The 144179-nt window shown below is 33.7% G+C and overlaps 1 protein-coding gene across 1 annotated transcript; it reads left to right on the top strand.

The window, feature by feature from the left end:
* Positions 1-16444: 16444 nt before the first annotated feature.
* Positions 16445-121525, top strand: LOC114332825 (lipase 3-like). Its single transcript, XM_028282603.2, has 7 exons — positions 16445-16527; positions 46365-46675; positions 49823-50075; positions 102268-102441; positions 107591-107675; positions 114831-114973; positions 121353-121525. The coding sequence occupies exons 1-7, from the start codon at positions 16492-16494 to the stop codon at positions 121509-121511; spliced, it is 1161 nt and encodes a 386-aa protein (XP_028138404.2). The 5' UTR covers positions 16445-16491; the 3' UTR covers positions 121512-121525.
* The last annotated feature ends 22654 nt before the right edge of the window (positions 121526-144179 follow it).

Here is a 144179-nt window from a genome sequence, read left to right on the forward strand (position 1 = left end):
TGGAATGTCAGAACGGGATGCCTCTTTGGCCGCTTGATCGGCGTTTTCGTTTCCTGTAATACCCACGTGCGATGGAGTCCAAATAATGCTAACCGATACGTTCTTATCTAATAATAGGTGGCATGCATTGTGGATATTTTGAATTAGTGGGTTTTGGGAGTAAAAGTCCTTGATATATAGTATGGAGGATGGCGAATCAGTGCAGATTGCAAGGTTTTTGCTTTTGTTGGTTGGACAACTAAGTACTTTCATGACAGCATATAGTTCGGCTGTGAAGATGTTAGATAAACAATGATGCTATAGTAATATGGAAGACGGTAGGTAGCTATAACTTCGTTGGTGGTAGTCACAGACGAACCAACTTGATCTTCGAGTTTAGAAGCATCTGTGTAGATGATTGAGTCATACTATTTGGTGTGGATGAGTTCGAAGAAGGATGACTTTAGGGCGGAACTAGGGGTTTCTTTTTTGTTATAATGTGTTGATAGACTGGTACTTATAGTGGGCAACGTTATTGTCTATGGTGGAGTGTTAGAATATGAGATTGGAGTAGTAGTTCGTAAGTCTATGTTACCTACTAGTTCTTTAAGAATTTGAGAAGCTGGTTTTACTGTTCTGGGTTTGTTTACTATTGTTTGTTTGGTATAGTTGATTAACCCGTTGACTGGATTATTTGGATCAGCTGATGCTTTGACAAAGTATGAAAAAAAAATTGCTGACGGCGAATATGAGTAGGTGGTTTGTTAGCTTCGACTTGAATACTTTTAATGGGACTAGATCTAAACGCAACAAGACATATTCGAAAAGCGTTGTTTTGGATGATATTGAGGCAATTTAGTTGTGAATTGGGAGCTGACATGTATAATATACTTCCATAGTCTATTTTTGAACGAATTAAAGATCGGTAAATTCTCAGCAACATATCTTCATCTGTTCCCCACTGATGATGCGCTGGTGATTTTAAGATATTTATTATTTTAAGACAGGTACCTTTTAATTCTTGAATATGATATCTCCAAGATAACTTTTTATCAAAGATTACACCTAAAAACTTTTGTTGATGTACTTCTTGTGGTGGGGTTCCATTTAAGGTTAAATTAATTAAGTTGGGATTATATTTTTTACTGAAATGAACTATTTTAGATTTTTTTGATGAAAATTTAAATCCTGTTCCTTTTGACCAACTGTGGATATCATTTAAAGCAGTTTGAATTAAGGCGCAAGTGGATGATGTGGTTTTGCCTTGAGAGAAAATTACTTCATACAGAATGTACTTAATGGCTATTGCCAAAAATAAAAAGATTGTCATTGGAAAAATTCTTTCATCTGTTGAAGCATTTACCCAGCATTTAAAAAGGGTATATTTACAAACACAAATTTGGCTGCATGGAAAGGACAGTAACATGAACAAAACCGATTGGGGATGGAAATTAAAAAATAATGTATTAATTCCAGTTAAAATTGTGATAGTTTTATTTTATTTTTTTAATATCGATGTAATAATGTAAAGTTACAATTTTTTATTGTTTTTAACATAATTGTAAGAATGTAAAAGTGCATACAGAGAGTGGATCACTGGACAAACTCTCTCTCACGACATTGTACCAATCAACATGTATGCTTATTGTTATTATATGATGCAACAGATTGCAAAATAAGCATTAAACAAAAAAAAATCCAGTTAGAATCACTCAGCCACCTGGTTCTCCCAACATTTTAAATTTAATATTCTGTAGTTGTAAGTCAGACTGCGGCAACTCATGCGGGTGCAGGAAGCATGGGTTAGTTTGTAATTTAGCCTGCAAAAATTGTGCAAGCTCTGATTGCACAAATATTGCATTGGAGTCGAGAGAGGAAGGCAATAATGAAGAAGAAGATGATACTGATGAAGAAAATGAATTTTAAAGATAAATTACGATAAATTTTGTAGAATGAACTTTTTTAACCATAAATATATTATAATAATAAAAATTTATGTTTATTTACAATAAAAATACCACCCTTTTCGATCACTATAGTTACATCGAAGAAAATAGATTACCCCAAAAACCCCCGAGTAACGAGTTTAAACTAATTATATGATAAATTACCATAATACTCCAGAGAAAGACGTTTATTACACCCGCTGCAGCCACCAGGTACTTTGCACACTCTCGCCGACCTCATATTCATTTTCAGCGACCCTAAAAACCCCCCGAGTTACAAGTTTGGGCAAATTATTTAACAAATTATCAAAATACTCCAGAGGAAGACGTTTATTACACCCGCTGCAGGCACCAGGTAATTTGCAAACTCTCGCCGACCTCATATTCGTTTTCAGCGACCCCAAAAACCCACGAGTAAGAAAATTGAGTCAGTTTTTCCCACTATTTACCGAATTGCATTTTTAAAATGTATTTTTCTAATGCCAAATGCAATTTCAGATTTCTTATTCATTACATTAGTTCACAAAATTTCCTGACATTCTCACGAATCCAACGCACCAATCCGCATTAAAATCCGTCTTACTGCAAAACAATCGACACTTCAATCCTTCAATGCCTCGACTAATAGGGAAAAATGCAACGTCTATAGACGTTGTGTCACATTACATCAATGGAAATTGGACGTCTATAGACGTTCTGTCCGTCAAGGTGTTAAATAAAATTTGGAGAACAGAAGAGCTACCCAGAGAATGGACTTATTATGGAATGGACTTAATGGAATGGCTTAATTGTAAAAATTCCTAAGAAGGGCGACACATCCAAATGTGAAAATTTGAGACCGAGCATTCTGCTATGGACCACAAGCAAAATAATGACCCAAATCATGCTTAAAAAAATGAAAGATATTTGATAAAGTCATTAGAGAAAACCAAGCTGGATTCCGGGCACGAAGATCCTGAATTGACCACATTTGTACGATGAGAACGATTATACAGCAATCATTAGAGTGGCAGAATAAACTTTATGTGAACTTTACAGACTTCGAGAAATTTGATCGTGTAGATCGCAAAGCCTTATGGAAATTATTAGAGAAATTCGAAATACCTCCCAAGTATCATCATAATGATAATTAACACAATTGATTACAATCAACTGATTGACGTACGAATGAGGGGTGTTGTAATTTGAGGGTTCTCAAGGAGACTTAATTATAATCAACTTCTTGATTAGCGTTCGAACAACCGGCCCTAAAAATTTTATTTATTGGACATTATTCGTATAATTACAGATATTATAAATATTACAGATGGAAATTATCTACTAGTTATTACAATTTAATCAAAAATTCACTTAAGAAGTATTTATTGAAGCTTTTATTTGTCATTGTAGAGTTTTTGAACCCTCTCTCCCTCTCTCTATGACCTGTAGCTTTAAGCGGAGTAAAGGGCGCTTTGCGTGTTTCTTAGCCGGTATAGCTAATATTGGTTGATTGACTAGGTCAAGGAACTCCTTAGTCACTATTTGCTATGAAGGCATTTCGTCAGGCCTCTTATTTATTTTTGTTTGTTAACATCTTGCATTCACTTCTATTTTCAGATTTATTTTTTACTTCTCCCCAACTTAGTCCTACCGATTCGTATTCTTTCCTAACACTGTTTTTCCAAGTATTGCCTAGCCTTCCCTTTCTTCGTTTACCCAATACCCAAAGGCTCGTACTCAAGTCCTTGTTTCGTTACATTGTTTGAATCTTTCCTAAGCGTGTGTCGAATCCATTTCCATTTTCTTTTCATTATAGATTCAAGAACGAGTTCTTGCCTTGTTTATTTCCATAATTATGTGTTTGTAATTTTCTGTGGCCAGTATAATCTAAGTATTTTTCTTAGAGATTTGTTTATAAGCTTTTGTACCTTACCTATATCTTGTTTTTCGTTTTCCACGCTTCAGCACCGTATTTTTACACAGCTATTAAAAACTCCAGTCTTTTTGTTTCTTGTTAACTCGCTTGGATGAATTTTGGATAGCGAGTTAAAGGCTCATTGAGCTTTAATTATTATGTTTTGGATGTCTGCTTTTATTCCATCATCTTTCTGTATAACAGCTCCTAGATATGTGCATTTTTCTACTTCTTTGACTTCCTCCTCATCCAACTTAATTTTGTCATTTTCTTCTTTAACCTTGCGTACAGTAAAACCTCGATAGAACGGACCTCTATTTAACGGACTTCGGATATAACGGACAAAAAATCAGATCAAATGTAAAAAAAAAATTGAATGCAAAAAAATATAAAAAATCGAATTCTAGAAGGAAAAACATCAAGGACAGGATCTCGGCATTGCTTTGTGCTAACGCCGATGGATCGCATGGATGGACTACTAGCGTGCTTCACAAAACTGTGCACGCAGTTCGCCGGTGCAGGTTGTGTCTCCCTTAGGATCAATTTGGGCCGGCGCTAATTGTTGGTAAATCTCGTAAACCTAAAGTTGTCAAAGATATAATCATCAAAAGGCATCATCTGCCCGTTTCATATTATAGTTTTAAAAGGGCTTTGTTCACCTCAGATATTTTCAAAAATTGGTTTTTAAAGGATTTGTACCTGCAGTGAGAAAATTTCAAGAGAAGAAACTGGTAATACCGCCTAAAGAGGTGAAATGTTTATTGATTTTAGACAAAGCTCCTGCTAATCCCCCTGAAAGTATTCAAAATTCAGAAGATGGTAATTTTAATTGTATGTTTTGCCAAAAAATACATCGCTTATTCAACCCACGAATCGGTGAATAATTTTGTCAACCAAATGACTATATTGCAGAAAGTTTTTAGATAAAGTAGAAAAATAAAAAAAAACATAGCGAACAAAACGTTATTCCTGTTTTAACTTACATACCGATTTGTACGCTGTATCTAAATACTACAGTACCTACATAATTAAAAAAAAATTTGATTGATTTTAAACCTATTTTTATACAATGGACTTTCGGCTTTAACGGACATCCCGTCCCCCCAATTAGTCCGTTATATCGAGGTTTTACTGTATTTCCGTTCTTATCATGTTTAATTTTAATCCGACTCTGTTAGCCGTGCTTGATAGTTTTTTCAATTTGTTCTTCATCTGTTGCTTGTTTTGTGTCATCAAGCATACATCATCCGCGAATTATAAATCTTCCAGTTTTCTTGTCATATTCGATGTTATCCTCGTTTTTCCATCTTTCACTTTCCACATTATCCAGACCATAATTAATGCAAATAGCATCAGCGACAATATGCATCCCTGCCTGACGCCTGTTTCTATTTTTACGTTTTCGTTTATCATTCCAATATGTTCTATTTTTTTCTTGGTAGTCTTCATAAAATATTTTGATCAGGTTGACGTATTTTTCTGGTATTCCATATATTTTTAGTATTTTTCACATACTTTTTTGGTCTTCTCTATCGAAAGCCTTTTCAAAGTCCACAAAGCTGACGCATATCTTCTTTTGGTATTCAGTAGCCTGTTCGAGGATAATTCTTAGGGTACGATCCAAGATATGCATGATCCAAGGTAGAACAGTTTGGCTTTGCTTGGTTGTCTCTTAATTTTTTATCGATTTCTGGTTTTAATCTTTCTAGCAATACATTTTTGAAACTGTAGATAATAGTGTTATTTTCCTCCAATTATTGCATTTGTTGAGTCCTCATTTTTAGGCAATTTCAGAATTATCTCTTCGTTCCAATCTATGGGAATCTATTCTTTAGCCCATATTTCTTGAAACAACTCCACTAACCCATTGTACTTCAACTGTTAGTAGTTCTGCTAGTATCTATATTGTCGATTCCTGTTGTTTTTCTGTTTTTCAATTTCTCTGTTTTTATTGTGTTTTTGTGAAAATCTCATTTGCTGTTCAGATGTTTTTAAAAGTCTTTAACCTTTTTACAACTTTTTTAAAATTTAAAATTTAACTTCCGACCAGCTTACAAAAAAATGACATGATGATTTTTTTCAACACAAAAATGAAAATTCGATATAAAGATAGTTGAAATATATTATCCCGGGGTTTTTGAGATCGTTGAACAGCGAAGCTGTAAAAAGTACCTGGTGCCGGTATCTACATCGATCATCTTGAAGTTTTCTGGAAATTCATTATGAAAATAGTTGAAAGGACCCAGCAACACTCCTTATGGAAAAGTGGTCTCGGTTAAATTTAACGAAACTTTGGTCAGTAATAGTTCTCAGTGACTAGATTAAAAAAGTCCTTGGCACCTAGGTCTGAAAAACTATTATTCTGGAGCTACAGCCTTCTGAAGTTCTTAAATTCGGGTAATCGGTTTACGGTAACTGCACTAATTCATGGTCAAGTGAATGAAAATATCTATTATTGAAAGAAGACACTGCCGCACTACACGCATATATGCATGAAGAAAATGAATCTGTCTTTTTTCAGTTTCTATTGAAAATTCATTTTCAATCGCAAATAACTCGAAAAGTTATTGACTTGAGTTAAGTACTTAAAAAACTCTATAGAACTAAAGTTGCTTAGAATTAGTCAATTTAGTCATTTTCGGAATTAAATGAGCATTTTTCACCCCCGAGAAGGGGGTGACTGTCACTCCTCATGTAAAAACAACCAACGGCACAAATTCAATTTTGAAGTGGAGGGTAACTAGAACCTAAATCAAAATTTTCATGCAATCCGAAGTTGGCCCTGAAAATTGCACGGTGTCGCCGTATTTCCCGTTCATTTACGGGGCTAATAGTCCAAAAGGCAGCGCTGAAAAATATCTTTGAATTTACTAAAGCTAGATTTTTCACAATTGATTACTGTGATTATGCAGAGAAACATACTGCGGTCGGTCAAGCGAAACGTGGAACAGGGGTTACTGAGAGGGTATCAAAGTTGCATTCCTACGAAGGTAATTAAATCCATTTACTAAGGCTTAAAATCAGTACACACATTCTAAATTATATATAAATAAAAGTTATTATAGTCGGTCAGCTGTATGACGGGACAGAGCCGGTCGGTCGGCCCCAGTGAATGTACAGGGTTATTCACTACATTTTGACCCCCTTGTAAACTGCTTTATTTACAGAATTAGAAAAAAATATAAAATAAAAAAGTTATTCGATTTTTTAATTATGCTTTTTTGACATATATATCGTACTAGTGACATCATCCATCTGGGCGTGATGACGTAATCGACTATTTTTTTAAATGAGAATAGGGGTCTGTGCTAGCTCATTTGAAAGGTTATTCAATTCTCTCTACAGTATCGTAAACATTAAGATCATTATTTACACAGGGTGTCCAAAAAAATTTTTGAATTATTAATTAAACAATTAATTTAATTATAAAATTTATTTTTGGACACCCTGTACAATTAATCATGTTAGTTTTTATATTACTGAATAGGGAATTGAATGACTTTTTAAATGAGCTAGCACTCGATCCCTATTCCGAGTTAAAAAATAGTCGATTACGTCATCATGCCCAAATGGATGACGTCACTAGTACGATATATGTCAAAAATCTTAATTTAAAAATCGAAAAACTTTTGTATTTTACATTTTTTTCTAGTTCTGTAAATAAAGCAGTTTACAAGGGGCTCAAAATATAGTGAATAACCCTGTACACTCACTGGGGCCGACCGACCGGCTCTGTCCCGTCATACAGCTGACCGACTATAATAATTTTTATTTATATTTAATTTAGAATGTGTGTACTGATTTGCAGCCTTAGTAAATGGATTTAATTACCTTCGTAGGAAAGCAACTTTGATACCCTCTTAGTAACCCCTGTTCTACGTTTCGCTTGACCGACCGCAGTATGTTTCTCTACACTGTCTACATAATCACAGTATTCAACTGTAGTCTGGGCAGATTATCGGAGAACAGGCCATTTTTGAGAAAAGTTATTTACCAGCAATTTTATTGCTGGAATCGAATCTTATGATTGTATATTATATTATTAATATAGGTATGCAAAAACCGCAGATAGTGTGCTACTTTTTATAAACAAAATGACGCCCGAAAATTGTGTTTTTTTTTCAATGTTTGCTCTATAGCTCCAAAGATTTTAACTTTACGCCAAAAACACCCAAATAAAAATTCACCGTCATTAAATTCTACATAGAGACATCTTTTTCATGATTTACTTCGACGAAAATAGATAAGTAACTGTTTATCAATAATGAAATAACTTGGTAGCATAAAAACTTTTTCGTATAGATCATAATTCCAGAAGCCGATAGAAATTGAATGAACAGTTTAGCAAGAATTGAATTGTTCATTAAAAATTTACGGTCACTATAATAACCACAATAACTATGATACCTAAGAATAACTACGATTTTTGTATAAAAAGACACAGTACCTATCTAATGCACTTTACAGAATTAAACTGGGACTATTTTAGCGGCTTCCGGAATATTTTAAAATTATAAAATAAATTTTGGCTTATAAACAAATAGAAAATCTCGGGAAATATTAAATCACGAAAACGATATTGGAAAAAAGCGGCAGAACGCTTCTTTTAAAAGAAAAAACGTTTAACTATGATGAGTGGTTCCTGAGATACAACCGGTCAAAGTTGACCGGCATTTACGGCAAAGATATAAACAATAGGATTATAATTTTTGAACCATCACCTTTTTATTTTTATCCTCTTTCTTCACACCAATTTTCATATTTTTAAAATAATCATAACATACATTATTATAATAAAAACGATATTACGAGTGAAAATTGTCAAAAATAGCAAAATTACAATCAAAAATTAGGTTGGAGAAAATGTAATCTCAAACTTCAATATCGGTATACCTACGTTAAAAAAATGCATTTTCTCGGCTTCACATGGAGCAATTTTCTTCATTCTTTTTTTTTGTTCCCAAGTAACTCGAGTGGAGCCATCTAACTAACTCATTATTAAATGTCAAAGTTGCTTTTGTTTTGTTATAATAAATTAATTTATTTATTATAACAAAATTTTTAATTTGTGTAAATAAAGATTGTTCAAATAATTATACAGCTTTCAAATCAGAATATTTGTGTTTTTAACGTTAAAAGGTACACTTGTAGTTAGTTTATCTAAAAAAAGTCTGCAACTGGAAAAAATATGTAGTTTTCTTTTCTTATAAATAAATTAATCTATTATGTGACATACTAGGTTTTAAGTTATTCGTATTTCGCGCGGTGTCACTGCCCATTGTTGACAGCAGTGACCATCCCACTACTCTGTAACAGTATATAAGACAATTGTAACCTGTATTCGACCTGCAAGACACACAAGAAGACTCTCATTCACACTTACAAGACCTTTATTCGACCCGTCATGGAGTACAAATCATGTATCTACTCACTTTGTTCAAGACAAAAACAAGAGAGGTTGTTGAGAGCAGAACGTAGAATCTTGCGTAGATGTAACTATGAGCACTGGCGATATCCCTCTAACGAAATCCATAACATCTCGAACACCCCCAAAATCACCGAGAGAATAAACTCTCTGAACAGGAACTTCACAATCAAAGTAATCAACGGCCCCCCTTCCGACACACAAGAATCTCTCAAATGTTCCTGTTCATCTTCCGGCCACGTACTCCACCGAAAGCCCAAACGCAAAAAGATTCATGTACCGTCCGCTCTAATGCAAACATGCATTGACGAACTCCCGGTGGAGTACGAAAATATCCTCGAGGCTACCCCGTTAGCCTACCGTACCCACCTCTAACATTACCTCTTCCCTACCCCGAACAGGGAGAAGTTGGTTTTTTGCGGTTTCCCAACTTCATTGCACAATTATACCTGTTCGTCCCAAGAAAATAGCCGCAACTATTTTCTCCACTCGAACGCACTCTGTCCACGCTGCGCTCAAAGCCACCTCCTGACCGCCGACGAGGGACGCAGGTTCGCCTGTCGTTGTACAATGGTTTCTAGGGAGACTGGTCGAGAGCAAAGCACGGACAGTACACGTAAATGTCTATGGAACCAACAACAATCCATCAAACTTTCTTCTCTGTTGACTTCTTAGCCTTCTGGACACCACCGTCCGGCATAACCCAGGATCCAAGAACACCAGGACACGGCGCTCGCCCCAGTGTGTTTTTCGGACTGTTTGCTTTTGCTGCCAACACTATACATTCACCTCAAACCCTGAAGAGGACAAAATCCTAAACGGGGAAGCACATTGAACGCATTTCTTCTGAACATTATCCAGACAAGCAAATCAAACAATGTTGTTGTTGTATTCGACCTCTTGTATGTTACTTCAACTATACAATAAAAATAGTCCGTTCATGTCCGGCTTTTATTTAAAGTTGTAATGTCTCGAGCACGTGTCAGCTGAGTAGCTAGCGCTGATACATTACATTGGCGACGAGGATAAACTCTTACTTACGGCCACACGTGTAAAAAATACGTAGTGAAAAACGTGTAAAAAATAGTGAAAAAGTGTAAAAATTGCTGAATCGGCATGTGGTCAATTACGCGAGTTCTGTTTGAAGAGTTCAAACTGGTCAATTTTCAAAGCGCGGCTAGGAAACTATTTCGCAGCAAACGGTATCAAAGTCAATACGGAAGCAGAGAAGATGAGAGCTATTTTATTAAACGCTTTAGAAGAGGGCGTATATCAGCTTATTTTCGACCTGGTAAGTCCTGAAAAACCAGAAGAAAAAACGTATAATCAGCTTCTTGCTACATTGGACGGGTATTTCAAACCACAGCAGAGTCCGTTTGCAGCGCGATTTAAATTTTATAGTGCCATAAAAGACGTGACCGAATCGGCGAGTGAGTGGGCTGCACGCTTAAGGACAAGGACACACCAGGCGGCGCACGTCGATTCGACGTCGAGGCAGCGTAAAACACATGGCGCGGTATAACAGCGGCAGCGATGCTACGATTTAAAGTATTTGTATTTCGCTGTTGCCAAATTTATTCGCGTGTTGGCTGCTGTACGATAAGATGTCTGAAAGTTATGACGATTTGTCTTTTGTAATAAATACAAGTTTATTTTATCTTAGATTAAAGAAAAAAAGAAACGCAGATATTGGATACATCCGATCATAACGGAACGAAATTATAAGGGATTTTTTACACATTATATTAACTAAATTAATATAATAAAGGCCCAGAGATGTTTTTTAATTTTACAAGAACGTCTAAATAATCTTTTCAGGAGTTATTAGTGAGTATTAAAAAGCCGTGTTCAAGAAATAACACCGTTATGAGGGAAAGCATATCACCTAAGAAAAACTATTTATAACGCTAAGAGGCATTCCATTCTGTACGCCACCGAGAAAATGCAGGTGTTAAATTGATTAAAAAAAATATTTAAATTAAAGCCAAAGTACGTATCGAGAAAGACGAAAACCAGACTATACAAAACCGTAATAAGAGCAACAGCCACCTACGGATGTGAGACATGGGTGCTAAATAAATCAAAAGAAAAAAAGATATAGAGTTGAGAACGGAACGTGCTAAGAGCTATTTTCAGGGGAAAGAATACAGATACAGAAGACGGCTGGCATAGAAGCACCAATCAAGAATTAAGGATGCTTTACAAGGAACCAAGTGTAACAAGATACACAAAGTCATAAAGAATCAGGTGGGCAGGTCATGTCGAGGGGATGGATAAGAAAAGAATGCCAAAGATGGTACTGCACAGAAGACCATTTGGCACTAGGAGACGAGGTAGACCAAGAAAAAGACGGCAAGAAAGTTTCAGGAAGGTCTAGTATCGATGGAAATTACACACTGGAAAGAGGAGCTGAAAAATAGGATATAGTGGAGAACATAGTGGAGAACCATAGTTCAGCAATTTTTAAATAGACATCAAATAAAATTATATATAAATTATTAGCATAAACTGTATTATCTAAAATTGTAAATACAAGGCCTGTAGAGCATAAAAAATAAAATAATAAATAAATAAATAATAATACATAAGGTCTTTTCATTAATTAATTTTTCTACATGTGTATTTCCCATCACAAAAACACGATCTGACAACACTCACTACAGAATTCGCTAGAAAACAGCTGAAACGTCTGTGTTGCACCACGATACACGCATTTATGATATGCCGTCGAAGTCATAAAACCGATTGGCGGTGGATGGATTCCAGGATATGTCGCCAGAGAACCGCTGCATCGAAAATTTTAAGAGCGTCTGGTGTGTGTTACTGCATCAAAGTATAGTAAGGGATGCGTCGCTATCGACATCTCAGCGGGGGTTCAGTCGACGTACGCCGCCCCGTCTGTGTTACCTCTAAAGAGGATTAGCGGTAGGCTGTGAGTTCGGCAGCGAGTTAAAAGTATGCCTAAGAGGTAACACAGACGGGGCGGCGTACGTCGACTGAGCCCCCGCTGAGATGTCGAAAGCGACGCATCTCTTACTATACTTTGATGCAGTAACACACACCAGACGCTCTTAAAATTTTCGATGCAGCGTCTTTCTGGCGACATATCCTGGAACCCATCCACCTCCAATCGGTTTTATGACTTCGACGGCATATCATAAATGCGTGTATCTTGGTGCAACACAGACGTTTCAGCTGTTTTCTAGCGAATTCTGTAGTGAGTGTTGTCAGATCGTGTTTTTGTGATGGGAAATACAGATGTAGAAAAATTAATTAATGAAATTCAGATGAGACCAGCTATTTGGGATATGCGTATTGATGAATATTCAAACAGAATAATAAAAAAACAGGCCTTATTTATTATTTTATTTATTATGCTCTACAGGCCTTGTATTTAGAATTTTATATATAATTTATATATAATTGTATTTGATGTCTATGTAAGAATTGCTGAACTATGGTTCTCCACTATATCCTATTTTTCACCTCCTCTTTCCAGTGTGTAATTTCCATCGATACTATACCCTCCTGAAACTTTCTTGCCGTCTTTTTCTTGGTCTACCTCGTCTCCTAGTCCCAACTGGTCTTCTGTGCAGTACCATCTTTGGCATTGTTTCCTTATCCATCCCCTCGACATGACCTGCCCACCTGATTCTTTATGACTTTGTGTATCTTGTTACACTTGGTTCCTTGTAAAGCATCCTTAATTCTTGATTGGTGCTTCTATGCCAGCCGTCTTATGTATCTGTATTCTTTCCCCTGAAAATAGCTCTTAGTACGTTCCGTTCTCAACTCTGTTTTATTTAGCACCTATGTCTCACATCCGTAGGTGACTGTTGCTCTTATTACGGTTTTGTATATTCTGGTTTTCGTCTTTCTCGATACGTACTTTGGCTTTAATTTGAATAATTTTTTTGTTAATATTAATTTGTGAAACATCACTATTTCCCAATAGATGGGGTACAATAGAGGGGCATCAATTTAACACCTGTATTTGCTCAGTGGCGTACCATAGAATGGACAGCCTCTTAGCGTTATAAATAGTTTTTCTTAGGTGATATGCTTTCCCTCATAACGGTTTTATTTCTTGAACACAGCTCTTTAATACTCACTAATAACTCCTGAAAAGATTTTTTAGACATTCTTGTAAAATTAAAAAACATCTTTGGGCCTTTATTATATTAATTTCGTTAATATAATGTGTAAAAAATCCCTTATAATTTCGTTCCTTTATGATGGGATGTATCCAATATCTGCGTTTCTTTTTTTCTTTAACCTAGGATAAAATAAACTTGCATTTATTACCAAAGCCAAATCGTCATAACTTTCAGACATCGTATCGTACAGCAGCCAACACGTGACTAAATTTGGCAACAACGAAATACAAATACTTTAAATCGTAGCGTAGCTGCCGCTGTTATACCGCGCCATGTGTTTTACGCTACCTCGACGTCGATTCGACGCGCGCCGCCTGGTGTGTCCTTGCTCTAAGAGACAGATTTTTGTTCGGTTTCGGCAAGGGACCCGTTTTGGACCGACTTATGGAAGAAGAGGTAAGCGCCGATCTCGAAAAAATGGTCAGTTTAGCAGCTTCCAAGATGGCTGCCAGAGAAATACACGAGGAAATGGTAGAGGTTAAGCCAGAACCTCATTAGTTAGAACACACTAGCGCTGATACATTACATATTATAACAAAACAAAAGAAAGTTTGACATTTAATATTGCGTTAGTTAGATGGTTCTACTTGAGTTACTTGGGAACAAAAAAAAAGAATGAACAAAATTGCTACATGGAAAGCCGAGAAAATGCATTTTTTTAACGTATACCGATTTTGAACTTTGAGATTACATTTTCTCCAACCAGATTTTTGATTTAAATTTTGCTATTTTTGGCAATTTTCACTCGTAATATCGATAGTTTTTATTATAATAATATATGTTATGATCATTTTAAAGATATGAAAATTGGTGTGAAGAAAGAGGATAAAAATAAAAAGGTGATGGTTTGAAAATTATGATCCTATTGTTTATATCTTTGCCGTAAATGCCGGTCAACTTTAACCGGTTGTCTCGCAGGAACTACTCATACAATTAAACGTTTTTTCTTTTAAAAGAAGCGTCCTGCCGATTTTTTTCTAATACCGTTTTCATGATTAATTTAATTTAGTATTTCCCGAGATATTTTATTTGTTTATAACCCAAAAAATTGTTTATAATTTTAAAATATTCCTGAGGCCGCTTAAATAGTCCAATTTCAATTATGTAAAGTACGTTAGATAGGTACAGTGTCTTTTTATATAAAAATAATAGATATTCTTATGTATCATAATTAATATGGGTATTATAGCGACGGTAATTTTTTAATTAACAATTCAATTGTTGCTAAACTGTTCATTCAATTTCCATCGGACTTTGGAATTATGATCTACACGAAAACAGCTTTAATACTGCCAAGTTATTTAATTATTGACAAACAATTATTTATCTAAAATTTTAGTTGAAAATTAAAGATTTTGTTGGGAAAACCCGCATTTTCCGGGAAAAGTTTTCGTTGAAGTAAATCGGGAAAAACACGTCTCGATGCAGAATTTTATTATGGTGAATTTTTATTTGGGTATTTTTGGTGTAAAGTTAAAATCTTTGGAGTTATAGAGCAAAAATTAAAAAAAACACGATTTTCGGGCGCCATTTTGTTTATAAAAAAGTAGCACACTATCTGCGAACTTTGCATACCTATATTATTAATATATACAATCATAAGATTCGATTCCAGCAATAAAATTGCTGGTAAATAACTTTTTCTTGTATTTTGCTAATTAGCCCAGAGTAGGTACTTTGAAAAATCTAGCTTTAGTAAATTCAAAGAGATTTTTCAGCGCTGCCTCTTGGACTGTAGGGTAGGAGCAGGGCCGGCGATAACGGGCCTGCAAGGGATACACTGCAGGCGGGCGCCCCTGTTTGGTGGGCGCTAGAATGAGTTTTTTTCTGCTGGTGTTATGCAAAATATTAAAATAAAAAAATTCATTTTTTAAATGTGGTTTAAATTCCTCATCCTCATAATACTTTAATCTGTGTTTGTTAGTTTTGCATATCACACATGTAAAATATATGTACAAAAATATGCAATGCCACATAGAATTCGTACCATGTAGTTATATAATTTATTGGCCAAAAGTATCATAATTCAACCAAATAACTGTGCTCTTTAATGATAATGCTTTGTTTATTTTCTTCAAATTTCTTGTAAGTTGTTAGTTTTGAATCAGCAGTTATAAGAGGAAATGAATGATTTCTAGTAAAATAAACAAGATTGTGATAAATACTGTTTTCTTGCATCCTAAGTATTATGTACCTATTACCTAATAATAGGTATCAAGTTAAGTGTTAATCCCATAAAGACATAATATTTTTTAAAATAGACCTTTTACATACAATTTAGTTTAGAGCTCTTTAGATTTAGTATTATTTCATATGATTATAGTACAGAATAATTTTTCAGTTGTACTCAACAGTTAAACAATCTAGCCCTGCATTCAATTAATATAAACTTACATTTGTTAAGTACCCAGTACTATTATTAAATTCCGGTTTCACGTTACTGCAGAAGCATAGTCTTGAGGTTTTCACGTTATGTATTATTTTTATTTAGTTAAATAAAAATGGATTCAAAAAAAATATATGAGGCACAAATCGAAAAAGAAAAGCCGAAAAAGAAGAAATGACAAAAAAAAAACAATCTAATTTTCTTAACCAATTTCTTAAGAAAGTTAAAGTGAAGTTGTTTTGTCCACTCCAGGTTATGGGCGGTCAGATAAGTACTAGGTACCACTCCAGGTTAAGCAGTGTGACCGGTTTGATCTTCGGACATGAGGGTCCCGCTGTTCCATCAAAACACACATTGTCCCCGAGGCTGGGGTTGTACGAGTATCTGTGTGTATGTGTGTGTTTGGCGGGGGGGGGGGCGCCTGTGCTAGTTTTGCTGGCAGGCACCTTATACCCTAGCGCCGGCACTGTGTAGGAGTTTGTTATTCATCGCAGATTAAATAAAGGATAATATATCGGACGACACTGCTAAATATTTGAACATAATTACTAAGATATTTATAAAGTCAAGTTTAGGAACGTGATTAAATCAAATGCAATTATTTTTTTCCCATATCAAGGTATTAGTTTCCCAAAGTACTAGCGACTTTACCAGACATGCAATTCTATTTTGTGTTGATTGTTATAAGTGTTTGCCCCCCTGGGATGTTTTTGGACAAATCTAACAGAACTGAAAAATTGGTGTGTAAAATAATTTATTTATTAAGCTCAACAGGCTTTCTAGGCCTATGGCTTAAATGTTCCTAATTACATTTCTAATTACATTTTATTTTAATCTTATATAGTCCATTGAAATGTTACCTTTTTTAGGCCATACCTTGCATTTGTTAGAGGAGTCAATTTTATTTTTTTAGTATGTAGGGGGATCAGTAGAAGCTTAAGTTCAAGTTTTTTAGGTCGCCACCCTCGTCACCCGGCCGCCGTCTTGGAAAACGGGTTCAAAGGGGTTTCGCGCCATGTCTTGTAAACTACCAACCCTAGGGAAAATTTAATAAAACATAAAGTGTAGCAAATTAAATTTTCTACAATTTTGTTTTCATTACTTTTTATCATGAAGTGACCAACAAAAAAGATATAAACAAAAATAAGTGAAATTTTTTTCACAAGTTTCCTTTTGGTGATTATAACTTTTTTTCAGTTCATTTTACATTAAAATAACATTATAGCAATTTTGTAGAGGGTTTTTCAGCGAACAATTTACACTCTAAAGGTGTTTAATCCTATTTATTTATTTAGGTTTTACAGCGCTCCAAACTTGACCAGATTCTCGAATGCTCGTAGGGATACAATAAAAACAAAACGTTAGGCTTAGTTTTATATCTTAATAAACTGCTCGTCAAGTTAGGGATATAGAAAATTCTGCTGAAATTTTATAGTCGATTTTTTCGTGAACAGATTAACGGATTCCGCTAATTTTTTTTTATTATTTTAGACTTTTCTTTAGTATTTACACAGTTATGCAAAGGTTTACTCAAACTTTTTTTTTTGTACTTACACCGGGTGGAAGAAAAGACATGTTTTTGTTATGTTAAGTTTGAGACGCCCTGTAGGGAGGACGAGGTACAAATGGGAGTATATATCAAAATCGTATTGTAGTCTTATGTCTTGTGAACATTTTGTTTTTTAAATCTCCCTGATATCTTTAGAAATAAAAAAATAGGCGGTTTTGTAATTTAACATGTGTTTTAACCGAAACAAAAGTTTGAGACACCTTGTAGGGAGAAAAAGGCACAAACGTGAGTATACCTCGATATTTTGTTGTAGTCTCATATTTTGTAAATATTTTATTTTTTTAATTTCTCTGATATCTTTAATAACAAAGAAACTAGAGTTTCTTTGAAAAGAAAGAAAACATATTAAAGAGTAATACCGTCTAGTTTCTTTGTTATTAAAGATATCAGAGAAATTAAAAAAATAAAATATTCAAAAAATATGAGACTACAACATAATATCGGGGTATACTCACGTTTGTGCCTTTTTATCCCTAGAAGGTGTCTCAAACTTTTGTTTCGGTTAAAACACATGTTAAAGTACCAAACCTTCTATTTTTTTTTGTTTCTAAAGATATTAGGGACATTCAAACAACAGCATGTTCACAAAACATAAGACTACAATATTATTCTGATGTATACTCACATTTCTACCTCGTTCTCCCTACAGGGTGTGTCAAACTAAACACAAGAAAAACATATTTTTTTCTCCACCTGGTATAAATACAAAAAATAAGTTTGAGTAAACCTTTGCACAACTGTGTAAATACTAAAGAAAAGGCTAAAATAAAAAAATAGCGGAATCCGTCTGTTCGCGAAAAAATCAACTATGAAAATCAGCAGAATTTTCTATATCCCTGACTTTTGACGAGCAGTTTATTTGTTTATTCATATAATTTATTATGATTTTAACATTCCTATGCTATTATTAATTTATTTTTGACCTTTCTCCCCACTATAAAACTTAGAACCCTAAGCATATATATAAAAAAGGCCAAATAAGTTGTTTGAGGACAAATTCGCCGGTCCAGAAGAAGAATGACGCAATCGCAAAATGCAAAATTCTTCAGAAGAGAACGATTTTTAAATATTTAAAATAGGGATTAAATGAATAGTAATCGTCCAGGAGCATCGGTATGGCATTTGTTTTTTGATAACGATGGCTTTTATTTTCATCGATATTGGTTCGAATTTCATTATCTTAATTTAATCGCCTCATTTTCAACCCTAACTATAGTTGCGTCATTATGCATCTGAAACAATGCGTCTGGAGGCGCGAGGTTTTTTCTTGGTACCTATTAGTCCTAATCCAGGACAATTTCCAGGCGAGACAATATTTTTTATAATTATACAGTGTGACAAATCCAAATGGAATAATTCCATTATTTAGTAAACCGACAACTTTAAGGAAAAATCCCGAAATAGATCGATTTTTATTTTTAAATCATGATTTTTTGGCAAATTGAATGATATGAAATAAAAATGTTTAACAGGAAACTAAGCATAATGACTTACGAGTGTAGGGCTTTTCATTCACAGTCATTTGTTTCGAGCTTCTATCATATGTTGTATAATCTGTGTATAATATTAATATCCACGGATTATACGACATAAAATTGACAGAAGCTAGAAACAAATGACAATCGATGAAAAGTCCTATTGAAGAACCCGGTCAACCTAAGAGCGCTGTCAAATTAATATACACTTGAGTCCACGAGTATTTACCCGTGCGTCATTAATACCTATCGAGATAAAACAAATATTTTTTATCTAGTATCATTAGCTTCCACGCATGAAACTAATGACAAACCAGCTACCTCCTGTTACTAAGTAAAAACACATCTTATTTTTATAAACGATCTAAACTCCGTACATTGAAAAGAGATAGGTACAAAAAAGAACGATTGGGGATGTTTTCACATATTTTAAGTACAATTTCTGACGTTTTGGTTTGTTAACTTTTGTGACTGTCAGTTTGTTGAATTTTTTGCTGTTATTTCGTCGATTTTTTTTATTTTAAAATTTTTTACAGTAGGTATACAAACAGTTGTTTTTACAACTAATTTTATATTGGAGTTTCAAATTTTATGGTAAGTTTATGTTATTTTACAATTAATTTTAACAACGTACAAAGCTAACCTCATTGACACAGTTAAGGAATGATTGTGTTTAATGTTCCGCTAAAGTGAATAAAATAATAAAACTTAAATTTGACATTCTATCTATTTGATAACGTCAAATTGTATACTATAACCCGTGATCGGAGTAATACCCACTTTCTGTAACTTGCTGTTGCGTTTAGTAAATTTCCGACTTATTTCGCATGCTTTAAATGATGACACACGGGTAAAGACTCGTGGACTCAATAGGGAACTTGCAAAAAATTTTAAATATTAAAATGATATTAAAAAACATAAGGTAACATGATCTTAAAACGCTTGCATGCGAAAAAAACAAATATTTTTAACCCGTACGCTAATTACGACGTTTTGAAAATGCTATAAAATTCAAATATCTTAGGAGGCTCTTGAACGTCCTTGTATTGGTTCGACGTCACCGGCCACGGTGAACCGGCGGAAAAATCGCGATTAAGGTAGGTATCACGGGTGTATTACATTTTAATCGTCTTTAATGAAAAATTCCTAGGTATTATTTATGTTCATCTTATATATTGTAATAAGTAGTTCCCCAATCAGCTTAGTTTTAAACTGAAATTGATGAAGTTGAGTGCTACCTTGTAAAGAGTTTAAAACGCATAATATGACGGACGAGGGTTTTTCAAAAGGTCAATCTGACTAACTTACCTACCGTTGATGTCTTCATCGTGGCAACTTTTATAAAAAGTAGTAAAAGCTATTCTATTGGAGAAATGCGAGATGTCACGGCAAATAAGTAAGAGTTATTAATAAGCATGTTTAAACCGTTTATAACAATAGTTTGGTACCATTATATTATAGTACTTATACGGTTTACCCCGTGGGTTTACCTACCCCTAATCGAAGGATTTCGTATATTCTGGAAAAGATTACGGTGTAATTTGCATAATAATAAAGATAATATTTTATTGTAATGTTTATTAGTACCTACTGGAGCCTTTCATTAGGCCGATGCCACATTAGGCCGATGCCACATTATGCGTTTTGAACGGATGCGGTGAAAACGCATCCATTTCCAACGCAACCGGACCGACCTGTCACACTATGCGTTTAGTCTGGTGCAGGTAGTAAGCGCGTACCGATGACTCAAAACGCATCCGCTTCCAACGCAACCGGACCGACCTGTCACACTATGCGTTTTCACCGGATGCGTCGGAAACGCATCCGGTCAAAACGCATAATGTGGCATCGGCCTTATGCGTTTTGACCGGATGCGTTTCCGCCGCATCCGGTGAAAACGCATAGTGTGACAGATCGGTCCGGTTGCGTTGGAAACGGATGCGTTTCGAGTCATCGGTATGCGCTTACAAACTGCACCAGACTAAACGCATAGTGTGACAGGTCGGTCCGGTTGCGTTGGACGTTCACCTCATCCGGTCAAAACGCATAATGTGGCATCGGCCTTATTGTGTTCAAAGCCTTCTGAGAAAAGATTATGGTGATTAGCAGCAACAAAATCCTTCTTTACAAAGTTAATAATACGCATAAATAAGAAGAATCATTATTGTAATTTTACAAGTTAATATCTTTATCATCTCAGCTTATACTTACACCGCATCCCTCGGTAGACCGCAAGCTATAGTAGAAACCCGACTGTAGACCGCATACTATAGTAGCACCAGTACTTTTTAGTTACTCTTACTTTTATTACTAAAATTTTTGTTTATTTTTAAGTTACTTGTTTCTTCTTTGTTCTTCAACACAAGAAACGAACAAAGTAATTTCATAAAAAATAACTTTTTGATACATGTCAACAGAGATAAAATGTTTGCCACAGAGTAAAACAAGATATTTCAACTATATTATTTATCTATGGGCAAACTGCATTAATGCAATGGCCCACCCCGAACGGACAAACGATACGAGTGGCCTGTGACGTCAGACCACAGGTCTCGCTTTTGAAGTTGTTTAAAACGGAAATTTTAGGCGCGGAACTTTGATTTTTTTTTTTTTTTGATTTAACCCGATTTGTGGGAATGTCCACCTTCTCGAAAGAGTACATTCGGGTGTAACAATTCATTGGGGCGAGGTGTTTTGACCCGAGTGTAAACAGGGATCACCCCACCTCGCTCCAATGCCCCAGGCCATCCCTTTCCCCCCCATAGCACGCTGATGCGCGATGAGGGCACAACTATCGTAGCCAAATGCTCTTCACAATGGAATCCTGGGTAATAAGATTCCATTGTGGTACCCTAATCGAATGCAAAAAACTAGGCCAGCGTGATGCGCTCTATGCCTTTATCTTCTTTCTTACTTATCCGCGGAACTAAAAATTGCTTGCTTGGGCCCCGAGTCATCGTGCTGAGCCCTAGTGGGCTCCGCCCGATGACTCGTTGCTCGAGTTTGTATGTGTTTTATGGTTTTTTATAATTTTTTTGGGGGCTTTCGCCATTTTTTATTTTATTTATATTTTTTTGGGGGCTTATGCCCTTCTGTAATTTTCTACAATTCACTTACCTTAGAGGCGGTCGTGGTACTTGATCTTCGTATGTAACGCTGTCTTCGGCACTTGTTTTCGAGCTACGAACTCACTACTATCACTTATCATTTTTGTACTCTTATCCCACTATTTGTTGCTTCGGACGTCTGTGCTTCCATCGGTGGAACTCATCATACCTTAGCGTCTCTCGCAGTATGTAATTTGGGTGGTGCTCCAGTTCCGCGAATTTGGTCCTTGCCTTATCTGTCATGATTTCGGTGACTCTCACCTGTTGGAGTTCTCTGAACAGGAATCTTTCAGCTACATATCTTGGGACTCTGGCGGCCTCCCTCAAGCTGTTGTTGTGGGCTGCTTGGATCTTCTTCTTGTGTGTGTTACTTACGTGTCCCCATGCGAGAGACGCGTATGTTAATACCGGTAGGATTATACTATTGATCAGTCTTAACCTTGTTTTCAGTCTTAGTTTGCTTTTCTTGCCTGTGAGTCCTCTTAGTGTTGCTTTTGCTATGTTGGCCTTCCGGACTGTGGCTTCTACGTGTTTTTGGAAGGTTAATCCTTTGTCCATGATGACTCCTAGGTATTTAGCTTCGTTTTTCCACTCGATGGGTCTGTTCTGCACCGTCAGCTGTTCCTCTGGCTGTTGTCTTCCTTTCTTGTATAGAACCACTTGCGTTTTATCTGAGTTGATGGCTATCTTCCATTTTATACTCCATTCTTCTATTTCTTCTAACGCTGTTTGCAGGTTGGTCACTGCTATATCTACATTTCTATGTTTGGCCGCTATCGCTGTGTCGTCGGCGTAGAGGCTCATGAGGGTACCTGGTGTTCTAGGTACATCAGCGGTGTATATCGTGTACAGCAGGGGTGACAGGACCGCTCCCTGGGGTACTCCAGCTTCCGGGTTTCCGAGCTCGGACAGGACTTGTCCTATCCGAATCCTGAAAGTCCGGCCGCCCAAGTACGACGAGATTAGTCTCGTCATCGCCCCGCTGTACCCGTAACCCCGCATTTTGTATAAGAGCCCCTTGTGCCAGACTCTATCGAACGCTTTACTTACGTCCAGGAACGCTGCTCCAGTGTACTGCTTGTCGTTGAAACCAGCTGCTATGTACTCGGTTAGTCTGAGTACTTGTAGCTCGCTGGAGTGCTCTGCTCTGAATCCGAATTGAGCTTCTGGGATGATATTTAGCCTGTTCGTTTCCGCTTGCAGTCTGCTTAGAATGATTCTTTCCACTATCTTGCTGATCGCTGGAAGTAAGCTGATTGGCCTGTAGTTCTGCGGGAATGTGTGGTTCTTGCCAGGTTTCGGGATCATGATGACATGGGCCTCTTTCCATCTGTTTGGGAATATCTTGTATCTTAGTATCGCGTTCACTATGTTTGTGAAGTACACTATAGCTTTTCTGGGCAAATATTTTAGGGCTCTGTTTGTTATTTCGTCTAAGCCAGGCGGTTTTCTCGGCGAACTGTTTTTGATGTGTTCGTTGATTTCTTCCGGTGATGTTGGGGGAATGAAGTCCTCTGGGTCTTCTGGTCCTTCTTCTTGTTCTTCAACTTCTTCCAGGAAGTCGTCGTCTTCGTCTTGGTGGTAGTTTAGGTCGCATTCTCTTTCGAGTGTAGCCCTCATCGCCTCTGCTTTATCCTCTATGGTGTATACCATACCGTGTCTTCCATGTAGTGGGGGGATGGGTTTTCTGTCGCTTCTCAACATTTTCTGGAGTTTCCAAACATTTTTCATGTTTGAGTCTTGTTCTTCCGTCTCTTGTACAAAGTTGTCCCATTTTTTACTACGGTGGAGTTGTAGGGCCGTTTTGACCTCTCTGTTTAAAATATTTGCACAGGATTTGTCTACTCGATTTCTTGTTCTTCTTGCTGTTTGTTTTGCTCTATTTTTTTCCCTTATCAAATCTTGTGTTTCTTGTGGAATATCTTTGAACCTTCCCATGTAGATCTCGACTTCTTCCTCTGTTGTGCTGCTTCTGATTGCCTCTTGTATGATGTTTTCGAGCTCTAGGACTTTTCCTTCTATTTCTTCTGGATTGTTTATCACTGGCACTATATTTATTCCTTCACTTACTAGTCTTTTGTAGTTTGTCCACTTTATTTTCTTTTTTGTTCTCTTTGGTGGGTTTGTCTCTTCCCATGTTCCGATCTCTAGTAGGATGGGGTGGTGGTCAGTTGATCCTTCGTCCAGCGTAATTAATTCTGACTGCAGTCCTAGGTTTTTGGCCACAACTATGTCGATATGGGTTGGAAGTCCATTTCCTGGGTAGTGGGTAGGTTCTTCTGGGCCCATTGTTATTATGTCTTCATTGTTTTCTATGTATCTATTTAGTAGTCGTCCGTTTCGGTTCGTAGCTCTGTCGTTCCAGATGGGGGATCTTGCATTCAGGTCTCCTATTATGATGGATGATTCGGCGATGTTTAGGAACGCATCTAGGTCATCGTCCATTAAAGGGTCTTGTGGTCTTACGTAAGCTGATGTGATTCTGACTGCTCCTTGCCTCATTTTCACTTCTACTGTTGTAGCCTCCATGTTGACCAGTGGTGGAGTCGTGAAACTGGTGTGTCTGATTCCCTTTTTTACTAAGATGGCCGTTCCTCCTGATCTTCTGGTGTGGTCGATCCTGTAAACATCGTATCCAGGGAATTTTAAGTTAAAGTTGTTAGTTAACTTGGTTTCCTGGATTGCTACGATGTCCATCTCGTATCTACTTGCGATTTCATCCATGATGTTCTGGTTTGTTGATATTCCTCCTGGATTCCAGGAGCCTATCCTCAAGTATCCCCTGTCTGTCAGCATTACTTCTGTGCCTCCCTGGTGCTTAATATGACCTCTTTGACTACCCTAGTCACTATTCTGACTAAGTAGTCCTCGTCAGGGATCGCTGTTTGTTGTTGTTGTGCGTTCTGCGCGGCCTGGGCGTAGGATATCCCGGTGGCTTGCGGTCTTCTTGCTTGTGGCTGTTGTTGTGGCCTCCTTGGTGGGGGTCTTTCCCATGTAGGGCATCTGGGGCATCCTCTGTAGCTGGCCGGGTGGCTGCCTTGACAATTGGCACAAGTGGCTTTGACTTCTCTGGCCCTCTTGCATTGTTTCGTGGGGTGGTCCTCACCGCATTTGACGCACCTAGGGTCCTTGTGGCACGCGTTCTGGGCGTGGTGGTATCCCTGGCAGTTGAAGCACTGCGTTGGTCCTGTCGATTTTCGAAGGTCTTCTACCACGACCTTCATATGGCACAAGTTGGTGATGCGCCTCGCCGCCTCGACGTCCTCCTTGTTCAGGGTTATGACGAACATTGGAAGTTGTCGTCTTGGACCTGATCTCGTCGACGTGTTTTTTGCAGCTTGGCAGTCGATGTGGTACTGCACTGCTATGTCGTTTTTGATTTCCTCTTCTGTCGTGTTGGTGGGTAGCCCTCTTATTACCATTTTTGGCTTGACTTCCTCTTCGAATGGGAAGGCTATCCACTGGAGTCTCCTGTCTTTCAGTGACTTTGCATATTCTTCGATGATATGCGTCATCTTTCTGTAGTCATCTGGGCTATTCGCCTGGATGAGGGTTTCTCGTCCGCTGCTGGAGATCCTGTTGGTAGTGATCACTTTTTGTGATTGGGCTATTTTGAGGATAGCCCCTGTTTCGCTCACGCTCTGTAATTTTATTACAGGCGGTTTTCTTGTGCGGGTTACCTGTTGCTCAGGCAACGCGGTGTTTTCTTCTTGGTTTGTCTCCATGTTCGTCTCTGTAACACTGGGGTGCCGTGCGGCAGGCGCATCTCCACTTGTGCTTGTAGTTGGGTGGATGGGGGGTGGTCCTCGGGGCAGATTATAGGAATCCTGCGCTTTTGGTGAAGCGGCACTCATGGCGGATTTGGCTTTATCTTCCCATGTTCTCTTCTCGTCTTCTGGGAGTGGTGGGAATTCCTCTCTGTTCTTTGGAGTTTGGCCTCTGATTTTTTGGATCCTTTCGCCCGCTGACGGCTTTTTGGCTTCAGGGATCGGCTGCTGAGTTTCAGAAACTGGCTTCTGTTGGGGGAACTTTGATTAGATGTTGTACGTACACTATTCATTGTTAAGACGTAATATTTTGAATATAACATTTTAAAACATAAATTAACAATTTTATGCAAAAAAAATTTTTAGTGCAAGTTCCCTATTGTAAGTTATTGAAATTAAACAAAATAATTCAAAACTGGTAATTATTCGTTGAAAAATGCTCTAGAAAATTGCCCTTACGGTATTTTCCTGTAAATAAGCATAAAAAGTTATAACGCCAAAAAAAAAGTTTAAAAAATTTTAAATTATATATTTTTGTTTCTAACATCTTATTTTCCATTTTACGATAAAAAGTAGATATAGTCAGTCACTGAAGTTGGATTTGAGCTCTTACCTCCGATTTCGATGAACCTCCATCGATGTTTATGAAAATTGGTGAGTGGTTAGAGGACACCTCAAGAAACAAAGGTGACAGAGTGTGAGTTTGCGCTTTTTTACATTTTAGGGGTGAAATCCACCCCTATTTTAAAATTATTTTTGATATTTATGAAACTCGAGTCACCGAAGGTTTTCACCTCCGATTTTGTTGAACCTCCATTGATTCTTATGAAAATTAATGATTAGTTAGAGGACACTTATAAGGTGAAATCCACCCCTGATATAAATTATTTTTTATATATCTGAAAGTGAAATCACCGAAGGTTTTTACCTCCGAATTCGTTGACCCTCCATGATTCTCATGAAAATTAATAAGTAGTTAGAAGATGCATTAAGAAACAAAATTGATGTGCCAACTTGAGCTTTTTGAATTTTAAGGGTGAAAGTCACCCCTGTTTTAAAATTATTTTTTATATTTCTGAAAGTGCAGTCACCGAAGGTTTTCACCTCCGATTTCGTTGAACCTCTATTGATTCTCATGAAAATTATTGAGTGGCTATAGGATACCTCAATAAATAAAAATAATGTGGTGCTTACCTGTGCGTCCTGTAAGGCTAGAAATTTTTCTAGTGATAATTCATAGCACACCAAGGCTAAAAACCCTGACCTGGCAGGCCTCAGCGGTGCACGTGTATCTACCAGGTGAATCGAAAAGTGCAAATTTAGGGGGTAAAATAAACTTTCTCCTGTAAGGTTTAAATTTAAGCATGTGTTTGAGTAAGTCATTTAGAAGAAATGTGTACAATGACAGGCGATTCTGAAGAGTATAAGACCTTGCCAGGCGAGGGGAAAAATTAGGGGTTTTTCCTAAAAATATTCTTTTTGCATCGAACAAATTTTTTTTAGGTTTTTTTAAACATTCCAGAGAGAAAAGGTCTTTAGTGATTTTTCTCTTAAAATAATAGTTTTTGTTATATAAGCGATTGAAAATTTTGAAAATTGCGAAATCGGCCATTTAAACCCTAAATCGGACATTTATCTAAAAAGTTCAAAGTTGCCAAGGTAGGTAGATATTCTTTAAACATTGATTGATGAAATCCCAAAGAGTTTTTTGCAATACAATATCGGAAACGCCTTTGTTTTTTAATTGCTAATCAAGCGGGCGCGACACTGTAGTATAAGTGAGGACGTTTGAGTTGGCATAAATTCCTCAGACAGGTCGATTTTTAGTTTTAAATTAGGACTTTTTGGCATATATATAGGTACTAGTGACGTCATCCATCTGAGCGTGATGACGTAATCGATGATTTTTTTAAATGAGAGTAGGGGTTGTGTGATAGCTCATTTGAAAGGTTATTTAATTCTATATTCACTAATATAAACATTAGCATAATTATTTATACAGGGTGTACAAAAATTTTTTTTTATTAAATTAACTTTGATTAAATTTGACAAATAGAAGACAAATTTTTGTTGTACACCCTGTATAAATAATTATGTTAATGTTTATTTTACTAAATATAGAATTAAATAACCTTTCAAATGAGCTATCACATAACCCCTACTCTTACTTAAAAAAAATCATCGATTACGTCATCACGCCCAGATGGATGACGTCACTAGTATTATATATGCCAAAAAGTCCTAATTCAAAAATAAAAATCAACCTGTCTGAGGATTTCTCTTGAAATTTGCCCATTCTAGAGATAATGAATTTATGCAAACTCAAACGTCCTCACTTATACTACAGTGTCGCGCCCGCTTGATTAGCAATTAAAAAAACAAAGGGGTTTTCGATATTTTGTTGCAAAAAACTCTTCGGGATTTCATCAATCAATGTTTAAAGAATATCGTACCTTGACAATATTGAAATTTTTAGATAAATGTCCGATTTAGGGTTAACCTGTAACTACACGCGCTGGTGTATTTTGTACGCCAGATATAAGAATTCTACTGCAAATATATTTAAAAATTTAATTTTTGACCTTGTTTATGTCTCTAACCTATCACTGGAATGTGCTTTACAATTTGGTTTTAGTTTCGTTATAATCGGTGTTCTAGAAAGATCGTAATTTACAGTTTATTATTTGTTGTTTCCGGTGGTGGACAATATGCGCCACGATTATATGAATATAAGTAGTATTATAAGTACATATTTCAATTGTTTTTTAGTCATTATGGCACAAAATATATTTTTATTTATAAACAATACTTTTTCTACCGTAAAAAATCACATTTCAAAAAAATTTTTATTATCAATTTTGTTTATCATGGAATCAAGTTATTCCATAATTCCCGCTATAAATCCCAATTGGCTACTGAAAAGGAACTCCAAGTATTCACTGATGCCGAATAAGGTTTATAACAAACAACTAAGTGTATTTTTTCTTAAAAAAATAAGCAAATCCGCTGTTATCCTGTATTTTCTTGTGGCGTATAAAGTACGCCACGCGTATGGTTATGTCATAACTCGATGCGCGGGTAGTTAAAGGTTAAAAATGACCGATTTCGCAATTTCCAAAATTTTCAATCGCTTATATAACAAAAACTGTTAACTTAAGAGAAAAATCACTAAAGACCTTTTCTGTTTGGAATCATTCACAAAACCTAAAAAGAAATCGATGCAAAAAGAGTAATTTTAGGAAAAACCCCTAATCTTTCCCCTCGCCGGGCAAGGTCTTATGCTCTTCAGAATCGCCTGTCATTGTACACATTTCTTCTAAATGACTTACTCAAACACATCCTTAAATTTAAACCTTACAGGAGCAAGTTTATTTTACCCCCTAAATTTGCACTATTCGATTCACCTGGTAGATACACGTGCATCGCTGAGGCCTGCCAGGTCAGGGTTTTTTAGCCTTGGTGTGCTATGAATTATCACTAGAAAAATTTCTAGCCTTACAGGACGACCGTTAGTCGGAGGGTTCACTAGCTCTTAGACTAATATTACAATTAAACATTTGGCAATATTAATAATTTTTAACAATAGTAGACTATATGAAAAATCATTTGAACATACATTGATTTTTTATGTCAAATCACTAGAATTATCCAGGGTGTAATTAAACTAAAATTAACAAAAAATAAAAGTAATTATTTTTTAAACTACCTCGTATAATATTACAAAGCCCTATATTTTATGAAAGAAGACATCTAGGAGAATTAAAAATGGAAAATATACTAGGTATTTCATTAAAAAAAGATAAGTTTGTTTCACCCTTTCAATACGGGTAGCCCTGTATATTAACACATTCACGGACACGCTTCACATGTAGCCATGTCTTCTTATGGAGTAAGTGACTTCATATGCAGTCGTGTCCGTGAATGTGTTTCAAAATTCTAATTATATCTATGCCCCAATCTTACCTAAAAACCGAGTAATTGGACTTCCCACCCTGTATACATACAATATCTCTGCTACCAAAATTTTTTCAAAAATGCTATTAGTTTTTTACCAATAACTCCGTTAATTTTTATAATAATCAGTTTTACCTGACAACCATTTCAAAGGTAACTGTAAGAGCTATAATATCGTATTAAAGGGAATCTTCTAAATCCCTTAGTTTTTAAAAGACAAAAGGTAAAATGGTCCCGGCTACATGGTTCTCGCAGTAAAATTTAGCTTTAAACGTTTCTATCTCGGTAATTTTTTAATATAGAAAAAAAAACAACAATAGAAGCTTTACTAAACAGAAAACTAGTCTTAATCTGTATCATTTCTTACGTGCATTGAGTATTTTTGGAGTTATTAAAAAAAATGAAATTTACGAAAATTTGAAAAATTCTGATTTTTTGAAATTATATATATTTTTTTTAAATATGCATTCTAACCCAGTTAAAATTTTTGGGGTCATTACTTCTATTACAATAAAGAAATGTTGATAGAGATTACTTTAAATTTTAATTTTTGTGGAAATGACGTAGTTTAATTTTTCACTTTTTACTAAAAAATTCGAAAGGGTCCTCTTATTTTCAATATAACTTGCTTAATTTTCATGATATCGACTTCTTCTACAGCTTTTTAATAGGTATTTCTAAATGCTTTAAAAAATGTTTAATTATTACCTATATCTAAGTTCATCGTTTTCCTTTTATTTAAGTTTGAATAATTATGTTTGGGTAGGCTCGCCGAAAGAAAATATACATTCAATTACCTATAACTTAGTTTGAGTTAATACTAAAAGCTTTTTGAAATAAGAAATTTATTTGAATTTTTATTAGCTTCATTGTTGATAATGACAACTTTTTTGAAAAAACTTACTATTTTTGAGTTATTTGTGAAAAACCGCTTGAAAACATGCATTTTTTTTCACGAAAAATCAAAATTTTTGATCTTTAATAACTTAAAAACAATTGATTTTTTAATAACTTTATATAACAAATTTTCTTAGAATTGGCCCCTCTATAGATTTATGCAGTTATTTTTAATAAAATAATTTCCATTCCCGAAAAGGAGTGACATAAGTTGGCCCCATGTTACCTTTGTTTCTTGAGGTATCTTCTAAATACTGACGAATTTTCATGAGAATCGATGGAGGCTCAACGAAATCGGAGGTGAAAACCTTCAGTGACTCTACTAATAATACAACTAAAGTTTTAAACAGTTTAATTGGTTACAAATAATGTCTTAAAAATGCTTTGTGTGGTTGCTATTTTACGAGATATTGCGCGAAAACCCTTTGTAGCCCTTTTCCAAGATATTGGTCTGGAGACAATGATTCTTCTTCTTCTTGAAGTGCCCTGTCCATTGCGAAAGTTAGCTATTAACATGACAATTCTGATCTTGCTTACAGCACTTCTGAATATTTCGATTGATGTGAGCCGGAACCACTTCCGCAGATTCTGCAGCCACGAGTATCTTCGCCTGCCTGGCTTCGCTTACTGTCTATTTTCCCCTGGACAATCAATTGCAGTAGACGCAGTAGACGGTACTTATCGTGTCTCAATATGCGGCTTAAGTTTTTTTTTGTTTAATTATTGTGCTCACGATTTTTTTCTCTTTGCCGATTCTGTGGATTACCTCTACGTTGGTGATATGTTCAGTCCAGGATATACGAAGTATGCGTCGGCACAACCACATTTCGAATGCTTCTAGTTTTTTCGTGAGCGTCTCTGCCAGCATTCAGTCCTCCACATTCCACATCATATCCATATCGTCCTATTAGAGGTAAAACTCAGTAACTACACTTTTTAAGAAGTGGAGAAAAATCGATTTAAAGGTACAAATTGTTTTTTTAATTCGCCTGACTTGAATATTGGAATTTTTTTAATGCAACTTTAAAGAATAAATAAAAACAGATATTTTCAGCCATGTTTTGTCACAGGAACTATGATATAATCAATATTAGATCAATTTTTGTACTTAATGAGTTTTTCCATGAACACAATTATTGAATATTGATATCCTGTTAGAGGTAAAACTCACTAACTACACTTTGTACTTGATGAGTTTTTCCATGAACACAATTATTGGATATTGAGAAGTTAATAATTTGTCTCCATAAAATTTCGCTGACTTACAAATAACAAACTATCAAAATAACAGTCTATTATTTAAAAAATGAACAATAAGGTCGTTCTTTGAAATAAATGCAATTCTTTCGGTATTTATGACAGCCCCAAAAGTCTCCTGCTTAATCTCAAAATGGATTATGGTACCCTTTATGTGAGCTATTACTGTTACAAAGAAATTTAAGCTCATATTTCTTTAATCAATAGCCGAGCGGATAATGCACACAAATATAATGAACAGTTTCAACGATACCATTTATAACACATCAGTCTCCTGCTTAATAGTAGTCGCGCAAAATACATTATGTTATCTAATGTATTGTTTGAAAGATCACGAAGTGCCCATTCGGCATTCCAGATTGTAAGGAAAAATTCACTTATTGCAATAAAAAGTTTTAATGAGTTTTACCCTGAAACCGAATTTCACAACATTGCACTCCAGGCTGTAAGGAAAAATTCACTAAGTGCAATAATAAGTTTTAATGAGTTTTGCCCCGACGCCGAAATTCACAATAATGCACTTAGTGAATTGTACCATAAATTATCTCAGCAATTAGAAGGCTTAGAGCCCCAGGTGACTTCTCCAGGGCTGGGCAGTACCGTATTGAGTTCAAATTGATGAAAATGTCAAAATCTCAGAAAAGTGCACTTAGTGAGTTTTACCTCTAATAGGACGATATAGTAAGATCGGAAAAATGTAGCATTTAACTAGACGTAGTTTTAGAGGAAGGAATAAATCTTTGATTATGAGGAGCTTTTTCATATTATTAAAATCTGCTCTAGCTCGTTATATTCTCCCCTTAGTTTCTGTGCCGTGTTCCCATTTTGTATTTAAGTTTGTGCCAAGGTATACCTACATAAGATTATACATACATGGTCAATAGGGAACTTGCACATTTTTTTATTACATAATAATGTTCAGTTTTGTATAAAAATGACATTTCCAAAATTTCACGCATCAAAAACTCATAATAACTAGGGCCGGTTTTTCAGTGCTAGGTTAGAGTTTAAACTCGTTTAAGTTAACCGATGTTAAGATTTTAACCGATCCTCGTTAGATGGTTTAACTCCGAATTTTGCGGTTACGCTTGCGCATGGATGCAGTGAATGCATCAGATGTTTATTTTGAGTACCTGTCGGACAGAAGAGATTAGTTGGGTTATGTTATTTTGTTTTTATCGTGGGAGGTATTCTACCTCCTTATTATTATAAGGAAATTATAATATATTTTTATCTAAATTATAAATTATTATCGTTATTATATAGGAAGGAATTATAAGGAAATATATTATAACTGTAACAGGTACCTATGTTTACACATCTGTAACAGGATTTAATGCATGATTCTTATTAGTATTTTAAAAAGATAATTTTATATTTGTCTATACAGTGGAACCTCGATAACTCGGATTAATCGGGATCGCTGCCGATCCGGGTTATCGAAAATCCGGGTTAGCCGGAGAGCATGGTAAAAATTAATAAAATACGGTATACTTATAGATAAAGTCCCTTATAAGCAAAATAATATGAAATATATATGCACAGTTACCTATAGTTGTATAGAGTTTAGTATAGACAATACAGAGTAGTATTCATTTCTAGATAAAAAAACTCAGTCAGTTTGGTTGTGTCAATTTCGTCTCGTCTGCCATCGGAATGATGCTATGTAATTTAAGAACAGTGACTCTTTCATTGTTTAAAAAACAATTTTTTAAAAGACAGTCGAAAATAAATAAAGGAATAACAGGTGCCTGTTGTTTGCGATAATGAACGTCGCTCTGTCGCCGCCGTGTGCATTTTTACTATCATAATATAGTTCAAATTACACAGATACCATTACCATTATCTCTTAAATATTATATTATGATTGAAGGGAAGTTTTATCAATGAAATTCGATATTTTTAAGACATTCCAGAAGCGGCTGCAGATAAAATGTTTTAACATAATATGTACATACATTTTTATTCTTGAAATGTTTGTCCGATGAAAATCGGCCCGGGTTAGCCGGACTTCCGGGTTATCGGGGGCCGACTTATCGAGGTTCCACTGTACAGCAAAATAATTATTTACCAAACAGTTTGACTCCTTATTTCCTGGTAAATCTGCTCAAATAGTGATAACATCGTGGTCTTTGACAAAAGAAATCGGCAAAAAGTCTAAACCGTCCCAGTAATTGTAATGCTCTTCTGTTATAAAACCGAGGTAGACATTATGAACTAAATAAAGATTCTGAACTTGATATTGCATTAATATTTTTTTTATTTGGTTATGAAATTGTTTTGTTTTATTTATTTTTCTGTCAAATTGATCATTATTTCTCGAAATGCACATGCACAAGTACAGTCACTGCTGCCAACAGAAGAAGAAAGTGGTTGGCTAACCGAGATTTTCTTAACTTGGTTTAGAGCACTGAAAAACGCTATGAGGGTTAAAATATTGGTTAAAATTTAAACTAGGTTAGCTAACCAAAATTTTAACCAGTCACTGAAAAACTGGGCCTTTTAGAAGTACAAATTTAAAGTCTTCTTTATTTTAAAATAGTTCAAACGACCCGTGACGTCACAGAGTTTAACTATGTGGTTTCGTTTATGGTTATATTTACGTATATTCCTCTTCTTCTTCTTTAGTTTATTGGCCTCCACCTACTTGGGTATTTGCCCAGCTCGTCGTCGGGGAATAAAGGAAAAATATTTATATTCTAATGACATTTATCGTATGTCGTTGTAATAATATATACTAGTTTGTTGAGATTGGAGTTTGATAATGTTTTTGAAGGAAAGGAAAGAAGGTTTACTATTGAAAATAAAACCATTTTGTAAAAGTACAAATTTTCTATGAATAGTTCAAACGATCAAAAACACTTTTAACGTCACATAACTGTATTTTTTACTAACGTTTATAATGTCTAATTTAAAATTATATATACAGTTGGTGTAGAATGTAAACATACAACCCCGTGACGTCACGACGCGTTTGGGGTGGCTGGTATAAAATGAATTTTTAGTCGTCTTTAGGGGCCAAACGAAAGAAAAACAAAACTTTTTTATCTTTGATACAGGTTCTAAATTATGTTCTGTTGTGATTTATACCATTTTTTTCAAATTTAAAATTTTATGAAAGTTCCCTATAAGTAACGAACAATCCACAATAATTATTGTCATCAAAGCTATCCAAGCAAAAAATTACGTATTTCTTCTATACATTTGAGTTTGACACTCCGTCCATGTCAAACTAAATATTAAATTAGGTATTAATAAAATATAAATGACATTTTTGATAGTGAATTTAAAGATGTTACTTAAATACAATTTGAGTATCTAATGAAAGAAATAATTTATTAACAACTTTAAAAAGGTTTTTAGGAGCATACGGCCTCCCCTTTAACGGGAGTAGGTACCTAATAATAAATGAACTCTGCCATCTATTGTTGACGATTCAAAACACTCTACTATACTTCATCAGTAAATAAATTTTTCGCCAAGTTGAAAAAAATATTTGTTACTGTATTAAGACAATATTTAAAAGCTTTATGTTACTTTATTTATAAGTCATTTGGAGCATAGATCGCTTTTGTTCATCCGCGAAAACCATTTTTAATAATAATGTCTATACTAAAACTTGAAAAGTCAAAGTTGACGTAAACTGACAAGTATTTCTGAGTTGAGTTCAAAGTTGACGTAAGCTGAATTATATCTGAAATAATCATAGACATGCACTGTACAGTCCGATCAGCTGTCCTTCAGAGCCCACTATGACAACAATAATTTTGGATCACTGGATATGTTGTTTATCCGTAACTGTCGAGCAGGTTGTTGCTTCTTCCTTATCAGCATCCATTTTGTCTTCTTGAAGTTGAGGTTCAGCCCGTATTCATCACTATTCAACTGAATTTACCCTTTACGTTGCCTGTTGTAATTCATCTATGCTACTGGCAAGGATTACCGTGTCATCAGCATATCTTATATTGTTGGTTAACTCACCGTTAATTTTTATGCCCTCATTTGCATTTTCCATACATTTTTTAAATATTTCCTCGGAATAAATGTTGAATAGGATTGTTAATAAGATACACCCCTGCCGGACACTTCTTTTGATCTACGAGGATTGCGACACCAAAAATTTGAACTTAAGCTTACAATAATCCGCCCTACATATCAAAAACATAAAATTGAGTGCTCTGAAAAATGCAACCCTAAATATAACTTTTTCATTAGACTCATATTTTTTATAATTTGTTGAAGCAGATAAAAACACCTAAAAAGGGCTACATCACAGAACTAGTTTTCGATTGGTGGACCAATCATCATCAGTGCTTACCTAAAATGAATATAACCTGGTAAAATAATGCAAAGATTTTGAAATTTTAACTACGATTAAGAAAAGTTGTAGGTTATAATCACGTGAAGTTTACATGCTAACCACCAAGATATAGTTTTACAAAAATATGTGGGTCAAAGCCCTTTACAAGTAATCCGTCAAGGAAACATCGGTTAAAAATGCTGTCTTAAGTATGGATGTTTAAAATATTTATTAATACGCCCCAGGTAACATCTAAGCTATGGTTTTACTTGTTCACATGGTGACAGTCTGGCAGCAACTGAACAAGTAAAACCATAGCTTAGATGTTACCTGGGGCGTATTAATAAATATTTTAAACATCTATACTTAAGATAGACTTTTTAACCGATGTTTCCTTGACGGATTATTTGTAAAGGGCTTTGACCCACATATTTTTGTAAAACTATATATTTTGGTACATTCCATGTCAAATCACTCAGGCAAAAAATTTTGGATCTCCGATTTGTCTGAAAATTGGTATATAGCTTCTGCGGGACGTAAAAATAAGATATTTAAGGTCAAAAAATCTTCTTCTTCTTTTTTTCTCAAAATGTTATTTTATGCGATTTTACAGTGATTTGGTGTTTATTTAAACAAATTTGCATTTTCTGTCGTAAAGTATCGATGAAAAACATAATATTTTAATAGAAAGGACTCAAAAATGTCATTATATGGCATTATAACGAGTTATTTTGAATCAAAACAAGTTTTTGATCAAATTTTATAGTGTAAAAAACGTTAAAATACCGTTTTTTGCAATTTCCTCCATTCCCAAAATACATTATCATCGATTTGGCTGAAAATTTGCCCACAGATAGCCAAAAGATAGGACTTTAAGTGGTTAGAAGGATTTGAATTATATTACAATACCAAAAAAGTTACATGCATACATCAGACTCAAAAGTATATATTAGTCCAGTCGGGATAGCATTTGACCTTGAAAGCCGAGCTGCCCAAAATTTTATTTTTCTGATCTTTAGGGGAGTCAATAGTAGCCTAAATTTAAAATCACGAATGAATTCCTCCGTTACGTTAGCAGCCATCTTGATTTTAAAGGAGAACCTGTTTTGCTCAATATCTCCGCCACTTCTAAATTTTCGACAAAAATGGTAGGAACTGAAATTGTTCCAAATAAATCGTATTTACAATTATTACAATTTCTTTTTAACAATTTTTGTCGTGAGGTCGATATTTTCGAGTTAATTGTACTTACAGTAGACGCCTATATTTTTGACTATAATATTGCATGTAACTTTTTTGGTATTGCAATATAATTCAAATCCTTCTCACCACTTAAAGTCCTATGTTTTGTCTATCTGTGGGCAAATTTTCAGCCAAATCGATTAGGATGTATTTTGGGAATGGAGAAAAATGTAAAAAACGGTATTTTAACGTTTTCTACACTATAAAATTTGATCAAAAGCTTGTTTTGAATCAAAGTAACTTGTTATAATGCCATATAATGACATTTTTGAGTCCCTTCTATTAAAATATTATGTTTTCCATTGATACTCTATGATAGAAAATGCAAATTTGTATAAATAAACACCAAATCACTGTAAAACCGCATAAAATAGCATTTTGAGAAAAAAAAGAAGAAAAAAATTTTTTGACCTTAAATATCTTATTTTTACGTCCCGTAGAAGCTATATACCAATTTTCAGACAAATCGGAGGTCCAAAATTTTTTTTGCTCAAAAATTGAGTGATTTGAAATGGAATGGCCCTTTTACTATTATGGGAGTGAGTGAAACAAGATGGCCAAACACAGGGAATTTCATAGAAAACAGATACGCCGTTCAATTTTCTGGAAATCAAGTCCATATTAGTCCAGAGAAATAAGGTTTTTCTCGTGACACATCCCCCTCCAGGCCGAAACCAAATTTTTTGAGTAGTATGGACATCTATATTATTAACCTATATGTTTCCTGCAGCCGATTTTGATGATATACATAGTTATAAACAAATGAAGATCGAAAAACGGTAAATTATCGCTTTTCTCGTCTATTACCAAAAAGTTAAGCACTTTAAACAAATTTGAGAGTAAGAAACTCATAAATCGTATAAAAAACTTCAATATGGCATTCGCTGAATATGTCCAACCTTATTGGTTGCTTAGAAAATTGCAAAATAAATCATAAATATTGAGTTTTTATAAATATTCGTAACTTAGGTAAAAATTAACTTAGAATCTTCTTATTACGTGGAATGCCGAGACTTCTTGTACTTAAATTATATTTTAAATTTCAAAGCAATTGGTCAAATAGTTTAAAAGTTATTTAATTTATTTTTCCCAAATTCATTTTTTTTGCAACACTATAAGTCAGAAAATTATGAGGTTACAATAATACTTCGGACAGTTTATGAAAGAAGAACATTTATACTATTACCTTAATGAAAAATAAATGACAAAAAATAATTTTAAACAGTGTAAAATTATTTTGCAAGAACATGTCCATTTTTGGCTTACTTATAAACAATTAGAATAACTTTTTAACCGTTACCCGTAGAAAAATTATTTTTTCATATTTAGAAAGACTGAATTTTTATACACATTTAGAAAGAAAACAACTGTTCTAGGATATTTAGGGACAAAGTTAGCCCCCCCATTTTTTTAATTCACATGTTTTTGCAAAATTATTTTGCAATATCTATAATTATTTTTTGTCATTTTTTTTAAATTAAATTAATACTGTAAATTTTCTTCTTTCATAAGCTATCCAAAATATTACTGTAACTTCATCATTTTCTAACTTACAGTGTTGCAAAAAAAATTAATTTTGGATAAACAAATTAAATAACTTTTAAACTATTTGACCAATTGCTTTGGAATTTAGAGTGTAATTTAAGCACCATAAGTCTCAGCATTCCATGTAATAAGAAGGTTCTAAGTTAATTTTTACATAAGTTATCAATATTTATAAAAACTCAAAATTTATGATTTATTTGGCAATTTTCTAAGTAACCAATAAGGATAGACATATTCAGCGAATGCCATATTGAAGTTTTTTATACGGTTTATGAGTTTATTACTCTCAAATTTGTTTAAAATACCCAATTTTTTAGTAAGAGACGAAAAAAGCGAAAATTTACTGTTTTTTGATTTTCATTTGTTTATAACTATGTATATCGTCAAAATCGGCTGCAGGAAACATATAGTTTATTATTATAGATGACCATATTACTCGAAAAATTTGGTTTCAGCCTGGAGGGGCATGTGTCACCAACACGATATTTTTTTTCCTTATTTCTCTGAACTATATGCCTCGAAACGGAGTAGCAATAATTATGAAACAGCATATCAGTAAATATATGACGAACTTCATCCCAATGTCAGATAGAGTAATTTTAATACATCTGAATGCTAAACCTGTAAATATAAATATCATCCAAGTTTATGCTCCCACTGCTGACGCTGATGAGCAGAAAATTGAAGAATTCTACCATTAAATAGAAAAAGTGCTAAAAACAACAAAGAAACACGAAACAATAATAATTATGGGAGACTTTAACGCTAAATGTTGTTCTGAAGCTATTTCCTTGTGGCATTTTTATAATTAAGTATTTTCTATGGGAAATAAGCCACAATTTTACTAAAAAATGAATTTATTAATATTTCGAAGCCCAAATCGGGTTTCGTTGTCAAAATACAAAATTTTGTATTTTGACAACGAAACCCGATTTGGGCTTCGAAATATTAATAAATTCATTTTTTAGTAAAATTGTGGCTTATTTCCCATAGAAAATACTTAATTTGAACGCTAAAGTTGGACATAAGATGACGCAAAACATTACCGGAAAGTTTGGCTTGGGAGAGAGAAATCAAAGAGGTGAGCGTCTAATAGAATTCTGCCAAGAAAATGACTTCGTCATTACAAATACCTGGTTTCACCTTCCAGAAAGGCATCTCTACACGTGGACATCCCCTCAAGATGGACAACAAGGTAGAATAGTACGGAAACAAATAGACTACATCCTAGTAAACCACCGATTTCTAAACAATATTAAAGATGTAAAAACTTACCCCGGCGCTGATAATAAACTCGAATCATAATTTACTCTGCTCCAAAATACAAATTAAATTAAAGAAACTAACAAAGCCTACTTAGCCTAGCAAGATATATTTCGACCCCCTTAAAAACCCCCAAACGCGCGAACACATATCGCAGCAGATAAATAGTTAAATGCACAGAATATCAAATATACCAAACGAAAACCGAACTATTAACGAATGTTGGTACGATATTCAAAACTCTATTTTAGAGGACGTAAGAGAATCTTTAAAAACCCCTACAATGTTAGCAAAAAATGACTGGATAAACCAAGAAATTCTAGACCTGATGGACGTTCGACGGAAATACAAAAATAGAAATAATATCAAATACCGTGAAATCAGCAAACTCATAAGAAGAAAAATTAAAGAAGCAAAAGAATCCTGGCTAGAGAATTCCTGTAAAGAAATAGAAGACCTCCAAAAAAACATGACAGTTTCAACCTCCACAAGAAACTTAAATACACCTCCGGATATAGAAAACAGAAAAATGCTCACGTACCTACTTAAAAACGCAAACCAAAATTGAGTGATTTGAAATGGAATGGCCCTTTTACTATTATGGGAGTGAGTGAAACAAGATGGCCAAACACAGGGAATTTCATAGAAAACAGATACGCCGTTCAATTTTCTGGAAATCAAGTCCATATGCATCGAAACGGAGTAGCAATAATTATGAAACAGCATATCAGTAAATATGTGACGTACTTCATCCCAATGTCAGACGGAGTAATTATAATACATCTGAATGCTAAACCTGTAAATATAAATATGATCCAAGTTTATGCTCCCACTGCTGACGCTGATGAGCAGAAAATTGAAGAATTCTACCACTAAATAGATAAAGTGCTAAAAACAACAAAGAAACACGAAACAATAATAATTATGGGAGACTTTAACGCTAAAGTTGGACAGAAGATGACGCAAAACATTACCGGAAAGTTTGGCTTGGGAGAGAGAAATCAAAGAGGTGAGCGTCTAATAGAATTCTGCCAAGAAAATGACTTCGTCATTACAAATACCTGGTTTCACCTTCCAGAAAGGTGTCTCTACACGTGGACATCCCCTCAAGATGGACAACAAGGTAGAATAATACGGAATCAAATAGACTACATCCTAGTAAACCACCGATTTCGAAACAATATTAAAGATGTAAAAACTTACCCCGGCGCTGATATAAACTCGAATCATAATTTACTCTGCTCCAAAATACAAATTAAATTAAAGAAACTAACAAAGCCTACTAAGCCCAGCAAGATATATCTCGACCCCCTTAAAAACCCCCCAAACGCGCGAACACATATTGCAGCAGACAAATAGTAAAATGCACAGAATATCAAATATACCAAACGAAAACCGAACTATTAACGAATGTTAGTACGATATTCGAAACTCTATTTTAGAGGACATAAGAGAATCTTTAAAAACCCTTACAATGTTCGCAAAAAATGACTGGATAAACCAAGAAATTCTAGACCTGATGGAAGTTCGACGGAAATACAAAAATAGAAATAATATCAAATACCGTGAAATCAGCAAACTCATAAGAAGAAAAATTAAAGAAGCAAAAGAATCCTGGCTAGAGAATTCCTGTAAAGAAATAGAAGACCTCCAAAAAAACATGACAGTTTCAACCTCCACAAGAAACTTAAATACACCTCCGGATATAGAAAACAGAAAAATGCTCACGTACTTAAAAACGCAGACGGAAAAATTTGTGATCACGAACAACAATGCAAAAAATGGGAAAGATACATCACTGACCTTTTGATGATGTTTCTCGAGAAAATGCTCCACATACTACCTGTGGCAACCAGTTAGACAAAGGTCCCAGTATACTGAACTCTGAAATCAGAAAAGCAATACAGCAAGCCAAAAACAATAAAGCACCTGGACCAGATCAAATCCCTGCTGAGCTACTTAAACTTTTGGATGAGGAAAACATTACCTACATAACCACCTTCTTTAACAAAATTTACAACGAAGGAAAAATACCAGATGATTGGTTGGAGTCATTGTTTATACATTACCAAAGAAAAGCAGGCCCACCAAATCTATAGTCCAAGTAATGAAGCTTAAAATAGGACAAAACCTCGCAATTTTTACAGAATGACTAGATTTGCTTGAAAATTTGAGAATAAGTAGTGGATAGTCCAAGGATCAAAATCTATATCAGTTCGAAAGGCGCTTTTACCATGGGGGTGGTTGCCACCCCATCTCGGGGGTGGAACTTTTTTATTAGATTTTGACCGTAAAAGTTGATAAAAACATTCATTCTAAGCAAAAAATGTTCTATGCATTTTTTTGATAAAATTAATAGTTTGCGATTTATTCGCTATCGAATGTGTTAGTTTTATATCGAAAAAATCAATGTTTCTAATAAGTTTTCTGCTAATAACTCCAAAAGTGTTCTTTTTATCAAAACAACTTTACTTAACAAAAATGTAGCTTTTGAAAAAATAAACAAAACCGTTTTTTTAAGTTTCTTTAAGACCAATAGTAATCGAGCTATACTTTATTATATGTTAGCTCTTCTTTGTCAAATGCTAAATATTGTAGTTTCAAAGTCAAAAGACGGGAAAACTATACATTTTTCGAGCATAACTTGTCGAAACTAATTTAAATTAGTTAAAAGCATCTATCTCCAGAAATAGAAAAAAAAAGGCTCAAGCTCAAAAATTAAGTGACTTATAATGAAAAGAATGTCAGTCCCTATTTTTTTTAGCGAAAAAATTATCGGAAGCAACCGCCCTAATCACCCTACTAATTCAAATTAGTCATTTACCTTATTTGGTCTTCTTTATTTATGTATTATAAATAGGTTCTAGAAGTTTGAGCGGCCTAGAATGATCGGTTTTAAAAAAAATGGAGTTAAAAGCGAATAACGCATTTTTGTAGTTTGTAAAAAAATGGGTTTTCTTCAGAATAGAAAGATTAGCATCAGAGATACGAAAAAATATTTAATAATTAAATTATAGCTTATTTAATTTTCAAGAGCCTGGTTTGCAAAAATTTTTTCTACGACAAAAATTCAGTGAACTATTGACAATTAAATCTTGTAATAACAAGCAAAAACCATCTTTACCAACCCTTTCAAAGTCACCTCTTTTTGCGACTGAGGATTTTTAAAAGATTTAATAATAATATTCTTAAAGATCTTGTAAAAACCTACAAAATTCTTTTTTACCAAACTTTCTAAGACAAAAATAAAAAGTTACGATTAAAAAATCAATATATTTTTTTGAAAAAAAAAGGCGAAATACAATTGGAAGCATAATAATGTAAGTTAGGGGTGTTTTTAGTCATTGGCCTTATAAATTTTTCTTTATTTATGTATTATTAATAGATTCTAGAAGTTTGAGTGGCTTAAAATGACTAGTTTTTAAAAAAATAGGGTTAAAATCGAATAACGAATTTTTGTAGTTTGGTAAAAAATGCAATTTCCTTCAGAATAGAAAAATTAACATCAGAGATACAAAAAAATGTTTAAATATGAAATTGTAGGTTATTTAATTCCCAAGAAATTGGTTTGAAAACATTTTTTCTACGGCAAAAATTGAGTGAATCGTAAATCAGTAAAATTGGTAAAACATTGATTTTTTCGATATAAAACTAACACCTTCGATAGCGAATAAATCGAAAACTATTAATTTTATCAAAAAAAATGTATAGAACAGTTTTTGCTTAGAATCAACGTTTTTATCAAGTTTTTCGGCCAAAATATAATAAAAAATTTCCACCCCCGAGATGGGGCGGCAACCACCCCCATGGTAAAAGCGCCTTTCGGCATTATATAGATTTTGATCCTTAAACTATCCACTACTTATTCTTAAATTTTCAAGCAAATCGATTCATTCTGTAAAAATTGCGAGGTTAAAAGCTTCGGTTCCTGGACTAGTAGCGATTTTAGACTAATCAGTTTGATAAGTCACGCACTTAAGATATTTTTACGAATTATACAAAATCGAGTATTCCTTCTGTGTGAAAGTAGAATGGGTAATAAGCAATTTGGATTTAGAGATGGTCTAGGAACTAGAGAGGCACTATTTTGTATGCACGTTCTTTTACAAAAAAAAGCTGTGAATTCCGAAAGAACGTTTATGTTTGTTTCATCGACTTCGAAAAGGCATTCGACCGAGTACAACACGATATACTTTTCAATTGTCTACAGGCAGCAGGATATAAGACTGCTAAAATACTTATATTACAATTAAGTAGCATCTATCCAAGTTGGAAATAGTCGTACTGAAAAACTACCCATCAAACGGGGTGTGCGACAGGGTTAGGTTTTGTCACCCAGTCTCTTTAATCTGTACTTTGAAGAAATCTTTAAGGAGGCTTTGGACGACAGACAAGAGGGAGTAAGTCTGGGCGGAGAAGTAATGAACAATATCAGATATGCTGACGACACAGCCATTCTTACAGAAAATTTATAAGATCTCCAGACATTAGTAAATCTAGTCAGTGAAGCAAGTTATCGGAGAGGCCTAAAAATCAATATTTCAAAGACAATGTGGATGGCAGTTGGAAAGATAAATGTAGATAAAGGCGTGCTTTCTCTTAATGGAGAGGAGATAGAAAGAGTAAACCATTTTAAATACCTTGGCAGTTGGTTAAATGTAAATTGCGATTGTGATGAAGAGATAATAACCAGGATTGAAATATCACGTAAGGCTTTTGTGACCTGGAAACCAGTTTTATGTAACCGAAGCCTGTCGATGAAGATCCGCAAGAAGGGTATAAAATGTTACGTGTGGTCTATATTATTGTGTGGTTGTGAGACATGGACGTTAAAAACCACAATGCTTAATAAATTAGAAGCATTCGAATTGTGGTGCTATCGACGAATCCTAAAGATATCGTGGGTTTCGCACACTTCCAATGAAAATGTTCTCCAAATGATGAATTTAGAACGTCTGCTCATAAACATCATAAAGAGGAGAAAAACAGAATACTTCGGCCATATAATTAGAGGGCCTAAATACCACCTACTTCGCCTTATAATACAAGAAAAAGTGGAGGGAAAAAATGGATTGGTCGAAAGAAACTTTCGGGCGTATACTAGTTCGCTCCGGCGGTCAGATTTTAATACCCCACAGAAAAGGGGCATAGGTAAGTTCGATCCGGCCATATATTTCTTAGAAAAGATAGTTGAATAATGTCTTTACTGGGTACACAATGAATAATAATGAATAGCCAGGGTCAGCTTAAATAGATAATGTTGCCTTCATAAAGCAGATACTTTGATACATTTTATTAATAAAATTTTTAATAAATATTTCTCAAACTTTGTATTGGGCAGATTGCAATTGCGCGCAAAGGTCAAAAAGGAGAGAGACATAACCCTTCGGTCCAAACCTAACTTACGGGTATTAGAGTGAGAGAACCGCAGTAGGTATTTGACCGCTGCGCGCAATCACAACCCACCCTTTCTAATACGACAATACTATCATTGTTTAAAAGAATGAGTCTTTTTAAACAATGCTACCAATGCTGGTTATTAGCGCGCTTATCACTGTATTTATATAAATAGGTAACCACCAATATTTTATATAATTTCTAATATAAAATACAAAAGTCACAGTACCAATTTTCCTGATATTAATTTTCCTAGAATAGAATAGATAAATACTTAATCCGCTTAACTACGGGAGCGAACTAGGTTATGGTTTTCGGAGCGAACTAGTATGTAATTAAGAGGGTTTTTTGACCATGGGAGCGAACTAGTGTGCTCCGAAACTTTCATGGTTACGTAATATTAGACAATGGTGTGGTTCCACGGTAGAAGAATTATTTCGCAAAGCAGCCGATAGAAAGAGGTTTCAGGAACTTGTAAACATGATGACAGCCAACGTCTGAATACGGACACGGCACCTGAAGAAGAAGATATCTTGGTGGTTAGCATGTAAACTTCACGTGAATATAACCTACAACTTTTCTTAATGGTAGTCAAAATTTCAAAATCTTTGCAATATTTTACCAGGTTATATTCATTTTAGGTAAGCACTGATGATGCTTGATCAACCAATCGAAAACTAGTTCTGTGATGTAGCCCTTTTTAGGGATTTTAAATATATACCTTTTATAAACGATTTTATTGTTTTTTGTATTACATGGTATACAGCCAACTACAGGAAAACTTTTTCCTTGTGGATTTTCAGATAAAAACAGTTAGCTCATTGGGCTATCCCATTGAAGCTCACCAAATTGGAACGGAGGACGGCTATATTTTAACAGCGTTCAGAATACCACATGGGCGAAATGCCACAATGTCCAGCAATCTTCCAATTATACTCAATCACGGAATGTTGGGATCAGCAGAGAACTACATTTGGATGGGACCCCAGCGATCCTTAGCCTATATTTTAGCTGACAATGGATATGATGTATGGTTGATGAATTGTAGAGGAACATCTCATAGTAAGAAACATAAAAAACTTAATCCAGAACAGAAAAAATTTTGGGATTTTTCGTAAGTTTCAATCGACTATCTATTTATAAAGCTCAACAGGCCTTAAATGCCTAGGACTGAAAGTTTAATTTTTCATTACAAATTACTATTTACATTTATTTATGTTCTTCTTCTTCTTCTTCTTTCTTGTATGTAGACTTTGAAGCCTGTTGCTTCTTCAAAATTAGTTTCCTAAATTGTTTAAATTATCGCACCATCTTTTTCTTGGTCTGCCAATACTTCTTCGTCCATTTGGTTACTTATCTCGTGCTATTCGTACTATCATATCCTCTGCCATTCTACTTATGTGTTCGTTCTTTTCGTTTTGTCACCCAACCATTTATGTCTTCTACATTGCATGCTCTTTTTATGTTTTCGCTTCTCTCCCAATCCAACAGACTTTTCCCTGATATTCGTCGAAGTATTTTCATCTCTGTTGTTTCTAGTAGTCGTCTCGTTTTGCATGTGTCAGGTCTTGTCTCCGCCGTGTATGTCAATATTATAGGTCCAATTGCTGCTTTATTGATTATTGCTTTTGTATTTTGTCTTAGGTATTTGTTCTTCCAGATTGTGCCATTAGGAGATCCCGCTTGCTTTTAAGCTTTGCTGTCGTACTTTCTCTTCAACATATCTAAACCCTTGCTTCCTGCTTTAATATTTTCCCATCAATTTCGATTTTAGATCGTAGTGGGTATTTAGATGTTGTCACACATTTGGTTATTTCTGCTGATATTATCATATTGTATTTCTTGTCTGTTATATTGAAATTAACTATTTTGATTGGGAAATAAGCCACAATTAAATTGAAAAAATTATTTTAGTAACGTTTCGAGTTATATTGAAGATGTGTGTTAAACTTTAGAGATCGTCTCCTGTCTCGGCGATTAATGCGGCGTCGTCTGCATAACATAATATTTGGATTTCTTTGTTCTCCATTCTGTAACCATGACCTTTACGTACTACTTCTATTATTTCGTCCATTATTATATTAAAGAGCAGTGGGCTTAATGAGTCACATTGTCTTACTCCGCTTTGTACTGGTATAAACTGCGTTAGTTTTCCATTTATCCTTGTCTGTATTCGATTATGAAAATAGATGTTTTCGATGGTTTGTATAATATTGATTGGTATGTTTCTTCTATACAGTAAATGTAGGATGTCTTCGACTTGGATGCGATCGAAAGCCTTTGTCAGGTCTATAAAACTTATATATTTTGGTTTATTTTACTCAATGGCCTTTTCTGTGATTTGTTTCAGTACAAATATGGCGTCTACGTAGAATCTTCCGGCTCTGAATCCTTGTTATCCATCTGATAAAGTTGTTAGTTTATTGATTTTTTTGGTTAGGACTTTTGTGGTTAGCTTAAGTACGGTATTTCGTAGATTTATACGTCTATAATTGTTGGGGTCTTCTTTGTCTCTTTTCTTGAACATTGGTATCATTATGCTGTTTCTACATGCGTCTGGTATCTTGCAGTGCAATATTAGTTTTTGTAGATCTTTTCCTGTATTCGATTATGAAAGTAGATGTTTTCGATGGTTTGTATAATATTGATTGGTATGTTTCTTCTGTACAGTAGGTGTAAGACGTCTTCGACTTGGATGCGATCGAAAGTCTTTGTCAGGTCTATGAAACATAGATATGTTGGTTTATTGTACTCGATGCCCTTTTCTGTGATTTGTCTCAGTACAAATACGGCGTCTACGCAGGATCTTCCGGATCTGAATCCTTGTTGTTCTCTGATTAGTTGTTAGTTTATTGATTTTGTTGGTTAGGACATTGTTGGTAAGCTTAAGTGCGGTGTTCAGTAGATTTATACCTCTTTAATTGTTAGGGTGAAAGTACTTCATACTTTCATACTTTCACCAACCTTGTTTAACTTATATTCAGAAGATATTATAAACAGAGCCCTTGCTGACCAAGATATTGGAGTTAAAATAAATGGCACTTTAATAAACAATTTGAGATACGCTGATGAGATGACACAGTATTAATAGCAGAAACCCCGGAAGATATCCAAACACTGATAAACAAAACAAAAATAATGATGGTGTCGAAATCTCCACAAAATTTTTCTGACATAACCGTACATGATCAAAGAATTGAGCGCGTTAGACAATATAATTACCTGGGAACTGTTATTAATGAAAACAACGACAACTCTGAAGAAATCAAGATCAGAATAGAAAAAGCTAGAGCTACTTTTACCAAAATGAAAACAGTTTTATGCGGAAGAGAGCTAAGTTTAAATCTTAAAATTCGCCTCATGAGATGTTACGTACTGTCAGTTCTTTTCTATGGAATGGATGCTTGGACATTGAAAAAGATCGATACAAGGAAAATAGAAGCATTCGAGATGTGGATGTACCGCAGGATACTGAGAATATCGTGGACAGAGAGAGTGACAAACATGGAAGTGTTGCGAAGGATGCAGAAAGAAAAAGAACTTGCGCTTACTATTAAAAAGCGCAAACTGCAATACTTGGGACATATAATGAGGGGACAAAAGTACCAGCTACTACAATTAATTATTCAGGGAAAAATAATAGGTAAAAGATCCATTGGCAGAAGAAAACATTCATGGTTGAAGAATTTAAGAGATTGGTACAAGTGCAGCAGCTGTCAATTATTTAGATCTACGTTATCAAAAATACGCATAGCCTTGATGATAGCCAAACTTCGGAACGAGGACGGCACCTGAAGAAGAAGAAGAATTGTTAGGGTCTTCTTCTACCATTCTTTCCAATTATCAATATTAGTTTTGATATATGCGACCAACGACCAGCTGCGTTAGTTAAGGGTTAGTTAGTCCGGTTGGTCGTTAACCTCTCACTTGAGCACTATGTGCCGTTTCGAGCAAGGATGAAGTAGGTTAGTACATCCACTATTCCATTAATCTTAATACATCGACTTAATATCGACTACTTTACAATGTTAAATATATCAATAATGTAATTTAGAGGTTTTTACACCTAATGAAGTGGCTAGTTTCAAATACTTGTACACTTGACGTTCACACTGATAGTGGTCAGTTTTGACCGAAATCGTTTAGTGCATTGTGATTTTCCACTACCTTGTGGATAAATTTTAAGGAATTATTTAATAAATTCATATACCTACATACAACAGAGGTGTTTACTTAATTCTGCGTTGGATTAAAATTTTAGATTTCACGAAATAGGCGCATATGATATACCAGCTGTAATTGACCATATTCTTAATGCTACTGATCAAAGTAACCTCTTTTATGTTGGCCATTCACAAGGATGTACCACGATTTTTGTAATGGGTTCGGAAAGACCTGAATATAACGAAAAAATTAAGCTGGCAGTAGCACTGGCTCCGGGAGCAATTTACAAAAATTTTAAGCAGCCATGGATTGAATTGTTACTTAAGCTTGTTCCATTAGATCAATTAGAGGTAAGTATTTTTTAAGTATATACTTCTTATCGTTCGGTATGGAATTTTGGTGGGTGTAAAATCGTATTGGGCGTCATTCAAAAATCGTGACGCGAGAGATTAGCTTGCGGTTACCCCTTGCGGTATAAGTATATACTTCTTATCGTTCGGTATGGAATTTTGGTGGGTGTAAAATCGTATTGGGCGTCATTCAAAAATCGTGACGCGAGAGATTAGCTTGCGGTTACCCCTTGCGGTATAGGTACGTTACTTAAACTTATATAGGTACCTACTTAAACAAATTGCATAGGTACGTTATATTAAAATAATGTTTAACCCGGGAGCTGTCGCGCCGTGAGAAAAAATCTAACATTTTATTCTTTTCCGTGATAACTTGATACAGTATTGCTGGCAGATTGTGGGCAGGGGCTCCAAAGGATCATGGATAATGTTGTAGAAGCATGTAACAAATACGGCCTAAAATTAATCTGTAAGAAGACAAAAATAATGATCATTAGTAAAAACACCAACATAAACGCCCAAGTTACAGTAAACAATACACCCCTAGAGAGAGTACAGAAAATATGCTATCTGGGCTGCAACATTAAGGATACTTGGGATCATAGCTATGAAATAAAAACTCGTATTGAAAAAGGCAGAAGCTCTTTTAACAGTCTTAGGGAGATTCTGTGCAATTTGTCTTTAATATCAATATACGCATAAGAATTCTTAGATGTTACGTCTTTAGTGTCCTCCTATATGGAGTTGAAAGCTGGAGCCTGACAGAAGATGCCATAAAACGGTTAGAGGCGTTTGAAATGTGGTGCTACCGACGTATGTTGAGGGTCTCATATATACACCACACAACTAATATAACTATTCTCCAGAGGCTAAGAAAAGACAAAGAAATAATTAACACCGTAAAGAACAGAAAATTGGCTTACTTCGGCCACATTATGCGCAATGAAAAATACCGACTGCTACAGTTGATTCTGCAAGGCAAGATTAAGGGCAGGAGAGGCCCTGGACGTAGACGTATATCCTGGCTGGCCAATCTTAGGAAGTGGACTAGTCTAACGTCAACTGATCTATTTCGAGCTGCCGTAAATAGAATAAGATGGGTCAATGTGGTCGCCAACATCTCCAGAAGATAGGCACTTTTAGAAAAAGAAGATAACTTGATGAAAAATGTTGCAACATTGCTTTCCACTCGTAAGTGCCTCGAGGAGGATCGTAGTAATTTGTGGATTTTTTTTTTATTTTTTTTTTTTTTTTTGTCGGATTTATGGCTTTGGTGAGAACTAATTAGCTTTAAAATCGTTAGAAATGGATATTTTTAACATAACAAGTAAATAAAAATATTATAAAATAGAAATTCGTATTTAAATTTGTATTGTGAGATTGTTTTCAACGCACGACTAACGACGTAACTGAAGTGAGCGCGACTGCTCCCGGGTTAAAATTGAATAAAGGAATTATATTGTCTACACAGATTATGTTATATTCAAATAATAATTAATGTTTGTATTTATATCAGCAAAGCATACGTTATTTACGTTTGAATTTGACACTTCGGTCAATGTCAAACTACATTTTAAATTAGGTATTAAGGGGAAAGGAGCAAATGTCGCTTGTCAAAATTTTCAATGCGTTTTAAATGTATTAATTTTTTTTTCGAATCCTGAGAAAGTACTTTGGAAAATTTAAACGCAGAATGAAAGATTACGTTATTACCGAGGGCCGAAAGTTCCTTAGAATAAATAAAAAGTTTCTTTTGAATAAAATATTTGCAATTAAAAATCACACTAAATTGTCTCTTTTATTTTTACCTCTCTAACTTATTAAAATAAACATTATAGAAGTTTTTAGAGACTTTCGGCCCTCGGTACTAATGCAGTATTTTATTTTGCGTTTAACTTTTTCAAAAATATTTATTAGTTTTCGCAGGATTGAAAAAAAATTAATACATTTAAATCACATTGAACATTTTGACAGGCGACACGTTGAGCCCATGCCGTTAATAAAAAATATAAATGACATTTGATAGTGAATTTAATTATTATTAAATAAATAAGATGTTTAAAAATACAATTTGAGTATATTTTGAAAGGAATAATTATTTATTAACAAATTTAAAAAGGTCCGAATTAGAAATCTAAACGTCAAATAAACTTGATGTCAAAGTAAAATTGTGATTTGTAAGGTAATTTAGAAAACTAATTATAAATTAAACGAGTAAATTGAACAAAAATTTATTGAAAATGTTAATAAAAATTTAATTAAGTATGTATGTATGTAATAATTGTCACTTGTCTTTGACTTGTCAATTTTGTATATTGACCAAATAAATTTCCTATTCTGGTACTTAATTCTGAATCAATTATTTGTTTTTATTATTTATTTTAATAATTATAAAAAATTCGTCGAAAAAATTCCTACTTTCGGGTTTCAGAGCGTATGTGAAAATTCCGTGCTAATGCTTTTTAAATCCATTCATTTTTCGAATCCTGAAGAAACTAATAAATATTTTTGAAAAATTTTAACGCAGAATGAGAGAGAACTAATTATAGAGGGCCGAAAGTCTCTTAAAATAAACAAAAAGTTTCTGTTAAATGAGATATTTGAAATTAAAAATCACACTCAATTTTCTCTTTTTTTTACCCCTGCAACTTATTAAAATAAATATTATAGAAGTTTTCAGCGACTTTCGGCCCTCGGTAATAATAAATCTTTCATCTGCGTTTAAATTTTCAAAAATACTTATGAGTTTTCTCAAAATTCGAAAAAAATTAATGCATTTAAAAAGCATTTGGCCGAAGTTTTGCGCCTGCGCTCCTAAGTATATTTATTGCTTATTAACATTTTTTTATTTAGAAAATCTCATTTTAAACAGTAAGTATTTTCAAGAAAGTCGTTTATTAAAGGTTTTTTTCTACGAGCGTGCAAAAATGTCTACTTTCGCGCACGCATTTTAGTTTAGAAAGTTTCACTTTTCCGCACGCGTGTTACTTTTCCTCGCGCGTGTTACTTTTCCGCACGAGGTTTTTACTTTTCCGCACGCGTGTTAATTTAGATATGTTAATACGGCCCTAAAGTAATTATAATACATGCAATAAACTAATATTTAGATATTATTTACTAATTTATTTCAAATATATCTTATTGTGTTCCTGTTTTAATGAAATTAACGGGAGAATTTGATGAAATAAAATAATTTTGACATCATATTCGAAAGCCAAATCGGTAGACAATAACAGTCGTTTTGAATCATCGTCATGGAAACCAAGATCGTCGTCATGCTAACTAATTATATTGAAAGTTTGGTTTTGACAACCTTGTCAAAGAATTAATTTGTGTATGTATTTTCAATAGTAATACCACTAGTGATTCAATTTTCGCGATAAGTCTGTCGATTTACTTCTAAACGAAACTGAGTTGCTTGAAAACACCACGAGTCCGTAGGACGAGTGGTGTTTTCTTTAAGCAACTCAGTTGAGTTTAGAAATAAAAGACAGACTTATAAGATAAATTAAATCATGAGTGGTATTAAATCATGACTATTTCACGAACAAAGTGATAGGTCAAAAATTCAGTAGAATGAGAGGAAGGAATTTAATAATAATACATTTGATCTAGGTTATATCTTTGAAGAGATCAATATGTCTCTGATACTTACAGAAATATTTTTCTTGTACCAATTTTGCAGTAGCGTTCCATATGGTTTTAATAACACTCTCCTTGTAATCACTACCGTCAATTTTTCGCATGTTGAAGGCCCAGTCTTTTAGAATGAATGCTAGTCTTTCGTTGTTATTTTCTGCATCTAATTTGTAGTTGCGATCCACACAGAACATCATAAATTGTCTCCATATATAAGATTTAGATTTTCTTGTGTTACTCGGTATATTTTCTTCAATGTTTTGGTTTATAACTTCGTTTGAAGTACCACCGAAACGACTCATTTTGACGTATACAGCTACAATAATTTTTTTGGCAAACGTCAAACTTTGCTTTGCGATCGGTATCCATGGTTACGTCGTTGAAAACACGAAGCTGATAGACCAATCAGAATTGAAAGACAGTTGGTGTTTTCGCGATAACACAAGCTGTCTTTGGTTTGTGATTTGTCAGATTATGTGAAAATTTTAAGATGAGTGAAATAGTCATATTAATTAAATTAATTGATTAAGATTTGGTAATTTTTTAAAGACTCTTAGAAAAAATATTGTTCCTAACCCTTGCAGAAAGTCTCTTTTCCGCACTCGACTGCTTGCCGAACTCCCGCTTCACGTCGTTCGGCAAACTGCAGTCGCGTGCGGAAAAGAATGACTTTCTGCACTTGTTAGGAAAATAACTATTATGTAAAATGCGCAGTTTTTTCACAATACTGAAATGAATGAAAAAAGTCGCTTTTTTGCTTAAATGTTAAAGTCGAAGCAATAAAGCACTGAACCTCCAAAAAAAAGGACATGACAGATCTTAATAATTCTTTTTGCATTCGATTCGTGAATGCGCCAGGAAACTTTGTGACCCGGAGCCATGATATAATATTGAAAAACTGCATACAAAAATGCATTCTTAAAGTGCATCTCAAGCAGACAATAAAAAAAATTCAGAACTCGTCAATTATCGGCGGAAATGAGTTCAATTTTGTTATTCGGGGGGTTTTTGGGGTCGCTGAAAACGAATATGACGTCAAAAGTGATCTCCGGAGTACCTGTTGCCAAGGGTACCTACTGCTTACCTCGTCATTAAAATTTATTAAAAAATTAGTCAAAAATCATTACTCGGGGGGTTTTTAGGGCCGTTCACGACGAATATGATATCCGAAGTGATTTTCGGAGTACCTGGTGCCCAGAGTAGGGATGGCGGTTTTTGACAAAACACCGGTTTTCGGTTATACCGTTTTTTTTGCTTACGGTTTAACCTGGCGGTTATAACCGGCCAAAAGAACCGGTTTTTGGAAAAACCGCTTTCCAGTTTTTTTAATCCAATAGGTTACACCAGCGTTTCCCAACCGGTGGGTCACGACCCACTAGTGGGTCGCGGGTGGATTTCAGGTGGGTCGCAGCGTGGCTCTTACAGTAGCTGAATAACGTACACATATATCATCATGGGTGTGGAATGGGTCGTGAATATGAAAAAACATTAGAAGGTGGGTCGCCAGACATAAAAGGTTGGAAACCACTGGGTTACACAATTACATTTACAATACACTTTAGTTTGCGATACTTCATTGGACTCGATATCAATATGATCAAAATTAGTACTATCGAAAGAACATACGTATTACTTTTAACACGTTTGTATATTTGTAGAATAGGTACATTTTAACTCATTTAATACTTTCTGTATGAGTGTATCGTTTTGAAAACGTAGCGAAATTCTTAGAGATTCGTATTCGTAATCAGTAATTCGATATTCATAGTCAGAGCATTATTTTTGGTAATCAGAAAAAGTCATTCACCCACTTTCAATGTCAAGAGTTAAGTGTGAAAAATAGATGATCTTTATGTCTAATTCAACCAGATCACTTCTTATGTAAATATTATGATTACAAATAACTTTTCAAGGAAATATTATCATAAAACTTAATAATTGTTTCTGGCTGATGTGAGATTGCACTTTCAGTTTGCTTCTGTATTTTATAAAATAACATAAAATTTGAATTATGGTTTTGTTTGGAATAATTACTTGAGAATAATAATTATGATTGGGATCCATAATAATACCTAACCTAATCCTAATAACCGCAAAAACCTAATAACCGGTTTTTACTTTAAAAAGAAAAAAACCGGTTATAACCGGGACAAACAAACAACCGGTAAAACCGGTTATTGCGAAGGAAAATAACCGGTTTTAGGTTTAAACCGGTAGGTTTTTCCCATCCCCAGCCCAGGGTACCTACTGTTTAGCTCTCTTGTGGAGTTTTCGGCAAAAAGTTTATTAAAAAATTAGTCAAAAATAATCACTCGGGAATTTTTGGGGTCGCTAACGACGAATATGACATCGGAAGCGATCTCCGGAATACCTGGTGCCCAGGGTACCGACTTCTTATGGAGTTTTCGGCAAATTCAACAAAAAAATAGCCAAAAATCATTAATTGGGAGGTTTTTGGGTCGCTGACGACGAATATGACATCGGAAGTGATCTACGGAGTACCTGATACCTGATACCCAGGGTACCTACTGCTTACCTCGTTTTCTGTAGTTTTCGGCAAATTCATTAAAAAATTAGTCAAACATCATTAGCTAAGAGATAAACAGTAGGTGCCCTGGGCACCAGGTACACCGGAGATCACTTCCGGTGTTATATTCGTCGTCAGGGACGCCAAAAACCCCCTGAGTAATGAGTTTTAATTAATTTTTTAATGAATTTGCCAAAAACTCCAGAAAACGAGGTAAACAGTAGATGACACCCTGGGTACCAGTTACTCTGTACGTCACTTCCGATGTCATATTCGTTGTCGGCGACCTAAAAACCTCCCGAGTAATGATTTTTGGCTAATTTTTTAATTGATTGGCTAATTTTTTAATGAATTTGCCGAAAATTCCATAAGAACTAGGTACCCTGGGCACCAGGTATTCCGGAGATCGCTTCCGATGTCATATTCGTCGTTAGCGGCCCCAAAAACCCCGAGTAATGATTTTTGACTAATTTTTTAATGAATTTTAATGACGAGGTAAACAGTAGGTACCCTTGACACCAGGTACTCCCGAGATCACTTTTGACGTCATATTCGTTTTCAGCGACTCCAAAACCCCCGAGTAACAAAATTGAACTCATTTCCGCCGATAATTGACGAGTTCTGAATTTTTTTTACTGTCTGTTTGAGATGTACTTCAAGAATGCATTTTTTGTACGCAGTTTTTCAATATTATAACATGGCTCCGGTTCACAAAGTTTCCTGGCACATTCACGAATCAAATGCAAAAATAATTATTAAGATCCGTCTTGTCCTTTTTTTCGAGGTTCAGTGCTTTATTCCTTCGACTATTATGTGTTGCATTGAAATTGGTATTTTACAGCCAAATATTTATTTTACCTGACTTGGCCATGTTTTTGAACTGGGAATGGTAGTAAAGCAGTAGTAATAACGTCTGGTTTGATCATGCCTGATAATGCTCCTGTTTGGGTACAAACATTAGGTTTTGTTGTCAGTTTTTGTTAATGTTAACGTTCTTGGTTTGAAGATTATAATGTTTTGCATGACGAAATGAGTTTAATTGTGTTACTGGGGGGTTTTTGGGGTCGCTGAAAACGAGAATGACATCAAAAGTGATCTCCGGGGTACCTGGTGCCCAGGGTACTTACTGTGTACCTCGTTTTGTGGAGTTTTCAGCAAATTCATTAAAAATTAGTCAAAAATCATTACTCGGGGGTTTTTGGGACCGCAAACGACGAATATGACATCGGAAGTAATTTCCGGAGTACCTGGTGCACAGGGTACCTACTGTTTACCTCGTCTTGAGGAGTTTTCGGTAAAAAATTTATTAAAAAATTAGTCAAAAATAATAGCTGTTTTTGGGATCGCTAACGGCAAATATGACATCGGAAGCGATCTCCGGAATACCTGGTGACCAGGGTACCTACTTCTTATTTAGTTTTCGGCAAATTCATTAAAAAATTAGCCAAAAATCATTACTCGGGTCTTTTTGGGTCGCTGACGACGAATATGACATCGGAAGTGCTCTACGGAGTACTTGGTACCCAGGGTACCTACTTTTTACCTCGTTTTCTGGAGTTTTTGGCAAATGCATTAAAAAATTAGTTAAAATTCATTATTTAGGGGTTTTTGGGGTCTCTGACGACGAATATGACATCGGAAGTGATCTCCGGTGTACCTGGTGCCCATGCTACCTACTGTTTATCTCGTAACTAATGATGTTTGACTAATTTTTTAATGAATTTGCCGAAAACTCCAGTAAACAGTAGGTACCCTGGGTACCAGGTACTCCGTAGATCACTTCCGATGTCATATTCGTTTTCAGCGACACAAAAACCCCCCGAGTAATGATTTTTGGCTAATTTTTTAATGAATTTGCCGAAAACTCCATAAGAAGTAGGTACCCTGAGCACCAGGTATTCCGTAGATCCCGTCGTTAGCGACCCCAAAAACTAACGAGTAATTATTTTTGACTAATTTTTTAATACATTTTTTGCCGAAAACTCCGCAACAGAGCTAAACAGTAGGTACTCTGGGCACCAAGTACTCCGAAAATCACTTTCGATGTAATATTCGTCGTTAGCGGCCCCAAAACCCCGGAGTAATGATTTTTGACTAATTTTTTAATGAATTTTAATGACGAGGTAAACAGTAGGTACCCTTGGCAACAGGTACTTCAGAGATCACTTTTGACGTCATATTCGTTTTCAGCGACCCCAAAAAACCCTCAAGAAAATTGAACTTATTTCCGCCGATAATTGACGAGTTATGAATTTTTGAAGTTATACTTCTTTAGGCGCGATTGAGATTGAGGGTGAATTTATATTGATCTGCGCGCATGCGCACACCGACAGTATGGTATTAGTCGTTATACGGGCTCTGATTGGGTGTTGAAATGATCTGTCAATAATAAATAATTGTTCAATATGAAGGTAAACAAATGTATAATATATTAGTTTTATTGTTGTGAGGACAAAAACGAAAAAGTTTATAATTGTAGATAGTGACTTTTAAATAGTTTTTAAAGCAACAGGTACGTAATAATTGTAAATGTATCATAGGTACCTACCTATTTGAACCTACCAAAATACATAATATGTAATACTTTTATTTACATAATTTGATTACCATCAAAATTTCTATCAATATTCACCTAATATATTGTTTTCTTACTCTATGTTTTGTTGTTTTTTTTCAATTCTAAATCATTTTAATTCAAAATCAAAATAATTTGATTTACATAATTCAAAAATGTCAAAAGTTTAATCCGTTTAGTTAGTCGATCTTCGAACATAATGACACATTGTCTCCGTGGCGAAGCGTTTAATGCGAATGAACCCCAATACAACGCCAATACCAACCGCGCTGATAAGTGTTCGAATCTAGAGTTACCAGGTGTCCCGATTTGCGCGCGACGTCCCGATTTTCAGGGGTCTGGGGATGCGTACTGATTTGTACCTGATCGGGACACTAAATGTCCCGATTTTCACCCACGAAAACTAATTTCAGGAGGACTTGCAGTGAATTTTATAACTATGTTATAAAAACAAGGCACTCCTAAAAGCGGCAAAATCGAATGAAAAATATAATTTTAATAAAAAATAAATAATTTACTTAATCTACGATTTTTTTTTGTAATTTCGTCTGATTATGATTATTATGTAGGATTAAATACAGATTATAGAAACACCTTGTAGTCCAGTAAATGAACGGGAAATACGGCGATACCGTGTAATTTTCAGGGTCAACTCCGAATTGCATGAAAATTTGGACGGCTTGTGCTGTTGGTTGCTTTTACACGGGGGGTAGCAGTTACCCCTAGTTGGGGGTGAAAAACCGCGCGTTTAAAATAAGTCCGGAGATGGATAAATTGACTAATTCTAAGCAATTTTAGTTCTATAGAATTTTAACTTGCTTAATACTTTTCGGGTTATTTACGAATGAAAATGTTTATTTTTCAACAAAAAAATCACGTTTTCAGGCGATTTTCACAAATAACTCAAAAAGTAAGTATTTGATGGAAAAAAATAGTAGCAAAAATATAGCATAATACATATAAAAAAATGAAAAAATTGTGAACTCGTAAAGTCTATAGACCCAACAAAAGCAAAGTTGTAACTCATGAAAAATACGTTTTTATTCGTCAAATTCCAAATCAAATATTTCAACGTAAAACAACCAAGAAATGAAGCACTTTTCGGGAAAAACCAATTAAAACTTTTTTACAAAAGCTTTAATTTTATGTTTTAAAAAAGTTTCTAGCATCAAAACTAAGTGAGTTATGCTCAAAATCAAGTTGACTCCCTGTATTTAGCACCCCAAATGAAATAATCGTTATCGCTTTACAAACAATTTACTTTACTATGAATTTTTTACATGATTGAAAGGGCCTGAATGAGTCACTAATCACGAGTCTATGCAAAATATGAACAGCCATATTTGATATTTGAACCAATTTTTGTCTAACAGAAAAACAAAAAGAATCTATCACATTTATAAAAGCAAAACCTACCTACTTTTTACTCCTTGAGATTTTTAGTATTCCTATACTTTTTAAGTTATTTTGAAAAAAGGGCATTTTCCAATATTTTAGGAAATTTTTTTTTACTATAAAACAATTTTTTTTTCGAAACTAAGCACTCCTAACCGGTAAACCTTACAGATCGTATAACCAATACACATATAAAGTAAATGGTAAAGCGGTAATGATTAATTTTATTTACGGTGCTAAATAGGGGGAGATTTTCACGATTTTTTTTTACCAAAAAAAGGAGCCAACTTTATTTTGAGCTTAACTCGCTTAGTTTTAATGCTAGAGACTTTTATTTACTACTGGGCTATTGTTGTTTTTATTTGTCCCGATCTACAATCCTAAATCCCGATTTGTTTTTGCTTATGTACCGATTAAAAACAAATCGGACCTGGCAACACTATTCGAATCCCCATAGAAACTTTTATTTTTTTATTTTTTTTATACATGTTATGATTGTAAGTGTATTTATTATATAATTTTATTTTCAGAAAATAGTATTTAGTTAAGAAAATTTCCGACAATATTAATGTTCAGAAATCATTTGTGGCATTTTTAATGTGTTTGTGTGTATTTTATTCTTTTATTATTTTAATTTTTGGCACTGTTTTAATAAAAATGTTTGAGAAGTAGTAAGTATAAATTAGTTTAATATTTAAATAAAATATAAATAAAAAGTATATTAATTTCGTTTATAATCATATAATCATATAATAGAAGTATAACTTCTTACGTGCGTACAAAGTACACACACATTTTTTTTTTATTGTCTGTTTGAGATGCACTTAAAGAATGCATTTTTTGTATGCAGTTTTTCAATATTATATCATGGCTCCGGTTCACAAAGTTTCCTGGCGCATTCACGAATCGAATGCAACAAGAATTATTAAGATCCGTCTTGTCCTTTTTTTCGGAGGTAAGGCCGATTTTAGTGCTTTATTTCTTCGTCTATTATTAAAGAACCATGAAGCAGTAAAAATTTCGATACCCACGAGCTCGTGCTCTTTTTCTATTGACTTCCCCCAAATATTCCAGTTTATAAAAGCGGCCAGTAATTTTTCGATTTTAATTTTTTAAATTTGCTTTTTCGGCTTCTGTTCCTGGGGTATTAAAATAGATATTAAATATTTGGTTTGATTTTTTTTTGTTCAGCGTTGTCGATGGAAGATGTGCGTAGTATTTAGTTGTTATGTAGTCCATTGAAATGTTACAGTTAGGGTTGCATTTCTTAGAGGAGTCAATTTTATTTTTTAAATGTGTAGGGGGTTCAGTAGAAGCTTAAGTTCAAGTTTTTGGCCCCCGGTCGCCATATTGGAAAAGGGGGTGCAAAAGACTTTCGCGCTATATCTCCTAAACTAGCAATCCTACAGAAAATTTAATTACACATAAAATGTAGCAAATTAAATATTTTCGACAATTTTACATTTATTACTTTTTATCGTCAAGTGACCAACAAAAAAGTTATAAACAAAAATAAGAGAAAATTTTGTAAGAAGTTTCCTTTTGGAGGTTATAACTTTTCTCCGTTCATTTCACAATAAAATAACATCATAGCGATTTTGTAGAGGATTTTTCAATGAACAATTTTCGCTATAAAGTTGTTTAATTTTATTTATTATTTAGGTTTTACAGCGCTCCAATCTTGACCAGATTCTCGAATTCTCATAGGAATACAATAAAAAAAATACTTTTCTATCTATACAGGGTGTCCCAGACTAATTTAGCCACGCTATATCTCTTAAACGAATAGAGATTTTCGAATGGGACAAAAAGTGATATATTCTACTTGTGATACACTTTAATATGGCTTACAAAAAAATTATCCCCTAAATATTCATCCCTAAGTTACAACCCCTATCTTTAATTTTTTTAATAGCACCCTGTATATTTTTTTATAGTTTCGGATGTGGTCTTTTATCGTCTACTCAACACATTTTTTGAAAATAAAATCGGTTTCTAAATAATCAAGAAACTATCAGTTTATTTTTTATTTTTTTATGTGTCCCAGACTAATTTATCCAAGCTATATTTCTTAAACGAATAGAGATTTTCGAATGGGACAAAAACTGATATATTCCATTTGTAATACACTTTCATATGGCGTAGAAAAAATTCATCCCCTAAATATTCATCCCTAACTTACAGGGTGCTATTTAAAAAAAGAATGTGTGTGTACTTTGTACGCACGTAAGAAGTTATACTTCTATTATATGATTTAAACGAAATTAATATACTTTTTATTTATATTTTATTTAAATATTAAACTAATTTATACTTACTACTTCTCAAACCTTTTTATTAAAACAGTGCCAAAAATTAAAATAATAAAAGAATAAAACACACACAAACACATTAAAAATGGCACAAATGATTTCTGAACATTAATTGTCGGAAATTGTTTTTAACTAAATACGTATTTTCTGAAAATAAAATTATATAATAAATATACTTACAATCATAAAATGTATAAAAAAAATAAAAAAATAAAAGTTTTTATTGGGATTCGAACCAGCTATCAGCGCGGTTGGTATATTGGGGTTCATTCGCCTTAAACGCTTCGCCACGGAGGCAATGTGTCATTATGTGCGAAGATCGACTAACTAAACGGATTAAGCTTTTGACATTTTTGAATTAAATTAAATTATTTTGATTTTGAATTGAAATGATTTAGAATTGGAAAAATAGAACAAAACATAGAGTAAGAAAACAATATATTAGGTGAACATTGATAGAAATTTTGATGGTAATCAAATTATGTAAATAAAAGTATTACATATTATGTATTTTGGTAGGTTCAAATAGGTAGGTACCTATGATACATTTACAATTATTACGTACCTGTTGCTTTTAAAAACTATTTAAATGTCACTACAATTATAAACTTTTTTGTTTCTGTCCTCACAACAATAAAACTAATATATTATACATTTGTTTACCTCTGGCGAAGCGTCCATGTAACCACTGTTACCATTGGTAACAGTAAAAAATCTTGCAAATAAATATTTTATGACGATGAATAATTCTATTTACCAATATTTTTACCAATAGAAATATTATTATATTATGTGATAATAGTACCTAACTCAGTAAATAGCCAACTACTCGTAGACACGAAAATATTGGCGAGTTTATGTGACTCAGTTGCACTTTATTATACTCTGTTACCAGACTGATTTCTGGTTAAAATGGTTATATACCCACGCTGGCTCTCGGGACCGGCTAGTGACTGAAAATCTTGAAGACTAGCGCTATCTTGATCTAGCGCTGTTACCACATTTAAAATTGGTGACAGTCGCTTCTTAATCGATCAACTACTTGAAAAGTAATTCTCCTTGTATAATTTTGAAGAAAAAAATAAGATTAAAAATGAAAGACCTATTTTAAACAATTTAAAAAAGGAATCAATAAAAGTAGTTTGATATTTTAAATTTAGTTGGTACAGTGAAAATCCTTGGTTATATTATAGTTGCAAGAAAAATATACTGTATTGTTGACCATGTCTTCTGGTTTCTACAGAAAAATGGGTGGATCAGGTTCACGATTTAAATAGTGTTAGCTTTTTAAAAAGGAGACATGAGGCCGTTACCTACATGTAAGATGTATACCCAATTTGATTCAGTTTGGCAAAACAAAAATCAAAAGTTCTCTTAACCAAGCTTTTAAAGCAAATATTGCTAAACATAATGAGTTTGTTAAAAAAAATAGATAGGTATATCCTTAGCACACTTATAATAGATACTGTATGTTTTTGGGCCAAACAAGAACTAGCGTTTCGTGGTCATTTTGAGTGCGACTACTCTGAGAATCGCATCGAGGTAATTACAGGGAATTGTTAACATTAATTGCCAAAAAAGATCAAAAATTTTGTCAACATCTAGAAACATCTGTTTTTTCGAGAGTTTCAAGTGATATACAAAATGATATTATTGAAGCTACACTCACCGGCACAAAATTCCGCCACCCAAAATTTTTGACTAAGTTTGACAATTTATAACTTTATTATTTGTGCTCCGATTTTCAAGATTCTTGCACTAGTTTGTAGGTACATAATGTATTCATATTGTTTGGTATTATTCCGCTAACAAAAAATTTTGCTTGCATGTCATTGTACAAGGGGTGAAAGGAAGCGTTGTATTTTCTCCTAATTTTAAAAAATTCTGCGGAAAAATGGAATAGCTGATTTTGTTTCATAATCCTGTCATATTTTCCCGGAGGTACTACCAACATTTTTTTTTTTTGAATTATCCGAATATCTTTTTTCTTGCAAGAGCTGTACCATTTTTTGTAAATAAAAACACTGATTGACTCATACAATTGAGGTTGGATTGATAAGATTAGAATGGCCCGCATGCAGCCCAGATCTCAATCATATTGAGCATTTATGGGATGAATAAAAAAGCTATTTGCCGTCATCCTAGGCCTCCAGAAAATTTGGTACAGTTATGGCCATGGTAGAGGAATATCGGGATATTCCCCAGGCTAGGAAAACACATCTTTATTAGATGCTAAACAGATTGCGAGCAGTCGTTGCTGTAAGAGGTGGACATAACCGCTATTGAATTGTTTTGTTTTGTTGTTAAATTTGTTTTGTTTTGTTACAGTTTTTACAAGAAAAGATATATTCAGATAGTTCAAAAAACAAGACCTTAGTGATACCTCCAGGATAATACAAAAGGAGTATGAAACAAAATCAGGACACCAATTTTTCCACAGAATTTTTTAAAGTTAGGAGAAAAAACAACGTTTACATTCACCCCCGTATAATGCCATCCAAGCAAAAAAAATTTTTGTTACTGGAGTAATAGCAATTGACATCAATACATGTATCTATGTACACCTGGTTCCAAAAAAAACTGATACGACTCTTGAAGCGTATTTTGTAGAAAATTGAGCAGTGTATTTTGAAGGATAAATACTTAATATTTACATACTGTCAATGTCACTGCCAAATCTTAAAATTTGTCAGATAGCTTATTCTGTTCCACGGTTATTAGACTTTATTATTAATCTTTATTATTAATACTTTCTCTGCAACTGAGGGTATCTTATCAACTGTATTGTTTTTAAACAATAGATGATAAAATAAAAATACTGACAGTTCAAAAATGTGAACATTATTGCATTGTGTGTGGCCTAAGTTTGGGCTGAAAACTGAAATGTATTACATTTTTACAAAATTTTGGAACATGTTTAATTACGTAGACCAATTTTAACAGTTGTTTTCAATACAGATTTCAATCCTCTACAAATAGTTTCTAATGTCTTTTGATGTCAAATAATTATGGAAGCTGGAATTCAACAGTTTAGAATTTTACATTGAGTTAAGGCAAAATTGTGACGCATGTCAAAATTCTCAATGTATTTTAATTGTATTCATTTTTTTCGAATACTGAGAAAACTAATAAATATTTTTGAAAAATTTAAACTCAGAATGACAGACTACATTATTACCGTGGGCTGAAAGTCCCTGAAAACTTCTATAATATTTATTTTAGTAAGTTACAGGGCTGAATTGAATATTAATTTGTTTTGTTGTATAATTCACGTTTACAATAATTATGTGATGTATTTGATGTAAAAACTATCATTTATATACTCTTTATAAAATACAGGAATTCAAAATAATATAAACATTTAGACCTTAATTAGTACAATTTATGAATTAACATAATATGTAATCAGTTGTTTGTTGTTTGTTTATTTTATTATTTGTCTGTCATAATAAATATAATGTCAGATCAATCAAATACACTGCTCAACATGATCAAATCTTACTAAGAGTCGTATCAGTTTTTTTAGGAACCGGCTGTACATACAAACTCGTGCAAGAATCTTGAAAATCGAAGTTCAAATAATAAAGTTATAGATTGTCAAACTTAATCAAAATTTTGGGTGGCGGAATTTTGTGCCGGTGAGTGTATATATACATTTAGCCCTATCTTCATTTTTTAAATAAGATTTTTTGCATCTGGTTTTGGTAACACTTCAGAAAAGTCACGCGTCGCCACTGTTGTTTACTTTCATATTGAACAATTATTTATTATTGACAGATCATTTCAACACCCAATCAGAGCCCGTATAACGACTAATACCATACTGTCGGTGTGCGCATGCGCGCAGATCAATATAAATTCACCCTCAATCTCAATCGCGCCTAAAGAAGTATAACTTAAAAAAAAATGAAGTTAGGGGTTGTAACTAAGGGATGAATATTTAGGAGATAATTTTTTTTCTACGCCATATTAAAGTGTATTACAAATGTAATAGATCAGTTTTTGTCCCATTCGAAAATCTCTATTCGTTTAAGAAATAAAGCCTGGATAAATTAGTCTCGGACACATAATTAACAAAACTAAACTGATATTTTCGTGGTTATTCACGAACCGATTTTATTTTCAAAAAATGAGTTGAATAGACGATAGAAGACCACATCCAAAACTATAAAAAAATATACAGGGTGCTATTAAAAAAATTTTTGTAACTAAGGGATGAATATTTAGGGGATGATTTTTTGTACGCCATATTTAAGTGTAGTACAAGTAGAATATATCACTTTTTTTCCCATTCGAAAATCTCTATTCGTTTAAGAGATATAGCGTGGCTAAATTAGTCTGGGACACCCAGTATATTAGGCGAGCGGCATCAACCGTTATGCCGACCACGAAAATCAAATTTAAGGTGAATGACCAATTTGGTCTATTTTTATGTTTTCGAGGTCGCTGAATCCGAATATGAAGTTTATTTTTATCTGGAGTTGGTGGAACATGTTCAAAAATGAAATTTTATACAAAAACGCCAAAAATCAATTTTGATGATTTTTCAAATTTACCTCGCTGTATCTTTGGTCGCTGTAAATATTTCCTTTTGAAAATTTTACTGTGTCATCTTTGAAGTATGTAGATAACAATGAAATTTGTCCAAAATGTTTAAACACATTAAAAAAAGGAGTTGTTAATTTTTAAACATTTTGTCATCATATTTCGTTAGTTTCATGTTTACTTAAAAAAGTTAAGTGACAGACTTTTAGCTTATAACAATAAAATATAATGCATTAAGAAGTTTTTTGGAAAATTTTAAGTCAAAATATACAATAGGAAAAAAGTTATGTTACTTCGTAGACCAGCGTCACACCCCAAAAAACGCTTATATCTCGAGATCCTGACCACCGTGTGGTGAATGGCTAATTTTGTTCATACTTTATGATTTTGATATCAAAAATCGTTTTTTTGCCCTTCTTAAGAATTTTGCATTTTGCGGTTGCGTCATTCTTCTTCTGAACCGGCGAATTTGTCCTCAAACAACTTCTTGGGCCTTTTCTATATATGCTTAGGGTTATAAGTTTTATAGTGGGGAGAAAGGTCAAAAACAGATTAATAATAGCATATGAATGTTAAAATCATAATAAATTGTATGAATAAAAAATATATATACAGGTCCAGCGATATTTAAACGGATCATAGCCAATACATGTATTTCGGCTCTAGGCGGTTGGCCAACAAAATATTTTCAAATAATTATTATATTATACAAGTACAATACCTCAATCGACTGCTGGATTCTGAACTAAGCTACGTAAATACAAAAGCCCGCCTACATTTACCATTTCATTCTGTTTTAAATCAACCGAACGAGTCTAGAGGTGGGCTAATTTACGATAGTGATATTTTATTCATTGTGATTTTTGTCTGTAACTGAATCAGTCATTGTGAAAACAATACATGTTACAATGTGTAAACTTTTAAGGAAACGTAAAAATATTTTCATTAATAGTTGGATATTCCGAGATAATACAATATTTTATACAGTGAGCACGTAAAGGTTGGAATAAATTCATTTTCTCGAGAATGGACGATTTTGGTAAAAAATACCAAAACAGGTCAATTTTTATTTTCAAATTGCGACTTTTTGACATATGTATCATACTAGTGACGTCACCCATCTGTACGTGATGACGCCATCTATAATTTTTTTAAATGAGAATAGGGGTCGTGTGATAGCTTATTTGCAAGGTAAATCAATTCTCTATTCAGTAATATAAACATTAACTAATTATTTATACAGAGTGTCCAAAAAAAAATTTTTGAATTAAATTTATTGACAAAAAGAAGAATTTGTGTAATATATTTAACTTAAAATACATTTTACTGCTGTCAGAAAAAAACAGAAAATAATGTTTATTTGACAAATAAATATTGTTTTTTGCATAAACTCAATATTAAAGCCGCCACCCACCTTCCTCTTAACAGTTTGAACATTTGATTTAAGAGAAAAGGAATGATTATTTTCCAAATAAATATTTTTTCTGTTTTCTGAGAACAGTAAAATGTATTTTGAACTAAATAAATTACATTCATCCGTCTTTTTATGTCAATAAATTTAATTCAAAACAATTTCTTTTGGACACCCTATATAAATAATTATATAAATGTTTATATTGCTGCATAGAGAATTAAATTACCTTTCAAATGAGCTATCACACGACCCCTATTCCCATTTAAAAAAATAATCGATGACGTCATCACGCCCAGATGGGTGACGTCACTAGTATGATATATATGGCAAAAAGTCGTAATTTAAAAATAAAAATTGACCTCTTTCGGTATTTTTTTCCAAAATTGTCCATTCTCGAGAAAATTAATTTATTCCAACCTTTACGTGCTCTCTGTATAAGTATTATGGGTTATAAATGAATCTTTCTGAAAGGCAAAACAAGTTTAAATGTTTATGTATATATTTATATGTAAATTTAATGGCGTTGAAAAGCGTCGTCATTTTACTCAAAATATGGTCTTAGATTGTTTTCGCAATGACCGATTCAATTGTGATTTAACAGAGCAACGAAATATTCGTATATTAAACTCCTAATAAAAAGGACCACTGTGGACCATCGTAAAATTCTACACGTGTTATTATTTTGTTTAGGTCACTATTACAAAATTGGGTTTGCTATTAGAACGCATACCATGCCATTAGTGCCAAACAAAAATAGAAAAATTTAGTAGTTTATGGAACGTTTTTATATAAGTGGATGATAATTATGCATCATGCAATATTTGTAAGATAAAGCTGTCTTATCAAACTTAGAGAACTTAGAAAACAAAATTTTAATACATTATTGTTTCCTATAATGCACAAAATGTTAAAGGTGGTACAAAATGATGTGAAAATGAAACATTTTGGATGCTTTGCAGTGCAACGTCAATAAAATCATTTTTTTAAGTTAAATTGTGGCTGATTTCCTCACCTGTGCATCCTGTGTGTGCAAAGTTTGCACACACAATAAATAAACTTTATTGTGAACGATGGCTTAAAGGATGAGGAAATCAGCCACAATTTAACTTAAAAAAATTATTTTATTGACGTTTCAACTTCTACCTCAGATGTTGTTATCAAAAGTGATATAAGAAAATCATTAAAAATTTAACCAAAATAAAAAATACCATTAGCCGCTTTAAAAAGAGTTCTACAAGCAACTGCTAAACTTTTAGATTTTGAAAAATCCAGGAAACGGGAATCCTCTCAAATTACTGCAAGATGTTTCCACATGTTGTAATTCGACATTTTATATGTTGGAAAGATTTATTCAGGCAGAAGAAATTGTTAAGGCTATTATAAGCATAACAAATATGTACGTAAACACTAGTTCAACAATGTATGAGTATTTTATTAAACTGTCGATAAACTGTCGATTTCAACTTTTCTTGGCAGAATAAGGTTTCGACTAATTCCTTTTAAGGATCCAACAAATGCGGAAATAGCACAGAAAATAGAATCGCTCTTATTGCAGAAAAACTTGGAATGGAACAAAAAGATAAAGGATTTACGACTCAAATTTTATTAGAACATGAGAAAGCATCTGCAGATCCGGATGATATTATGGGATCGCAGGATCAGCCACGAGGCACTACGACAAGCAGGGCGATAATAGAAGTGCAAAGATTTAGGGAATGCGATCGGTTGCCGCGAAATGAAGATTCGTTAAAATGGCGGAGAGAAAATAAATATATTTTTCCTTATCATGCACAAGTAGCTCAAGAACAAATTAGTGTCATTGGAACATCAGTGCCTTGCGAACGGTTATTTCCAAAGCTGGTCTAATTTCCAAAGTTTACTTTGTATTTCGTTTTTAAGAGGGTAGGCGCAAAATTTCGGGACAATGCTATTTAAATGCATTTATTTCTTTCGAATCCTAAGATAACTAGTAAGTATTTTTGGAAAATTTAAAAGCAGAATAAAAAATTACATAATTACCGAGTGCTAAAAGTCCCTGAAAACTTCTATAATGTGTATTTTAATCAGTTACAGCGGTAAAAAGAAGAGAAAATTGAGTGTGATTTTTAATTTCAAATATCTCATTCAAATGACACTTTTTTTATTCTAATGGACTTTCGGCCCTCGATAATAATGTAATCTTTCATTCCGCGTTTATATTTTTCAAAAATACTTATTATTTTCTTAAATTTCGAAAAAAATGAATGCATTGAGAAAGCATTGGCCCGAAATTTGGCGCCTATGCTCTTGTTAGATTTTCTAATAACAATTAAGACAATGAAAAAAACATGAAATTATTTATTAATGCAATATTATTTTCATTACAAAAACTACTTTTTGAATAAAATTGTTTCTCATTCTAACAGACCTAATTTTATAATCATACCTAGACAAAATAATAACACCTGTTGAATTTTTTTGACCATTTTTAATTAGGAGTTTAAAATACGACTATTTTGTTACTCTGTTAAATCACAATCACAGATAAAAATTACGATGGGTTACGGTTACATGATAATACTTGCAAATACTTCTAGCCCACCTCTAGGTCAGAATCAGGTATAAGAATGGTCCGACCGGTTCCTATTTAAGGGTCCGCCTCGCGATCGCGCCAAGGAATAGAACCGAACCGACCGGCGACCTGACTACATGCAGAAGGCGATTGCAGAATTTGTAGATCCTTCTAGCTTTTTGTGCATACGCGGTACGAATAGATTATTTTATTTTTATAAGTTTCAGTTTATGGATACGTATCTATTTAAAACATATTTTTTCACCTAAAATATTGTCTGAAGCTATTTCTTTGTGGCGTTTATGTAATTTATTATTCTAAATACGAAATAAGCCACAATTTAACTTAAAAAATTATTTTGTTAACTTTTATTTCGAACGTCGTTGTCAAAATACAAAATATTAATAATTTAAACAAAAATGTTGTTGCTTAGTAAAAAAAATCTTCTAATAATTGCCGATATGAATGAGTTAGAATAAATTATATTATTAGAAGAAATTTTTTTTACTAAGCAACAACATTTTTGTTTAATTTATTAATACTGTGTATTTTGACAACGACGTCCGAAGTGGAGGTCGAAACGTTAACAAAATCATTTTTTTAAGTTAAATTGTGGCTTATTTCCCATTTAGAAAAATAAATTACACAAACGCCACAAAAAATAGCTTTAGAACAATATACATAATATTATGTATAATGCCAATCATCATTATCCATAAATAGATACACATGAAATATTTAGCACTATAAATATTAATATAAATATTTTAGGTTAAATTATATGTTTTAAATACGTATCCAAAAACTTATAAAAATAATAACCCATTCGTACCGCGTATCTGCAATCGCCTTGTCTGTGCATGTAGGTACTGGGTTCGGTTCGGTTCTATTCCTTGGCGCGGTGCGGACCCTTAAGTCCGATTATCTACTTTCGGCTCATTCGGCTGGGCTCGCTATTTTAGTAAACTCCCAAAAAGAGAGATAGAAGTAGGAGGTTCTAGTTCAAAGATATTTTCTACATGCCAATGTTAATGTTGCTATGATTTCTGGTTTTAATGTCTGGAACTTTTATATTGGTCCACTATCTCAAATGCAGTTCAAACACTGTGTCTTAAAAAGCTATGTTCCATATTTCTTTAATTTATACTGTAGATAGAAAAATAAGCCTAACTTTTGTTTTTATTGTATCCCTATGAGCATTCGACAATCTGTTCAAGCTTAGAGCGCTGTAAAACCTATATAAATAAATAGAATTAAACAACTTTATGGTAGAAATTTTTCGCTGAAAAACCCTTTACAAAATTGCTAAAATGTTATTTTATTTTAAAATGAACTTAAAAAAAAGTTATAACCTCCAAAAGGAAACTTGTTGAAAACATTTTACATCTTTTTTGTTAGTCACTTGACGATAAAATATAATAGAAACAAAATTTTAGAAAATTTAATTTGCTACATTTTATGTTTAATTAGATTTTCTGTAGGGTTGGTAGTTTACGAGATATAGCGCGAAACCCTTTTGCACCCCTTTTTCCAATATGGCGGCCGGGGGACAAAGGTGGCGACCCCAAAAACTTGAACTTAAGCTTCTACTGATCCCCCCTATACATTAAAGAAATAAAATAAACTCCTCTAACAAATGCAAGGTATGGCTTAAAAAATGTAACCTTTTAATGGACTAATGCTTGTAAATTAAAAAAAATTAATTATCTTCGAACAAGGTGCAATACATGTAATAAAACTATTGTGTTTCTCCAAATTACTCTAAATGTAAAAAATAATTGTAAAATGATGTATAAAATAAATAATAAGTAAATGCTTTTAGTCTAGAACATCTTTTAATTTATTTTTTTTATTTAAATACAAAGTCGCATCCACCTAATGATTTGTACAGTTTTACAAGTATTGGTAGGTTACATTATTATACACAAATATACTTAAAAATAGGTACTTGAAAATAGTTTCAAATCTTCTGCTAGGTACGCACTTTAATATTATTTCTCTGAGTCCGCACTAGGCACTGTATTACATGTATGTACTTAACCTTTAACTACTAAATAACTGACGTGGATGTTTTAGGATGTAGCGTGCAAACCCGCTACTTTGTAGAATTTCTTTTAATAAGACCCACTCTGCATTTAGAGGTCCTCTCAGGTAGCTGTTGATTTTTATTTTTGGCAAATATTTATTAGTCGATCCATTTATATTCTTTTCGTGCACCCTGTATATTCATTTTCAATTCTATAATTAAATTAGTGATGCCTGATTTAAATTAGAAAAGTTATTTCCATTATCTCGAATAATATTTATTGAGAAAATATTATTGCCATTTTCATTTTAAACAGTTTAATTATTTCCAGTTTTCGTTTTTTCTAAATATTTTATTTCGAAAATTATTTATCAAGCCATTAATTTTTTGTAATTTTAAGACGTTCAACTTTGTCAATTTCAATGAGAGTGTCTTTTTCGTTATCAGCTAATACTGACCTTCAATTAATTTCTTTTACCTTCATAAATTCCATGCTGGTGTCTTTCTGGCTCATTTTGATAATCGTCGCCAAAAAAAAGTGAAACGGTATAAGCGATGGCCTACCCCAGCTAATTGAAATAATATTCGAAAATATTACCTCAAGCAACCAAGATAGCCATCGTTACACCCTTAGCTTAGCTCAGTCACTCAGGTGTGTGTTCGTCTTGTCCTAACCTTAGATATGAACCATGAAAATTTGGAATGGAGGCAAACAAAACAATATTTTTAACTAATCATGTTTATTGTTCATAAAGATATAATAAAAATATGACTTAGTAAATTGCATTAACAAATATATTCAAATTCTTGCCAAAATCTAACAATTCTGGATTATACTTATGACTTTTGGTATTCGGCTTGATGGTAACTTCTTGATGTCGAATGGTACTGCTGTTGTAGACTTCTCGTAGGCCTGGGCGGATCTTCGGCCCTAGGCCCCTGCAGCTAAAGATGTTGGATGCTGGAGTCTGGATGTCATGGTCTCATTCTTCGCCTTAAAGTTGCATCACTGGTGATGAAGGCAGGTGGCTCCCGAAGGGAGAAAGGTGATTTTTATCCAAAAACTGTAACAGTAAAACCATATCAACAATCAAGAAGAAAACCAAATTGTACCTTTGCCAAATAGTATTCAGAAATAGTAATTGGCAAGAATAAATTAGATAGAATTTAGATGAGGAGAATAGTTAAAATTTGATTTACACGTGCATATTAATAGATGAAAAAAAATATAAAAACCAAACACATGATAGAACATTTGAAGGTTAGATATAAAAAAATATTAGAAAAAATGTTATAAGAAGCTAGGTATGGATGGAATATAATGACTGTAAAAATTTATTAAAAAAACTGTATGAAATCTCACCGCAAGAGAGATTTGATTTGGAATAAAAATGATTTATTTTTCGAATTACATGCCTTTTATAAGAATTAATTTTTCCCTTCCATTTTCAATTTCTGTCAGGGAGTAGGGATGAAGGAGGAAGTGACACTGTCATTGAAAACGATATTTGAAACGACGACCAAGTATTATGAAGTGGCAGGCATGTTCAGTATTGAAATACAGATATTTAGAGAGTATATACAGGGTGCGTTCGGTATGATGATTTAAATGAAAAGAGATATAGTAAATAGAAGATAATAAAAAAGGATAATAAAACGATAATAAAATAGGATAATAAAAGAGAATAATAAAAGAGGATAATAAAAGAGAATAATCAAAGAGGATAATAAAAGAGGGTGCCAACCGATTTTTAAAGGGGGAAATGAGTAAACCAAATAGAAGAAGATAATTATTAATGAAATATTAAAGGAAATAAGGTAAAATATTTATTTAAAAATAAAATATCAAAGATGTGACGTTTGTAACGTTACACACTCCTCTCACCCATCAGAAAAATTTTGAACACAAGTGAGAAATTTTTCTCAAAGGAAACAAGAATGTTACAAGGACGTAGACCAGGGGTGGGCAAAGTGCGGCCCGCGGGACCCGCATGCGGCCCTTTTTTTGCGGCCCGCGGAAAAAAGTAAATTATTTTCATTTAAAGATTTTTTAAAATTATTGCTAATATTAATAAATAAATATAGATAATGCAGCTATTAATTGACACTTTCGCAGCGAGTAATTTTTCCGCAAATTTTCAACATAACGCGGGCAATTATTTGAGTTTCTGGCATAGAATTTTGTCGGCTCCCTCAATGAAATCCATGAAATTTCAAAAAATGGAAACGATATTTTTGAACTAATCAGGACCTGTTTGAAAAATGTTAAATTAACGTAACCCGTAACCGCCTAGTAAGTGCAACAACCGACGGAGCACCAAATTTAAGAGGAGCAAATATTGTAATGTTGAGAAAACTTAAAGGTTACGTTCATAAACAATTTCCAGAACAGGTGTTATGCAAAAATGTTTTGAAAGTAGACAACGCCATTTCAATTATAACTTAATATTGTTAATTGTATTCGTTCAAAATGATTAAATCATCGTGCATTCATAGCATTTTTGGAAGAGTTAGAAACAGAATATACTGATGTCTTATACCACAATCATCTTCTATGGTTAAGTTTAGAAAAGGTTCTTAAAAGATGCTGTGAATAAGGGGAGAAAATTGCTTTACATGTCAGTCGATGAGAGCAACTACAGTATATTACCTCCGAATTATATACCACTGCATTAATTTTAATGAAATTTTGGGAATAGCCTCTACTTATCTCCTAATTCAAACTATGCCGACGTGCACTTTTATCTTGGGGGCGGTTCCCACCCCTTCAAGGGTGTGGAAAATTTTTTGGTCAAAAAAAAACACGGAAGTCGCTAGAGAACCTAACTATATTCTATAATTTTTTTTGAAAACTCAATACTTTTTGAGTTATTCGTGGTTGAAAGTTGGCCATTTTCATTGAAAAATGACACCTTTTTGGACGGTTTTTTGCAACTAAAATACAGTGGAACCTCGATAACTCGGATTAATCGGGACCGCGACCGATCCGGGTTATCGAAAATCCGAGATAGCCGGAGAATATGGTAAAAATTAATAAAATACGGTATACTTACAGATAAACTCCGTTAGAATTGAAATAACATGAAATATATTTATAAATATGCACAGTACCTACTCATTAAAATTACTAAAAAAACACCAAACACAAACGTAAGCAAATGGAAGCGAACAATACAAGACACACAATACAGTTACAATGATGTAATGTTATTATTAGAACAGTGAAAACTAAAGACCATTGTTTTTAAAAGAATTTTTTAAATAGTCTTTCCTAAACAATGCTGACAGTTTGAAATAAAAAGAAATAGATACTACAGACAGGTGGCTGTTGTTTCTGCGGCGTGTGCTATGAGTCATTTTTAATATCGTATAGTTCAAATTACCCACATACACATTATCTCTCAAATATTATATTACATACATTTTTATTGTTGAAAGGTTTGTCCGATAATTAACTATTTTGATGGGAAATAAGCCACAATTAAATTGAAAAATACAAAATATTGAAAATCAAAATGTTTATCTGATGAAAATCGGTCCGGGTTAGCCGGATTTCCGGGTTATCGGGGGCCGACTTATCGGGGTTCCACTGTAACTATATAAAACATTTTTGTAGCTTATAAGAAAACGAAGAGACTCGTTCATAAATCTTCTAGTTATAATACAAAAAGAGATAATGTGGTAGGTGAAAAGAGTTTGTTTTTTATTGTGAATGCTCAAATCAGTGTATTCAACTTGAAATAACAGAGAAACGGTCGATTTTAGGTGTATAATGCTACCAATACCAATAGTACTTGAAAAGATCTTTGAAATGAGCAATATTAAATGTCGATTACATTCAAACTAAGTGAGATAGGCTGCAAAAAATTGAAGGCTGAAATTATTGTAACAGATTTCGTAATGAGTAAACGTGGGTGTAAGTTATTGCGGTGGTAAATAATTTTAAATTTTACTTAAAGAAAGTGCTAAATAGTGAAAAACATTTATGGTATTGTTCTGCATCTGAATATCTGAGGTATAAGATTTAAGCAATGCTTTCAAATCCACCTGTAGATAGTTTCGAGTCGGCAGGGTCAGGTAGCAGAAAAGTTACGAATTGGCCGGTATACATTTTGATTTGAAAATGTTTGTCATTAAAAGTTGCGAATTGGCGCGTGTCCACTGACAATGAGATAAGGGGGATTCCCTGAACCGTCTATTTTTCAACCTCTGTTGATTATGAATGAAATAATAAAAAACAGTAAAAACGAAAACGAAAACGATAAAACGATACTAAAGAGCACGATTATTGTTATATAAGAGGAAGAGTTAATAGGGCAAAGCAGTCAGGTGATTGGGAAGACTCAACTGAAGCTAAGGAAAGATCCTGGTGAGATTACTGACTTAATTTCTGTTGAAAACCATGAAAAAATCTTGAGGGGATAAATCAATGAAAATAATCTTATTCTGATTCAAAAAAAAGTTTCGAGCAAATTTTAGTGTAAAAAAGGTATTTTAACGTACATTTCCCTCCATTCCCAAAATATGTATATTATGTACTTCGATTGAGATGAAAACTTGTCCACAGATAGCCAAACCACAAAACTTTAAGTGATTAAAAGGATTTTTACATTTTTGCAATACAAAAACAGTTACGTGCAATAATATCAGACTCAAAAATATACAGTCCAATCGGGAAAATATTTTACCTGGCACGCCGAGCTGCCCAAAATGATATTTTTGTAATTTTAAGGGGGTCAATAGTAGTGTAAATTTAAAATCGCGAATGAATTCCGCCGTTGCGTTAGCCGCTATCTTGATTTTAAAGGAGGACTGTTTTTGCTCAATATCTCCGCCATTTTTAACTTTTAGACAAAAAGTGTAAGTACTGAAATTCTTCTTCTTCTTGACTGGTTTTACAACTCGGGGTGAGTCTTCGCCGCATCCACTATGGCCCTCCATCGTCTGCGATCTTGCGCTTCGATTTGCCATTGTTGTACCCCAATCCTAGATAGATCGGTTTCAACATCATCCTTCCATCCTTTTTTTGGAACGGCCCACTGATCTTCTACCGTCTGGTCTCTCGAAGAACACTGTCTTTAGCACTCTGTCTTCCTCTGATCTTACTATATGACCTGCCCATCTTATCCGATTAGCTTTTATATGTCTGACGATGTTTTCAATACCATATAGAGTCACCAATTCAGCATTGCGGCGCCTTCTCCACTCTCCTGTCAATTCATCTCTTTGAGGACCAAATATCATTCTGAGGACTTTCCTTTCAAATATCAGCAATTTATTTATTTCTCGCTGATGTAGAGTCCATGTTTCACTCCCATATGTAACAACTGGGCGAATAATTGACATGTACAGTCTTAATTTAGATTGTCTTTTCAGCAGCTTAGATCTTAATAATGATGATAGGGAGTATAATGCTCTATTTCCCGCAGCTATTCTTGCTGAGACCTCTTTTTCTATGTGATTGTCCTCTGTGATTACTGCTCCCAGATATTTAAACTCTTTTACTACTTCAAAGTTATGGTCATTAATAGTTACGTTCTGCCTAACTCTTGGTCTTGGATTTTTGGTCACCAGCATATATTTCGTCTTCTCTTCATTTATTCGAAGGCCCAGGTTACCTGTTTCCTCCTCGAGCTGTGAAAACACCTCTCTTACGTCTCTTGTATAATGAGCGACTGCATCTAGATCATCGGCAAAGGCCAACAATAGTTTTGATCCTCGATTTGCGAATCCCCCTGTTAGTTCAGACGATATATTACTTATTGCTTATTCTAAAGCTAAATTGAATAGCAATGGTGATAAAGGGTCTCCTTGTCTAAGCCCTGATGTTATACTAAATGGCATCGATGTTCTGTTTCCCATCTTTACCTGTGCATATGAGTCTGCCACGCACATTTGAGTGAGCTGCACTAATTTTCTTGGTATTCCCATTTCTAGTATTGCTAGCCATAGTCTGCTTCTTTTTATCGAGTCATATGCTTGCTGGAAATCTACTAAGATTTGGTGTACATCTCGGTTGAATTCCCAGATTTTTTCTAATATTTGTCGGATGGTAAATATTTGATCTATTGTTGACCTTCCACTTCGAAAGCCGCATTGGTAGTCGCCTAGAATATCTTCCGAATACGGAGTGAGTCTCTTTAGTAAGATAATTGATAGAATCGTATACGCTGTACTAATAAGCGATATGCCTCTGTAGTTTCGGAATTGCTCTTTATTTCCCTTCTTATGTATGGGTATTATAACGCTTCCATTCCATTCTCTAGGCATTTTCTGCTGTTGCCGTACTCTGAGAATAATGTCATACAATTTTTGATGTAAAACGTTTCCTCCTTTTTTTATCAATTCTCCATTTATACCATCATTTCCTGATGCTTTGTGATCTTTAAGAGATGCTATTGCATTCTTTACTTCTTGGAGTGTTGGTGGTGGTATTTCCACATCTGCAGAATGAAATGTAGTCTCTGATTCCTCCATCTCACTTTCAATATTTAGTAAATTCCCAAAGTATTCCTTCCATCGCTCTACGATTTCTGTTTCCATCATTATCAGTTCACCTGCTTCATTTCTCATAGCTTGTGTTACCCCAACATTTCCACCTTGTCTGACTGTCTTCACTTCCCTAAAGAATTTTCTCATTTGATTCCTCTCGCCACTTATTTCCATTACTCGTATTTGCTGTTCTATGTAGCTTCTCTTTTTAGTTCTGAGTAGTTGCCTTGTCTGTGCCCTCGTTCTGCGAAAATCTGCTTTGTTCTCATCTGTAGGGTTTTGTAGCATTTTCATTCTTTTGTGAGTTTTTGTTTCCAGCATTTCTTCGCATTGTTTGTCAAACCATTTCTGTTTTGGGCGAGTCCTCTTTTTCCCAATGGTTTCTTTCGCTGCTTGTTCTATCACTGATGCCACTCGCTGCCATGCATCTCCTGGGTCTACATTTTGGTCTTCCTCTCCCAGCAATTGAAATCTGTTGCTTATGGCTACTTGGTACTCCAGTTCTTTATTTGGTGTTTGAAGAGCTTCTATGTCCCATATTTCTCTTTGTTCTTGTTGCTCCATCTTCTGTACTGATATTCGTGTTCTCAACTTTGATTTTACAAGAAAATGATCACTATCGCTGTCAGCTCCTCTCATACTTCGTGTATTAATAATGCTACTAGAGTGTCTTGCATCAATGAGGACATGATCTATTTGGTTACGTGTTTTTCCATCATTTGACACCCATGTGACCTTGTAAATATTCTTTCTTTCAAATTGGGTGGATTTAATAATAATGTTATTAGATATTGCGAATTGTGTTAGCCGGTGTCCAATTACTTCTCTTAAATAGTCTTCCTTACCTAGTTTAGCATTACAGTCCCCCATTACTATTTTGATGTCATGTTTTGGCGCTGCTTTATACTGTTGGTCTAGTAATTCGTAAAATTCGTCCTTCCTATCTTCTTCGGCATCTTCTGTTGGGGCATAAATTGAGAATATAGTGAGATTGAACCACTTACCTTTGAGTCTAATATAGCAGATACGTTCGTTTATTGGCTTGAAATCTATCACTGCCGTTTTTAATCTTTTTGCAATTACGAATCCACATCCGTATTCATGTCTGTTCTCACTACCCGACCAAAAGACTATAACATCTTCCATTTCTAAATTTCCCGTTGCTGTCCATCTTATTTCCTGTATTGCTGTTATATCCATGTTATATTCTTGCAGTTGTCTAATGGCTCTTGTCGCTATTCCAGGTCTGTACCAACTTAACACATTCCACGTACCTATGCAAATATCCTTATTCCGTTGCGTGTGTCGTTTATATCGAGTATCCGTCTTGTTCCGAGGCAATAGTTTATGTTTCTTGGCTTCAAAATTTTCATATGTACGGGACGCCGGCCCATAGCACAACCCCCTTTTCGGAGTACTGAAATTGTCCTTACACTTTTTGTGTAAGGACAATGGCACAATAAGTGTATTAAAAATACGAATTTCTATGATTTCGTTTATTACAATTTTTTGTGCGAGATAATTAAATATTACATAATTTTGATCTCTTTCATTTTTTTGCTAAAATCAATATTTAAGTTAGTAGGTACATATTACGTGGTAAATGCGTTAGTAGGTACCTACATATAGCGTAACAACTGCTTGGTTGAACAAGTGTTTTTATTCAATATCCCCGCCATTTTCAACTTTTCGACAAAAATCGTAGAAACTGAAATGGACCGTGATAGTCGTGACGTCAAATCAGTGTTGGCTACTCTGAAAAAGGTTTCCAAACACGCTGTGTCTAGGTACACGCTAACGTGTACGCAAATAAAAAAGGTAGAATTAAACTTCATCAAGCCAGTGACTACATTATTTCGCGTGCGCAGTGACTGTATATTTTGATACACGCTATTTTGATATGTTTGATAGTGTTTGTTTGATAGAAAAATATTTGTTATTCAGATGTTTCAAACTTAATTGTTATAAATCAATGATATTCAGGTACTCAAAATAAATATTTAGTTGACATGACATGTACAAAACACTGTTAAAATTATTTTTATACATAAGTTAATTACACCAGTTTATAAACCAATGCTCTTGTGTGTATCCACAGAGAACGGCAGTTCTCACCAGTGGCGCACAACACCCCTACATGCGACACTATATATACACGAAATTTTCGATTTTCTAAACCTGACTGAATTGAAAGTTGGGCCAAATTCCATCTTAAAGTTTAGGAAAATACTCGTCCATCCATATGTTACTTCTCCATTTTGGTCCAAGGGTGTGGATTTTACGGCCCTTCCCATTTAAAGCCTGTTTTTCGTTCTCGTCCCCAAAACTCCCAAAAATTTCAAAAATTTAAGCCCGACTTTTACGGCTTCTGATAGCACAGATCATTACCTTTCCAACGCATGTTTAATTTTGAAAATCGGTTATACCATTCAAAAGTTATCGAGCTCAGAAATATGACTCAATTTTTATTTAAAAAATGGAAAATGTTTGTGGATATGTATGTATGTATGTATGTATGTGGAAAAGTTAAACCGATCTGAATTTTTTTTTCTGTGTTTCCAGAGGGTGTGAGGGCCGATTCAGAACCGGTCTAATTTTTGACTTCTGACTACCCTTAAGTCAGCTAGAGGTCTAGGTAGATACAAAATAGCATATTTTTTGGGCGTATATATCTTAGGTTTAAGAAAAGAGAGGAAAACCACAAATACACCAAATCAATAGGGTTGAGTTAGGCTTTCAAATGGTGCCTAATCTATCAAGCTGAGATATGCACACTGCTCACCATAACCAAAAATCTGAAAAATTAAACTTTGAAAATTTTGGTTTTTCCACAATTACTCAAAATTTCAACCTACGAATTGCGCCAATAACTGAGCGTTTGTAGAAGGACTCAGGACGCGTCTAACGGTGTATGCCTTATATCTGGGAAAATTCGAATTTTTAAGTTATACGCTTCATAAGTATGATCAAATCTATTTCTTATGGGAAAAACGGTTTTTCAAGCTCAATAATTCCTGTAATACGTTCAGTTATCATACTCGATTTGGATGCATCAGATACTACTTGTCAGTACGTTTCAAATTCATGTTTAGTGATCAACATCAGGTAAGCCGTTCAGAAGTTATAGAGTTCCAAAATTATAATTAGTCCAGGAACTGAAATTTTTCACTTCGCAATTTTTACAGAATGGATAGATTTGCTTGAAAATTTGACAATAAGTAGTGGATAGTCCAAGGATAAAAATCTATATGATACCGAAAGACGCTTTGACTATGGGGTGGTTGCCACCTCATCTCGAAGGTGGAATTTTTTTTTTATATTTTGACCGCAAATGCTGGTAAAAATATTAATTATAAGCAAAAAATGTTCATTATACATTTTTTTGATAAAATTAATAGTTTTCGATTTATTAGTTAGCGAAGCTGTTAGTTTTATATCGAAAAGATTACCAGATAACGGCAGTTCTCGCCAGTGGCGCAGAAATACAACCCCCTACACGCGACACTATTACATATATACACGAAATTTTCAATTTTCTAAATCTGACTGAATTGAAAATTGTGCCAACTCCCATCTTCAAGTTCAGAAAAAGACTCACCCATTCATATGTCAACCATCCATATTGTCAACCGTCCAAGGGTGTCGATTTTACGGCCCTTCCTATTTAGAGGCTGTTTTTCGTTCTGGTCCCCAAAACTCCCAAAAACTTAGAAAATTTAAGTCGGACCTTTGCGGCTTCTAACAGTACTGATCATTGCCTTTCCAACGCATGTCTAATTTTGAACATTACCAGAGAACGGCAGTTCTCGCCAGTGGCGCACACCCACACCCCCCTACACGCGACACTATATATTTACAAAATTTTCGATTTTCTAAATCTGACTGAATTGAAAATTGGGACAACTCCCATTTTTAAGTTCAGAAAAAGACTCACCCATTTATATGTCAACCATCGATTTTGGTCCAAGGGTGTAGATTTTACGGCCCTTCCTATTTAGGGTCTGTTTTTCGTTCTCGTCCCCAAAACTCCCAAAAAGTTTAAAAATTTAAGTTAAAACTTTGCGGCTTCTAATAAAACTGATCATTACCTTTCCAACGCATGTCTAATTTTGAAAATCGGTTATACCATTCAAAAGTTATAGAGCTTAGAAATGTGAATTTTTATTTAAAAAAGGGAAAATGTGGATATGTATGTATGTGTGTTTGAAAGTTAAACCGATTTGATATTTTTTCTCTGTGTTTAAAGAGGGGGTCAGTGCCGATTTAGAACCGGTGTAGTTTGTGACTTTTGACCACCCATAAGCCAGCTATAGGACTTGGTAGGTACAAAACGATATATTTTTTGGGGGAATATATTCGGATCAAGAAGAGACAGGAGAACCGCAAATACATCAAATCAATAGTGTTGACTTAAGCTTTCAAATGATGTTTAAGCCGTCAGGATCAGATATACACACGGCTCAGTATAGCCGAAAAACTGAAAAACTAAACTTTGAAAATTTTGGTTTTTCGACAATTACTCAACATTTCAACCTACGAATTGCGCCACTAACTGAGCGTTTGTAGAGGGACTCAAGACGAATCTAACGGTGTATACCTCATATCCGGGAAAATTGGAATTTTTAGGTTATAGGCTTCATAAATATAATAAAATCTATTGTTTCTCAAGCTCAATAATTCCTGTAATAGCATCAGTTATCATACTTGACCTTAGATCCATCAGATACTACTGGTCAATACGTTTCAAACTCATGTTTACTGATCAAAATCGGTTAAGCCGTTTAGAAGTTATTAAGCTACAAAATTATAAACCAATTAACGATTATTCCCAAAATGGTTTATGTAGTTGTAGTGGTTGCGACGCTAAATTTGATCTGGCAACGGGCAATATGACTTCATTTACAGGCCCTCTCAATATTTCTTTTTTCAATCTATTTCGAATAGAAAAAAATTTAGTGTACATTCGATGGACACTAGATCATTTGGGAGATAATGCAACAAAGGTGACCATTTATAAAGCTTGACGTGTAATAGATGAACATTGCATGCAACTTCATACATTTAATTTATAAATAACTTTGAAAAACTCCTGATACAAGAATAAAAAACCGCTAAACGCCGTAAAAATGAGTGGCGCATAAAATATTCCAGCTACAAAAGATCTGATATGAATGTTACGTGGCGCGAAAATGGATTTTCATTTGATGCAAAACAAAATTCTAGTTTTATTTTAAAATATTTTTCCATAATATTTGCTAAATTTGAAGTAAACGCGCCACAAAAGAGTTTCAAAATTCAAACTGTATCAAAGTTACTCTTTTGTGGCGCGTTTACTTCAAATTTAGCAAATATTATGGAAAAATCTTTTAAAATAAAACTAGAATTTTGTTTTGCATCAAATGAAAATCCATTTTCGCGCCACGTAACATTCATGTCAGATCTTTTGTAGCTGGAATATTTTATGCGCCACTCATTTTTACGGCGTTTAGCGGTTTTTTATTCTTGTTTTTATTTATACAGGGAGTTGTTTAACTTGTTTCGATTTTCATAGAAAATTGGTTATAATTTTATAAATACCTACCCTGTATAACATAATAAACCTTTATATTTTTCTGATGGGGAAGTTAAGAAGATTTCGAACATAAAATAAAATATAGGGTGTTCCATTTAAAAAACATAAGTTTGGTCTGCTACTATGTTATCGAACGCCCTGCAACATTCTAACTAATTTTGTAATATAAAGCTCAAAGTTCGCTACAATTTTTGTTACTAACTTTTATTGCTATCTATTACTATAGCGGATCTACTGAGCTTTATCACACTAATCAATCGTCCTGTATATTTTATCTTGATACTTCTGCTACCCTTAATCACGAAAGTCTCTTATCTTTTTCATACTGTCTTAGAATGTGGTTAAACTCATTAAAAGAACTAAATAATTGTCCACACTCCATAGGTAATTTAAAAAAAAAACACAAATAAAAAATAAGAAAACTCTTTACTAATCATATTAAAGTGTAAACACAACGCGATTAGACAAATTCTAACCACACTCTGACACTCGCGACTCTAGTAGAGTATAGGTCGCTCAGGTTCATGAGCTCTTTTAATCCATTTCATGCGGTGGATTGGTCCGCATAAGTCCTCTTCATTATACGTTATAGATTTTCGTGTTTTTTTGCTTTCTCTGTGATCTGTTTCCATTCTTTCCTATTCTGTATTTTTTTCTCCAGCCTGTAATTTTCATATTGGATATATCCTCTCGCAGTTGATCTTCCCATCTTATTTTCGGTCTTCCTCTAGGTCTGTTTATTACTGGCGTCCAATTTGTTATCTGCCTAATTAGTTCATCCGCTCCTCTTCTTTGGATGTGGCCAAACCATTTTAGTCTTTGTGCTTTAATGAATCTTACTATGTCTTCTCCTTCCATTAGATTTCTTATTTCGTGATTTATCAGAATTCGTATTTCTCCTTGATCTGTTTTGATTGGACCATGTATCCTTCTCATAATTTTTCTTTCTATTATTCTCAGTTTTTCTTCATCTTTTTTTGTAAGGCACATTGCTTCTGCTCCATAGGTGATGACTGGTCTAATTGCCGCTCTATATATCTTTGACTTTGTTTTCTTGCTCAGGGTTTTATCTTTAAGTAGCTTGTGGTATTTCCAGAATGCCCTATTCCCTGCCTTAATTATTCTTTCATTGATCTCTATGCTTCTTCTCTTTTGACCATCTACTGTCACTCCTAAATATTTAAAGCAGTCAACCCTTTGGAATACATTATCACTTATTCTTATTTCTTTTATTCTATTTACTTGGTCTTGATTTCTCGTACTTATTAAGTATTTTGTTTTTTTTCTGAATAATTATTAACCCCCTGATTTTTGCCTCTCTTGTCAATGTTAGCAATGCATCTTCTAGACTTCTCTTGTCACGGGCTATCAACCCTAGGTCATCTGCATACCCTATTATTTGTATAGAGCTTTGCATTATTGTCTTTTTTGTTAGCCCTGTGTTTCTAATTACTCCCTCCAAGACTATATTAAAGAGCGTTGTCGATAGGCTGTCACCTTGTCTTACCCCATGTTCTATGTTGATATTCTTTGTTTCACCATCCACCGTTTTAACCTTTGCTGTTGAGTCCTTCATTGTCATTCTGGTCAATCTTATTAATTTTGCAGGTATATTCATATTTTTCATTTCTTTTAATAGCTGTTTTCTGTAGATGCTGTCGAAGGCCTGTTGGAAATCGATAAACAATATGTGCAGTTCTATGCCATGCTCGTAACTTTTTTCGATTGTTTGCGTTAAAACGTGGATTGCATCAATTGTTGATCTCCCTTTTCTAAATCCCTGTTGATACGGTCCTAGGTTTTTTTCTGTGTATCTGGTTAGCCGATTTCTTATAATTGTTGTCATGATCTTATATGTTGTATTTAATAGCGTAATTGCTCTATAATTATTGCAAAGCGTTGGGTCTCCTTTTTTAAAAACTGGTATAATGAGTCCGTTCTTCCATTATTCAGGCATGTATTCCTTTTCCCATATTTATATTGACCATTAATTTATATATACGGTTTAGAAGGTCGTCTCCTCCATTTGCAATCAATTCATTGTTAATCTCATCTGGCCCTGGAGTTTTGTCAGATTTTAGTTGTTTTACTACTTCTATAAATTCTTGGCAGGTAGGTGCATCTTCTTCTTCATCTAGATTATCTGTTATATCTTCTTCTTCTGCGTCGATTGCTTGGTTGCTTGTCTTTATATTTTTAAAGTGATTTTCCCAATCTTTTTTGGTTATTTTGCTGGTCACTTTGCTACCGTTATATTGTTGTTTTATATATTCAAACAATTTTTTGTTGTCTCTATTATTTGTTTCAATCTCTTGCATTTGATCTGAGATCCATGTCTCTTTCTTCCTTTTATAGAGTTTGGCCGCTTCTCTCTTTTCATTTTGGTATTGTTCTCTTTCCTCTTGTCCGCTATTTTCAAGCCATTTGTTTCGTGCCAGCGTTTTAAATTGACTTTGGTATCGACATTCTTAGTCAAACCATTCTTTGGTTTTTTTATTTTCTTGAGGTCCTATGGTTTGCTCCGCAGCCTCTATGATACTCATTTTTATATTTGTCCATTCCTCTTCTACATTCGTGCCATCGTACCCCTTCAGTTTTTGTCCTAGGTCCTCTGAATACTCTTGTTTTGTTTGCTGCACTTTTAGTTTGGTTAAGTTCCACTTCCTTCTTTTTCCTATTTTGTTATTAGATTTGATAACTTTCATCTTTATTTTGGCTATTAAGAGTATGTGGTCAGTGTCAGAGTTTGCTCCTCTAAAGGATCTCACATCTTGTATTATCTTTGTCCATTTTTTCGAAATCAAAACATGATCTATTTGGTTGCCATCTGATCTCCCTGGTAACATCCATGTTATCTTGTGTTCCCTTTTATGTATAAATTTCGTACTGACTATATTAGGTATTTGTTGCTGCTGCCAGATGGCAAACTTTTGCCCCGTTATCCTTTGTGACATTGTGGATCGTTTCTTTACCTGCTACATTTTAATTGTAGCTCTCTTTTCCCACTTGCGCGTTAAAATCTCCCAGTATTATTAAGATATCGTTCCTAGGAATATTTTCGCAGGTTTCTTCTAAAAGTTCATAAAATTCAATTTTATCTTGTTGATCTGCTTCCTCGGTAGGTGCGTAGCAGTTAACTAAAGATATATTGGCTTGTTTATTTTCGATTCTGATGTAGGAGATTCTTCCACTAATAGCTTTGAAATGTATAACTTTTTCTCTCATTCTTTTGCTCACCATAAAAGCCGTTCCATTTTTCCCTTGTTTGTCTTCACCTGAGTAATACATAGTAAAGTTTTTCTTCTTAACTGTTCCTTCATTTTTCCATCGTATCTCCTGTAGTGCTAGTAATTCTAGTTCGTATTTTTTCATTTCTAAAGCTATTTCCTGCATTTTCCCTACTTTTAGCATTGTCTGGATATTCCATGATCCAAATTTAATGGGTTTAGCTCTTTTAGGACTAATACACGCGGCTCAAATTAGCGTGTACAAAAAAAAAACCAGTCAGAGTGCACGCTAAATAGTAACGTCCGTCACTGACTTGATGACGTTTAAGCGTGTACCCATGATACTATAAATAACATTTATTTATATTATTTATAGTATCATGCGTGTACCTTGTTATAATAACTTTTTATAATGCCTTATAATGACATTTTTGAGTCCCTTCTATTAAAACATTATTTCTCCATTGATACTTTATGTTTGGGCTTAAATTCTTATTTTTACTTTCCACAGAAACTTTACCCCAAGTTTCAGACAAATCGGAGATCCAAAAGTTTTTTCGATCCAAAATTCAGTGGTTTGAAATGGAATCACTCATGCTTTTAAAATTATAACACATTGTATAAAATTGGATCAATATAAATTTTATTGCTCATTTTCACAAATACATCATTATTGAGAAGGTTTTAACTACTTTTTAATAAATATTTTTAATTAATAGCTTTAATAAATTGCATTAATTATTATAATAAGTACATCATTATTTCAGACGGTATTTATTTTGTGTCATTATTATTCAGACTTATTTATGCTGTTTTATTAGAGTGATAACTAATAGGTCCTGATCCCGCGTGCCAAAAAAGTTTATTAATAGCATGCTGAAAATTCCTTAATAGCTTAACGGTGCCTAGTCGGACCAACTTTGATGTATGGGAACACTGGAATAGCGGAAATTTCAATTGTGGAAACGGTATTTTAATTGTGGAACGTGTCATCCTGACAAGTTTATGATTGTGAAAACTAGCAGTAGTGGAGTCACTGAAGGCTTTTACCTTCGATTTCGTTGAACCTCTATCAATTTTCATGAAAATTGGTGAGTAGTTAGAGGATACCTCAAGCAACAAAGGTGACATGATGCTAACTTGCTCTTTTATCTTGGGGGTGGAAGCCACCCCTTATCGGGGGTGAAAATTATTTTATCAAAAATAATACCATAAATCGATATAGCGATAAATTCTAAGTGAAATTTGTTATATAAAGTTATTAATATTAATCAATGCTTTTTCAGTTATTAAGGATCAAAAATTTCATTTTTTCGTAAAAAATGCATGTTTTAAAGCTGTTTTTCACGTACAACTCACAAACTATAAGCTTTTACAAAAAATTGAATACATTCCCCATTTAAACAACTAAACTAATGTTAATGTAAAGTGAGTAATGAGTAATTGAATGTAAATTTTTTTCGACGGGTACTCAAATCTAAGTATTCAAGCTGAAATAACGGGAAAACGATGCATTTTATAAAATAAATATACCTGCTAAACTCTTGTCTAAGCACTTAGTATTACCTATCAAATAAGCTCAAGAAGAAGTTAATAACAATAAAATTAAGCAAGTTATGATGAAAATAAGAGAACCCTTTCGAATTTTTTAGGAAAAAGTTAAAAATTTCTTTATATTAGCATAAGTAATAATTTCAACAATTTTGACCGGTGTAGAATACAAATTTGTTAAAAAAAGATATGATTTAAAAAAATCTGAATTTTTAAAATTATCGTAGTTTTCATTTTCTTTTGATAATAACTCCAAAAATACTCAATATACGTAAAAAATGATAACCAAACTTAATTTTTGCTGTATAATATATTTTACTTTTTTTTATTTCTGTAGCGTAAAAAATAACCGAGGTAAAAACGTTTGAAGCTTAAATTTTGCTGCGAGAACCATATAACCGGGGCTATTTACTCTTTTATTTTTTAAAAAGTAAGCGGTTTAAAAGATTAAATTCGACGTCGTTTAATTGCCCTTGAAATTAACTTTCAAACAGTTTTTAGGTAAACCTGATATCCTAAAACTTAACGGAGTTATTTATAAAAAACCATAACATCTTTTGGAAAAAAATTTAAAAGATAAATTTTGAAAAATTTTTAGAGCATAAATTTTAATTCTATCAACTTGTTCGAGGACTCATTTGATAGATATTTCTAAGTACTTTGACAAATGTTTAATAAGTTTATGTTATAAACTGCACCATTTTCCCGTTATTTAAGCTTGAGTATTTAGATTTGGGTGCTCACCGAAAAAATATACATTCAATTACCTATAACTCACTTTCAGTTAACACTAAAAGGTTTTTCTGGTAACGGGTTTATTTCATTTTTTATTAGCTTTAATTTTGGTAATAATAACTTTTTTATAAAACTTATTTTGTTAATTAATTTTTGAGTTAATTATGAAAAATCGGTTAAAAACATGCATTTTTCTCACGAAAAATTATAATCTTCGATCTTTAATAACTCAAAAACTTTTGATTTATTTTAATAACTTGATGTAACAAATTTTGCTTAGAATTTGTCCCTCTATCGAATTAAGGGATTAGTTTTAATAAAATAATTTTCACCCCCGAGAAGGGGTGGCACCCATCCCCAGGGTAAAAGCGCAAGTTGGCAGCATGTCACCTTTGTTCCTTGAGGTATCCTCTAACCACTCACCAAATTTCATTCAAATCGATAAAGGTTCAACGAAATCGGAGGTAATAGCTCATATCCATCTTCAGTGACTGCACTACAGGACATTTTTAAGTTTATTCGATAGCAAACTTTATATAATATATGAAAAAATGTTTGTCCGACAGATATGTTGGGGTTGGGCTTTTTTAAGTCCGATACTTAGAACATGTCAAATGACAGGAATTGTGTTGTTGGTAAATAGCAGTCTGATTTTTGGATGAGAGTTTTAATGAAAGGGTAACAAATCAATTGCAAGTTCTGTATGACAAAATACATAAGACGATTTTGTAGTCTGACGTTCGAAACGTGTAGCCTGTTCTACAATTAAGACTTCCCCTGTTCCAGTGTTTCCGTAGATCAAAGTTTGTCTGACTAGGCACCTTTAAGCTCTTAATAAATTTTTAGCTTGCTATTAATAAACTTTTTTTGGTACGCGGTATCCAGGCTTATAAGGATAAGACATTAAAAAATATATTCTGTCTGTGCTTTTAAAAAATAAACTGATTGTGAATATGATTCCTGGACCCATGATGCTGCACTTTTGGAACACACAATTCTATACAGAGAATGCGGCAAAATAATTTAAAATTTTGTTAGTAATCGGTTACCACTTTTTCAATCAAGATTGTGGTTGTACACGTTTTTTAAATTTTAAATGTTTTTGTATCTGGTGTTTTTTCTTGTAGGGATAGTGGGCCACCTTAAGACGCGTGCACTATGAGACAGTCGCAATAATTTTCAAACTACGCGCTTGAAATGACAAGTGTTCTACACTTGACGTTCCCGAAAACGGAGTCGCACAAGCCGAACTGAACCGACTACGACTACGTAGGTATACGTGGTATGAATAGTACGAATGGATTATTATAAGGCCCGGTCTCTTCACCTCCGATTAACTATTTATTGGGAAATTAATCCGGCAGATTACATGTAAATCTGTCAAATAAACCCCCGAATAACTTTTATTCGGAGGTGAAAAGACCGGGCCTAAGTATTTTAGAAGTTCTTTAAAAGTATTTAAGACATCGTTTATTTTAAATCATTATTCATTATCACCTAATATATTATTCTGAAGCTATTTCTTTGTGGCATTTATGTAATTTAATAAACTGTATTTATGCAGGGCCGTGCGGTGCTATGATGCGGTGAGGCAGCCGCATCAGGCGGCATCACAAGGGGGCGGCATAATCAGTAAAATCAAAATACAAATTGAGCCATTCACTAATTAAAAATATATATATAGGACTAAGTTTCAGCCGAAGATATTTAACTGGTAAAGGTTTAACAGAACTTATTTTGACAAATTTGGGAAATTAGTTCTTGATTTAAAACGGCTCAGAGGACAAGGCTATGATAACTGAGTTAATATGAAAGGAATACGAAATATGCCACCTTCGCATGCCACCTTAGTCATAAATGATGCAGCGTCTTCTTCTACAGAAGCAACAACCTTTTTTGTATTATACAAGAACTGTACACTTTTTTCTGGTTTTACAAAGCGTTGGGAAGTTCTGAAAAAAACATGTTTCACAACTAACACTAAAACCGTTGAGTACTACTAGATGGATAAGTCGAATATATGCATTGAAACCTCTAAGATTTCAATTTTGTGAAATATACAATGCCTTTAGCCATATATAATGCCTATATAATATATTCTAAATAATAGAAGACGTCAACAATGATTCAGAAACTAAAGTCAAAGCACGAGGATTGGTAAAAAATATTGAAAATTATAAATTTATATGCCGTGTAGTTCTTTGGCATGATGTTTTATTTTATGTAAATTCAGTCTCGAAGATGTTGCAACATGTAACTATAAATTTGTCAGATTGTGTAAAAATGCCAGAAACTAAGGAAAAAATGAAAATTTACTGACAATTTGGCTATGACCAAATGAAAATTACTGATAATGAAATTGCAGAAAATCTTGTAAATAAGTTCCGAATTTCCTGCTGAAAATGAATATTGAGGCAAGAGAAAAATGCGTCAATTTGATCTGTGGATCAGCTCTCAACAGAAGAAGATAAATTTGAAGTAAATGTTTTCATCAATATTTTAGACATTGCCTTTAATTCTTTAAATGATCGATTTTCGCTTTGTTAGAAACTCAATAAAAATTTTAAATTTTTATATGATACTTTTAAATTGAGGGATATATAAGAAAAGGGAAAAGCGAAAGATGATAAAATACTAGAAAAATACTAGAAAATCTTCATTCAATACTTTTCATAGAAAAAGAATCGGATATAGAGGCGATTTTCTAGAAGAATTATTGCATGATTTATCCCAAATGATACCATACTCTATGAAACCTTTAGAGATTTTGAGCTATTTGTGCCAAAGTAAAGAATAGAATAAATGTTATAAATGTCACCGACGTGCGTTTTTTCTGACACATGCAATTTAATGCGTTAGAAAGAAATCGAAAACTGTGACGCGCTGAAAGATCCTCATGAGAAAAAGCATACATATTTCATTTAATTTAAGTATGTTTTGTTTTTAAAATAAAAGTTTTCGTTCATTTTGTGTAATTTTATTTAATAAAAATAAATACTAGTATTAAGTTTCAATAATATTTAAGGGGCGGCATTTCGAAGACTTGCATCATATTGAAAAGATGTACCGCACGGCTCTGTATTTATGTAAACTTATAAGATTTTTAGAACTTCTAAAATACTTATAATCCATTCGTACTATTCATACATTCATACCGCGTATACAACGAAAGATCAAAGATCGACAATCTGGTTGTGCTTGTAGTCGACTCAGTTCGGCTTGTGCGACTCCGTTTTCGGGAACGTTAAGTCAGTTCTACAGAGTATTCGCCGTTAACGGTCAGTCCAAGGTTGCCAGGTCTGGTGAAAATTCACCAGATTTGGTGATTTTCTAACCCATTTGGTGATATGGTGAAAACTTTTTTAAAAAGCTTAATATCTGGTGATTTTTTGACCTTATCTATATTATATTTTTTTATTTAAAAAGTACGATTATATGTTTTTTATTCGTTATTAAGAATTGCCTAATTCATATAATACAAAAAGTCTAATTTTGTAATATAAAATGATCCGCCTCTGTGGTGCTCAACCGGGGATTTCCCGAAGTTTACGCTACTCTTGCAAGTGTTCACGCACTTCCAATAATTTATGTCTTGGTTTTATAAACAAACCAGTTCAGTTAATATCAACATATCAATTTAGCAGTTTTATCTTTCTTGTGTCAGCTGTAGAGTTTTAAGTGATTACTGTTCTTCATATTTTGTAGTTTTGTCACGTTTTGTGTTGGTTTGATCATCTAATAAACTAAAATCTCAAACGTTCTTAGGAACTATTTTTTCAATTTTAATTTGTATTAAAAATTTATTAGCATAAGCAAAAATTACTAGGTTTCCAACAAAACAATTTTGTATAACACGCTCGATTAGGGTCGTCTGTCAGGCCAAGTTTAAGACATAAAACGTTAAGTTTTAAATAATCTACATTGTCGGGATTATCAGTACCTTTTATAAAAATGAACACCTACATTTTACATTATATTTTACAAAAAAAATCGTTTCATTTGTATTCTGATTATTGTTTTATTAGGTTTGTTCCAACCCTTCACATTACCGTTCTCGAATGGTTATTGGTTACGCGTATGCGCATGCGCAAAATTATGTGCAGCAACACATTTTTCGTTACTGCGCATACTCATAACAATCTGGTGATTTTTAGCAAAATCTGGCAACTTTTTAAGCAATTGTCTGGTGATTTTTAGTTTTTTGACCTGGCAACCTTGGGTCAGTCAGTCGTCCTCGTGTTGTTTAGGTACGCGCACGCATCCCGAGAGTTTTTTTTACACGTGTTGTTTGTTTTCGAAAGAGGTAAGTTTTTTATACTAAATATTTAGGAGTTATAAAATATTCCAGATGTGATATTTTTAAAATGTTGTTGATTTAATTGACCAAGGAGACCTTCTTTTATCTTCTGCTGCGATTGTCTGTTTTGCTTTGCACGATGTTTTGCAATATTAACGACCGTTATTTATAATGTATTATGGGCCTTCTGAGACAAATGTTTTGGGCCACCATGGGACGTGTCTCAAGGTGGCCCACAATGTTGAAACCTAATCTGAAATTATAATTTTTTTGTTACAGATGTCTCGTGATCGAGAAAGAAAACCTAACAAAGGATTGTTTAGCGCAGAGACTATATAAAGTGCTGTAGCTGATGTATTAAAACATAACTTTAGCCTCAGAATAGCAGCTGAGAGAAATGGCATTAAACATCAAACATTAGCGGGATACATAAAGAAAGCTAAAGAAGCTCCCAATGAGGTATTATTGTATACACCCCACTACGATACTCGAAGGGTATTAAATGATAAACAAGAATTATTGCTTAAAAATTACATAATACAATGCAGCAAAATGTGTTACGAAAAGTCTACAAAACACGTGAGGCAACTAGCTTACGAACTCTGTCTGCATAACAAAATTCATATACCTCAGAAATGGGAAGAAATGAAGTCTGCTGGACTTAACTGGCTTCATGGTTTCAAAAAGATACATCCCGAACTCATTATCCGCCAACCGGAAGGTTGCAGTTTTTCCAGGGCTACATCATTTAATCGTTCTAATGTGGATGCATTTTTTTCGAAATTTAGGGGAAGTTTTAAAGCGTTTTGATAGATTTTCTGAAGGCACACGCATTTTCAATTTAGATGACACTTCGACCACAACTGTACAAAAGTAGTCAGATTCTTGCACCTGAGGGAGTAAAGCAAATAAATAAAATTACAAGCGGCGAACGAGGTATATTGGTTACAACGTGCTGCATTATCAGTTCAACAGGTTTGTAAATTTTACAAAAGTATGACTTCCTACAATACTTAACATTTTCTCTGTTTCAGGAACTGCTCTACCTCCTGTCTTGATCTTCCCAAGAGTTAATTTTAAGCATCACATTATGTTAAACGGAGCACCGGCTGCTACATTAGAAATTGCAAATCCCTCAGGATGGATAAACTCTGAATTATTTGTAGATGTTATGCGTCATTTTATACAACACTCCAACAGTTCCAAAACAAATCCAACATTACTGATCTTGGATAATCATGAAAGCCACTTCTCCACTGAGACACTAAATTTAGCAAAAGACAACGGAGTTACCATGCTCACTGTACCGCCACATTGTTCCAACGAATTGCAGCCACTGGATGTGGCTGTTTATGCTCCATTTTAAACATACTATAACAGTGCTATGGACTCATGGATGATGAGGAATCCTGGAAAGCCAATAACAATTTTTCAAATCGCGGAATATGTCGGATAGGCCTTTGATAAATCTATGATAGCCAGCAACATAAAGGCAGGTTTCAAAAAATGCGGAATAGTACCTTTTAATCAACACATCTTGGATGAGAGTGACTTTTTGATTAGTAACGCAACCGATAGGAATGAAATATGAGGGGGAAATATATTAGAGAAGGGTGTTAAAAATGGTAAAGAATGCCAGCCAACCTGCAGCAAAAATTTGACAAATAACCTGGTTTTCATGGCAATGAAGAAACTAACGAGAAACGTCTACTTTTCAGAAGTCCAGAACAGTTATTTGGTTATCCGAAAGGAGGACCCCGAAAAAATCTTAAAATGAGAAGAAAAGGCCGAAGCAAAATTGTAACTGATACCCCCGAGAAGTTAAAAATCGAGGAAAAATATCACGAGAAAAGAAGAAAGGAAGCAATTGCTCTCTCTAGAAGTACCAAGAGAAAATTAACAGAGAGTACTTCAGCTGGTGCATTATCATCATCCAGTGACACTGACACTGATTCATTTGTGCCTGATTCCTCAGATGCCGAATCATCTACAGATTTTGAGTTTGATCGTTATCAGGATTTGCCTGAGATTAATTCTTATGTGCTGGTAGAATTTCGTGATAAAAATCAGTTTTTTATGTAGCGAAAATTATTGAAGTACACGATAACGACTTTAGTCAAATTTTTGCGTCATAGTGCTAAAATTAAAAATACATTTTTGTTTCCTGCTGTTGAGGATATATCGCATGTCAATCAAACTGACGTTAGATGTGTGCTGCCACTAATTCTTAATTGCGGAAGTACAAAACGTCAGAAGTCCTTTATTTCATTTGGCGTCAAGTCCGATAATATAGACATTCGTTGTGAATATTGATTTAACTCGTTTTAATATTAATGTTTATATCTCGTTTGATATTTTGAATAAATATATAACGAATATTTTAAAGAATTTTAGTTGTGTTGGATTTGTCTCAAGGTGGCCCACTACTTGGGCCAGGTTGAGACAAAAACGTGTTTTTAAAAATAATTAATAAAAAAAAACTAGTTTGTGATTACAAAAGACTGCTATTTTTGTTTGATTATAAATGGATTCAATAATTGTACTTTGAATTTGCACTAAAAAAATGAGTAACAAATAGCTTGCTTATATCATCAAAAATATGAAAAATACTTCAACGTGGCCCACTCTCCCCTATAATTAAAAAATAGTACTCAAGACGCCGTACACCAGAAATGATAAATGTTAGTCGTGCTGCAATAAATAGAGCTTGGACCAGACATAAAATCTATGAAGTAATTAAAAGACAATCTTATAGTCTGGGCTGATTATCGGAGAATAGGCCATTTTTGGGAAAAGTTATTTACCAGCAATTTTATTACTGGAATCGAAGCTTATGATTATATATATTAATAATATAGGTATGCCAAGTCCGCAGATAGTGTGCTACTTTTTTTATAAACAAAATGGTGCCCGAAAATCGTGTTTTTTTCAATTTTTGCTCTATAACTCCGAAGATTTTAACTTTACAACAGAAACACTCAAATAAAATTTCACCGAAATTAAATTCTGCATAGAGATATGTTTTTCCCGACCTGCTAAGACGAAAATTTTCCTCGGAAAATGCGGGTTTTCCCAACAGAATCTTTAATTTTCAAATAAAGTTTTAGATAAGTAATTATTTACCAAAAATTAAATAATTTGATTCCTCTCGCTCTTCTTAGGTACTTCATTTCCGTCGCTTGTATTCTGCTCTTCTGCCTCTCTGTTATTGTCCACGATTCGCAACCGAAGGTGAGTATGGGTCTATATATTTCCTTAATTACTTTCATTTTTGTACTTTGCGCTATTTCCTTTTTTCCTATAAAAGTTGTGTTCATTGCATAATATGAATTTATTGCTTTATCTATACGTTTATCGATTTCTAAACCTTGTTTACCTGAATCTTCAATTTTTACACCCAGGTATTCGAAGCTTTCAACTTGTTGTATATGTATACCATTGATCCGAATATTCTCGTTTTTTTAGTTTCTCCTACTACCATTACTTTTGTTTTTGTTAGGTTTAGTTTCATGCCATTTTCTTCTAATATTTCATTCCACGTTTGTAATTGTTGTTGAAGGTCCTTTTTCTTTGCTGCCATTATAACGATGTCATCTGCAAAAGCACATTCTGATATTTCGATCGGTTGCAAATTTTTGTATCCTACAAATAGGTGTTTTGTTCTCTGTCTACATTTTTTAATTATTTCGTCCATAAACAACGTAAACGATGTTGGACTTAGTCCTCCTCCCTGTCTTAGACCATCTTTTGTTATAAAATTTTCTGACTGGAGGTTTCTCCACGCGAACACAGTTCGTCGTATTTTTATATAGACATTCGATATTCTTCCTTAGTTTGGTTGTTATTCCTCTTTGTTCCAGAAGCGACCATACTTTTTGCCGAGAAACAAGATCAAACGCTTTTTGTAAGTGGATAAACGCAAAATATGCTTTTTCCCTTTTGAGTTTCGTTTTCTCAATGATCTGTTTAATAGTGAAGATGTGATCTTGCACACTTCTTCCTTTTCTAAAGCAACTTTGAGATTCTGCTAATGTATCGATTATCTTTGTCAGCTTTTCTTGTAATATTTGTTCGTACAGTTTCATCGCCGAGCACAAGAGCACTATGCCTCTATAGTGTTTGCATTCCTTTTTATCTCCAGATTTAAATATGGGTAGTATCAACGAGATCTTCCATTCTTCTGGTATTCTTTCGGCTTTCCATATCTTGTTTATTAATTGTAATAATATGTGTTGTCCTTGTACCCCTATACAGGGTGTAACAAAAATACAGGTCATAAATTAAATCACATATTCTGGGACCAAAAATAGTTCGAATTAACCTAACTTACCTTAGTACAAATATGCACATAAAAAAAGTTACAGCCCTTTGAAGTTACAAAATGAAAATCGATTTTTTCGAATATATCGAAAACTATTGGAGATTTTTTATTGAAAATGGACATGTGGTATTCTTATGGCAGGAACATCTTAAAGAAAAATTATAGTGAAATTTGTGGACCCCATAAAAATTTTATGGGGATTTCGTTCCCTTCAACCCCCCCAAACTTTTGTGTACGTCTCAATTAAATTATGATTGTGGTACCATTAGTTAAATTCAGTATGATTAAAACTTTTTAGCCTCTTAGTATTTTTTCGATAAGGCAGTTTTTATCGAGTTGAGGCTTATTTTTCAATATGTTTACATAAATATTTTATGGGGGTTTTGTTCTTTTAAACCCCCCAAATGTTTGTGTACGTTCCAATTAAAATATTACTGAGGTACCATTAGTTAAACACAGTGTTTTTAAAACTTTTTTGCCTCTTTGTATTTTTTCGAAAAGGCACCTTTTATCGAGATGTGACTTCTTTTTTAATATGGTTCAAAATATCCCTAAAAATGTAAATCATAAATAAATGTTCATATTATTACCAAGTCTCCATAATCGTACTTAACCATATACAAATATGTGGTGGATTTGACAAATATTCGAAATATCTCGATAAAAACTGACTTTTCGAAAAAGTACTAACAGGCAAAAAAGTTTTAAAAACATTGTATTTAACTAATGGTACTACAATAATAATTTAATTGGAACGTACACAAAAGTTTGGGGGGGTTTAAAGGAACAAAACCCCCATAAATTTTTTATGGGGTGTCCAAATTTTACTATAATTTTTTCTTAAGATGCTACTACCATAAGAATACCACATGTCCATTTTCAATAAAAAATCTCCAATAGTATTCGACACATTCGAAAAAATCGATTTTCATTTTGTAACTTAAAAGGGCTGTAACTTTTTTTATGTGCACATTTGTACTAAGGTAAATTAGGTTCAATCGAATTATTTTTGGTCTCAGAATATGTGATTAAATTTATGACCTGTATTTTTGTTACACCCTGTATATTTGATCATCTTCGTTGTTATTTTATCATGCCCTGGTGACTTTCCAGTTTTCATTTTTGCCAGTCCTTGTGTAAATTCTTTCCATGTTATTGCAGTGTCTTGCGTTTCTTCTATGGTTTCTCCGCTATTTGTCACGCTAATGGTATACTGTGGTGTTTCGTTTCGGTTGATAATAGTTCTTGAAAATACCTTTTCCATCTTTCCATTATTTCTTCTTTTTGTGTCAAAATGTTTCCTGTTTCGTCTCTAATTGTCAATTGAACTGTATTTTCCCCTTTTTAACGTTTTCATGGTCTTATAAAACAGCTTTTGGTTACTTTTACTATCTGATTCTAGTTTTTCCCCGAATTGTTTCCAGCTTTCTTCTTTTGCATCTTTTATCATATTTTTACTATTTTTCGTTGTTCTTTATATTTTCCATACGTTTCTGTTGTTATGTTTGATAGGTATATTTTCCATCTTTTTTTCTTTTCCTTTGTTTCTGATTTAATTTGTTCATTCCACCATGATGTCTGTTTCCGGTTGCTAGTTGTTCTACTTACGCCGCAAGCCTCTCTGCATCTCTCATTCCTAATAGCCTTTTTTCAATTTCTCGATTTATTATTTCTTCATATTTAGTTCTCACATTTTCTTCTGTCAACTTTTAAGTTCTTATTGTTTCAAATTCTACTTTTCTTTCTTTATTTATTTTCTGCTCCTCGTTCTTCATAATTTGGTGTTTAATTTTTCTTAGCGAAATCTTTATGAGCTTTTCTTAATAAGCAGAAATCGTCGAAGTACTGCTGGAACTCTAAAAATAAGTTGGTAGAAACCATGAGAACAAAAGTAAATACACAAACTACACGTAATCGACTTCACAAACATAAGCTGAATGCAAGAACGCCAACTAGATTACCTCCTTTAACGCCTACACATCGTAGACCTATACGCTTGTTTGTAGAAGAACACATGAATTGGACCGTGGCACAATGGAGTAACGTGATGTTTAACGACGAGTCCAGATTTCTTTTAAATCATGTTGGTAGATGTGTTAGAGTCTGGAGAAGACCAGTTGGGAGCTTTTTGGATTTCACGATTCAAGAAATCCAAGCTTTTAACGGAGGTTCGATTATGGTTTGGGGTTGGATAACTTTTAATGTCCGCTCTAACCTAGTAGTTATTCAGCAAGAAGCGATGATGGCAGGGCGATACATTAACAAACTTCTTGAACCACATGTTGTCTCATTAGCTGAAAATATGGATGCAGAATTTATCTTTCAGCAAAATGCTAGACCGCACGTGGCCAGGATAGTGCAAAATTATTTGACTGCTACCCACAATATTCAGGTTATGGAGTGGCCAGCGAGGATTCCAGATTTAAATTTTATTGAACACATTTGAGATACTCTCGGGAAGCGTTTGAAGGATCCTCAGCCACTAATAATCCTACAACATGTAGAGGAATTTCTCGTCGAATAAAGGGAACAACTAGATCAAGAAACTATTCGAAATGTGATTGAAAGCATACCTCGACGTTATGCAGAAGTTCGGAGTATTAGAAGAACCTATACACACTATTAGATTTGTTTTAAAAAAAATTTAGCGGCGCTGTTATTAGATAAAAAAATACATCTAATTTTTCACATTTATCACTTTTTATTTTTTTAAAAAAATTTACAGTTCAGTAAAAAAACTTTGCTACATTTATAGCGCAAAGCCATAGAAGTACTTATTTGAATAAAAATAATATCATTATAAAAGGAATTATATAGTTCAAAACTCTAAATATCTTTGTAAATGTTTCACTCCTTTCTCGTTCTGATCAGTGTATATTTATTATGGTTATGGTAATATTAGGACATGATACAGGTCGGCAGTAATATATATTTCATAGAACTTTAATAAAAAATCTACAATATCTCTTAAACAGAAACTTATCGAACCAAATTACAATATATTTCATTTTAGCTCTTAGCAGATTCACTGAAGTTATATCAAATTCCTCCACCATATTTTTCCGAAAACGATATAGCAGAGCTGTTAACAATGCTCTGTGTAACAAACACAAACAAGTTTATGAAGAAATTATGTAACTTGTCTTTTGAGATGACAGCTGACACTGATATGGAAAACATAGATCAGGTAATTAGTATAAACATTATTTTTATCCCACTGGCGCCCAACCCCCTTATACGACACTATACATATTATACGTGAAATTTTAGATTCTGGCAACCTGACTGAATTGAAAAATAGGTCTAATCCCATCTTAAAGTTTAGGAAAAGACCCGTCATCCCATATATCAACCATCCATTTTGGTCCAAGGGTGTGAGTTTTACGGCCCTCCCCATTGTTGGTCTTTTTTGCACCATTTTTTTTTTCTATAAAACATTTTGATCTAAAACTTTCCAGAAAACTTCTTTGTACTCTATACTTTAATATAAATGTGACTAAAAAGCTAAGTTTCAATTACGTCACTCAACTTTTAAGATTAAACTTTGTAATTCAGAAATCTGCACCTTTTACTTGAAAAAATTCATAACTTTTATTAGTATACGACTCTGAACTTGAGACAGGTCTCATTGTTTTCAGTAATCCATCTCCATAACCTTTAACTTTTCTCTTATCCAGACTTTAGATCCATATGTAGATACACCTTTTATTATTTCGCTACAAAAAAATGAGACGTTTAGTGTCCCTTGTAACTTTATCATTCTATTGTCTGTTTTTGTGAATAAATAAATATAGTCCAGGAACCGAAGCTTTCAGCTCGAAATTTTTACAGAATGGATCGATTTGCTTGAAAATTTGAGAATAAGTAGTGAATAGTCCAAGGATCAAAATCTATATGATGCCGAAAGGCGCTTTTACCATGGGGATGGTTGCACCCCAATTTTTTATTATACTTTGACCGCAAAAGTTAATAAAAACATTCATTTTAAGCAAAAAATGTTCTATACATTTTTTTGATAAAATTAATATTTTTCGATTTATTCGCTATCAAAAGTGTTAATTTTATATCGAAAAAATCAATGTTTTTCGATATTATACTCATTTACGATTCACTTAATTTTTGCCGTAGGAAATTTTTTTTCAAACCAATTGCTTAGGATTAAATAACCTACAATTTCACATTTAAATATTTTTTCGTATCTCTAATGCTAATCTTTCTATTCTGAAGAAAATGTCATTTTTTACCAAACTACAAAAATTCGTTATTCGCTTTTAACTTCAGTTTTTTAAAACTAATTATTCTAAGCCAGTCAAATTTCTGGAATCTATTACTAATACATAAATAAAGAAATATGAATAAGGCCAATGACTAAAAACACCGCTAACTTACATTATTAAGCTTCAAATTTTATTTCTCCTTTTTTTCAAAAAAATATATTTATTTTTTAACCGTAACTTTTTATTTTTATCCTAGAAAGTTTGGTAAAAAAGAGTTTTGTAGGCCTCTAAAATCCTAAGTCGCAAAAAGAGGTGACTGTAAAAGGGTTGGTAAAGGTGGTTTTTGCATGTTATTACAAGTTTTAATTGTCAATAGCTCACTCAGTTTTTGGCATAGAACAAATTTTTGCTAACCCCGTTCTTGGGAATTAAATAAGCTACAATTTTCAATTTGTAATTGTTATGATTAAAACTTTATTGAGTCTAGAATCTTAATTCAAAAAAAACATTAAGTTATCGAAATTTAAAGAAACGTTGAGAGTTAAAGTCTTTATTACACGTCTTCACTTTTCAACGTCTTGGATTCGAATGTTGAATTGTCGAATGACTGAAAATGCCCTGGCCTCTCTCCGAGTACCTATCGACACCAGTCGATCATGCCGTGGTGTGGAAAGACAGGGCCGGCTCGGTTTGCTACAAATTGAAATATTTTTCGTATCTCTGATGCTAATCTTTCTATTCTGAATAAAAGGGCATTCTCTACCAAAATACAAAAATTTGTTATTAGCTTTTAACTCCATTTTTTTAAACTAATCATTCTAAGCCGCTCACACCTCTAAAACCTATTAATAATACATAAATATAGAAGACCAAATAAGGTCAATGACTAATTTTAATTAGGGTGGTAGGTAGGAGGAAGTATCCGATCAGTTTTTCGCTGAAAAAAAAGGGACTGACATTCTTTTCATAGTAAGTTACTTAATTTTTGAGCTAGAGACTATTTTTTATTTCTGTAGATAAATATTTTTTAAATGCTTTAAATTAGTTTGAACAAGTTATCCTCGAAAAATGCAGTTTTCCCGTCTTTTGAGTTTGAAACTACAATATTTAGCATTTGACGAAGAAGAGCTAACATATAATAAAGTATAGCTCGATTACTATTGGTCATAAAGAAAATAAAAAAACTGTTTTGTTTATTTTTTCAAAAGGTACATTTTTATTAAGCAAAGTTGTTTTGATAAAACGAAAACTTTTTGAGTTATTACCAGAAAACTGATTAAAAACATTGATTTTTTCGATATAAAACTAACACTTTCGATAGCGAATAAATCGAAAACTATTAATTTTTTTCAAAAAAATGTATAGAACGTTTTTTGCTTAGAATGAATGTTTTACCAATTTTTGCGGTAAAAGTATGATAAAAAATTTCCACCCGCGAGATGGGGTAGCAGCCAACCCCATGGTAAAAGCGCCTTTCGGCCTTATATAGATTTTGATCCTTGGACTATCTACTACTTATTCTCAAATTTTCAAGCAAATCGATCCATTCTGTAAAAATTGCGAGGTTTTGTCGTATTTTAAGCTTCATTACTTGGACTAATAAAAGTTCCAATTGCCATAGTTGTCGAGGTACTTTATTAGGCCAGGATCCCGCGTACCAAAAAAAAAGTTTATTAATAGCAAGCTGAAAATTTATTAATAGTTTAACGGTGTTTATAGTCGGACTACTTTTGATGTACGTTTACACTGGAACACGACCATGAAGTATAAGTGTTAATTGTGGAACGTGATTTTAATTGTGAAAGGTGTCATCCTAATAAGTTTATGATTGTGAAAACTAGCAGGTTGTTTTTAAGTTTACTCAATAGCAAATTTAATACATATTATATGAAAAAATGTTTGTCCGACAAATAGGTCGGCCATTTTAGTAATAAGTACGATACGTAGAACATGTCAAATGACAGGAATTATATTGATGGTAAATAGCAGTCTGATTTTTGCATGGGAGTTTAATGAAAGGGTAACAAATGATTTGGAAGTTCTGTCCGACAAAATATATGGGACGTTTTCGTAGTCTGACGTTCGAAACTTTTAAGCTGTTCCACAATTTAAACTTCCTCTGTTCCAGTGTTCCCGTATATCAAAAATTGTCCGACTAGACACCGTTAAGCTATTAACAAATTTTCAGCTTGCTATTAATAAACTTTTTTTGTACGCTGGATCCAGGCTTATATTATTACAGTCGGAAAAATGAAAGAATACCCATGAAGTGATTGATGTGATCGTTCGTGGGTATTCTGTCATTTTTCCGACTGTATGTAATAGGGCAGTCAATGAGGTTATTTGGCTCCGAATTCTATCCTACTACATCGATTTACTTGATATTTTCACAGTAAGTAGAGAATATCTCGGGAAACAAAGTCTACCTTATGCCGATGTGCTCTTTTATCTTGGGGGTGGTCCTAGCTCTTCTTGGGGGTGGAAAATTTTTGGTTAAAATAACCACGGAAGTAGCTAGAAAACCTAATTCTAAGCAAAAACTGTTTTATAATTTTTTTTTAAACTCAATACTTTTTGAGTTATTCGTGGTTGAAAATTGGCCGTTTTCATTGAAAAATGACACGTTTTCGGACGGTCTTTTGCGAATATCTTAAAAATGATGCATGTAACGAAAAAAACTATATAAAATATTTTTGTAGCCTATAAAAAAACAAAGAGATTCGTTTCTTCATAAATCTTCTAGTTATAATACAAAAATAGATATAGTACGTGAGAAAAGTTTGTTTTTTGGTGCATGCTCAAATCGGTGTATTCAACTTAAAATAAAAGAGAAACGGTCAATTTTAGGTGTATGATGCTACTAATACCTTTTATAGTGCTTGAAAAGACCTTTAAAATGAGCAATATGAAATGTCGATTGCATTCAAACTAAGCGAGATATGCTGCAAAAAAATTGATGACTAATGTTTTTAAAAGAAAATCGGAAGTATATTTAACCCATCGTCCGTCAGAATTTAAATGCATCGTTTTTCTTCTACAATATTTTTATTATAGTGTTATTTCTATATTTTAAAACTTAATGGTTAATGGGTTTAAAATTAATGGTTTTTGAAAAAAATAAGATCAAGTTATAGAGGGCATTTTTAAATTTTCTTAAAAATCTTCCTTTTTCACTCGAACTCCTGTAACTCGAAAATGATACGAGATTCGAAAAAAAATATACCGCACAAAAATGAAGCGTTTTGTTAGGTAAACATTTTGTTTTAGTTTTTTATTATTTATCTCTTATCATTTTCAAATTAAATGTAAAAAAAGAAGATTTTTAAGAAAATTTAAAAATGCGCTCTATAAATTGATCTTTTTGAACATAGAAATAACACTATGATAAAAGGTATTGTAACAGTAAAATGATGCATTACAATTTTGGTGGATGAGGCGTTAAATATACTTCTAATTTTTTCTTAAAATACATTAGTCGTCAATTTTTTTGCAACATATCTCGCTTAATTTGAATGTAAATGAACTATAATATTTTAAAGGTCTTTTCAAGAACTACAAAAAACACCTAAAATCGACCGTTTCTCTTTTATTTCAAGTTGAATACACCAATATGAGCATGCACCAAAAAACAAACTCTTTCACCTACCATATCTCCTTTTGTATTATAACTAGAAGATTTGTGAAGCAAGTAATCTCTTTATTTTTTATAAGCTACAAAAATGTTTTATATAGTCTTTTTAGTTAGATGCATAGTTTTTAAAGTATTCTCAAAAAAAAAACCGTTCGAAAACGTGTTACGTTTGGATGAAAATGGCCAATTTTCAACCACGAATAACTCAAAAAGTATTGAGTTTAAAAAATATATAGAACAGTTTTTGCTTAGAATGAGGTTCTATAGCCACCTCCGTGGTTATTTTAACCAAGAAATTTTCCACCCCCCAGAAGGGGTGGGAACCACCCCCAAGATAAAATTTTATTAAAATCCATGCAGTGGGATAGAATTCGGAGGTACATAATATCCTATTCTTGCTCCCATTGACTGGCGTATATATAAATAAATAAAAATAAATATAAAATAAAACTAAAATAAATAAAAGTCTTATGAATATATTTTTTTAGGAAGACGTAGCATCCATATTGAGTATATTGATAGACTCAATCTCAGTTAAACAGGCTCTTCATTATGGTCAACTGATTGTATCAGGTACTGATGTAAATAAATTTATCTTAAGCACGGGAACTGAACTGTCATTTTCCTTGTTTTTTATTAAAAGTTAAACAGTCAAATCTCCTTTGAAATATTAAAATATAAATTTGAGAAATCAACAGAAACGAGAGATGTAGAAAAACCAGTACGTGTAAATTGGTACTCATAAAAATAATAGTAAAAAGCTGGACGGAAGGGCCGCCCGAGAACTTTATCGTACCGATCTATTATCGTTATCGTACTGGATACTGGCATTCTATAAAAATAGCAAAGTTACTCGTTATTTTGATATTTTAGAAACACCTTGTATACTTGAAAATATTTTATAGTTCTACGCATCATTGATTCCTGCATTTGTGAAAATGTTCGATGCCATATTTCGGGGACACACTATAGATGTATAGATTATTACATAAATCAATAGAATATTATAGTCATACTTTCATTTAAAATTACTTCATTTTTCTGAGAAATTAATAGTTTACAATATTTGCATTTCATTCTATTTCTATTACGCCAGTCAATGCGCGAGATTAAGAACAAGGTATTTCCTCCGAATTCTATCCTACTGCATGGATTTTAATGAAATTTTGGGAGTAGTCCAATCTCTTAATTCAAACAAACTGGAACATGAAGTAAAAACCACTTCTATGTAAAAGGTATATTTACTAAAAATTTTTAGAATCCCAATGGATTCAATAAAATGAGTTCATCAGAACGTTTTCAAACCTATCGGTCCATCATCAGTGAATTTGAATACTTGCAAAATAGCCCCAGAACCAAACAATGGTTGTGATTATAAATAAATCTACATTATGTTGAAATAAATTTAAAATGGCTAAACGCCGATGTTCAGGGATTAAACCTCTGGGAACATGGTGAAACTCTACCCGAGGACCCAATCAACCATCTTCGGTCAACGATGACTACTAAGTGTCCTTAGTACTTAGTACTTAGACTTGGGTCCCGAGGACCCAATCAACCATCTTCGGTCAACGATGACTACTAAGTGTCCTTAGTACTTAGTACTTAGTACTTAGGACACTTAGTAGTCATCGTTGACCGAAGATGGTTGATTGGGTCGTCGGGTAGAGTTTCACCATGTTCCCAGAGGTTTAATCCCTGAACATCTGCGTTTAGCCATTTTAAATTTATTTCAACATAATGTAGATTTATTTATAATCACAACCATTGTTTGGTTCTGGGGCTATTTTGCAAGTATTCAAATTCACTGATGATGGACCGATAGGTTTGAAAACGTTCTGATGAACTCATTTTATTGAATCCATTGGGATTCTAAAAATTTTTAGTAAATATACCTTTTACATAGAAGTGGTTTTTACTTCATGTTCCAGTTTGTTTAACTATAAGGTATACAGCCAATCCAGGGAACTACCCCTTTTTAGTCTTAATTCAAAGTCTATCCTATATGCTATGGCGCTTTTATCATGGGGGCGGTTCCCACCACTTCTCGGGGGTGGAACATTTTTATTTTCGAATTACATGGAGAAAAAGGAAGATTTTCAAGAAAATTTAAAAATGCATTCTATAATTTGATCACATTTTTTACAAAAACCATTTATTTTAAACCCGTTTAACTTTTTGAAAGTAGAAATATCACTATTTTAAAAGGTATTGCAGAAGAAAAACAATGCATTTAAATTCTGGTGGATGAGGGGTAAAATGAATATACTTTTCATTTTTCATTAAAGTACATTAGTCATATATTTTTCTGCACCATATCTCGCTTAGTTTGAATGTAACCGGCATTTAGTGGTGCTCGTTTTAAAGGCCTTTTCAAACACTACAAAAGGCGTTGGTAGCATTATACACTTAAAACCTACCGTTCCTCTGTTATTTCAAGTTGAATACACCAATTTGAGCATGCACCAAAAAACAAACTCTTTTCACCTACCATATCTCTTTTTGTATTATAAATAGAACATTTTCGAAGGAACGAATCTCTTTGTTATTTATAAACTAAAAATGTTTTATATAGTGTTTTTAGTTCGATGCATAGTTTTTAAGGAATTCACAAAAAACCGTCCGAAAATGTGTCATTTTTCAATGAAAATGGCTAATTTTCAACTACGCAAAACTCAAAAAGTATTGAGTTCTCAAAAAAAAGTATAGACCAGTTTTTGCTTAGAAATAGGTTATCTAGCCACTTCCGTGCTTATTTTGACCAACAAATTTTCCACCCCCTTGAAGGGGTGGGAACCACCCCAAGATAAAAGCTCCATAGTATATAGGGTAGATTTTGTTTCTTGAGCTATTCCCTACTTACTGTAAAAATATCAAGTACATCGATGTAGTAGGATGGAATTCGGAGCCAAATACCCTCATTGACTGCCCTATAATTAATAATGATCTGCTATGATCGCGTGAGAGAGGACACACACAAGATTATAGCAAAATTTTTATTTACTATAACTTTTCGAGTTTTTGAGCTACAGCAACGAGTTTTATGTCATTGGAAAGATAATTTTACATTCTTTCAAAATATCTAAAAATATACAGGGCGTATTAAAAAAATTAAGATTTTTTTTTCATTTCCGGTTCAACCGGAAGACATTTTGGGTAAAATTTATTGTAATAATAGATAATAAAGCACCATATATGTCTGCAAAATTTTAAATTTTATTTTCTATTACAAAGGAAGTTACGGGCACTCGAATATTTTTTTTTAGAAAATTCATAACTCCCCTGCTATGGGGAGTTAAGAAATCTGACTAAAATCATTCAATTTACCAAAGGATTTCAAAAATGTATCAAAAAATAAACAAATTCCTTGGAGCCGTTTTTGAGAAAATCTAGTGCAAAATTATGTCAAATTTTGACATCTTAAATATAGGCAACCCATAACTTTTTCTGAAAAACGATAATATTATTCTTATAGCACCATCTTTAGGCTATATATCGACTTTTTCAAATTAAACTTATCTTAAACAAGTTTTTAGATAGGTAGGGAAATGTGTCGGGTGGGCGGTCGGCCATGTTGGCCGCCATTTTGAATTTGGAAATGTCAAATTCCGTATTTCTATTTACTTATCGATGAGCTAACTTTGAGTTAAATTTAATTTATTTTGGTCAAAATTTGCAAAAATGGGCCCTAAATAACCCCTCTATTTCGCCCACCCCCCTTGAGAGGTTTTTTTGAAAAGCTTAGTTTCTCGACAAAATTCTGTTAAACTTACTCATACCGAATTTCATCGAAATCGGTTTGATAGTTTTTGCTGGGCGGTGGCGACATACGTACGTACATATTTCCGACATGTTTTTTTATTTGCTTTTTAGACTCAGGGGGACTCAAAACGTCGAAAAAAGTTAAATCTGAAAAAAATTTTTTGCACGATCCTATAACTTTATCTATTATACTATACTACGTATGTAGTACGATAAAGTAAAAATAGAAAGAACGGAATAAAAATGGAAAATAAATTAATAAAAAAATAAACCAATTATTAAATAAATAAAACAATTAATAAGCAAAACAGTTTTAAATAAATAAATAAATAAAAAAGTGTCACACAAAGATTTTGCAAAAATATACGTTGACTGAAATCAGGAGTGTACCTAGTAAAAAAATATTTAATATTTGAATCGGTCATTTCACAAATATGAGTCAATTTCTGACAATAGTACTTCCGTTTGTATTTCTAAAACCGGAAGTCTTAGGTCAAATTTCTCACCATTAGTACCATCCTTGAATCATAAGCTTTCATTCGACACCTCATTTGTCATTCTATTTAGTATAGTGACGGAGGTGTTGTGTTTGAGGACGGACAGACGGACGTGGATAATTCAAACTTTTCACATTTTTTCAAAATGGAGTACAAACAAAACTTTAAAATTCATAGTTTATCATAGTTTAAATACTGGTATTATCTTTTAAATTAACTAAATAAAGACATACATTTTATAAACTAAGTATAAATATATTGGGTTTTGTATTTAATGACTTGAAAAAATTTATAAAAAATTTCAAAATTTCACCTTGTATTATTCACAATAAACCCTACATAATACAGTTTTTAAGATATGGTTGTTAAGGAGCTGTACAGGGTGATTCATTAGAACTAAAGACCACGGGATATGCTATACTTGCGTGCATCATCCTGTATATTTAAATTTATGTTATGTATATAAATTTCTAAAATAACGACATAAACAATTTTATTTCATAAGTGGTTTCCATACTTTATAATTTCAAAATTTCACCTTGTTTTATTCACAATATACCCTATATGTATTTATAGTTTAGTCGAAACGTAGGGGGTCCCGTGGGAAATTCTAGTTCGCCGTGATTTGATGGTGGTATTATAGGTATTTTGGGTCGCTGAATCCAAAGGAAGTGGTCTGGAAGCCCAAATATGGTGCGTTTAATTGTTATTAACAAATATTGGTAAAATTAGGTATTTTTCAGGTATTATTAGAAGCCCTGCCAAGAAATTGATAGTGTTAAGGTCTTCTCTGGTGTACCTTTGGTCGCTGAATCGAATGGGCTAGGCGCGATTACTCAAAATATGTTCTTATTTTGTTAATAACAAAATAATTGTTTATTCGCCGAAAAGCTCGAAATAATGCGCTATCTACAGCAAGTTTGTAGTCTTTTTCATAGTACTTTTATACGTTAAATCGATTGCGACTAGTCGTGATAGCTTAGACCACTTTCCCACTTTGTTATTAATAAATTATTGAAAAAATAACGGTTTATAGTACGTTTACTCACGGTTTTTGCTCTAAATTTTAAAAAGCCACTTGGATTTACATGAAATTTGGCATACACGTAGCTAACATGTCAAACAAAACAACTGATATTGTGCCGATGTGTGCTTTTACTCTGACGGTAATTTTCACCCCTATTCAAGGGTGGAAAAATTAACCCTTAAAATAAGTCCGGAAGTGGATAAACTGATTAATTCTAAGCAACTTTTGTTCTATACAGTTTTTTCACTAAAAAAACCCACGTTTTTAGACGGTTTTCGTAAATATCTCAAAAAGTAAGTATTTAAAAAAAATTTCTTAGCAAAATATAGATTATAAAAAAGTGAAAAAAAAATGGTGTATGTGTGAGGTCCGTAGACCCAGTAGAAGCGGAATTGTAGCTAATGAACAACAGGTTCATATTCGTCAAATTCCAAATCGAATATTTCAACATAAAATAACCAAAAAAATTAAGCACTTTTTGAGGAAATCTCATTACAACTTTTTTAAAGTTATAAAAAAAAACTTATTTTTGTTTTTTCAAAAAGTAATTATCCATGTCCATTTACGCTGAGGCTTTTTATCGAAAAAAGAGTTCATTACGGATAAATTTTCCTGGTGTAAGAAGTTAAGCAGTCTTTGCCCTCGTTCATTTCTTTCGCCGTACTCATACTTGACCATTGATACTTTTGCATGATCTTGTTTAAAGCCCATTTTCGCGTTAAAGTCGCCCATAACTATTGTGTAGTATGCTGGTGTAGTATGTAATGCTGTTTGTAGGTCGTCATAAAATTTTTCAGTTTCTTCATCCAAGTGGCTAGTCGTTGGAGCATATGTCTGGATTATCTTAAGGTTATATCTTGCATTTAGTTTGAAGATGAGGTGCACAATCCTGGGACTTATGCTGTTAATTTTAGTTATATTTTGGGCGTGCTTTCTATGTATAATGAATCCTACTCCACCATTTGAAGTGTCTTCTTCTCCTCTAAAATGAAATAAGTGTCCCGATTTAAGGGTAATTTGGGCTTCTTCTCTTCGTCTGATTTCACTGAGGCCCATGGTGTCCCATTTTATTGTTTTCAGTTCTTCCTCCAGTTCCATCATCTTTTGGTCCAATATAAGAGTTCTAACATTGTATGAGGTGATATGCATTTGTCGTTCTTTGTGGTAGCCTGATGTGGTAGCCTGAACTAGAATTTAGGTACGTCGTAATTTCAAAAATTATATTTTTTACTTGTGTTTTTGAACCTTGAAGATCGTCATTATTCGATTTTTTTTTCAGTTTTAAATTGTTTATAAGTCGAAAACGATTAACTTCAGAGAAAAATTACACAAAATCTTTTTTGTTTCCAATGAACCAAAGAACGTAAAATAATATCTACTCGAGCAGAAAAAACTGATTTTTTTATAATTTGTTAAAAAAAATTTAATACATGTAGCAATAGCTCCGAAATGATGGCATTTAGGTATAAGGAATATAACATAAAAAATAATCAGTATTTCTTAAGGACTTCAAAACGCAAAAAATATACAGGGTATTCCATTTGAAATAAGAAAGTTTGTTAGATTTCCAGAAAAACGGAAGATCTGACAACAATGTAGTTAGCACTATTACATCGGCCGCATTAGGAAACCCCTACCTGCCGAAGCCGAAAACTATAAATATCGTTTAAGCCGTTTTCGAGATAATTGAGTGTTTCCATACATAAAACTCACTCTTTACAGGGTGAGGCAGATAAAGGGCCTATTAGAAATATCTCGAGAACTCAAAGTAAGAAAATTACGAAAATCGGAATACAGGGGTTTTGAGGTGTGAACTATTTAATGAAAATATTTTGGGCTCTTTGCTACTTCCGCTTATACCGGAAGTTGGTTGCAACTTCGTTTTTTAAATGGGACACCCTGTGTATTTTTACATTTTTGGATTCTCCTTGATTTTTTCTTTCTTAAAATATAAGTTTTTGTAATATTATACAGGGTAGGTTAAATGATAATTACGTTTTTTTATTAATTTCGTAGCAAAATTCACACCCTGTAGAATTGTAGTAATTTGACATAATAGACTTTGTTTAACCGGAATAACCGGAAGTAGCAAAGAGACCAAAATATTTTCATTAAATAGTTCACACCTCAAAACTCCTATATTCCAATTTTCATAATTTTCTTTACTTTAGTTCTCGAGATATTTCTAATAGGCCCTTTATCTGCCTCACCCTATATACTTTGCTAGGCTTGCATGTACATTTAAATTTATGTTAAAAAGTGCACATTTATATACAAAAATCGACGAGTCTCAGATTTTTTTTATAATTTATTGAAAGAAGGGTAGAAATAATTTTATTCCAAAAGTCTCTTTCACACTATGTACGTACTTCTATAATAGAATATAATATTCTATATCACTAACCAATATATTTCTTAAATTTTAAGTTTAAATGATTACAGGAAATTTCCAAAATTACGACTATGGTCCGAAGATAAACAAACAAAAGTACAATACCAGTTCACCTCCGCTATACGATTTGAAAAACATTAAGTATCCAACTGCTCTCTTCTTCGGAAAAACTGATCAGTTAGTTTCACCAGAGGTAAGCAATACATTTTTATAGTGAAAAATGCGAGATCCTTTGGAAAAGGTATATTTAAAATTCCCAAAATAAAGGTTAAATTAAATCACAGAACGTTTTCGGATTAACAAATCCATCATCAGTGTTACTAAAAGCCAAAAAATAGCATGCCTGAGTCACCAAAATGTTTTGGGTAAAAACCCTTTAAATGTTTACAGTTGTTGTGTTATACATACTACAGATTAATAAAAATACTCAATTATGTTGCAAATATACCTGAATATTACCCAGAGCAACACAGGACTCTTCCCACGTGGTTAGAATTTGAGGATTATAACCTCACATATTCTGCGTGGAAGAGTCCAGTGGTGGTTCGTCAGGGGAGGCAAGGGAGGCTTAGCCTCCCCATAAATTTTTACACACGCTACACTGTTTTGTTTATCTTGAATCGCGGAAAACAACAAGCACACTCACTATTATACAACGTCTAAATTCCATATTACCACTAAATATCCATACGCACGGAGTATTAGCATTAGAACGCATGATTGTTCTCAGTTTTTTTTATTATTATTGTAGTCAGGACCCTGGGTTATCCCGAGATGCATGAACGGAGCCGAGAAGCCGACCAGCCTCCGTTGCTAATGCTCCGCGCAGCGCAGCAGGCGTTTAAGGAGACCCGTCTCCTAACAGTGGCATCTACGATGGGGCCTAATATGGCCTACTTTAGATATCAGAGACAAGATAATATCTAAATTTAAATAAATTAATGACTTGTTTAAAGTGTATTCCAGTTTCTTATTAACAAAATAGTCCTAACAACACTTCTTAGTCCAGGGCGCATCTGTTTTGAGATGGACGTTGAGAGGTAACTCATATTTTTTGCAGAAGTTGCTTGGAATTAACTCATATAATGATAATTGAGTTATCCTCCCACTCAAAATGGTCCGGAACATTGTTTAAATAATCAAAATGGCAAAAAATGAAGGAATAATTTGATTTTCTTCTTGGTTTTTTGATAATAACTTTATTCACTTCCGAGAAAAGTTATACAAACATAAAAGTTGTATAATTAAATTTTCTACAATATAGGATTGGCTATAAATTTTATAAATGGTTACCCTTGTTGCAAAATCGCAACAATTGCGAAAAAAACCATAAAAAACAAGTATTCGTATTTTACGTTTTTCAACCATTTATGCTTCACTTAGGACCTTCATATTTTACCCGAAAAAACTATATGATATAGTAAAACAATACTGTAAATTTCTTTAAGATCGATTTAATAGATTTTGCAAAATAAATTTTGCAATCCAGCTTTCTCAAAAAAATTTATTTTTTCAAAATCCTGCAGGACTGAACATAAAGCAGATAGCAAGTTAAAATAGACTTTTTAGCAGTTTTTTTACATAGGAAGGATACTTTACCTTTTATTTGCAATTCGCAAAATTAAAATCGGTTAACTACCACGGCATCAGGAATTTTTTTAAATAAACATTAATTTTTGGTGCTACGCGCCGGACAGCGGTGTTCGATTCACACAAGTTGATTTCCATTAAAATTTCTTCCAATATTATTTAATATATTATTTGCTTACTCTATATTTTGTTGTATTTTAATATTTTAATTCCACAAAAATCAAACTAATTTGATTATTGTTTGTGAAATATTGTTTAAACAATTGCATATGTTTAAAAATAAACTTTTATTCTATAAGTTAAAATATATGAACAAAGAAAGTTTTTGCTAAAAATAGTGTTATTTCAAAGGACAGAGTATGTGTTTGTATTTTGCAATAAACAAATTTATTTATTTATATCGAAATGTACTAAAAATTAAAACTTATCAATCATTATCAAGGTCATTGGAATGCCCAATCAGAGCAAACATATCAAAAATTAATGTTTATTTAAAAAAAATTCTGACGCTGTGGTAGTCAACCGATTTTAATTTTGCAAATTGCATGCAAATGAAAGGTACAGTATTCTTCTATATGTAAAACAAATTCAACTTAGGGTTTGCTTTATTTTTAGTCCTATAATATATATTTAGAAAAAATGATTTTTTTGGCGAAAGCTGGAGTGCAAAATTTATTTTGCAAAATATGTCAAACCGATCTTAATGAAATTTATACTGTTCTTTAGATGTATCATAAAGTTTTTCTGGCTGAAATATAAAGGTCCTAGGTGTAGCGTAAATGGTTGAAAAACGTAAAATTCGAATACTTGTTTGTTTATGGTTTTTTCGCAATTATTGCTATTTTGCAACAAGGGTGACAATTTTTAAAATTTTTAGCTAATCGTATATTGTAGGAAATTTCATTATGCAACTTTTATGTCAGCGCAACTTTTCTCGGAAATGAATACTTTTATTTAAAATTATAATCAAAAACGAAGAAATAAGTCTAAGTTTTCCTTAATTTTTTGATATTTTAATTATTTAAACAATGTTTTGGACCTTTTTGAGTGGGAGGATAACTGAAATATTATTATATGAGTTATTTTTAAGCAATTTCTGCAAAAAAATATGAGTCACCTCCCAACATCCAAATGTACTAATATTTTTACAGATGCGCCCTGGTCTATACCTCACATCACTTAGCACATTGCAATGTCATAGGGTGTTTATGATAGCCTATTCGTCCATTTCGCACTTTCCGCCCTATGGTTGGTTCACCTTACATAGTTTGTATAGGTGGTTTCTTAAATGGCGATGTCCAGTCACCATTTAATTTCAGTGATCGTGTTGATCTCTCGTTTATTGAGGTTCACCAAATTTTTGGAGTGGTTTTTATCAATACTCTTGATTATTTTGTACCCTGGATTTGTTCTGGAATGGTTCTACATTGGATAATATAGACTCAATATAAACGTAAAGAAAACAAAGCTTATGATCATCAGGAAGAAAAAGATAACAGAAGGTCAACTCTATATCAACCAAACCCCTGTAGAAAGAGTGAGGCACTTCAGTATTTACAGTATTGTGTCGGCACCATAATAAATGAAGAATGGACTAACAACCAAGAGATAAAAGCGCCCATCGGAAAAGCTAGATCAATCTTCAACCGTATGTGCGCCACAACCTTTCTCATGGTACAAAAGTAAGCATGTCGAGATGTTACGTCTTCTCTGTCCTTTTTTATGGTGTTGAATCATGGACTTTGAACGAGGATATGTGCCGAAAGTTGGAAGCATTTGAGATGTGGCTATATCGGAGAATTCTTAAAATCCCATGGACTGATCGGGTCACAAATGAGAAGGTACTTAGAAGAATGAAGAAGAACCGAGAGGTACTGACCACCACCAAATCTCGAAAGTTAGAATACTTTGGACACATTATGCGAAATGAATCCAGATATGCCCTCCTACAAGCCATCCTGCAAGGAAAAATATTTTCAAAGCGAAGTCCAGGAAGAAGAACATCATGGTTAAAGAACCTCAGAACCGGTTTCAACACAACATCTGTGCAGCTTTTCCGCGTTGCTGCAGATAAGGTGAAGATTGCCATGATGATCGCCAACATTCGTCACGGATAGGCACATCAAGAAGAAGAAGGTTCTACATTTCTTTTGATGATTCCTTTTTAGCCACTTCTTAACCCCGTCCTTTGTAGCATCTTTAGTGATGCTACAGAAAAACTTCGGGATTTCGGCTACAACCGTTTCTTTCGAGCCTTGTTTTGCCAACAGATCTGCTCGTTTATTACCATGGATCCCTTCATGACCCGGTACCCATATGACAGAGAGTTTATTATGTTTTACCAGGTTGTTGCGGAGGTAGTTGTAGTTCCTTACCAGTTTTGATTTGGTGAGTGGGTCCTCTATTGCCAGAATAGCCGCTTGGCTATCTGTGTAAATGTTAATTATCTTTTCTTTAGAATCTCCATCTTAGTTCAGAGAAATAAGGAAAAAAAATATCCTGTTGGTGACACAACCCCCTCCAGGCCGAAATCAAATTTTTTGAGTAGTATGGACATATATAATAATCACCTATATGTTTCCTGCAACCCATTTTGATGATATACACAGTTATAAACAAATGAAGATAAAAAACGATAAATTTTCGCTTTTCTTCGTCTATTACCAAAAAGTTAAACATTTTAAACAAATTTAAGAGTAAGAAACTCATAAATTGTATAAAAAACTTCAATATGGAGTTCGCGGAATATTTCCTTATTCCTTATTCCTTATTCCTTATTCCTTATTCCGCGGTCCTTATTGGTTGCTTAGAAAATTGCAAAATAAATCATAAATTTTGAGTTTCTATAAATATTCACAACTTATGTAAAAAGTAACTTAGAACCTTCTTATTATACGGAAAACTGAGACTTCTGATGCTTAAACCATACCCTAAATTTCAAAGCAATTGGTCGGATAGTTTAAAAGTTATTTAATTTGTTTATCCCAAATTATTTTTTTTTTTTGAACACTATAAGTCAGAAAATGATGAAGTTACAGTAATACTTGGGATAGTTTATGAAAGAAGAAGATTTACACTATTAATTTAATTTAAAAAAAATGACAAAAAATAATTCTAAATATTGCAAAATTATTTGCAAGAACATGTGAATTAAAAAGGGGGGGCGGGCTAACTTCGTCCCTAATTGTCCTAGGACAATAGTTTTTCTTTCTAAATGTGTATTAAAATTCACTCTTTCTAAATATGAAAAAATAATTTTTCTACGGGTAACGGTTAAAAAATTATTCTCATTGTTTATAAGTAAGCAAAAAATCGACATGTTTTTACAAAATAATTTTACACTGTTTAAAATTACTTTTTATCATTTTTATTTAACTAAGTTAATAGTAGGTATAAATGCTCTTCTTTCATAAACTGTCCGAAGTATTACTGTATAATTTTCCAACTTATAGTGTTGCAAAAAAATGAATTTGGGATAAACAAATTAAATAACTTTTAAACTATTTGACCAATTGCTTTGAAATTTAAAATATAATTTAAGCACAGGCAGTCCCAGCATTCCGCATAATAAAAAGGTTCTAACTTAATTTTGTCGGTCTTGACGGTCCAGTTAGCTGGGGCTCAGTCGATCGACAAGTTTAGTGGATTTGCGATTTGCGGTCGCTGGTTCGAGCCTCAGCTAGGTCATGAAATTTATAAAAGGCCAACGCCGTAGTATAAAACTCAATAGAGTCTACGGCTTGGTCTGGAATAAACTGGCGTCTGATCGGCCTATGGAGGAGCGGTACGGGAAGGGATAAGGGCTTCCGGCTTGGTGATACTCCTCCATAGATCCCTACCGAAGGGCGTTGACGCCTAAGAACGGTGTATACATACTTAATTTTTACATAAGTTATGAACATGTATAAAATCTCAAAATGTATGATTTATTTTGCAATTTTCTAAGCAACAAATAAGGATAGACATATTCAGTGAACGCCAAATTGAAGTTTTTTATATGATTTATGAGTTTCTTATTGTCAAATCGGTTTAGAATTCTTCACTTTTTAGTAATAGACGAAAAAAGCGAAAATTTACCGTTTTTTGATCTTCATTTGTTTATAACTATCCATATCATCAAAATCGGCTGTAGGAAACATATAGGTTATTATTATAGATGTCCATACTACTTAAAAAATTTGGTTTCGGTTGGAGAGGGATGTGTCACGAGGAAAATCTTATTTCTCTGGACTATCTACGATTGCACCTATGCAAGCCACCAGTACAGTTGTATTCTGACCTAGGCTGTAAGATTTATAACAATTGCATGTTTGTCCAAAGACTCCTAATCCAGTACCATGGGTAGTTTTAGAACCACCAGCGAACCATATTAAGTTGCCATTAATATTTGGGACTTTTTGTGTTCTCTATAGATGGTACAATTGTGTTAATATTCTCAGTGAGAGGGAAAGGAGTTTTAGTTCTGAAATTTTCAAACTCAATTTGATTACCGGTATAGAGATGATATTGCCTAGGGCTGATCTATACAAAACGCACAACATACTTAATTTTAGTTTTTTTTATATATATAATAAGCGAGTCTTCTACAGCTGTCGCCGCTTCTCACATCCTAATTTCCAGCGTTTTCTATCAAAGCAATCTTCAGTTTTTAGGTCTCTGGCGGTCATTGCATCTTCGACATCTTCTCTCCAGGATCGTCTTGGTCTATCTCGTTTTCTTCTAGTGGGTGGAGTCCATTTTTCTATTTTTTTCGGCCATCAATTTTCAGGCATTCTTTGAAGGTATCCATACAAGTTGCAGTGGCGAAAACATTCATTTATTCATTTATTTTACATGGAAATTTAGCTAATCGCCCCCCCCCTCTTGACGATGACGGATCCTGATGCATCCGCCACTGACTAGTTGAGTCTTTTGTTTTTTTGTCTCAGTTTTTTTTTCGAAATCTTTTTAATATAAATACTAATACGAATATTTTTTTACAGGATACTCGCTTGTTAGCAAAACAACTGCCAAATGTAGTGTACTATTCGCCAGTACCTTTAACTCATTTTAGTCATCTAGACTTCATTATTAATAAACACAACGAACATTTTGTATATACACCAATTTTAAAACTGTTAGAACGATTTAAAAACAAATAAATTCTAAGAATGTGTCTCGTATTTTAATTAAACAGCACGGTAGATTACATTTTATAAAATTAAGTCACCATTACACGACTGCTTTTGTAGGAAATATCAGAATTGCCATTGAATTTAGTCGTAAATATTGGATTGTAAATAAGGAAAATCAATTGGCATAATTCATAAATTGTAACACTCAATACCCAAGGTACCAAGCGAAAATCCAAAAGTCGACGTCATCGAAATAGCATTGGTCCATAAATATAAACACTTAGGGCATGAAATCCAAATTGCCAGGGACAATCAAACTGCCGAATTACAGAGAAGGATCACCTTAGCATGGGCCACATATGGAGCTCTATCAGACATCTTCAAGAGCAACTTGCAAAATTATTTGAAAAGGAAGACGTTCGTTCAACCAATGTGTGCTTCTAGTCATGACTTACGGCGCCGAAACATTATCGTTAACCCAGGCCACAGCAACAAAACTTAAAGTGGTCCAAAGAAGATGGAACGGACACTACTTGGACTGACTCTCAGAGACAGGGTCAGAAACGAAGAAATCAGAAGAAGGATAGGCGTCGCAGATTTCATAGAGCGAGTAGCATAGCTGAAGTGGAATTGGGCGGGCCATGTAGCCAGAATGCAGGACGGGAGGTAAACCCAAAAAATTACAGTGTGGAGACCAAGAGAACACAGAAGAAGCAGAGGTAGACCACCTACAAGATGGACAGACGACGTCAAAAGGATTGCTGGGAAATGGTTACAGGAAGCCCAAGATCGACAAAACTGGAAGAAATTAGGGGAGACCTATGTTGAACTTTGGATGCAGAAGGCTGCTGGATCATGATGAACACTCAATAGCTGATGGTCAGTTGAGGCTTACATAATGAACGAGGCCGAGTCACTCAGAATCGGAAGAGTTACTCTTTGGACTTCTCACTAGCACATAACAAAAATAAAATTGAAAAAAAATAATATAAGATGATAGCTTTTGAAATAGAGTTAGAGATAGAGCTAAACCAGAAATATTGAACGAATAAAACAAAGAGAAGTTAAAGTAAAACAATTAGCCAAAAAGAGACCTTGTCTTTTCTGTAAGTGACAAAAAACACTCTTAAAACCAAAATATAGATATCAATAAATACCAAAATACATGTAGAGTTATGAGCGTGCTAATAACCGACAAAATAATACAAAGGATGGAAAATATAATACATACTTTGTGAAATAAAACGAGATGATACTAGTAAAGGCGGAAAATTTAGGGATAGAAATCTATAAATTGACATTATATTGATAGTTTCCAACCTTTAGTTTGGCCGCTACCAATGTGACAGTGGTAGTTTTAGTTGACATACTCCTCCGATACGTCTAAAGGTGGGGAACTATCAATATAATGTAAATTTATAGGTTTCTATTGCTAAATTTTCCACCTCTACAAGTTTCTTCCCTTTTTATTTCACAGCGGATTATGTTGTCCATCTTTTGCATTATTTTGCCGGTTATTAGCACGCTCATCACTGTATAGCCAAATAACAAAAAATAATATCCGTTACAATTTGATACGTTAAAGGCTATAGCGGGATAAGATGGTCAAAAATGCCCCCGCACCGATCAGCCCCGCTACTTATGTTTTCGATAAAGGATATAAAATTATGCCCTCATGCAAATTTTTAGCTTCCCAGAGGTCCTAAAACTTCTTAAATCGAGAAAAGAAATTTTTTTAGGTTTTATTTTGTTGTGAGCGCAGTTTTACATTAAAAAATCTGAAAAAATTCAAGAGGTTATATCTTTTGAATACAAAACAAACTGAAATTTTTGAAATTTTCGAAAAATTTTTAGGATATGATAGTATGATTTGGCCAACTTTTAAATAGTATTTTTTTGTGTACTTTTTGCCGTTCTTTTGAATGGCAGAGGCAGAATTTTCAATATCTGAGCGGAAAGAACAAAAAATCGAAAAAACCGTTTTTGTGTCTGTGTCCGTGTAATTTTCAAATACCGGCTTTACTCTTTCTATCCTTCAAATTTGCCACTAGAAATACTTTTCCATGCTTTCCACGTTGGACGACAGTTGATGTGATCTTGATTATTGATATGAGATAATATTCTTATATGTCATTTAATTTAATCAATGCATTAATAATAATCTAATTAATTTACCAGATCACATATCAATATGTTTTCAATCTCAGGGCGAATTATAAAATTAATTACTTACTCTCGTGGCTTCTAAGTATTTCTCAATGGTTCCTAATCGGGATAGGAAAGAAAAGAGTAAAATAATACACACATATGGGTTACAATTATAATCAAAATATTGTTTATTTTATTTAAATGGCAATCACTGCTTAATATTTGCTAGATCTTATTATTCTTAAACATAACATTTACAAATGGGAATCTTATTTCCTTTTGGTTTCCAATTGAAAGTTTTTATTAACATTTAACTATTAGGATTTATTAGCAACAATTCTATTTAAGTTTGATGAAGCTTTTCTGATATTATTTATTATGTTCTTCAATTTATAATGTGGTATTTAATACGAAAAACCCATACATTCATGTCCAAACAAATGAGACTGACCTTTTTCTGGTGAACTGAGAATGTCTTCACACAAGACCCGTTTCCTGCTATCCTTGGCTGCGATCAAAACCTCGTCCTGGCTTTCAGTAATGTTCTCCTTTGAAAACTAGCTCGTATAGCTCTCGTTCCTGCTTCTGTCGTGATGCTGTATTCTACCTTTTTCGAAACTGCAATCAGCCACCGGGACACTCTTGGCTCAAGGAGGTTCTTTTACTCTCAACCTGGCCTACCTCTCGTTCCACGATAGATACTCCACACTCACGGAACTACACCGGCTTTCTCACTCTCCGTACACTACCGTCTACTACTGGACTTCACTTCTCGACAGCTCAAAACATTCTGATCTCTCTTTTCAGTCATTCACCTACTTTCTAAATATCCCTTCCAGATTCACAAATCAACCTTCCACCACCAACTCTCATTCGCAGTATTCCTCAAAACCCATTTTTAATCTTTCTAAATATGCTTAATGGATTTCCAAAAAAAATAGTTAATTCCCATTCTAAAATTACTTTCTACTATTTACAAAATTTAATGACCTATTATCTACTTCAACTGAGTCTTATTTAGCATAGGCTAATGATCGAACCTTCCCCGAACAACGATAATGACCTATTATCGATTTCCACTGAGTCTTATTTAGCATAGGCTAATGATCGAACCTTCCGCGAAAAACGATAATGGTACGCGCCATTCACTTTGTTTATTCTAAGCGCATTGTCCCGAGTTTCGTAAGCTTCTTCTAATCACTTCTTAAAATTAAATATAACAATTTGTTGTATACAGGTTGTTCTAAATTTATATGCCCGTGGTTGAGAAACTTGAAAATATTTTATATTAAATTGAATTTTGTTTATAATTATCAAAATTTAATTTTCATATCAAATAGAAATATAACAATACATAGTCGTATTTTTTACAGATTCAAAATATACAATGAAAATACTGACCAATTCACTAATTTTATTATAAAAACTTCAAATTGATTGCATTGAAATATTGAACCAATTAATGCGTATTAATATAATAATATTATGTATTAAAATTATTATACAGTCGAACCCGCTTATTAGAATACCTGTTATAGGAATATCCCGGTTTAAGGAATAGAAATTTTAGTTTCCGATTAATTTCTACCAGGCATAAATGATCGGTTATTAGAATATCCCGGTTATAGGATTACTTTTCCTTGGCACGAAGGCTACTCCAATAAGCGGGTTCGACTGTAATATAATAGAGTGAGTTTTATGTATAGAAACCCTGAAGTATCTCGGAAACGACTTGCACGTTTTTCATAGGTTTTGGTGGGTAGGGGTTTTCTAATGGTCGATATTACAGTGATAATTGCATTGTTGTCAGATTTTCCGTTTTTCTGGAAATCTAATGAACTTTCTTATTTCAAATGGAACACCCTATATATTTTTTGCGTTTTGAAGTCCTTAAGATATACTGATTATTTTGTATTTTATATTCCCTATACCTAAATGCCATAGTTTCGGAGTTATTGCTACACTGATTTAAAAAAAAATTAAAGAAATTATAAAAATCAATTTTTAGGCCCGTGTAGGCACTATTTTACGTTCTTTGGATCATTAGGAACAAAAAAGGTCTTTTGTAATTTTTCTCGAAAGTTAATCGAAAATGTTGAAAAAAATCGAATAATGACGATTTTCAAGGTTCAAAAACAAAAATAAAAAATATTATTTTTGAAACTGCGGCGTTCCCAAACTCAAGCTAAATCCTTCTTCCAGGAGCTCGCTATAAAATTTTTTGGCACGTTTTATTCTAAAACATTGCTTTTTAATAAATGTTCATGAAGCGCATATGAGAGGACCAGCGATCGGGCTGCATTAACAACTAAAAAACAATATTTTAGAATGAAACAAGCTCAAATTACTTATTGTTAACTGATAAAATAAGGCTTTAGCTTGAATTTCTGTACTTCGCAGTTTCAAAAATAATATTTTTGATTTGTGTTTTTTAACCTTGAAAATCGTCATTATTCGATTTCTTTTCAGTTTTAAATTATTTATAACTCGCAAACGATTAACTTTGGAGAAAAATTACAAAAAAACTTTTTTGTTCCCAATGGTCCAAAGAACCTAAAATAATGTCTACCCAGGCCGAAAAAATTGATTTTTATAATTTGTTTAAAAAGTTTTTTTATTATGGCCGAAATTATGGCCTTTAGGTATAGGGAATATAACATGGAAAATAATCAGTATTTCTTAAGGACTTCAAAACGCAAAAAATATACAGGGTGTTCCGTTTGAAATAAGAAAGTTAATTAGATATTCAGAAAAACGGAAGATCTGATAACAATGTAAATATTACTATAATATCGGCCACATTAAAAAACCCCTACCCACCACAATCTATAAAAATCGTGCAAGCCATTTCCGAGTTAATTGAGGGTTTCCATACATAAAACTCACTCTATATATTATATTATTACACATTAATTGGTTCAATACTTCAATGCAATCAATTTGAAATTTTTATGATAAAATTAGTGAATTAGTATTTTGATTTTATATTTTTAATCTATAAAAAATACGACTACATTAGTTGAAATAAATTATCAAATTGATAAGATACAGTGTGTCGCATTTAAGATGAAGACACCCCTATGTTTCGGCTATCAAAATATATACAGATTTGAAATTTTGCACAGTCATACAGGGTGATGGTCCACAATTTTTAAAATAGTCAACTAAACTTTAAGTTTTAAACACAGCCTATTACAAACAGGGTGAATTTTCGATGTGCGATTCGATTTGCTTCGCGTTAGAGATATCGAAAAGTTATTTGGAAAAGTTGTTCCAAATATTATTAGAACCCCACATACCAAATTTTATGACAAAATTCACACTTTTAGTATTTTTTCAGTTGTTTTAGTCAGGATCCTAAATCCTAAAATTGGCTGTCCCGAGTTGCATCTCGTGACAGCAAAAACGGTTTTTTCGATTTTTTCATTCTTTCCGCTCAGATATTAAAAATTCTGCCTATACCATTCAGAAGAACGGCAAAATGTACACAAAAAAATACTATTTGAAAGTCGGCCAAATCATATTATCATAACCTAAAAAATTTTTGAAAATTTCAAAAATTTTTCCTGTGCTCATTTTTATTAAAAAAATCTGAAAAAAATCAGGTTGTTTTGTATTAAAAAGATACAACCTTTTGAATTTTTTCAGATTTTTTAAAATAAAACTGCGCTCACAAAAAAATAAAACCTAAAAATTCATCTTTTCTCGATTTAAAAAGTTTTAGGACCTCTGGAAAGCTAAAAATTTGCATGAGGGCATAATTTTATATCCTTTATCGAAAACATAAGTAGCGGGGCTGATCGGTGCGGGGGCATTTTTGACCATCTTATCCCGCTATAGCTTTTGGTGTTGTAATAAACAAACACTGGTGATTAAACATAGAAAAAAATACGGCGACATACCCACTAAAAAAGCTATAGCACTTCACTGCACTAGGTACATGTGGAAGAAGACTAATGAAAGTAATAACAGGTATATTTTCTGTTTCCTATTGTATTCTTATTCCATTTTTGATCTTATGGAATGTAAACTTACTAAACTCGGTTCGCTCAACTGAGATTCATTTCGACAGATTCAGAATAGGAAACGCACCAACAACACAGAAATTCCTACCTCACATTATTAACTGCTAAAATCAACTTAATTTTTCATTAAAAAAAGAAGAATTATTAGAAATAGTGGGAGTGTGTACTAAAATCATATAATTTTGTGGAATTTATTTCCTCAAAATATTTTTATTTTGTACAATAAATAATTTTCTCATTTTTTTATTTATATTTGGGTGTAAACAAACAATTATTGGTTGGCGTACAATTTATGTTATTTATGTCTGTTTACTATTAATAGTCTAGGGTAATAGGGTTTTTTCCATGACACTTGAACAGCCAGGGTACTGAAGCGTTTTTTCGACAGGTAATACTTATAAGAGCAAATTGTAACTATTTCCTGCGTAGGATCTGGCGGCCATTTTTATTTATAAACAATTAAGTGTCAAAAAATGGCATTTTTCACTTTTTTTCAAATCAATGGGAAACAGGGAAACTTATGGTTTTTTTAGTACAAATATCTTCGAGATTATAGAAAAAGCTTTAAAATGACTTATTACAAAGTTTGATATACTCATTTATTGTTAATATAATTGCGAAAAAGGTAGGAATTGCAAAAAAAAATATTTTCGCAATAACTGTTGTAAAAATTAGTGTACAGCTTTGAAATTTTTGTCAAATAAGGGTTCTTTGGTGCTTAATATGTGATAAAAATTTCAAAGCGATTCATTGAATAGTTTAAATTTTATTCAAATTGTTTATCCCAGAGAGCATTTTTTTGCAATAACATAAGTCAGAAGAAAATGACGTTAGAACCATTCCACAGGTGTCAAATGAAAGACCATGAGCTATATTTTCAACTTGGTTTAAAAAAAGTGAATAAAAAATGCATTTATTAGTAATAAATAATTATGCAAAAGTATCGTAAATCTTTCCTTATAAACTTTATATTTTGTTATATAAGAAATTATACATAATATTTATTACAATTTTTTATCAATTATGATATAGATAACATTACTTGGTAGTTGTGCACTTAAAACAGAGTAAAAAAGTTAATTTTTTTGGAAAAAGTTATTCAAAAATTTTTAAAGAAAAATTGACGATACTTTTGTATAATTATTTATTACTAATAAATGCATTCTTTATTTACTTTTTTAAACCATGTTGAAAACGTAACTTATGCTCTTTCATTTGACACCTGTGGAATGGCTTTAAGGTCATTATTTTCTGACTTATGTTATTGCAAAGAAAATGCTCTCTGGGATAAACAATTTGAATAAAATTTAAACAAATAAATGAACCGCTTTGAAATTTTTACCACATATTAAGCACCAAAGAACCCTCATTTGACAAAAATTTCAAAGCTGTGCACTAATTTTTACAACAGTTATTGAGAAAATATTTTCTTTTGCAATTCCGACCTTTTTTCGCAATTATATTAACAATAAATGAGTATATCAAACTTTGTAATACGTCATTTTAAAGCTTTTTCCATAATCTCGAAGATATTTGTACTAAAAAAATCATAAGTTTCACTGTTTTCCGTTGATTTGAAAAAAGGGGGAAAATGCCATTTTTTGACAGTTAATTGTTTATAAATAAAAATGGTCGCCAGATCCTACGCAGGAAATAGTTATAATTTGTTCCTATAGCTATTACCTGTCGAAAAAACGCTTCGGTACCCTGGCTGATGAAGTGTCACGAACAGGGCAGAGGCGTGCGGTCCATGGAAGCGGGGGAAGCACCGCTTCCCTATACTTCCATATAAGAAAATACATATATTATTAATTAGTTTTTAATTACCAACAATGTTTCCCTAATCTAAGTAATCTACATATTATGTAGATAATTGCAATAGACATTGAAACATTATTAAAAATTGATCGCATACGAACGGGCTCAAATATGCACACGATTCAACGATTCAGTCCGCTCCTGACGGAAGCGCATCTCAAGATCGCGGCTTGTCATGCATTTGTCCCGTTTAAAAATTGGTCAGGGTTTGATACCCTCACCCGCCAGTCATGTTCCTTTCACGCGAATTTTGATACCCCTGGAAGCGATCGTCCGAGCGCCGTCCGATTCCGAAAACGAGATGCGTAGACTGTTACTGCTGCTATAAGGGGTAGGTATTTAGGTACAATGGCTTAAAGAAAATTTCGATTTAAATTTTTTGCTTAATATTTTTACTAATATTTTATTTGAAATTTTGAGATTTTTCATTTTACTGATATTTTATAGTGCCTACGACATTTTACAGACGAAGTCAAGTGACATTGCATTTTGTATAAGACAATTTGATGACTTATGATGATTAAAAAATGAGCTGTTTAAAAATATTTGGGATAAAGCTGAAAAATAATGATGATTGATAATGTCGGCGAAAGAAAGACCTATCGATGATTATACATCGAAATTTTTGATAATATTCTACAACAAATGAATTATCACTTTGAATTTTAAAGAAATAAAATATGTAGAATTATATAATTTTAATATGTCTAATTATAATTCATCAAAATCTTCCACAGAGGTATTTAATTCAGTACGAATAAATTATGACTTTTTTTTAACTCTAGCTTTGCATTCTCAGTTAAATGTCATTTATAAAACACCTGAAATTAGTGATAAAGAAATACTTAGGAATCGGTTGAATTTTTTGAATACTACTGGTTTAAATAAGTCTCTGTGTGAAGTGGTCAAGTTGTGTGAATTAGTAGGTAGGTACTAACTATCCCAGCTACAAGTGCATCAGTTGAACGAAGTTTTTCAGTATTAAATGCATTAAAATTTTACAATAAATTTTAAAAGCGAAGACAGACTTTCTAAGTTAGCCCTATTATCCATTGAAAAAGAGTGCATTAAAAATTATCAGAAAATCCAAAATTTTACGACGATGTTATGGACAAAAAATTTGCACTGGTTGATAGGAGGATAGGACTCAAGTATAAGTAAATAAGTGTCACATTGTTGGAAGTTGTGTGTTGTGGAAGGTGATTCGAAATCGAAATATAAAAACAATTTTGAATAGAACTCTTCTTTTTAAGTTTAAAGAAACCAAGACTGGAACAGGGACTCGAGAGCCTGAGCAAGTAGTACAGATCGATGATAAGTCACTAGATATACGATATACTAAGTCATTATAGAGTCACTAACCTGCATTGATCGGGGTAGGATTTCGTTTGTGAGTCCTTGTATCCAGGACTCCCACATAATAAGCACTTTGCTGATAGAGAGCCCCTATAGCGCATCAGAGTGATATCGGAGGTAAAGTGGATAGTATGAAGCATTGGGGCGGGATGTAGTGACGCCCGCTTATGAGAGTAAATCCTCCTTGCTCCAATGAATTTGTATCACCCGAATCTCATTCTCAAGGCGTGGGCATGTCTCTCAGACTGGTTTAAACACTGTACCTAATTTTTTGTAGTTCTTGTTTTAGTCGATATAAGTTAACAGGTATTAAATTAGGTATATACCTATTAAGTAGGTATATATTTTGATCTCGACCCTCGTAAGAAAATATTTGTTAAACCCTTATTGAATCGCTTCCTCTTCCGAAAATGTCACCGCACGCCACTGGAACAGGGTATATTTTTGTCTTATTACCCTGGCCTATAATAATATTGGCTCGGTGCACGTGTGCTTGGTTGTATAGTAATTAGTAATTTCCAGCCACATCTAGGGCCGGTTGTTCGAACGCTAATCAAAAATGGAATCAACTGATCATTATCAAATATTTAATTACTGTCACCAACTGTCAATGTCAACTTTGTTTGAGTTGCTGAAAACATAATTGATTACAATTATGAGATTTATTAATCAATTATGTTAATAATTCTTATGTTAATTAATAATTAATAATTAATTAATCAATCAATTATGTTAAATATTTTAATGATAATCAATTATGTTAATTATCATAATGATAATTAACATAATTGATTACAATCAACTGATTGACCTACGAATGAGGGCTGTTGTTATTTGATGGTTCTTACGGGGACTTAATTATAATCAACTTCTTGATTAGCGTTCAAACAAACGGCCCTAAGTCTGCTAAAGTGTAAAAATCGCAAAAAAATAATTACTAAGATTACTAGACAGTCATGTCTCAGATTAGCTAACCGACTATACTATAATAATACGTTTATTAACACGCTCGTTATTCACTATTTCTGAATAGATAATTTCTAATATACAGGGTAAGGCACATAAAGGGCCCATTAGAAATATCTCGAGAACTAAAGGCAGCAGAATCATGAAAATTGGAATGAAGGGTAATATATTTAATGAAAATATTTACATTTATTTCCTACTTCCGCTTATACCGGAAGTTGCTTATAACTTCGTTTATTTAAATGGAACGCCCTGTATATTTTTACATTTTTGGATTCTCCTCGATGTCTTTGTTCTTAAAATATAAGGTTTTGTAATGTTATACAGGGCAGCAACTTTTCGTAGCAACTTTTTAACAACTCTACACCCTAAAGAATTGTAGTAGTTTGACATCAAAAACTATGTTTATGTTCAAATGATTTTTAATATAGTCTACTATTGTTAAGAATTGTTACTATTACTAAATTTTTAATTTTAGTATACAGGGTTGATCGAAACTCGGAGTGAGTATTAATATTGTAGTGAAATGATATTTTATGGCACTTTTTTATTTCTTAAGCATTCAATATACCTAACTGCTTTAATTTGTGAGTTATTGGTGATTCAAGCCAAACATTAATTGAACTAAAAAATACGTGAAATTTTATTAGGTTGGCCGTGAAAATATCCAATCACAAATAATTTTTCGGAAAAAAATACATATTAATCTAGACTGATCCTCAAAATTACCAGTAATGGTTAAGTTATCAAAATAACTACGTAGTTAAGATTGTTGGGGTGATTAAAAATTAAGCGCAAATTAAAGCAGTTAGGTATAGGGAATGCTTAAGAAATAAAAAAAGTACCATAAAATATCATTTCATTATAATACTAAATACCATTTAAGAAAATTCAGAAAATGCTCATTCCGAGTTTCGGCCAACCCTGTATACTAAAATTCAACATTTGGGGCTACACTAATAATTTTTAACAATAGTAGACTATATTAAAAATCATTTGCCTATAAATAGAGTTTTTTATGTTAAACTTCTACAATTCTACAGGGTGTGAAAGTTGCTACGAAATTAATAAAAAACGTAATTATCTTTTAAACCACCCTATATAACATTACAACATCTCATATTTTAAGAAAAAAGACATTGAGGAGAATCCAAGAAGGTAAAAATATACGGGGTGTCCCATTTATTAAAACGAAGTTATAAGCAACTTCCGGTATAACCAAATAAATGCCAAGCAAAAAAATGAAAATATTTTCAATAAATTGATCACCCTTTAAAATCCCGTCATTCCAATTTTCATGATTCTGCTGCCATTAGTTCTCGAGATATTTCTAATAGGCCCTTTATCTGCCTCACCCTATATAGATAACACCCATTACTTTACTCGTAAGTAAATAGTTCATTACTCACGGGTATTCAGTATTCACGGATTGAAGTTAGGTTCAAGTGGTGAATGCCATATTTAATATATTAGTCGTATATATAAATTGCTCAAATCAATGTCGACCAAACAGATCTGAAAAGAGCAACAAGAATATCGTACCTTGGAAGCAGGGCCGTAACTACCATTGGGGCAACCGGGGCAGTGCCCCGGGGCCCCCTGCCACGAGGGGTCCCGCAGGGGCCTTCGTTTGGTTGGCCGTGCATAGATTTTAACGAGGAAAATAAAAATATGTATTTTAAAAGCCGATCCCGTCTAAAAGACGAAATAGTTTCAAATGACACAATTTTAAAAAGATCTTACAGATGCACCCTGGACCTCAACATAAAGTTGAAGGGGCTAAGTTGGGCCACCGAGACCATAACCGAGACCGAGAAACATAACATAAAAATTTAAATTATTACCTAGGAAATTAGTAATTTTGGCGTAATAAAACCTAAAATGCTATTGGAAGAGGAGGCCCGGGCTAAGCTAGGGCCCCCGAGACCTTTCGTAAAGATATAAATTGTTACTGAGAAAATTAGTAATTTTGGCGAAATAAAAACTAAAATGCAACCGGAATATGGGCACCCGTCCCAGCTATATTGTCTTAACCAATTTACCCCAGGTCCCATATTGGTACGTGAAAGGAACCACATTGTAGCCGATCAATGTACTTGCATAAAACAGGTAATATGGTACTTGCAAAATTATTTAACTTAAAATAAGGTGATTCCAAAATTTTTTGTGTTGGTCAACTAAAACAGCAATATGTAGGTACAAGAAACTTCAGTCATGAAATGCATTAAAATGAGTTTTCAAGGGACTAAATATCAAGCATTTTTCCGGACCATTCCCCCATTCCGCTGGGGGATAAACCCCGGACCCCACGGTAGGGGTCCCCAGATCACGTTTGCCCCGGGGCCCCCAACATCGTAGTTACGGCCCTGCTTGGAAGTAATCTTGATGAAACTTGGGACCACTCACTAGAGATAAAAACACGTCTGGAAAAGTCACATACAGTGCTTTACAAAATGAAAAATGTTCTATGCAACCGCCAGCTGGGTATGTCATTGAGAACTAGAATACTTAAGTGCTATGTTTTCTCCATGGAAATTTGCCTTTGGGGTTTTAGCCATTAAAACGCCACGCTTGGCTAGTGAGTGTTGGCGAGTTGGTTAGGATGTGGAAGGAGGAAATGGTGGAGATGGGAATACTTTGGGTTTGGACATGGTTTCCCCGGTAAAGGGATGTTGGGGAAATCCATGAGCTCGCGTAGGGTAGGTGTGCTATTCCTGAAGTAGATCTATTCCCTACCGGGATCGCAGAGAAGTATCTACCCGCTACCCGCTACGAGAAAGCGTTCGATACCATAAACCAGCAGAAAATGTTAAAAGCATTGACAGAATGCCGAATAGATTATCGCTATACTAACATGATAAAATGTATCTACCACAACGCAACGGCTAGCGTAAGACTATCTGATCAACAAACAAATAAATTCTGTATACAGCGAGGAGTACGGCAAGGAGACACCATCTCACCAAAGCTGTTCACAACCCTTTTAGAACACAGTTTTAAGAAGGCAGATCTGAACGAATATGGTATCAACATAAATGGAGAGAAGCTTAGTCATTAGTCATTTGAGATTCGCAGATGACATCGTCCTTATAGCCGATCGTATGGATGATGCAATAATAATGTTGAACAAGTTATATCACGCTTCCTTACAGGTCGGACTAAAGATTAACATCAACAAGACGCAAATAATGACTAATCTGGTGCTAAATCGTAATATTGTTCTTGATGGAATGAATATTGAGCAGACTGCATCTTATAAGTACTTGGGACATGAAATTCGATTGGGAAGAGATAACCAGACGTGCGAGCTCCCACGTTGCATAGGATTAGCCTGGGCAGCGTTTGGTAAACTGAGCTATGTATTTAAATCGGACTTACCCATATGCCTGAAAAGGAAAATCTTTCACCAGTGTGTATTGCCTGTACGCACTTATGGAGCGGAAACATTAACACTCACAAAAAAGGTAGTGAACAAGATTCGCATAACTCAAAGGGCTATGGAGCGCCAGATGTTGGGTGTCTCCCTGAGGGACCGAATTCCAAACGAAGAAATACGTCGTAGAACAAAAACAGCGGACGCCGTCGAAAGAATCGCGTCGCTCAAGTGGAATTGAGCAGGACACGTCGCCAGATTGTCAGACCACCGATGGACAAAACGTATTGTCGAGTGGAGGCCACGAGAAGAAGCACTACGGAGCAGAGGACGACCACCAACCAGATGGGCTGACGATCTGAAACGTATTGTCGGCAACTGGATGCAAGCCGCACAAAACAGAGAAAGATGGAAAGAGCTGAGGGAGACCTATGTCCAGCAGTGGACGCGTACGGGTTGATGATGATGATGTTTTCTCCACCTTGCTCTATGGTCTTGAAGCCTGGACAATGACAGAGGCAACAGAAAAAGAATCCAAGCATTCGAACTCTGGTGTTACCGTAAAATGCTTAGAATATCCTACAGAGTCATACGACAAATGCAGAAGTCTTGCGGAGGATAACCAAGGAAAGAGAGCACATCATAAGAAAACAAAAGTATGAGCTGCTCCAACTTATAATCGAAAGCAAAATCAATAGCAAAATGGGACCAGGAAGAAGACGCAAATCTTGGCTTAAAAACCTATGACAATGGACGAAATTGACCTCCATAGAACTATACAGGGCAGCTGCAAATAAGATTAAATCCCTTAGGGATAAGGCACTGTAAGAAAAAATTATAAATTGAAAATAAAATTACTTAAACTTGTGTATCTAATACAATAATAAATATTGTAGGTATATAATATATCAATAATTAACTTCGAAAAATGTGTAAGCGATTTTTAACTGTAACAATATTAGGCCAGTATATTTTTTACGTTTAAATTTCATCACTTGAACATAAGATTTCGGTTATTAACCCTTAAACGCCCAAGGGTGGGTAAAAAATGTCCACCTAATGCGTATTCCCTTGTAACATATTTATTACGTGTTTAAAAATGTTTAAAAAATTATTTATTATTAAAAAGACAGCCCTTTATCGAATGTTAGTTTGGTTCTACCGATAGTTTTGAAAATCTTGTTAGTCATCTTGAGTTAAATATGGGTGGGCATAAAAAGTAGACCCTTGGTAAAACTTGTTACTAAAGGTTTCTATTATCCGCCAATGAGGAGGTTGAAAGGAAGAATGTGGAGAAAATCGACAAATCTGAATTACTGGCTTTTACTGGTATGTTAATTTTGATGTACGTTGTAATTTTATTATAAAGTTTGTAAATTGTTTATATTTTTATTTTAGTAAATGCTGTGTTTATTAGGCATAAGATTCTTAAACTTAATCCATTTCCAACAACTCTCAATAAATATATTAGCTATTTTCGAGGTGGACATTTTTTACCCACCCTTGGGCGCACATGGAACCTAAAAAAGGTTGGGCGTTTAAGGGTTAAAAGGTATGTAAACATAAACATTTTTTTTTTGAAATGTCACTTAGAAGTGTTCAAGTTTTGAAAATTATTGTAAAAATGGATAAAACACATTCAAAAAGTCATGATAATTCTCATAGAAAACTAAGTCCCGCTAGAAGAGTCCCATAGGAAATGTTTCGCAATCCTTTCTTGAATTTGATGAGAGATTTTCGTAGATCCCATAAACAACATTTAACAGTAACTGAATTAGTGATAGACCAGGGCATTTAGCACTAAAAACACCCGAATAAATAAATTTTTAAATACAGCACCTAGAGACCTGCAGTTTTTTGCATTGCGTTCAGGATGACGCCAGAAAAAAGTCTACTATTCAAAAATGGGTGGAAATGCATAATTGCACTGTAAAGTGCATAAAATGCATCCAAAATTGCATAAATACAAAAATAAAGTCAAAATCAGTATACTAAGGAACAAAATTTATTATTTGGGGGGTTTTTGGGGTCACTGAATACGATTACGCCATCAGAACTGACCTCCGGATCACCTGGTGCCCAAGGTCACTGTAAGAGACGTCATCTTCTGGAGTTTCGATGGTTTTTGGCATTAAATCGATACAAACGCGTTACTCGCCGGCTCTAGAGGTCGCTAAGTACGAATATGCCATCAGAATTGACCTCCGGAGTACCTGGTGCCCGGAGTCGCTACTAAGGCACGTCATCTTCTGGAGTTTCAAGGGATTTCGGCACTAAATTGATGCAACTGGACTATTCGGGGGTTTTTAAGGGGGTTAAACACGAATCTGCCATGAGAACAGACCACTGGATCACCTGGTGCCCAAGGTCACGGCAAGGGACGTCATATTCTGGGGTTTTGAGGGTTTTCGGTATCAAATTGGTGCAAACGGATTACTCGGGGGGTTTTTGAGGTCGCTAAACACGAATATACCATCAGAATAGACCACCGGATTACCTGGTGCGCAATGTCACTGCAAGGGACGTCATCTTCTATAGTTTCGAGGGCTTTTGGTATTAAATTAATGCAAATGGATTAGTTACGGATTTTTGGGGTCGCTAAACACGAATATGCGATCAGAATTGAACTCCCGAGAACCTGGTGCCCAAGATCGCTACTAAGGCACGTAATCTTTTGGAGTTTCGAGTGTTTGCAGCAATAAATTGATGTAAACGGATTACTCACTGGTTTTTTTGGGGTCGGTAAACACGAATATGTCATCAAAACTGAGCTCCGGAGTACCTGGTGCCGAGTATCGCTACTAGGATACGTCATCTTCTGGGGTTTCGAAGATTTTCGGCATTTAATTGATGCAAATGGATTACTGGAGGGTTTTTGAGGTTGCTAAACACGAATATGCCATCAGAATCGACACCTTGTGCACCTGGTGCCCAAGGTCACTGCAAGAGACGTCATCTTCTGAAGTTTTAAGGGATTTCGGCATTAAATTGATGAAAATGGATTACTCTGGGTTTTTTGAAGTCGTTAAACATGAACATGCGATCAAAACAGACCATCGTAGCACCTGGTACCCGCGGTCACTGCAAGGGGCGTCATCCTCTGGGCGAGGTTTTTTGGTACTATATTGACGCAAACCGATTACTTATAGGTTTTTGGGGTTGCTGAACACGAATATGCGATCAGAACAGACACCGGACCAGCTGGTACCTAGGGCACGCCATCTTCTTGAGTTTCGAAAGTTTTCGTTACTAAATGAATTCAAACGGATTTCTAATGGCTTTTTGGGGTTGCTGAATACGAACACGCCGTTAGAACACACACTGGAGCACACGGTGCCCAAGGCACGTTATCTTCTGAAATTGCGTGAGTTTTCGGTACCAAACTCATACAAACAAATTACTTTTGGGTATTTGGGGTTGGTGAACACGAGTATGACTTAGATGAAGGATTCTGGAATATCTAGTGATTATGATGATCAATAATAACGCCAACGCATAATAACATTGTCATAATAGAATATAGTAAATCGATCTGGAAATAAATAAAGAAAAAATATTGCCAGATATAAATAAAGTTTATATAAATTTTATATATACATAAGTAAGAAAATTGAATAGCATAGTCAGTCCCTTGCAGTGACCATGGTCACCAGGTGCCCCATGGGTCTGTTCTAATGGCATATTCGTGTTTGGCGACCTCAAAAACCCCCCGAGTAAATCATTTGCATCCATTTTAAGCCAAAAACCCTCGAAAATCCAGAAGATGACGTCCATTGCAGTGACCTTGAGCACCAGGTGATCCGGTGGTCTTTTATGATGGCATATTCGTGTCTAACGACTCAAAAACCCCCCGAGTAATCCATTTTTATCAATTTAATGCCGAAATCTCTCAAACTCTAGAAGAGGACGCCCCTTGCAGTGAACTTGGGCTCCAGGTACACAGGGAGTCGGTTTTGATGGCATATTCGTGTTTAACGACCTCAAAAACCCGTAAGTAATCCGTTTGCATCAATTTGATACCGAAAACCCTCGAAACTCCAGAAGATGACGTCCCTTGCAGTGACCTTGGGCACCAGGTGATCAAGAGGTCTGTTCTGATGGCATATTCGTGTTTAACCACCTCAAAACCCCCTGAATAGTCCAGTTGCATCAATTTAGTGCCAAAATCCCTCGAAACTCCAGAAGATGACGTGCCTTAGTAGCGACCCAGGGCACTAGGTACTCCGGAGGTCAATTCTGATGGCATATTCGTATTTAGCGACCCCTAAAACCCCTGAGTAATCCGTTTGCATCGATTTAATGCCGAAAATCATCGAAACTCCAGAGGATGACGTCTCTTGCCATGACCTTGAGCACCAGGTGATCCAGAGGTCAGTTCTGATGGCGTAATCGTATTCAGTGACCCCAAAAACCTTCCAGATAATAAATTTTGTTCCTTAGTATACTGATTTTGACTTTATTTTTATATTTATGCAATTTTTGATGCATTTTATGCACTTTACAGTGCAGTTATGCATTTCCACCCATTTTTGAATAGTAGACTTTTTTCCTGACGTCATCCTGAACATAATGCAAAAAACTGCAAGTCTCTAGGTGCTGTATTTAAAAAATTATTTATTTTGTGCTAAATGCACTGGTCTATGAGTAGAGAAGCCCGAGCCGATAGGCGAGGGCCATTAACACGTAAGGTTCATTAACGTTGTTTACTCCCAAAAAACATACAAATTTTTATGCACGACTGTTTTAATGATCATTTATTAATAAAGATACAAAATTCCTTGCACGATCGTCTTAGTGATTATTTTTTAATGCTTCTTTTTCTTTTCACGTTTTGCGAACAATTTATTATAAATACCGTTTCAAAAGTTGCATGAATTTCATAGCTCAATTTATTAAAACTCATTCTGTATAACAATTCACCGAATCATTTGTATTGGTTAGTTAATAAAAAATGTTATATTGAAAGAAATATGTGTAAAAAATAATAATATGATAGAACAGTAATCTCTTATGTTCGCGTTACCCTAGTAACAAAGTACATAAATAAGTCAAGAATAGTAAGTCGCCATTATTTATCGTAGTGAAAGTTTCATAATACATTTTTTAAGAAGTTCTTTTATAACGGAAACTAGTGACGATGAAACATTTTCTGGAACACCACCGGAAATTTTCAAAGCAGCAGAAGATGCAAAATTAAGTTTAATACCCGCTAAATCTAAGAAAATATACGATAAGGTATACGATGAATTTGTTATTAAAGTATCAAACCCTAACATTTTTATAAATAATTGTTCAAATTGTGTTATAAGTATAAAATTATAGATGTAGGAAACTTATGTTTGATTGCTAAAGTTATAATTCCTTTATTAAAATAACATACAATAAATTAAAACTTTGTGTTTCGCTAACCACACCCGCCATCTAACATTACCGCCCGGCGGACGATAAAGAAGCCCACGGGCGCTAAATTGGCACTTTACGCCCGGCAAATGTATACATAATATGGAGTTTATCGCCCGGTCGTGCATAAACAATGTTTACATAAACTTTAATATACGATGTTTATCCTAAACGTAAACATTTAGGATTCCAATTGCATTCATATCCACAGTGAGATACAATTAATTAATTAAATTCACTTTAAATAATTGCACATCGTATCTATATTTTGGTGCGATAGATACATACATTGCCTAGTGCCTATGCATGAAGCAATAGGCCATTCCAACATGCTATCAATTTTAAGTGAATCTGACAACCGGGAGGCAAAGATAAATATTATTATTCTATCAGATCAATGTATTTTAGATCATATTAGTTGCGTTTATTTGTAATTTTGTTTTGTACAAGGATTAATTTAACATTTTTACTGGAAGAATCGATAATATTCTTCATTTCAGTATTTGAAGTATTTTGAAGTGTGGAATGCGAAGTAATCGTGATAAAGTTCAGTTTTATCGCTTAACATTAGTGCTACATTTTAAGTATAAATCTGAACTAAATAAGTTATGATCTGAGAGACAAAAACAATACTTAGATATAAGTATTGTTTTAAGTAGATATAAGTAGATATGTACAAGTAAAGCTATAAAATGTTCTACAAAAATGCTAAATAACTAACTACTGTACCTACTACCTGTACCAAAAAGCGAGCACACTATGGGATACTTAAAGATGATAAAGGTAAACTCATCGCAGACATCAAAGATAAATTAGGGTTTTGGCAGGAATATATAATGAAACTATTCGACAATGATAGAATGATACAAGAAGAAGCACAGGAACAAACAGGAACGAAAATAATAATGTGCGAATTAGAACAGGCAATTAGAAATGCAAAGACCGCAAAAGCAGTAGGCCCAGATCAGATACCCACTGAGCTAATTAAATGCATTGACGAAGAAACACTGCAAATTTATACTGTTAGATTTGTTCAACAAGGTATATACAACAGAAGTAATACCCCAGGATTGGTTGCTGTCCACATTTGTAACACTACCAAAGTCAATACATGCGACAGAATGCTCCCAGTACAGAACAATTTCTTTAATAAGCCACACACTTAAGATATTCCTCAAAATAATACATGGAAGACTATACAAAAAAATAGAGGAAGATATAGATGACACCCAGTTTGGTTTCAGAGGAGGACTAGGAACGAGAGAGGCTCTGTTCGATTTTAACGTTCTCGCGCAAAGACGACTAGATATGAACCAAGATCTCTATGTCTGCTTTATAGATTATCAAAAGGCTTTTGATAGAGTGCAACATCAGAAACTCATAAAACTTTTAAAAGAGAAGAATGTGGACAGTCGAGATATACGGGTTATTGTCAATCTGTACTGGAATCAAAAAGCAACGGTTAAAATCGAAAATGTCGAAACAGAGGCCATAAAAATCAAGAGAGGTGTTAGACAGGGTTGCGTGTTGTCTCCATTATTATTCAATCTGTACAGCCAAGCTATTTTTAAGGAAGCAATATCAGAGGAAGAACAGGGTATAAAAATAAACGGAAAAATCTTGAACAACATAAGATTCGCAGACGACACCGCTATTTTTGCAGACAGTCTAGATGCACTGGAACTATTAGTAAATAGATTACATCAAGTCAGTATGGACTATAAACTACAAATGAACGTTCAGAAAACCAAGTTCATGATTATTTCTAAGCAATATAGAGTAGGAAGGTTGGATATCGAGGGAAAACAATTAGAAAGAGTAAATAACTACAAATATCTGGAAACCTGGGTAAATGAAAACAATGACCAGGGTAGAGAAATCGGGACACGCACTGAAACTGCAAGACAAGCATTTATAAAAATGAAAAAGATGTTTGTTAATCGAGACCTTCCTCTGGAGCTGAGGATAAGAGCCTTAAGATGCTACGTGTTCTCGACTTTGTTGTATGGAGTGGAAATCTGGACACTAAAAGTAGAAAATATAAAGAAGTTGGAAGCCTTTGAGATGTGGTGCTATAGAAGGATTTTGAAAATACCATGGATCCAACAAATGCAAAAGTGTTAAGAAGGCTGCAAAAGGATTGCGAGGTGATAAAGAACATCAAAACAATAAAGCTAGAATATTTAGGCCACATTACCAGAGGTGCGAAATATGAGATATTAAGGTTCATAATGCAAGGTAAAATAAAGGGTAAAAGATCTATAGGTAGAAGAAGAATTTCCTGGCAGAGCAACTTAAGAGAGTGGTATAGTTGCAGCTCAGTAGATCTTTTCAGAGCAGCCGCCAATAAGGTACGGATAGCTGTGATGATAGCCAACCTCCGATAGGAGAGGGAACTACAAGAAGAAGAAGTACCTACTAGCAACATCTGTTTTGTCTGCCAACACTTTCGATTGTGTGACTTGTCGCATTAGGATTTTATAAGATTAGATTTTCCTCAGTTTTTTTTGCCTTATTATATTAATTAATGTTATTATTATTTAAATGCAAGGCACAACGTGCAGCTGGTCCCTAAAAAACTGATACCACTCTTAAAACGTATTTTGTAGAAAATTGAGCAGTGTATTTTGAAGGATAAATACTTATTATTTACATACTGTCACTGTCACTGCCATATCTCAAAATTTAATATATTATATTGTTCCTAAAATCGTTTGTTTTATTCCTTAATAATAATAAAAATAATAACAACCCTATTTTATGTAAAAACTATCATTTATAAATATACTCTTTATTAAATGTAGAAACAGTAGCGATCAACAGGTAGCAACAAACGCGTTCCAATATTGCGGCTCTAATTTTGAATATTTTGTCGAGATATTTGGCACACATATTCGTAATATAATAAAGAATGGCGGTACAGAGCCCAATTTCAGAAATATGTTAGTATGTGGAAATTACTCTATAACTAAATAAAATATTGAAAAAAGGAGCCTGTGCCGCCATTAAGAAAGACAAAAAAATACACTTTCTTCAAATAAACTTTTTTATCGCGTGCCTAGATTTTGTGTCACATTGGAACTACTAAAAATCGATTTTTTTATAACAAGAAATCGAACGTCACTGACTTGGCAACATTTCGCGCCATTGTGTATATGGCCGATGCCACATTATGCGTTTTGACCGGATCCTGTGAAACGCATCCGTTTCCAACGCAACCGGACCGACCTGTCACACTATGCGTTTAGTCTGGTGCAATTTGTAAGCGCGAACCGATGACTCAAAACGCATCCGTTTCCAACGCAACCGGACCGATCTGTCACACTATGCGTTTTCACCGGATGCGGCCGAAACGCATCCGGTCAAAACGCATAATCTGACATCGGCCTAAAAATTATTGTTTTTGATAGTATAGACGTCACTGTCAGTGTCGAGTTAGGTACCAACGCACTGTTGCCTCACTTTTGAAGGTTCGCAGAACTTTCGCAATCTTGGACCGCGTTTGTTGCTACCTGTTGATCGCTACTGTGTGCTCTTAATAATTTTACAATTTATGAATTAACATATTATGTAATCAGGTGTTTGTTTGTTTATTTTGTTATTTGTCTG

This window comes from Diabrotica virgifera, chromosome 9 (assembly GCF_917563875.1).
Source record: "Diabrotica virgifera virgifera chromosome 9, PGI_DIABVI_V3a".
Taxonomy (NCBI): Eukaryota; Metazoa; Arthropoda; class Insecta; order Coleoptera; family Chrysomelidae; genus Diabrotica; species Diabrotica virgifera.

What these genes read in the sequence shown, in the direction of transcription:
- LOC114332825 (XM_028282603.2), top strand. Translation starts at nt 16,492, where the DNA reads ATGTTTTTGGACAAATCTAACAGAACTGAAAAATTG. An exon ending in TTCCATTAGATCAATTAGAG is followed by an intron (nt 50,076 to 102,267) that starts GTAAGTATTTTT and finishes ATTTCATTTTAG; the next exon opens with CTCTTAGCAGATTCACTGAA. An exon ending in TGGTCAACTGATTGTATCAG is followed by an intron (nt 107,676 to 114,830) that starts GTACTGATGTAA and finishes AAATGATTACAG; the next exon opens with GAAATTTCCAAAATTACGAC.